Source organism: Sminthopsis crassicaudata, chromosome X, assembly GCF_048593235.1.
Source record: "Sminthopsis crassicaudata isolate SCR6 chromosome X, ASM4859323v1, whole genome shotgun sequence".
Taxonomy (NCBI): Eukaryota; Metazoa; Chordata; class Mammalia; order Dasyuromorphia; family Dasyuridae; genus Sminthopsis; species Sminthopsis crassicaudata.
Window position 1 is genome coordinate 56,646,391 of NC_133623.1, and position 142,858 is coordinate 56,789,248.

At 44.0% G+C, this 142,858-nt stretch overlaps 4 protein-coding genes across 8 annotated transcripts in view; 2 read left to right on the forward strand and 2 right to left on the reverse strand.

Moving 5' to 3' along the window:
• The first annotated feature begins 9,034 nt into the window (after positions 1 to 9,034).
• On the forward strand, positions 9,035 to 19,525 carry CAPN12 (calpain 12). Its single transcript, XM_074277866.1, has 21 exons — positions 9,035 to 9,848; positions 10,476 to 10,545; positions 10,662 to 10,780; positions 11,256 to 11,389; positions 11,885 to 12,053; positions 12,593 to 12,667; positions 12,741 to 12,826; positions 12,921 to 12,995; positions 13,303 to 13,466; positions 13,558 to 13,751; positions 13,950 to 13,961; positions 14,086 to 14,294; positions 14,732 to 14,774; positions 14,853 to 14,912; positions 15,037 to 15,103; positions 16,849 to 16,919; positions 17,026 to 17,091; positions 17,233 to 17,311; positions 18,065 to 18,181; positions 18,276 to 18,334; positions 18,427 to 19,525. Exons 1-21 carry the CDS (start codon positions 9,528 to 9,530, stop codon positions 18,451 to 18,453), a joined length of 2,217 nt encoding a protein of 738 aa, XP_074133967.1. The 5' UTR covers positions 9,035 to 9,527; the 3' UTR covers positions 18,454 to 19,525.
• ACTN4 (actinin alpha 4) lies at positions 18,804 to 98,369 on the reverse strand. 2 transcript variants are annotated; one of them, XM_074277863.1, is made up of 21 exons: positions 98,017 to 98,369; positions 50,697 to 50,811; positions 50,336 to 50,455; positions 44,503 to 44,589; positions 40,981 to 41,068; positions 40,104 to 40,182; positions 39,041 to 39,122; positions 37,283 to 37,368; positions 33,303 to 33,395; positions 32,922 to 33,152; positions 32,293 to 32,440; positions 26,760 to 26,910; positions 25,518 to 25,626; positions 24,678 to 24,818; positions 24,195 to 24,377; positions 23,963 to 24,097; positions 23,364 to 23,543; positions 23,129 to 23,275; positions 22,232 to 22,312; positions 20,939 to 21,097; positions 18,804 to 20,502 (listed from the first exon to the last, which is right to left on the reverse strand). In XM_074277863.1, exons 1-21 carry the CDS (start codon positions 98,170 to 98,172, stop codon positions 20,344 to 20,346), a joined length of 2,730 nt encoding a protein of 909 aa, XP_074133964.1. In that variant the 5' UTR covers positions 98,173 to 98,369; the 3' UTR covers positions 18,804 to 20,343. The 2 variants fall into 2 exon arrangements, with proteins under 2 accessions (XP_074133964.1, XP_074133966.1); XM_074277865.1 differs by lacking the exon at positions 37,283 to 37,368 and adding an exon at positions 36,640 to 36,725 and having other exon boundaries at positions 98,017 to 98,361.
• A 24,538-nt stretch (positions 98,370 to 122,907) lies between these two features.
• EIF3K (eukaryotic translation initiation factor 3 subunit K) lies at positions 122,908 to 137,252 on the reverse strand. Its single transcript, XM_074277617.1, has 8 exons — positions 136,795 to 137,252; positions 128,417 to 128,515; positions 127,408 to 127,528; positions 126,969 to 127,043; positions 124,632 to 124,704; positions 124,429 to 124,506; positions 123,320 to 123,445; positions 122,908 to 123,019 (listed from the first exon to the last, which is right to left on the reverse strand). The coding sequence occupies exons 1-8, from the start codon at positions 137,076 to 137,078 to the stop codon at positions 122,988 to 122,990; spliced, it is 888 nt and encodes a 295-aa protein (XP_074133718.1). The 5' UTR covers positions 137,079 to 137,252; the 3' UTR covers positions 122,908 to 122,987.
• Positions 137,253 to 137,343: 91 nt separating this feature from the next.
• The window catches only part of MAP4K1 (mitogen-activated protein kinase kinase kinase kinase 1), a 19,916-nt gene continuing 14,401 nt past the window's right edge, over positions 137,344 to 142,858 (forward strand). For all 4 annotated transcript variants that reach the window (XM_074277613.1, XM_074277615.1, XM_074277616.1 and 1 more), the window contains exons 1-9: positions 137,344 to 138,474; positions 139,501 to 139,558; positions 139,645 to 139,735; positions 140,282 to 140,346; positions 140,799 to 140,854; positions 141,988 to 142,035; positions 142,185 to 142,227; positions 142,320 to 142,392; positions 142,615 to 142,746. In XM_074277613.1, the coding sequence (XP_074133714.1) occupies positions 138,376 to 138,474; positions 139,501 to 139,558; positions 139,645 to 139,735; positions 140,282 to 140,346; positions 140,799 to 140,854; positions 141,988 to 142,035; positions 142,185 to 142,227; positions 142,320 to 142,392; positions 142,615 to 142,746 (665 nt within the window). In that variant the 5' untranslated portion in view covers positions 137,344 to 138,375. The remainder of the gene's footprint in view (positions 138,475 to 139,500; positions 139,559 to 139,644; positions 139,736 to 140,281; positions 140,347 to 140,798; positions 140,855 to 141,987; positions 142,036 to 142,184; positions 142,228 to 142,319; positions 142,393 to 142,614; positions 142,747 to 142,858) is intronic.

Genomic DNA, 142,858 nt, shown 5'->3' on the forward strand with positions numbered 1-142,858 from the left:
AATCCCCATCTCACTGAACGTGGATCACAACATAGTATTTTCACCTTTTTTTTGTTTTTGCTTTTTTTTCTCATTTTTTCCTTTTTATCTGATTTCTCTTGTGCAGTAGAATAAGTGTGGAAATGAGATACAGAAGAATTGCACATTTAACTTATATCTAGGGGATATGCTTTCCATCTAGGGGATGAGGGAAGGAGGGAGAAAATTTTGGAACACAAGATTTTGCAAGGGTCAATGTTGAAAACTATTTTTGCAGAGATTTTGAAAATAAAAAGCTGTTATTAAAATAGTAAGGGAAAATGTTAATGCAGATTAAACTTAAAAAAAAAAAAATTAAAATCCCCATCTCTCCATATTCTCCACAAGGCTAATAGGAGATAGGTTATCAAAAGATTTGTTGAAATCTAGGTAAATTGTTCCCAACTTATTAGGCAAACTGGTTTGTACTGGTTTGCTAATCCTGCCAAAAAGGGAGATAGGGTTGTTTTGACATAACCTGGACTTGAAGAAGCTAGGCAGGTTCTTTGTAATCACTGCTTTCTTTTCTAGATATTTGCCAACCAATAATCCCTTCCAGGATTTTCCCAGGAAATGAAATTAAGCTAACTGTAATCGGAAGACTTTTCTCTTTGATCTTTTGAAAAAAACTGAGTCCACTAGTCCTCTTCACCTGTTTGTTGAATAGCACTGGCAGTGTCTGAGTAATCCCATCTATCAATTTTTTTTTTTTTTTTTCCCCCTTCGCTGAGGCAATTGGGGTTAAGTGACTTGCCCAGGGTCACACAGCCAGAAGTGTTAAGGATCTGAGATGAGATTTGAACTCAGGTCCTCCTGATTTCAGGGCTGGTGCTCCATCCACTGCGCCCCCTAGCTGCCCCTACAATTCTTTCAAAAGCTGAGAATGTGATTCATTTGGGCCAGGGCACTTATATTCATCAAAGTGTAGCACATACTCTGGAGATATACTCCCAATCTCCCCTCTGCCCCAGCCACTTGCCCTGAAAGGTTGTGTTCCTAGAGGGAAGATACTATGTTTCCTCTCTAGATTCCAATAGAAACCTAAATAGGCTGGAGGATAGTTTTTATAATACTTCACGAGCCCCCAGTAGTGTGTTTCTATCATCACTTAGCAGAGTATCTAGAACAAAGCAAGCAGTTAAATAAAGGTTGCCTGCCTTGACTAACATCTTTCAAAGACTTCTAAATTGGCTAAAGACTCTTTCCATCTCAGACTCTCTTTATCCACACCTAGTTCATAATCTCTTATTGACTCATTGGAGATGTTCCCATGGTATCTGGGTATCAAGAGTACCATCTTGTGGGCACTTTAACCGGGACCGGTTGACTTGATTGATAAATTCTATTGACCCCCACCCTTGCAAAGGGCAATAAGGTGCACTCTTCCTATCTCCTTTATTTATCTTGGGCAACTCCCTCTGAGTCATTTCTATTCTGCCATTTCTCGAACAAAAGTCATTCTCTTGGACACGAACAAACACCATGGGAAAATTAGAATTGAACAGCCCTGTTCTGTTTCTGTCAGATATCGCATGTAGTGGTTCTATTCTTTCTTTGGGTCTCCCCTAAATATGACCCCCCCAAACTCTCAACATCTTTTAGTGTCCTTAGCTTCCATCACCAGTCTCTGCTCGTTCTGAGCTTTAGCATTCCAAATACTGTCTTTGCAAGTCTGCGCCATGACCTTAATTTTAGCCAGTCACCTTCCCTTGCGTCCATCGCTTTTTGTATGCCGTGGGAGCCACACCAACAGGAGCCCCACCTCACCCAGGTGCAGTGACTTCTGCAGGCCACAAAACTGTGGGGAAGCTTGGTGAGCTCCAGGAAGAGCCTGACAAAATGAAATGGAAGGCCCCTGCTCATCCTTTCAGAGCGGATGCAGATATGCTATGACTACTTCTAGTCTGCTAATCATGTAGAGAAGAAATCGACTTTTAATTGGTTGCTGAGCCAGAACTGGATGGTCATTCAAATGGCCGAAGGAATCTTGTCTCCACTGGAAGGCTAACAGTAGTCTTGCCCTCCTTGCCTGAATGCAGCCTGTTGTCATTGTGCAGTCATTTCAATCATTTCTTTTGGTGGCCCAATCTAGTTTTTGTTTGTTTTGCTAAGGCAATTGGGGTTAAGTGACTTGCCCAGGGTCACATAGCTGGGAAGTGTTAAGGATCTGAAATGAGATTTGAACGCAGGTCCTCCTGACTTCAGGGCTGGTGCTCTATCTACTACTTCACCTAGCTGCCCCATCTAGCGTATTTTTGACAAAATATCTGGAGTGTTTTGCCATTTTCTTTTCACTCATTTTGCAGATGAAAAAACTGAGGTAAACGGTGTCTTGCTCAGGGTCACATGGCTGCTAAGTGTCTGAGGCTGGATTTGAACTCTGGTCTTCCAAACTCTAAAGTTGACACCCTATCCATTGCACCTAGGTCTCTTTAAAAGCCTAGGGAAAACATGAGTATTTCTCAACTAAGCATTTGTCATTTCAGGGAGACAAAATCCATACTTGTCATATTAGTCTTATTTTATTATTAGTCAATATTTTTAAATGATTTATTCATACATGAAGTGTCAAAACTTCAACATTCAACTAGGCAGAGTTGAATTCCAAAAGGAATTTGACTTATAAAGTCTAAAATAACATAGAGGGGGGAACTTGCCGCTTTTTCTCCGGAGAGGAGCCCCAACTAGGGTATCCAAAATTGAAAGTTCTGGTCCAAGAGAGTCCATTTTCAGGAGGCTGCTACAAAGTGGTGGTGGTTTTTAGGCAGATGTGTTTCATCACAACTCCATTTGGATTTTCTAGGCAAAGACACTGGTGTGCTTTTGCCCTTTCCTTCTCCACTCATAGTATAGATGAGGAACGTGAGGCAAACAGAGTGAAATGACTTGCTCAGGATCATACAGCTAGGAAGTGTTCGAGGCTGGAATTTAACTCAGGAAGATGAGTCTTCCTGCCTCCAGACCTGGCACTCTATTACAGAAGCACCAAACATAGGTCTCAGAAAGAGCAGTATGTGTATAAGCTCTGGGGATCTTTATTGCAACTCCCACTGGCACGGGCAAGTCAGGTTCCCCCAGAACAAGAAGAGCAACTGTATCTCCCTTCAAGGTTCTCGGGGTATTCCTAAGGGGTAGTGAGGGTCTTCTGATGCTCTTGGCTTAATCTTTCTATTCTGGTGTGTTTCTACCAATCTCGTCAGAAATAAACATCCCAGTTTCATTTAACCAATTAACAATAACTAGTTGTTTCAAAGGGATATTGTAGAAATATTAACATTCTCCTCTCCACCAATATCTGGGGGGACACACTCTCCCCTAAATCACCTCAGACCTGAAAGAGAAAACTGCCCAACCTAAAGCAGTCACCGCCATCAACTCCCCAATTCATCATTTTCATTTGACATTGGAAGATGAATTTACACCCTCTTGGCTGCCTTTCATTTACAGCCATGCTGGATCTTGAAGGTTGGTTCAGCTGCCAGCACACTGGCTTTGCCTCTCACCACTGGACTGTAGGAGGCTCACTAGCTCTTCAGATCTTCCTTCCTTCTTTCTCTCTCTCCCTTCTTCCTCTTCCCTTTTTTCCCTTCCTTTTTCTTTTCCTTTCCTTCCTTCCCTTCCTTTTTTCCCCTTTCCTTTCTCCCTCCCTGCTTTCTTTTTTTCCTTCCTTCTCTTCCTTTTCCTTTCCTTCCCTCTCTCCCTTCTTTCTTATTTCCTTCCTTCCTTCCCTTCCTTTTTCCCCTTTCCTTTCCTCCCTCCCTCCCTGCTTTCTTTTTCCTTCCTTCTCTTCCTTTTCCTTTCCTTCCTTCCCTCCCTCCCTCCTTTCTTCTTTCCTTCCTTCCTTCCTCTCTCCTTTTCCCTTCCTTTTTCTTTTCCTTTCCTTCCTTCCCTTCCTTTTTTCCCCTTTCCTTTCCTCCCTCCCTCCCTGCTTTCTTTTTTTTCCTTCCTTCTCTTCCTTTTCCTTTCCTTCCCTCTCTCCCTTCTTTCTTCTTTCCTTCCTTCCTTCCCTTCCTTTTTCCCCTTTCCTTTCCTCCCTCCCTCCCTGCTTTCTTTTTCCTTCCTTCTCTTCCTTTTCCTTTCCTTCCTTCTCTTCCTTTTCCTTTCCTTCCTTCCCTCCCTCCCTCCTTTCTTCTTTCCTTCCTTCCTTCCTCTCTCCTTTTCCCTTCCTTTTTCTTTTCCTTTCCTTTCTTCCCTTCCTTTTCCCCTTTCCTTCTCTCCCTCCTTTCTTCTTTCCTTCCTTCTCTTCCTTTTCCTTTCCTTCCTTCTCTTCCTTTTCCTTTCCTTCCTTCTTTCTTTCCTTCCTTCCCTCTCTTCCTCCTTTCTTCTTTCCTTCCTTCCTCTCTCCCTTCCTTTTTCTTTTCCTTTCCCTCTTTCCCTTCCTTTTTTCTTTTCCTTTCCCTCCTTCCCTTCCTTTTTCTTTTTCTTTTCCTTTCCTTCCTTCTTCTTTCCTTCCTTCCTTCCCTCCCTCCTTTTTTTCTTTCTTCCTTCCTTCCCTTTTTCTTTTCCTTTCCTTCTTTCCTTCCTTTTGAAGGTGTAATTAGGATGACTTGCTCAGGTTCACACAGCTAATAAGTATCTGAGGCTAGATTGTACTCCCGAGTCCAGGGTACTAGCTACCATAGTGCCACCCAGCTGCCCCTCTTCAAACTTAGCTCGCAAGGTCAGGGACCAGTCCAGTCCATTTCTAACACTCCTCCTTCCAAGGCAGCAAAGACCAGACATAAGTGAGCCCCAAGAAATGCCCAGGCCACTGAGCAGAGCATGAAAGGGACCTGGGTTTAGACCTATAAGCCAAGTCACCTTGCCTCAGTTTCCCTCTCTGTAATATGAGGATAACCAGACTTACTCACTTAACCCAAGAGGATAGATGTGAATAAAGGGCTTTGCAAACTACAGAGTTGCCCTGCTACAAGTGTTGCTCTCTGGTGGGAAGCGAAGGGGCAGCCAGAGATGAAAAGGGATGTTGCTCCCTTCTCCCAAGGCTGGCCCTGCTCAGCAGAAAAAGGCAAGTACAAATGGGGGATTGTCATGGAATGAGAAGCAATGTGGTTTGCTAATAAGCTGACATTAGTAAGGCCCTTTAAAGTTTGCAAAGTGATTTTTACATCTGTTATCTCTTGGCAATCTCACAACAGATTTGGAGAGGCCCGGTATTATTTTCATTTCACAGGTGAAGAAACTGAGTCTCAGTTTCAAGTCAAGTGACTCGTCCAGGAAGTGTTATAGGTAGGATTCAAACCGGGCCTCCCTGACCCCAAGGCTCGCCTGCTCTCCGTCTCCACGCACATGGCTCTCACTTCTCTAAAGCAGATAAGACCCCAGACCGAAGGTTCGGAGCCCCACATTCTAGGTCCAGCTGTTCCCCTAAGCAGCCATCTGGGTGGCTCTGGGCAAGCCACAATGTCCCAGGTCCTCGGTGTCCCCCCTGCCCTTCTCCTTGCTTGGAGGAAAGTAGGTGGCTCCAGGACTAGAGTGCCGGGTCCGGAGTCAGGAAGCCGTGAGTTCAAATCCAACGCCAGACATCGGCAGATGTGACCCTGCACAAGTCATTTGATCTCAGTTCGCTTCAGTTTCCTCATGTGTCAAATGAAGATGAGAATAGCACTCACCTCCCAGGCTTGTTCTGATGCTCAAATGAGACAATGATTGTAAAGGGCTTAGCACACAGTCGGTGCTACATAGACATTAGCGATCTTTATTATTATTCTCTCTCTCTTTAAGGGCCCGTCTATCTGTCCCTTCCCTCCTTCTTGCTCTTCTCTCTGCCTCATTCTGTCTTTGTCTCTTGTGTCTTTCCAGCTCTTCTCTTTTAGTTCTTTCTCTCCTTTTTTCCTCTCCTCCCTTTTTCTCTCTCCCTCAGGTTCTTCCTTTGTATAACACGTGGGTTAGCACAATTGTTCTAATGTTCTTCAGTTCCAAGTCTCTGCCCTTAATTCCTCATCTTCTGAGGAAGGAGGTGGACCACATGGCACCTTCCACATTTTACAGAAGAGGAAACTGAGGCAAATTGAGAACAAGTGACTTCCCAGGGTCATACCTGCCAGTGTCTGAGGCTGGCCCAGAGCCATGTGGCGACCACTGTGAGCTCTCACCAGCGGTGGAGGTGACAGGATCGGAAACCCAGATTTGAGCATGACACTTCTGCTTGGAGACCTCCAGGGACTGGGAGCTCACTACCTTCTGAGGCAGCCTCTTCTGCTTTGGAACAGTTCTGACTGTCAGAAAACTTGCCTAAATCAGAGTCTCTGTTGTTGTTTCTTTGGTCCCTGGGCCCCAAGAGTAACTGAGAGCTCCACCCAGGAAATACCAAGCAAAGTCTAATGAGACACTCCGAGACATTTGACAGAGACATCTCGGAGACGCAGACAGCGGAAGGGGCACCGATAATTTTGGGGGAGATACACTGAGGGCAAACATTGTCCGAGACACGTCAGGGACAGGCGGCTAGCTGGCCTTGCGCCGGGGACCTAACAAGCCCGATATCCGGCTCTATTCCCAGGGGCGCGCCGATCCTTAAGGCTGAGAGATAAGGTGGCGTGGGGACCATCTGTTTCCCCTAATAGGCAATCTGAACATAGCCTGGGGAAAAGGGAGTAGCCCCATGGGCGAGAACTGTGGAAGTTACAGTGAAGTGCCAGCTTAAGGAACATATAAGGACATGAGGAACTATGGGAATTTCGCAGCCTTGAGTGAGCGTCCTTCAAAAGGAAGTGAAGGGCTGGAGGAAGGGAGAGAATTTAGAACCAAGAATTTTAAAAAATGTTGACAAGAACTTTTAAAATTTGCAACGACAGTAGCTAATGAGGTGCCCATCATGGCACCCGGGCAAGCAAAGCTGGATGAATTTCCAATTAGGAGACTGGCAGCAGATCTGAATTCCACCTGCTCTAGGCTGAATCCCGGACTCTGAGAGGAGGGTGTGGAGGAGGGGTGGACCAGAAGCATTTATAAGGCTGCAGGGAGGGAAGAGGCTGGGGGGGGTAGAGGGTCAGGAGGGGAGGCTGGGAAAGGAGGCCAAGAGGCAAGACTTTTGCCCCTCCCCAGCCTGCTGTAAAATGGGAATGTGGGACCAGGGAGCCCTGAGGGCTCTCCCAATCCATTTCTGAAGGGTGTGTGGTGAGTCAGGCACTGAGGATCCAGAGAGCAAATGGCCCCCCAGGCCCCTGCCCATGTAGGAGGCTGCAATCTAAGCGGGAGAGCAGCCAGGACTGGGCACTGGGACCGCCACAAAGGAAGAAGTGCAGATTAGGCGGCCCAGTGCAGTGCAAGGGTTCAGAAGTGGGAGATGGGGGGCAGTGAGATGGCCCAGGCGATAGTGCACCGGCCCCAGAGGCGGGAGGGCCGGAGTTCCTAGTGTGTGACCTTGGGCAGGTCACTTAACCCCAAGTGTCTCACCAGAAAAAGCAAACAAAACCTTGGGAGATGGGTGAGGAACAAAAGCAACTTTTGTCAGGATGGCGGGCGGGGCTGCTCCTGGGGTCTGGGGTCTCTCTTCCCCTCATCCAGGGATGGCTGATCTCCTGGACCCCATTTGCCATTTCCTTCTCCAACTCATTTTACAGATGTGGAAACTAAAGCAAACTGAGGGTCACCTAGGAAGTGTCTAAGGCTGGATATGAACTCATGATTTGATAGCTTCTCGACTTCCGGACTGGAGCTCTCTCTATTTCCTGTCTCTGGGCCTGGAGCTCTCTCTATTTCCTGTCTCCAGGCCTGGCCGCTCTATTTCCTGTCTCTGGACCTGGCTCTCTCTCTATTTCCTGTCTCTAGGCCTGGCTCCCTATTTCCTGTCTCTGGGCCTGGCTCTCTCTCTATTTCCTGTCTCCAGGCCTGGCCGCTCTATTTCCTGTCTCTGGGCCTGGCTCTCTCTCTATTTCCTGTCTCCAGGCCTGGCCGCTCTATTTCCTGTCTCTGGACCTGGCTCTCTCTCTATTTCCTGTCTCTAGGCCTGGCTCCCTATTTCCTGTCTCTGGGCCTGGCTCTCTCTCTATTTCCTGTCTCCAGGCCTGGCCGCTCTATTTCCTGTCTCTGGGCCTGGCTCTCTCTCTATTTCCTGTCTCCAGGCCTGGCCGCTCTATTTCCTGTCTCTGGGCCTGGCTCTCTCTCTATTTCCTGTCTCCAGGCCTGGCGCTCTATTTCCTGTCTCTGGACCTGGCGCTCTATTTCCTGTCTCTGGGACTGGCGCTCTATTTCCTGTCTCTGGGCCTGGGGCTCTCTCTATTTCCTGTCTCCAGGCCTGGCTCCCTATTTCCTGTCTCTGGACCTGGCTCTCTCTCTATTTCCTGTCTCCAGGCCTGGCCGCTCTATTTCCTGTCTCTGGGCCTGGCTCTCTCTCTATTTCCTGTCTCCAGGCCTGGCGCTCTATTTCCTGTCTCTGGGACTGGCGCTCTATTTCCTGTCTCTGGGCCTGGGGCTCTCTCTATTTCCTGTCTCCAGGCCTGGCTCCCTATTTCCTGTCTCTGGACCTGGCTCTCTCTCTATTTCCTGTCTCCAGGCCTGGCCGCTCTATTTCCTGTCTCTGGGCCTGGCTCTCTCTCTATTTCCTGTCTCCAGGCCTGGCGCTCTATTTCCTGTCTCTGGACCTGGCGCTCTATTTCCTGTCTCTGGGACTGGCGCTCTATTTCCTGTCTCTGGGACTGGCGCTCTATTTCCTGTCTCTGGACCTGGCGCTCTATTTCCTGTCTCTGGGCCTGGCGCTCTCTCTATTTCCTGTCTCTGGGACTGGCGCTCTATTTCCTGTCTCTGGGACTGGCGCTCTATTTCCTGTCTCTGGACCTGGCGCTCTCTCCACTCCTTGTCTCTGGGACTGGGGCTCTCTCCACTCCTTGTCTTTGGCCCTGGCACTCTCTCTATTTCCTGTCTCTGGGCCTGGCTCTCTCTCTATTTCCTGTCTCTGGGCCTGGCTCTCTCTCTATTTCCCTTTTCCAGGCCTGGCACTCTCTCTATTTCCTGTCTCTGGGCCTGGGGCTCTCTCTATTTCCCTTTTCCAGGCCTGGCTCTCTCTCTATTTCCTGTCTCTGGGCCTGGCACTCTCTCTATTTCCCTTTTCTGGGCCTGGCACTCTCTCCACTCCTTGTCTCTGGGCCTGGTGCTCTCTCTATTTCCTGTCTCTGGGCCTGGCGCTCTCTCTATTTCCTGTCTCTGCGCCTGGTGCTCTATTTCCTGTCTTTGGGCCTGGCGCTCTCTCTATTTCCCTTTTCTGGGCCTGGCACTCTCTCCACTTCCTGTCTCCAGGCCCCTGCTCCACCTAGCTTCCTTCCAGAGCTCTCCAGTCTTCCCTGCTCTCCATCTGCCAAAATCCAAGCCCATTAAGTTCCACTGGCAAGCCACAACTGAGGGCCCGGAAACCCACAGGGTGTATCTTACTTCCCCCCAACAACCATCAATTAATATTAACAAGGGGCGGAGCCATGACTGGAGCATGTCCAGAAGTAGGCCAACTGACCACAGGTCCTTGGGCACCCGCCATGCCTTAGTGAGCTTCCCCGAGCTCCTCCCCAGGCCCCCAAATGGTGTTTGGAGAACCCTGGGAGAGAAGCTCCTCCCTTCTGCCAACCTCAAGCTTTAAAGGGCCTCCCCCAGGCCTCGGAGTATCCCCAATGGCCACTCAGAGGGTGACCATCCAACTGGTAGAGGATGAAGATGGAGAAAGTGTGCAGGGCCCTGTCTGCTTCCGGGGCCAGTGCTACTGCTCCATCCAGGAGAGCTGCCTACAGGCAGGGGCCCTCTTCCTGGACCCCTGCTTCCCGGCTGGTCCCGCCGCCCTGGGCTATGACCAACTGGGGCCCAACTCCGAGAAGGCCAAGGGTGTGGAGTGGCTGAGACCCCACGTGAGTCTGGGAGCCCCAGCAGTTGGGCAAGCTGTACCTGGCCTGAAGGATAAAGGGTTGGGGGGGGCCTGGCAGACCAGATCCTTGAGGTCCTTGGGGGCTTGGATGAAGCCCTGGGAGTTGGGAAAACTACATGTCTTGGCCCCTGGGGGGGGCCCTCAAGGATGGGACAACTGGGTTCTGATGGGGGCAGAAGTCGGCACCGACATCAAGGCCTTCAAGGGGCTCGTCACCTGGTCCCGGCCGTCCCGGGGCTCTTCCCCCCTTCTCTGCCCCTTCAGGTTCCCTTGGGGCCCCAGGTTTCCTGAGGGCAGCGTTGGGAGGTCCTTTCATCCTGGAGAAGGCGGCAGCATCTCTGTCATTAATTCCAAGAGAAGGCTTCAGGCCTCAGGCTCCTGGCTAAGGGAGAATGCAGCAGCCAGCTGCCAAGGGGAAACACGGGGTGGGGGAGGGGGCGGGGGGGGATGGCCGTACTGACTGGGGAGCGGGATGGTTGAGCCTGGTTCTGGGGAGCAGGATGGTTGACCTGGTTCTGGAGAGCAGGATGGTCGAGCCTGGTTCTGGGGAGCAGGATGGTTGACCTGGTTCCTGGGCCTGGCTCTGGGCTGACAATCTCCTGCCCCTTAGGAGTTTTGCCAGAATCCCCAATTCATCTGTGAAGACATGGACCGGACTGACGTGTGCCAGGGCAGCCTGGGTAAGCCTTCCCATCTGTGCCCCCTAAACCCTTCCTTTCCTCCCATAACCCCCCGCCAGGGACTGCCGGACTCTGCAGCCCACTGATTCCTGCCGTTGCTCCCCTCCCTTGCCCAGGTAACTGCTGGTTCCTGGCGGCTGCAGCCTCCCTCACCCTGTACCCGCGCCTCCTCTACCGGGTGGTGCCCCCACGACAGAGCTTCCAGTGGGGATACGCGGGAATTTTTCACTTCCAGGTAAGGGGAAAGGGGAGCAGTAGCAAACCCCTGAGGAAGTGATTTACCTTGGGTCTAGCTATCTACGAGCAAGCGCAGTCATTTCTTATTTATGGAGCAAACTCATTGGAGTGTGAGCCCTGAGGCACGCTTGCCCGGCCCCCCATCTGGCCCGTGGTGGGAGCTTGTTCCAATAAGGGCAGTCTAAAGAATGAAATAGAACTGCCTTTAAAGGACTCGTCTTCGGGCCTTTTCCAGTCCTGGCTCTATATGGGCACAGGAGAGTCCCCTTCCCCACGCTCCCCGGCCTCAGTTTCCACATGTGTAAAATGTTCCTCCCCTCAGAGTCCCCTCCTGGCCAGGATGTCGACAGCTTCCAGTTCTGAAGGGTGACTTTGGGGCAGGGCAAGACAACAGGCCGGGATGGCCGGGGAAGGGCTGGGTACGGCTGGAGAAGGGCCCGGGCCGGGTTGGCTCCCCGCTCCTCTCTCCACAGCTGTGGCAGTTCGGGCGCTGGGTGGACGTGGTGGTGGACGACCGGCTGCCCGTTCGGAACGGGAAGCTGGTCTTTGTTCGGTCAGCCCAGAGAGCCGAGTTCTGGGCCCCGCTGCTGGAGAAGGCCTACGCTAAGTAAGGAACGCTCCCTCACCTACCCCCAGAAGCCCCCTGCTGCCCGTCAGGACCTGTCCCGAGCCCCTGAGACTCCTAGGAAGGCTCTCCCATGAGATAACACTCAGAGAGAGCTTTGGAAACTGGCCATGTAAATTGGGTGACTCGGGGATTTCAAAAGCCCACTGGCCTCAGCCCGACTACCTCTGATTCTGAGACCCCAAGAGACCCCCGGGGGACCTCTGCTGCTCCTCAGCAATCTCTAGGCCCCTTCCAGATCTCTCCCGTGGCATTGGAGAACCCAGAGTCTCTTCCCCAGACCCAGAGACACCCCTCCCCCCAAGAGCTTTCGTTGACATTTAGGAAGCCTCCATCCTGTCTGACCCTGGGGGACCCCTCCCTGAGCACCCCAGGCCCAGGCTCACCCACCTCTCCCTCTCGCTAAAACCCCCCACCGTCGGTCCTCCTCCGCCCCCCTCCAGGGGAGGGGAGGGGGCTGCCTTGGTCTTCCCGCAGGCTCCACGGCTCCTACGAGGTGATGCGTGGTGGCCACATGAACGAGGCCTTTGTGGACTTTACGGGCGGGGTCGGGGAGGTCCTGTACCTGCAGCCGGACATGACCGTTGTGTTCCCTGCTCTCCGGCACGCCCTGGCCAAGGAATCCCTTGTGGGGGCCACAGCCCTGGTGAGCCTCTGAGCCCCTGGCAAGGACGGCCCCGAGCCTGCCACACACACACACGCAGCCTCTGCACCCTTCTCTCCTGCTTTGTGGCGTGGCCCCTACACGCGCTTCCCCCAAATCTGATGGTTCTTCCCCGTGGGCTCGTCCCCATGTTCCACTTCCCACGAGTCTCCTTGACCGTATTTCCCCATGGTCCTCTTCCTGTGTGAGGAGGACCTTTTGCCTTAATGCTCTGGAACGTCCCCTTCCCATTGGAGCACCCCTTTCCCTTGGGAGCATCCCCTTCCTGCAAAGTGTCCCCTTCCCACGAAGCATCCCGTACTCGTCCCCTGCATATCATTCCCTTGTGCTCTAAGTGACTGGGGGCCCATGAGCTTATGGCGGGATGAGGGGGGCGGGCTGGACCGCTGAGCCCACCGTCCCTCTTTGGTTTACGGTCCCTGGTTCACCTTCCCATGTCCGTGGCCCCTCTTCCTGTATGTGTCCATCTTCTCCGCCACCTGCACCTGCGCTGGCTCCTTCTGTGTCCCCCCGTACGGCAGAGCGATCGGGGCGAGATCAGGACGGAGGACGGGCTGGTGAAAGGTCACGCGTACTCCGTCACAGGCACCCACAAGGTGAGTCCCGGCCCCGGGGTTGGGGACAGGGCCGCCCAAGCCAGAGTAACCCCTCCTTTTCGTGGTCCCTCAGATGTCCCTGGGGTTCACCAAAGTCAAGCTCCTACGACTTCGCAACCCATGGGGCCAAGTGGAATGGAGTGGGGCGTGGAGTGACAGGTGAGAGCCCTGGAGTGGGGCTGCACCAGATCCCGGGGGGAGGCCGGGAGGCCGTCCCCCCTTCTCCTCCTCACCTGGCCTCTCTCCCCCGCAGCTGCCCCCGCTGGGCTGCTCTCCCAGAAGAATGGCGAGAGACTCTGCTGGTGAAGAAGGAAGACGGAGAATTCTGGTGAGAGCTAAGCCCCCCAGCCCGGGGCCCCCCACCCTTGTGCCAGGGAACTCCTGGCTCGGGGGGTGAGGGAGGCAAAGGCGGAGGAGCCGAGTCACTGGCAGGGATGGGGCCGTGTACACGAGATGGAGGGTGGAGGGGGGACAGTGAGGATGGAAAAGGAGAGGGAAGAAGGGGCCCGGAGGAACAGCCTGTGAAAGAGGGGGAGGGATGAAGGGGAGAAGCAGCAAGGGAAGAAGCGGGGAGGGGAGGGGAGGGGGCCCTGGGAGAGCAGGGGCTAAGAGATCATGGGGTCTCTCCCTCCCAGGATGGAACTGAATGACTTTCTGAAGCACTTCAACACAGTCCAGATCTGCTCCTTGAGCCCTGAGGTGCTGGGCCCAAAGCCCAAGGGGGGCGGCTGGCACGTCCACACCTTCCAGGGCCGCTGGGTGCGAGGCTTCAACGCCGGCGGGGGCCAGCCGGGCAGCGGTGAGCCCCGAGGGTGGGCCGAGGGCGGGAGCTTTCGATGGGGAAGTCTTGGGGGGAGATGGAGCCCCGCCCTCCCCCTTCTCCCCCACAGAGACCTTCTGGACAAACCCCCAGTTCCAGCTGACGCTTCAGGACCCCGACGAAGAAACGGAGGACGACGACGGGCGTCTGTGGGGGGGCAGGCACCCCAAGTGCACCGTGCTCCTCTCCCTGATCCAGAGGAACCGAAGGCGGCTTCGAGCCCGGGGCGTCACCTACCTCACCGTGGGCTTTCACGTTTTCAGGGTGCGGGCAAGGAAATGGGGGGAGCCATGGGGACCTGGGAGGACCGGAGCGGGCAGAGAACCCGGAAAGGGGAGACATACAGCAACAACTGGGAGGTCGGGGACGGGTCGGGGGGCACGGGGCCTGAGAGGGGAGAGGAAGGAGGCCGTGGCCAGCTGCTGGGGTCAGCCTTGACCTCGTACATTTTCTATCCCACAGATTCCAGAAGAGGTAAAGCCACTGAAAACAAGCCTCGTCAGCAGACCCCGTCAGGGTGTGGGGCCGGATCTCTTGGGCTGGGGGTGTCAGGTTGGTTTGTGGGGAGCCTCATCCACCCTGACCTCCCCTCCCCCAGCTCCTGGACCTGCAGGACTCCCCCCGGCGCCGGGAGCTGCTGAGCGGCCTTCTGCGGGCCGACCGGTCCCCGTTCAGCATCCGCCGGGACGTGAGCCGCCGCTGCCGCCTGGCACCGGGGCATTACCTGGTGGTCCCCAGCACTGCCCACGCGGGAGAGGAGGCCGACTTCACGCTGCGCATCTTCACAGAGCGCCAGCACGCAGCCATGTGAGCCTCCCTGGCCTCCCTCCCTCACATCCCGAGAGCCGGAGGTGGCGTTGACCCCCCAACCTCCAGCTGGGCGACCGTGGGCATCCCCCCACCTGTCCCACCTCTTCTCCCCTCTGTAAAATGGATGGACTTGCCCCAGAAGTGCTCTGAGGTCCCATAAAAGCACAAGCTTTTGGCCCAAGTGTTCGGGCTCTCCGACTGGCTGGCACCCTGGTAAAGAGCAGTCAGTGGACCCCAGACCGGAGCTGAAGGCCCCCAGAGGCTCCCTGGTCCCACTCCCCTCCCGGGCCCTCATTTTATGGAGGAATCCAGAAGTCCCATCCCCATCCCACTGGGCTCTTCCCAACCCAGAGCCCCCAACTCCAGCCCTTGCCCCAGGGCCTCCCTCAGTCTGGGGGAGGACGTGCTGAGATGTCTCCCCACCTTCCTCACAGGGAAATAGACAACGCTGTCAGTGCCAGCCTTCAGGTGCTCAAGGTGAGGCAGGATCAGGGGCAAGGGGTGCTCAGGGGGGCCTGGGCTTGGCCCCGGGGGTGACGGCCTTCTCTCCCCCAGAGCCCCTCGGCACCCCTGGAGTTTGAACTAGAACAGCTGTTCCAAGAGCTGGCTGGACAGGTGAGGGGGCAAGGAAAGACCTGAACCCTGGGAACAAGGGAGTCAGAGGGAGAGCCGGAGGGGAAGATGGGACAGATGGCCCCGTGGAAAAGGCTTAATGCCCCCCCTTGCCTTCTTTCCCCAGGAAGAAGAGATCGGAGTGCACCAGCTGCAGGCCCTACTCAGCATAGCTCTGGAGCCTGAAGACTGGGGTGAGTCCTGGCCGAGGCCACGGGCATCGGGATGGGTGGTCACTGGATCAGGTTCAGAAAACCTGGATACAAACCCACTACATCCTGCCCTTGGCTGCAGAGGGTTCTTGGGAACAATTGGGTACCCACACAGACACCAACCAGGAGGCAGAAGGGACCTCTCCCCTGACTCAGGAGGTCAGGGGGGAGAAGAATGACCCCCAAAGGAAGCCACGAAGAGCCTTGTTGCCTTTCCATGACTGAAGACCTCGAGCAAGGCTATCACCTGAACCTGTCACCCTAAGGCTGGGAGCGGGAGAAAGGCCTGCTGATCCCTGTCAGGCGACTTGTGGCGGGAGCCCAGAAATCATGGAGGGGATTACAAAGTCCTCTGGAATAACTGAAGACCTCAGGGGATAGGATGGGGTTTGTTTTGAAATCACTGCCGGTCGATTGGAGAGGTCAGAAAAGTCTGACCTTAAGGACGGGATTTGGATTTCTGGGCCGTGGATGTTGGACGCTTGACCAGGGATGGAGGGCACCCAGTGAGAAATAACTGGCTTGGGGTACAAGGCCCCCAAACTGAAAGTGGACAGGGAGAAAGACCACCCACCTGGCTGGGACAAGCAGTGGGCGGGAGACGGGGAAAGGGATGGAAATCGTGCTCCCAGAGCCCCCACCACGTGCCAAGCACTTTGCCCAAGCTAATGCACTTCTGCATACACACACACAGAAAAACACGGGGAGGAGCCAGAGTGGAGAGGTAGAAGACGTGGTAATTGAGTTAAATGGCTTGATGCCAACTTAGGAGGCTCCAACGGCACCTTCTAGTAAAGGACCCTTGGCTTCCGCCGTGAATTTGATCAACGCGCCAACTCCACCCCACGTCATGTCAGACCCAAATCTGAGAGATGTCATACACCCATCACCAGGAGACGTGGGCGGGGGAAGCAAACGGTGGCTCATTTTGGACTTTGGGGGGCTGATGGCTGTGTAAGAGGGGTTTTCCTGGGCACAAAGCCCAATTAATTGCATGGGACCGTGGCAACGGCATGGTGAATGTGGTCATCGGCTGCTAATCCAAGCCTGTCCTGGAACAGGGAGGTGACCACCACTGTTAGCAGTCCAGCTGGGTGTCACCTCCATGGCCATTTGTATAGTGCTCAGCATAACGCCTGGCATCCCAGGGGCACTGTACCAAGTTTCCTTCCCGTTATGCTATTCTAAAGACCTTGGCCACAAGGCAGGCACAAGGGCAATGAGGGGGCCTGAGGTTTTAAGTGGCTGGGCCCATCAGAGGCAAAGGGGCTCTGCCATGCCAACTTCCCCCCAAGCATGCCTTGGGAGGAGTATTGGCCTCCAACCCCAGATGACCTCAGGTCATTGCAGGAGAGTTTCCACTCTGGGATGTGTCAGGCCACAGAAAGCTGCTTCAGATGTAGGGAAGCCATCTCCCTTTTCCAGGCCCCAGGGCACTGGATCCAAAGGTCTCTGTGTTCTTCAGCTCTAAATCCTCTCTTCCACAACAACATGCCCCCCTGCTCTCCCCCCCACACACCAGAACAGAACCTTGGACTTAGGGCGGGCAGAGGACTCCCCAGTCTTGAGTTAGGTCCTAGACTAGTCCTCTCTCCAGTTTAGCAAGTCATTGCTCAAATGGTACTGTAGCTTTTGGGGTTCCACCAATGGGGCTCCTTGTCCTGCAAGATTTCCTTCAAACCAGAAAACAAAACCTGAAAATTAAGGCCTCCTGGATCCTCTTTCAGCCGGCCCCTGGACTCACCCGCCTGGAGAGATCGGACTCCGGACCTGTGAACACCTGATGCGCTGTTTTGGAGTATCCTTATGAAGTTTTTTAATTGGGGAGGGGGTGCTGCCTTTTTGGGGGAAGGGAGAAGGGTAACTGGTCCCCTCCCTCCACAATTCCCTCAACTATCCTGCAGCAAGGAGGGCCCTGTCTGACACTGTCAGAGTTTCAGCAGCTGTGGTATCGACTGCAAGAGTGGCAGGTAAGCATGGTCCTGAGGGAGCAGGGTGCCAGTCGTTTTGTGAGTGGCATTAAGGGAGGCATCAGTGGGGTGGGAGGGACCATCTCAGCCTCTGGGGCTCCCCTGGGGGAGAGGGCTGACAGCCAACTTCCTCTCACCAAGGCCACATTCAACAAGTTTGATGCTGACAAATCTGGGACCATGAACGCCCATGAACTAAGGCTGGCACTCAATTCGGTGGGTACGTGTGGGTCGATTTGGGGAGGCAGATGGCATCCGCTGTCATCTACAGAGATGTCCTGAGCAGGGGCGAACACCAGGATAACCAAGAATCAAGATGGAATTAATTCCTTCCCTCCTCCTGCCCCCCAGCTAGCCTTTCAGAGAGGTCAAGAGCATATAGATGGGACCATTTTTTGAAAAGCCCAGGGTCAAGATGGATGGGATGTGGAGGAGGGTGATGTTTGACATCACAGGCGTTAATCTCAAATGAATAACAGGTCAAAACCCAGCATCCCTAACTGTTCCCAAGGGAAGCCAGAGAAGGGAGCCCCCCGTTCCGTTTGGTAAGCTTGTGGGACTTAGGACACAACATGGAGATCCAGGACTCCTGACACTCCCCCAGAACACCTCAGCCCTGCTTGGCCCTAGGTGACTCCAGACAGAAGCCAGATCCTGGATGTCACAAACATCATCTGACGCTTGTACTCTCAGTGACCCCTTTGGGTGAAGTTGTGACAGTGACACCAGTAGAACTAAGATTAGAACATAGGCCTCCAGACCCTTTTTCTGTGCTCTTTACATTTGGATTGAATACTGACAGGAATAAAAACCACCTAGAAGGCCCAGTCCCACAGGTGACAGTGGCTAAGGGAGGAATTGCACCCAGAGCATCCCCCAGGGCCTCAGTTCCTTTGGCTCATTGGCTGCAAGGAACAAACAGGAAACAGGCTAATTGGCAAGAAGCTCACGGTCTGCTGTTATGACCCCACAGGCTTCCAGCTGAACAACCAGTTGACCCAGCTGCTCACCAGCCGATACCGGGACAGTCGCCTGCGGGTTGACCTTGACCGCTTTGTGTCCTGTGTGGTCCAGCTCACCTGCCTCTTCCGTAAGTGACCCTCATCCCCCTCGGCACCCCCTAGCAGGGGGTGACTGGACACACCCACAGGCCCCCACCCAGCTTCCCTCTCTTCCTGTGACAGGTCACTGCAGCCAGCATCTCAGTGAGGGGGAAGAGCTCATCTACATGACCAAGAGACAGGTAAGGGGGGGGTGGTGGTGGAAGGGGACTGCAGAACGTCCATATTCCTGAAGGGTTCCAGGGGGCTTCATTCCTGCCCATTTCTCTTACAGTGGATGAAGCTGGCTACTTTTTCCTAGAAATTTTCTTCTTGAAAGGGGACAAAGCCCAGTGAGAGAGGCGCCATGGCCTGCTTCGACAGGGGAAACCCTAAAAGAAGGCCCCAGATCCAAAGTTGCTCTGCAGGCAGGACTGGGAGTACAGGCTCTAACCAACCAAGAGGGTTGCCCATGACAAGCAGCCTTGGGGTTACCTAAGTTTTGGGAACCTTCTGAAATCCCCCCCAGTTCTACTTGTCCAGGACGTAGAGCTCTCGGTGAGCTGGCTCTAATTAATTTTCCTTCCCTTGCATACCTCTAGGCATCTGACCTGGAGTCTAAAACATTAAATAAACAGAAAAGAGAGACAGAAGTAGAGTACATCTTGGAAATCGTTCTTAAAAATATTACACATTTTATTGTCCTGTTGAGGTTTTTCCAGAAAAAAATTAATGCGCCTGAACGCCAAAAAAAGAAAGAACAAAACCACAAACAGAGAAGCAGCCAGCCCAGCCTTTTTCTCCCGTAAGCCAGGCCCCCAGACCCTCCCGTCAGGGGGAAATTCCCAAAGACTAGTCCCTGACAAAAGACAATGAAGAGGAAGAGGCAAAACAATAAAGGGGTGAGGGAAGGGCAGAGGGGAATTATGATAATCAGCTGATATCTTAATTACAAGACCAAGAAAGACGGCAAATATATGTTGCTAGGTGAATATATATTTATATAATAAATCCGTAAGTTAATAAAGTAAATAGTAACTCTCTGAAAGTTTTTAATTATTTTAAAAGTTTTTGTGGGGATTTAATTTTTTTTTTAATTTTTTAATTTTTAAAATTTTTTGGTCCTTAGAAAACTTGCTGAGGGACAGAGTCCAGTCAAAGTGAGAGTGAGATGCATAGCGAGGGGTAGTCTGTCAAGTTGGGTCTGAGTGCACGATGCTCACACCCATTCTTATGACACATGGCAGATTCCCCATCCTCTGTGACTTTTCCTCTCCTAGCCCCGCTCCTCTCCAGCCCAGCCCCAAACTCCCAAACACCAATAAATGACCATGATCTAAGCCGATGTGCTTGCAATCTATCCCTTTTTAAGCATCTTTGGGGAGGGGGGGGGAGGAAAAAGGGGAAGGGGAGAGAAGGAATGAAATGAAAAGAAAGCAAAATAGCTTAAAGGAAGCGGAGGCAGTGGGCAGCCCTTCCCTGGAAGTCGCCGAGGAGGTGCCCAACCTGGGGGCAGTCACCAATGAACCCGTATTCTGAGGATTCTTGGTTGCCTCCCCATCCCTTTGTCCCATCAGAGAATTGGACCCAAGGGGGTTCCTAGACAAGGCACGTGGTCTTTGGCCCTGAAGGGAACAAGCTGTAATAGGACCTTGTGGAGGAGGGGAAGAGTTTATCTGTTGGGATACCAAGGGCAATAGTGTGTACACTCACGCACTGGGGTGGGGGGTGGAAGGGGGTGTGCCCGTGGCTGAGGAGACATGTTATCGTGAGGCTGTGCGGCTTGGGGAGGGAGGCCAGTCTTCATTTTATGAGGGTCTCACCTCAGCTTAGTTTAAAAAATATATATATTATATATATTTATAAGAGACCAAAATGATTTACTCTAAACTTCCCCTTTCAACCATTACCCCTGCCCCAGGCTGGGGAACTCCTGGCCAATCACCTAAGAGAGAAGAGAGATCCTGCCCCTTCCCCCCCCTCCCACCAAAAGAAAAGAAAAGGAGAGAAGAGAGAGGAGAGAGGGAGAGAGAGCTCACTTTGCATAGATACCCGGTCAGGTCAGAGAAAATTGGACTATAGCAAGCCAGCCCCTGGTGGGAGGAGGGGGCTTGGGGCTGCCCCAGCCTCCCTGAGATGGAGGCCGGGAAGGGTGGTCTGGTCGCTGTGTCTCCTCAGCGAGGGGGTGGCAGGGTGAGGGGGAGCACCTGGCTCACAGGTCACTCTCGCCATACAGGGCTGTAGAGAAGGATTTGTAGTCCAAGGCTCCAGGAGCGGCATCTGGGCCCTGGTATGGAGCCATGCGGGCAATGCAGTACTCGGCCTGGTCTGGGGGCAGCTCTCGCCGGAGCTCCTCCGCCGTGATGAAGTTCTGGTGGGAATAGGGAAACCTGAATGGGGTGTTCTGGGACTGCTCCGCCATGTCCCCCACCCTGCAAGATTCCCAACAGACTCTTCCTTCTATTTTCCAGCCAGCTTACTTCTCCCCTCACCCCGTTTTCCACTGTGTCAAAATGGCCCATGAGTCCCCTGAAAGCACTTTCTTTTCTAGATACAAGAGACACTTAATCCAGCTCTCTCAAAGGGTAGTGATCAAGTAGCCCTGTGTGACTACTTTCTGTTCCCTTTTGCAAGCTCCTGATTAAAGAAGCTATCTCTTCAGTCTGTCCTCAAACAGCTAGACTTCCAAGGGTTAGTGTGGGAAAGCTCCTCACTGGGCGTGACCTCAGGCAGCGCGTCATCTCTGGTCTCTACGCCCCCGCAATGGCATGGTCTATTCTAAGTGATGGGCGTCACCTCGGGCTCACCTTATCTCCGGCCAGGACCTTGAAAGAAGCAATGACTTGGTCAGCTGTGTCTGTATCAGTGGTTTCTCGGGACATGAAGTCGATGAAGGCCTGGAACGTCACAATGCCGCTGTTGTTGGGGTCCACAACGCTCATGATGCGGTTGAATTCTGCGTCACCCTGTAGGGGAGTGGGAAGAGACAGGAGCTATTGGTCCCGGCTGCTCAGGGGTCCTGCCTCCTCTTGGCAGACCTGCCTCCTACCCCCCTCTCCTAATGCAGGGTCCCTCAGCTCCCAGCTTCAGGTGGGCTCGTTAATAGGAGAAAAGACTTTGGGTGTCTGCTGACAGGCAGAGATCCTCCTCTTCTTTGGGGGAGCTTATAATCCCTGCTTCAACTCAAGCGTTCTCTGGGGACTCCTTGTCTCTGAGGATACCTAACCCGGGGTCAGGCTGTTCAGCACTTGGCTACCCATTTTGCAGGCCAGACCAGGAGTCACTGGAGGCTGGTGCTCTGACGGGTATCCATCACTCTCAACCCAGGAAGAAGGGAGAAAACCAACCCCCCCCCCTATGTTCTGGGGGCTCAGCTCTGCGTGTTTGCTATATCTGGGCCAAAAAAAAAAAAATTTCAGAATGGTTTGTCTCTCAAACCTAGGCTGTCAGCCAACTCTGCCCATGGGGACCAAAAAGGGAACAGGGAAGAAAGGGAAAAAGATAAAATGGGAAGGGGGTGCAGTGAAGAGAAGCAGAGGGAGAGACAGACTCCCTCCATCTTGGGTCTGGCAAAGCCAAGAGCACAGGGACGGTGGGAACAGGAGAGACGAGCCTGGCGGCTGGAGGCAGTGAGGCCCTCCCACCTGGCTGTGTCAGAGGCAGAGAGCAGAGAGGAACGCTCTGTTCCTTCCCAAGGGAACCAGCGAGTTTGGAGGAGGAGAAGGAGAGGGGAAGAGAGCGCGCAGCGTACCAGGCTGTATCCTGTGGAGATAAGCAGAGCTCGGAAGTCGTCAGCGTCCATGCTGCCAGTCTGCTTCTGCTCCAAGGGAAGGACAGCAGGAGAAGGGAGGCCCCAGTACGGGGGGATGGAGGGAAGGCGTTGGCACATGCGAGAGGTGGCAGATGAAGAGGAGACAGACGAAGGAAGCCAAGGACAGTCAAGGTAAGAGAAAGGAGCAGGAAGGGCCAGCGAGAGTGGAAACAATGGTGACCGTTCCAATGGTGGATGGAAAAGGAAGGCAGTGGAGTGGGAGAAAGGGAGAGAGAGAGAAGCAGTTAATTAGGCTGCTGGGTGGGCAGCCCCACCAGGGCATCCATACCTGTCGGTCATTCTCCACGTCGTAGCCCAGGCTGATGAGACATGCTTTGAACTCCTCAGGCCCCAGCGCCCCGCCGTGATCCTGCCGAACCATCCAGGGGAGCACGGTCCAGACCCCACGGAGAAGGAGGGGAAGAGGGATGGGTATGGAGACCAAGGCCGGAGATGGGGAGAGGAGCCACGAGGCCACATGCGGGGTTGGGGAAGGGGGAAAGGGACACATGGGAGAGCAGACAGGAGGGAAACACGTCATTAGAGGGCAACACAGACACAGTGACCTAGGGGAAGGGGAAGGGATGTGGGGGGTGAAGTTTGGGGAAAGGGAATTAGGAGTCTAAGAGGCGGGAGCCCGTCCAGCCAGCCTCCCAAGAGAAGAGAAGCCTTCTGCCAGTTCCTCTGATGTGACTTTCTGGCTTAGTCTGTCTCTTCCTCTGACTTGGGTGACCTCGAGGAGAGTGGAAGGCATACTTGCCTGCATTATCTAACTGGGGCAGTGAGAGAGGCCAGGACCGGAGGGGTCCACAAAGTGTTTTTGCTGTGACTATTTATACAAGACTGAATTGCTTCTGGCCTTGGAGACCAGCTTGAGAGGCGGCGGGAGGGAACTTGCACCACTCACATGATCTCATATTACGGCATCCCTGCCGTTTGTGTAGGAGCCTTTTCTGGCCTACGAGACTTAGATAGGAAGGCCCCACGGCCGTATAACTCTATACTCTGCCTCTCCCTAACCAAAAATGCCAGAGAGGTTTGGTCATTAAGTGCTAAATGAATGAATGAATGAATGAATGAAGATGGGGGTAGGGAAAGAAGGGGAGATGACACTCAGGAGGGCTCTAGATGAAGTGGGCAACAGCAAACAACCTGGCACAGAGGGGAGGGGTCTGAGGTCACTCACCTTGTCAAAGTGGTTGAATGAGGCCCGGAACTCCTGCATCTGCTCCTGGCTGATGCCTTTGGCATCCCGGGTCAGGATCTGGTTCTCGACCTCATTGATGGTTCTGGCGATGGTGGTGAGGAGCTGCTCCCAGCCCACACGGATGTGCTGCAGGAGGGAGGATCAGAGTGAGGCTGAGTTATCTCCCTGAACAAGGGGAGGAGGTGGGGGTGGGCTGGGGCCCGGGCTTCCCTACCTCCATGGTATAGTTGGTGTGCTTGTTGTCGAAGATGAGGGCTTCCTGGATGAGCTGGTGCTGCTGTTCCAGGAGGTCCAGGTTGGGCTTATAGTCTACGATGCTCTGCTCGTACTGCTTCAGGTGGTTCAGCTGGTCCTCCAGGGTACCATTCATTTCGATGGAAATGCGACCGATTTCCTGAATTGAGAAGGAGAGCCCCAGATCAAATGAGCTTTTTCCTCCCCAAATAATGTTCCTCCCCAGGCCAGACAGCCCCTTTCTAAAAGCTTCATCCTCTCCCCAACTGTGCATCTGAACAGGAGTCAGAGCCTCCACTCCAAGGTCTCTTTCTGTGACTGCCCATCACCACCTTTGTTGTTTTGCTCAGGCCCAGATAAAGCCTCCATTGGTCATTCTAACCCCAAATTCCTCTCCCCCTGAGCCAAAAAGAAACCATGTCCCAATCCCAAGGATTTGGCAGGAGATTCTGGGAATATTTGGTATTTTTGGCTTCCTAAGAGTTAAATGTGTCCCCTCTGGACCTTTGTGGGCTTGATGCAACACCAGGTGGCGCTCTAAGCCCACAGCCAGCCCTTGTTGAATTGCTCCGCCCTCACCTCCATCTTGGTCTGGATCCACGGCCCCACAATGTTGGCCTGGCTGGCAAACTGCCGGCGGAGGCGCTCATTGGACTGCTGCTTGCTCTGCTCTTCCAACAGGGCATCGTCCCGCTTTGGCACCAGCTGCTGAACCTGCCCAGGAGACAGTGTGGGAAAGGGTTAGGTGCTGGGTCAGTAGGCCAGCCTCCAGCTCCCAAAGCTCTGCTCCCAGCCTGCTTTTCGGTCTTACCTTCTCCCACTTGGAGTTGATGATCTGGGGGGTAACAGTGGTATAGGGGTTGCTCCCCAACAGCTTGATGTGATTACATTCGGCAATCCTCTGGGCTTCCCCATGGATGGCGAGGATAGCCTCTCGCTCCTTGTCGGCATCCGGCAGGGTGGATTTGAACTGGTCATGGGCTGCAATGAGGCCCTGGAGGGAAAGACCAGTCAGAGATTACAGATAGCAAGGACTGCCAACAGTTCTAATGGAAAAGGCAGCGGGTTTTGTCTTTCCTTTCCATCAGATCTAGGTGGTGAGGCAGGAGGGCCCCGGGGTGAGGGTAGGGTGTCTATCTGGAGCATGTGGATTTTTTAAACCGGAACTTCTAAGGGCCAGAAGGGGGGACACTGGAGGATTTTGCTAGCTTCAGGGTGCCTAATGAGATGACAGATGACAGGCCTGGTTTTTAGATTTTTTGCCCAGAGATGAGAACTGATGCTCCTCCTCTACCTCAATCTCCTCGATGGTGTGGACAATGAACATGTCTTGTAGGTCTTCCATCGCACTCTCCATCCAATTGTTGAATGGTGCTGCCCGCTTGGCGTATTCCAGGTGCAGCTGGTCAATTGTTTCCAGCTGTTTCTCTGTTTTCTGAAGTGGGGAGAATGGTGGGAAGTCATTAAAGAAGAAATGCAAAGAAAAGGTAGCACCCTAGGTGGTAGGGGGTGGAGAAGCAAAGGGCAGGCTTTCCAGTCAGGACAGAGCACAGCAGATAACTGGCTCCAGCTGCCCCGACAAAGAGGCATGCCTCCAAAACACAAGAGACCATCAGGGAAAACCACTGACCAGCCAGGGCCCGAGGCAGAATCTTGCACTTGGGACAGTTCTCACGACCATTGAGTGTTCCCTAAATTTGTTGCTTTGTGGTAGCTCCCCAACCTCCCCCAGGTTACACATTTTAGAAGGATCCTCAACGGATTCTTCCCTGGCATGTCCTCAATGGCCTCTACCAGTAAGGTTGGTCTTCCCTGGGCACCTAAGCCTGCCAGTGTCTTACACTTGGGTAGCCCAGTGGCATTCTCCTTTCTCCCTCACCAGAGCATGAGTCTCGGGCAGCCACATCACACTCCTGACTTGCACTGAGCTAGCCTCACAGCTACCCACACCTCCTCCAACCCATGTGTATGGTGATCACTTTGAATTCTTAAAGCTCACAGGCATCCATCACTTAAAGCAATGCCCTTCCTGCCTGTTACATGTCTAAGGAATGGGGAGAAGGGGGGACTTGGTGAGTGCCAGGGCAATAAGAGGCTCCCTTATTTTTTCCCTGCGCCAGACTAAAGATCTCACCTCAAGAGCTTCTCTTCTACTGTGTGTCAGTGAGCCAAGGGCATCCCACTGGTCACAAATCTTCTGGCACCGAGTATTGACACTTGGGGAATCATAATAATCCAGTTCACTGTGAAGACAAGGAGAGAAAGTCTAATGAGGTCTATTTTCCTTGGCTCTGTGAGTGGTCTTTCAATTTATTAAGAGATTGCTAACTGGGGTAGGCCTATCACTACTTATGGTAGGGAAGCAGATGGGATGACCTCTTGGGGGGGGTCTCACATTAATGAAAGTCTTTCCATTGGGGGCACACAACAGCCAAGGCCATCAAATATCCAGAAGGCTGACAGCTATCAAATTTGCCAAGATGATGATAGGGAGAGGAACCGGATAACAGGAAGAAGGGGCTGAGTAAGAGGAAATTTGTCCCCACCCAGGGCTTGGCTCCTCCACATATTAATAGTGGAGTCAGCCTCACAGAATAAGCATAACTCTGGAGATGGCAGAGGCAGGCAGGGGAGAGGAGGGGAGGCTGTGCAAAGGGCAGTTCTAGACAAGGAACAGACAGTTATTTTGGGAGCTCCCTGCTGGGACTGAAAGATTTTCCATTAAGTCATGCCCTGGGCCTCCCACTTTTAGGTGGTAGACACCCAATCTAGGGGAATAAGGGCACACATTCATTGGCTCCTCACAGGCCCAGTGCTGAGTATACTAATTGTGTGCATGAGTTTATCTGACTAGGGTGGGGAAGTGAGGAAAAAAATCCTGGGCCGCCTGGAAGCTCTTACAATAAGTGTATTCTAGTCGGGAAAGAAGGGAAGGGGGTTGGGAGGGCCAGGAACAATAGTGCCACTGTACTTTCCACTTCCCTCTTTGGATGCAAGGCTGGGGGCCTGGGGCAGCCTTGCTCAAACACAGCCATGCAGTGAGCATGTAGGCCAGCAGGACCCAGTGAGGGAGGCCAAGAGCTCCCTCCCACCAAAACCATCATACTGAAACAGCCTAAGGCCTATTTACATGACTCAGATGCTGTGGAGGACAGGGAGGGAGAGATGGAGGCACCCCTCAGGAAGGCCTTTGGAGATAAAGGGATTGGTTGGGAAGGAAACAAAAGCCTAGGCCCCAGAAGGTTCCTAGTTCTTCCCGAAAGAACCTTCCGAGGAGAGCTATTCCCAAAGGTCACATCACAAAAAAGCAGTATTTGGCTTCTTCTGAGGACATTTCCCCCACCCTGGGCCCCACGTGGGAGAGACGCCAACATACTTCAGCTCCTGGGCAATGGCAGCAATTTGTTCCACGCGGTCCTGATGGGCTGCCAGGTCGCTCTCAAAGGCCTCATGTTTCCTGATGAGGGCTTTGATGTCGGACAGGGTGGCTGTCTCATAGTCCTTCTGTTTCAGCATGGCCTCCTTACCTGTGGGATACGGATCACAGAGGAATGGTCAGAGCTGGATAACAGAGACCCAAGAAAGGAAAACAAAGCTATTTACAAGCCATCATTGAGCTCCTCACCACAAGGTAAAACTAAGGCCCAAGCAAGGTTAACCGGGAGAGAGGTCTAGATTCTTGGCCAAGCCCTGATTCTTCTCAAAGCCCAGCTTCAGTTTTGGGTGGGAGAGAGAAGACCTGAGATTAACTGACCCTTATCCTGTCTATACTCAGAGGCATTAGTTCAGGATCCCGACTTAGAAACTTTACGGCAGGCAGCTTAGGGCTAACGAAGTCATATATTCATGGTGGTTTCAAGTAGCCACATCTTAGGTTATTTTCAATGATCAATCTGTAAGAAGACTGATTAAAAGCTCAGGGATGCCTAAGCTAAAAAAAGCTAGGACTGGGGGTAAAGGGAGGAGTGGGAAAAGAAAAACCACAGCTTTCCCCAGACACTCAAAGAACAGTGGGGGGCAGAGAGAAGGGATTAAGTATGTTCTGTTTGGTTCTTGAGAATAGAATGCAAGTTAAACAGGGAAGATTTAAGCTAAGGGAAAAAACCGCAACACCCAAACTTTCAAAGTCAAAAAGACTACTTTGGGAGCTAGGGACTTTATAAAAGGGAATATTATTACAGTTCAGGCATGAACAAGACTAAGTGGTTTATGAAGCACCTTCTGATTTAAATGACATGAAAGGAGGGAAGACTGTATTGGGTCCAGGCCCACCACAGAACCCTTATCTTTATCCAGAGCTTCTCCAGAGCAGGTTCTTTCCCAGGCCCTGGACAATGAGGCAGCTGGAAGTATGAAGGGCTCATTTGTCAGGCCTTTTGAAGGAAAGAAATGCTGTTATTAGGCTTGGAGCCTGAGTAATTATACACCTGAGAACAAAAGCCAAGGTAGAACAGCATCAAAAGCTCGTCCGTTTAGGGAAACTTTAGAGAAGAGAGAAAAAAAAAACCCTTCCAAGGAAAGGAGGTTGAGGTCGTTGCCAAGGCTCCCACAAGCTTCCTGAGATGGAGTGAGAACCCAGCCCCGAGATGAACCAGGTCAGGCTGGCTGCGGCCTCTTGGAGCACTGAGGCTGCAGGCCCAAGCTGCCTTCTCCCTATTCTTCAGGCTCTAAGGAGCAGTGGCACAGGGAGGACAGCGCTCACTCCATGGCAGGCCCAGAGGCCTGGGGACCTAACTCCTTTATAACCCCTGGACACAACTCCACAGTCAGAGGCAGAAAGCAAGAGTGACAAAAGCATAAAAGCAGCCATTCAGCCTCCTTCCCTACCTTCTATTAAGGGTAAAAACCAAAAGAAGCGCATGTCCTTCTTATGTTAACACAAAACCAAAGTGAGGTAGGAAAGCAGGACTTGACTGGGGCAGGCTGTAGTCCACAGCCCCCTCTAGCACTGTGAGATCAGCAAAGGCTATTATGGGTCATTTTGGAACATCACAACAGGCAGATGCTGTTAGTCCCATTTTACAGATTAAGAAACCGTAAGAGGCTGAGTGGTTCAATGGGTTGTCCAGAATCATGCACCAAGAAAACATCTGAGGCAGGATCTCAACTTGTGACTTCTGAATCCAATCCCAGCGCTTTGCCTGCTAAGCCAACGGCAACAGCAGAAGAGACAGCTCCAGCCAGGGCCCCCAGAAAGAGCAGCAAGACACCATTCCCTAACAGCACTTCCTGCCTGTTTCTTCGAAGACAGAACTATAGGGGCATTAGTTACTGGGGCACTTCCTCCCTCAGGGGGAGCCAGAGAACCAAGTCAATACCAGAAATAATTTAATTAGTCAAAGACAAGCTGCTTGACAGATGGCCTTATTAACCCAGCTGGACTAAAGCTTTGCCAGGATTCAGTGGCAAGACTGATAGAACTAAGGGCTGGGAGGCAGCAGCACAAATTCAGCCGGCCTTTCTGTCTCATGTCAGAAAGAGGCAACAGGCACCAGTTTCCCATGACCCTGACAGCTGGGAGCACATGGGCCAGCACTGGGGATCTGGATAGACACCAGAGAAAAAATACTCTTAACCATGGAGAGACCTCAAGGACCCCAGAGCTAAAGCCTTCCCTAGAATGGCCTGAGGAGGGCAGTCGTGCCAGGCCCTGCTGCTGAGAAAACACTCCTACAGAGCAGGAGAGGGACCCCCATGGGTCAAAAGAAGGGACTGGTTCAATCATGGTAAAGAAGTGATGTGCCAAAGATGACTCATTATTTCAATGCCCCTGTGACTGGAGATTCCCTCCACCCCACCTGTATCCAAGCTAGTGTCTCCTGAATCTCCCAGCGACAATTTAAGTAGACAGGTGAGCCTGATCCTCCTCTATGCTTCCTTCACAGTTACAGTGAGAGGGCTGAACAAGATTTCTGTGGTATCTTTGGAGGACTCTTATGTCACTTTGATAGACGTGTGGGAGATACCATGATGGAAGAGAAATTGTGTTCTGTTCAAATGAATCAAAAGCCCCCCCCCCCCCCCCCCTTAAAATGGTACAAAGCACAAAAGTATCCTGGGATTCTTTAGACCTTGTAGTCACTGGCATAAGGTAAAGATGTGATCTGCTGTGGACTAGTTAGCTTGGCCTGCCTGCTCTGATACTGAATTGTCTACACACGCAGCCTAGCTTCTTCTCCTTTCTCTCTCTTTCCATCAGAGCCTTCCCCACTACAATCCAGAGGGGCCAGGCTGATTGCCCATCACTCTCTGTACGTACATGTACACACAGAGTTTTGGGTGAGGGCTGGGAGAGTTGAGGTAGTAGAGGGAAGGGAAAAAAAAGAACCTCACAAAGGAGCTTTGAAGAAAACTTGGAACTATAGAAGGCTGAAGTGAGAGGGGGTACATTCCAAGTGCTGGGGGGCAACTTATGTAAAGGGATGGAAAAAGGAGATGGGATATTATATGTCATGAACAGCAAGGTTAGTCTAGTTGGACCACAGAATCTAAGATTAGAAGGTAGCAATGGGTAGATGGGAACCAGGCTGTGCGGAGGCTTTACATGACTGATGAGAATTTGTCTTTATTCCTAAAGCGAACAAGTAGTCACTGGAGAGTTAACATGAGTCTACCTTTCTATCCTCTGTTGAAGGAATTGTTTTTAGAGGATCTTTTCTGCACATACTTATCATGAGCACCGAAATACAAGATGACCAACCATTCTGTAAAATAACACATGATAAAATCTAGCTCCTCTCTAATAATCTTCATTTAACTGCAGCGTTCTTCCTCCTTCTGGGGTTTCATTTATAGTGAGAATATCCAGATTTGCTGTCATCTCAGCCATTAATAAACATGTGGTGATCAGATAATACTCTTCTCCACGTGGAGGGAGGACATACAACTGTTCAGAGACGGTCTAAAAACTGTGTGATTCTCAGCACGCCCTGTCATTTTCTCTTTCGGTGTCACTGCAGAAATGGAGGATGAAGCTCCCTTCCAAGGAAGAAGTCCACCTGGCAACATTTCTTAATTTATGGCTTGCAACAAACCCTTCAACAGAGTTCTTTGCTGACAGGTCTGGGCTCCAAAGTCTGTGAGCAAGGCCATCTCCTACAACCAACTCATAAGGCTGCCTACAAAATCAAGCAAGTAGCAGAAGTGGGGATTCTTCTGCCTGTAAAGAGGAAAAGCTCTGGATCTAAAAGCAGAGGACCTGGGTTCGAAAATTGGAGTTGCTATTTCTTTGTCATACCTTGCCCCCGTTTTGTGTTTACACAAACTAGCCAGGATAAAGAAAGAGGAAGGGAGCTGCAAAAAGGTTACAAGATAAAAAGAAGCATTCATTAAGTGCCAACTATGTGCTAGGCAGTGTGCTAAATGTTTTCTAATCATTGTTACATTAATCTGGGGGGGGGGGCAGGCGGGGCCTATCCACCTCCTCATTTTACAGTTGAGGAAACTGAGGCAGACATAAGTGAAATGACTTGACCGTACAGCTAGGAAAACGCTTGAGGTCAGATTGGAATGCCAGGATTGAATCGGCTTCTCCAGAAATCCAGAATAGCCGAGTGACAAGGCCAATAGGAAAAAGGGCAGAGGTCCACTGAGGAACAAAGATCAACTACATCTAACTGGCCAACATTTCTTTCTTCTCTACATATAACCCCAGAGGAGTCAAGGTCTTTTTCTGGAGTCACCAGAACAGCACAGGGACCAGGAAGGATGCACAAACTTTGGAGAAGCTGCCCGCCTCAGCCAGACTACCTTAAGAGAGGCAGGTGACTCTATGACCTCAGGTGCCCATCCAAGCCTGACTGCCGAGGTGGGCTGAGTAATGGCCATCTCTACAATTCTGAGCCACGGACAGTGAGGCTGGCTTCGTGAGGGGATTGAGAAAAGAGGGCATGGGACTAAACAGAGGAGGGCCCAATGTCAGGTTTCTCAGGCTCGGATTGCTCTGGTACGTCCCCTGCAGGAAGGGAGCTGAATCACCACAGGGAGCCTGGCAGGACATAGAATGGGTGCTCTGAGCCGATGGAAGAGCCTGCAAGCAGAGCTCAGAGACATGGCAGCCCAAACTATCTCCTGGGAGAAATATCATTCTCAGGCAGATTTGGGACCTTAGGAAGGAGGGAAGGATGAACATGGGCTCTGGTTCTGAGCAGATACAGAATCTTCTTCTTGACCTCCAGCCTCTCCAACAGAGATTGGGGCTAACAACCAGGCTAGAGCATCAACAAATGGTTTCTGCCCCTCAATCTCATGCCACAGGAATTAAATTAAGAAATTTGATTGGTAAAATTTCAATTTAAAGGACAGCAGTAATATCTTTAAAATCATGATGAGTATGGAAAGGGAAAAAAATTACCCTTATCTTTTAAACTCTTACATATTAGAATTAGGGCATCGGGAGATCTGGATGTGAACCTTGGCTTTAATAATTATTTGGGGCGTGACAATGGGAAAATCCATGAACCTCTTTGAGGGAACCCGTTCGCTCACTTGTAAAATGGGAGGCACCATCTCTTCACTTTGTGCCTCTGAAGCTTTTCACGAGGAAAACATTCTCTAACCGCTCGAGTATTAGTGAAATGTACCTGTCAATCTAACAAGGATCAGGTCATTTACATGGCTGTTCTCTGGCTGGGATGAGCTGGCAAAGAGATCCTGGGATACAGTATGTTCTGAAATACTGGATTGTGTGAAGATCAATCTGAGATGTGTCATCCCAGGATCAGAGTGTGAGAACCATGGCAAAGGTTTTATGGGCCTTCAGGAACCCCCACTAGCACCATGGGTCCTCCTGTGTGCCTATCTCCCTCAGGATCTCTTTGAAAGGATGTTCAGGCTGTGGAGCTGAAACAGAATTTCCCTCACCCCAAAGTCAGAGAGATAGACAGACAGACTGACCCAGGGGCCCCTACCATCAGTCCATGCTTCGTGGATAGAAGCTTTCTGTCCAAACTTCTCTGCCAGGTGATCCAGCCGTTCTAGCCGCCGAATCACGTTGAGCAGCCACTCTTCAAAGCCCTTCTCTGCTTGTTCCAGGTGCTGCCAAGAATTGTTGATGTCCTAGAAATCAAAGCATTGAAAGAGATCATTCAGAGTCACTGAGTGAATGAAAGCTCACTTTCATGTTCATGGAGAAAAGACAAGGACAGAGAGATTTGGGCTAAGATACCCTATTGATCCAACTAAATCAGGAAATGAAAGAACAGCAAGCAGGCCATTAACCTATTCCATGACATTGGAAGAGCCCTTTGATTACCCAAGAAGGGGCTCCTGTGTAAGAACATTTTCCTTTCACTGTTAGGTCGATCTTGGGATCAAATGACTCTTGAGGCTGAAGGGACTTTAAAACGAAATTATCTGGTATTTCATGTGACTAATGAGGTAACATGGGCCCAGAGAAGGGAAGTCACTTGATGAATACCATGTAAACAGCCTTAGAGGGATTCAGCTTCTGATTTCCAAATCCCAGGCTCTTTCCCAAACACCCAAAGGAAGACAGTGGTCGTGAAAGAAAGTAGTGATTTTCTGAGCAGTCACTTACTGACACCATCTTGCCCTCAGAAGGCATGAAGGCAGGGCGGTTGCTCAGCCGCAGCTTAGTCTGCAGAGTATTGAAGTTGATCTCCAGCTGGCACTTCTCCTGCACTTTGGGTGGTTTGTGCACCCGCCGGTAATCACGGAAGTCCTCGAGCTTCTGCTGCATCTCTTGGATGGTCTTCTGAGGCACACGGTCTTCTAGCCAAGGAATGGTACGTCGGATCCACACCAGCAGCTGTGGAGTCAGGGAAAGTCAGGTTTGTGCTTGTGAGGCTATAATTTCAGGAGGATCTCCCTCTCACACATGTATATACATTGACCTATGGCCATATGTAAACAGTAGTGGGTCTGGCCCTTCCCTTCTATTCCCAAAGGGGACACTTACATCACTAGCCAGCTTCTCATAATCCTCCATCAGGTGCTCATTCTCTTGATTGACAGCCAGCACTTTGCAGATTCTGTTAGCCGCAGTCTCGGCCTAATGGAATAGGGAAGAGACACAGAGCCAGTCAGGGCTATGTAGAACATCTTCCCCAGCCCTTTTGTAAAGTTGCTGAGCTAGGTAACCAACTGCCCCCCCCCCATTCCCACCCCCTCCCAGTCCCCCTACCCTGCAGAATAAGGGGAAAGAAAGGAAGCAAGTCAGTCCCAAGCAAGATTAAGTCCTGAAAAACTCAAAGTCAAAAACCTCTGGCAGCAGCCGGAGTTCACTGACAAGTTCACTTGTCTCCTAAGGAAAACTCTTAGACTGTCCAGTTGTCCAAGATGAAACCCAGCCTCAACGTTGTTGGCTATTATTTCACCAGGTTAGGAAGAGATGTCCAAATGCCAGAAGATCCTGGCTAAAAGTTCTCTGCCCATCTGGACAGGCTCGGCATCTGGAGCTGACACCTCTATGTCAACCCCCATATTTTTCTTTTTGATAAATGAATTTACCTGACAGCCTGGCATGCCATTAAGAGGAGGTTGGGAAATGCTGGGCAGGGTTTATTTTCTCAAGGGGAGCCATGTCCCCAAGAGACATATATGGAACCATTCTAAGATCTTTAGATGTGAAAGGGATGGGATAGGTCAGCCTGGAGGGTCTTCTTTCAGTGGCCCAGCTAAGTGGACAGCCTGTACAGTGCCTTAGAGTCTGAATGCACAGTACAAGAACTGTGTCCCTTTCCCTCACACAGCCTCAATATTCTCCCAGAAGAATGTACTTCCTATGGGAAACACAAGGAAGTATAATTATCCTCAGGGATGAAGGGGTACACAGTCACAGAAATTAAAGAGATTGAATTCAAGGTAGCCTCTTCCACATTGGGGATGATTGAGCAACATCCTGAAAAAAATCTGGGGGCAACTGGCCTGGCCCTATCCTTTTGTTCTCCCTATGGCCAGAGCTGCTTTCTTCAAAAGATCACAAAACAAGAAACTTAAGGAAGGAGAGGGAAACCACACAGAGAAAGGAAAGTGGAGAGAACAGGTACCTTTCAGGAAGCACAGAAAGGATCCAAGAGGAGGACTTGAAAGCCAGACAGCAACAGAAATAGTGAGGAGGGTCTACAGAAGGATGGGGAAGGAAAACAGAAAAGGCTAGGGAGGTGAGCTACCAAGGGCCTCCATAATCACCAACTCCAATATGGAAATCAATGGCTTGAGCTAAGTGTCCTCCCCGGCCCCCACCCCCACTGACACAGCTAGCATCCCAGTGCAGCCAAAAGGAAGCCTGCAGCAAGAACTGGGGGTATGTGTGCATGCACACATATGCCCACAATCACACACACATTCTCGGGCACACTGGCACATGCTGCAAGATGCTAACAGAAGCCAGAGCACCAGCCATGCAAGGAGTGCGATGTATAAGCCAATGCAGAAAAACTCTCCAAAGAGAATGAAAGGGGAAGCACCGACACAATGTAGTCTCGGCTGGAGGGATGAATGTTAATCCTTAACCTTTGTGCAAAACAGAAGTTGCCCAAAGTGTGTGAAGATGCCACGTTGTGTAACCTCCCCTTTTCTTCAGCTACCATTCATTCCCAATCCAATAAGACTCTTAATAACATCTACAGAGCTGACAATGGAAGCTGAAAGTCGGGAACTGTGTCACTGCAGGCAACAGAACAAGTGTGGTGCCCTCCCACCTCAAGGGGAAATCCCTACAGGCATTCTCCCAGTGATAGCTGACCAGGAAGGATTGAATGGAGGGACAAGAGCTATGGAGCTAGACTCTTTGCCAGAAAGAACTGAGAGTATCCACACTGTGGCAACACGATCCCATTCCTCCTATACCAGAAGCAAATAAAGGACAGGTCTAGTAATGCTATGGGACAGCACAGCAGCGCTCTCCCCTCCCTCCCACATCGGCGCATCATAGATTCCACCTTAACACTTGGTCAGCCCATTATCCCAGAGTTCCCTGTAAAGTATATAATTTGCCATCTGGAAAACCTCTGGATTTCCTTTATGATCCTCTATCCCAAAGAACAGGCAGAGAAGTTGGAAGTGAGAATCAAATAGCACAAATAGGTTCTTGGGAAAGTCACATGGTATTGAAATGACATCCACGTCCTCATTTCAGTCTTCCAACAACCTATTTGCCCTTCCCCACAGTCCACTTTCCAATACCCAAATCTAAGCAAAATCACAGAAGCCAAACTGTCACAGGAGCCTTGTCAAGTAGGAGGCCACCTGATGACTAAGAGAAAGAAACCTAGCTTTCCACAGAACTTGTGCTAAGAACTGAATACTTATCCATTTTAAGAAGGACGACAGAGTATCAAGAAGATTACAGGCTCCCTGTTTTGGGTTGATCTGTTTGGACTACAGTGTCTCCTCTCCAAGCTTCTGGAGCTTGGAGGAGGCCATGACTGGGAGGATAAGGAGTCTCAAGACAGCTGAACTTAAGTGAGCCTCTGGCTTCAGTTATTACCAGCCATTCAGACCACATTACAGCAGCTCTGAAGTCAGGAGAGCCAAACCTGGCCTACCGGTTTCTTCTTTCCTCAACCTCCATGAAAATCTAGGCTGGGATAAGGTTAGAATTCATGATAAAATGAACTGGTGTTTTTTGTTGAATTATTAATTCCTCCATGGCTTTCTGAGGGCATTGTGGCTCTAGAATGCTTTGAAGATAAGCAGAGAACTGAACCAAGGAGGAATAGGAGGCAACATTTCTAAAATTTTGTGAACTTGTAGAAAACAGAATACCGTGAAAAGCTGTTGTTCAGATGCCACCCAGAGCTCTTATACAAATGCAATGGCAACAGTTCACATCCTTGGCATAAAGAAAGCGATGGGAGACTGTTTAATAGCTGTTGGAGGGGAATAGCTCTGGGATGAAATAAACACTCAGAAGGGAAGAATATCAACAGGATGCTTCCTCTGTTACTATCTTAAGATGTCAAAAGCAAACACAGACCTTTCTCATCATGTCAGAGAGAGAGGCTGGGATTAGTTGGAGCATCTCCTCCCCAATCATATCCTGGTGCCCAGGGATGAGGCAATCACACTCCGATCCCAGCCTAGAAATCCTTTAGAAGGAAGCAACAAGAGCACCAGCCCCGCTCACTCTGTGGAGCTCTATTGCTCCTGATGGGGCAGAAAATGTAGAGTCAGATACAAGCCAGAGTGACTTCCTAATACAATCTCTACCCTGGTAAATGCTCTCACTGGAGATTTCTCACAGGAACACAGGCCTGGCTGCAGCATCAAGGGCTCCCCTACCCGAAGCTCACCTTTTGAGCCCCCGAAAAAGCGTGGTAGAAGCAGGACACGTAAGTCATGATGGCCTTCTCATCGGGCCTCAGAGTGCCCACAATATCTGCGCAGAGAGAGAGAGAGAAAAAAGGCAGGAGAGAGTGAAAAGTGCAGGGGCAGCAGCCGGAGCCAGGGCCCTGGGCTCATGCAGGAGAAGAAAACAAGCATTTGCTCTGGACTGGAAACCAAACCCCAGCTTGGCTACAAGATTGTGATGTGTGTGCCTGTGTGGCTCCTCCTATCTCCACAAATTGGTTTCCCAGATTCAGGTGGTGTGAATGTGGACAAAAGAGCTTTAAAATGACGAGTTCCATTTCCAACCACACCTTTCAATGCTGGACATCTGCCTGGATGATGGAAAGGGGGAGGTGAAAGAAACAGGACTATGATGGGGCTGGGCAAGCCCCAGACTCAATGCCTACAATTGACATTTTTCTATGCCCAATGATGCAGTCTGACTGGCTCTGCTGGCGGGAAACACAACAGTCAAGTACCAAGGGGAAGGGGAATGGTTTCCAGTCAGCAAAAGGCCACTGCCATCTGCAAGAGAAACAAGGTGAGCATGGGAGGCTGCAGGGGCAGAGGGACAGCGAGGCAGGCCCAGCCCTCTTCGTCGGGTACCTTCTGGGCTCCCGAAAAGGCATGGTAGAAGCTGGACACATAAGTCATAATGGCCTTCTCATCAGGACGGGCTGTGTTCACGATGTCTGAAAGTGAACAACAAGGGTTAAAGCAGCCGGTGGAGGGTAACCTGTTCACTGGGGTGGGGGCTGAAGGGAAAGAGAAGAGAGCACAGGGGTGCCAGGTTCAATGACATACCAGGAAAGCGGTTGGCTGCGGCTGCCTAGGAGACAACATTAGTATAACAGAAATGCTCTGGGCTCTACTCCCACTAATGAGCTATCTCATCTTGGTTCAGCTCCGTCCCTCTTTGGACCTCAGATGAACCCTCAGTAAAATGACAGGACCAAACAAGATGGTCTCTATGGCCTGATATCCTCTGTGTCCTGTCTCACTGGTATGGTATATAGGAAACTTTTAAGCTTGCACATAAAAAAAAGACCAGATCAGAAGGATTGCTCACCAAGGCCCATTTCTCTGGAAGAACAGGACCATCATATCAGATAATTGATCACTGATGGAACAGGGCTGCTCCAAAGGAAGCTTTCTCCTTTCAGGAGAGCTCCCAAGGTTTGTGGGTTTGTTTTTTTTTCCCCCAAGTCATTTCAGTCTAGTCTAACTCTTAGTGATACCACTTGGGATTTTCTTGGCAAAGATACTGGAGCAGTTTGCCATTTCCTTTTCCAGATTGTTCCACAGATGGGAAACTGAGGCAAATAGGGTAGTGACTGGTCCTAGGTCACACAGCTAGGAAGTATCTGAGGCCCTAGCTGAACACAGGAAGAGAAGTCTTTCCAACTCCAGGCAAGGCACCTTATCTAATGTGTCAATTAACTGCCCCTCCCATGGTGAAGGAAATAGGAAACTCCCAAGGCCAAATACTGCCCAGGGGGAAAAAACGACCAAGCTCCACTGGCTCTGAAAGCCATACAGCAGGAAGAGCAAATGGTTTATGGCTGTCTGCCTTAAGGAAGGGATTCCTCTGACCTCCAGCCAATATGGACAAAGGGTTGAGATGTGCATCTTGTTTTGTTGCTGTCTGACTCCATCAACCCAACTGGGATTTTTTTGACAAAGATACTACAGGAGTTTGACGTTTCCTTCTCCAAGCAAACTGAGTCAAACAGGGTGAAGTGACTTGTCCAGGGTCACTCAGCTAGTATGTTTCTAAACTCAGGAAGAGTCTTCTTCGCACTGAATCATCTGGTAGTACCTAGCACCTTGCTTAGAAACTAATCAAAAAAAAGTTACTAAAGAAACTACCCCCCCCCAAAAAAAGGACTTTAAAGTCTTCCATGCAAATTCAGCCTACACTTCAGAAATCAAGTCCTACTTTCTCTGATACCCTATCAGACATGGACTTTTCTCCTTTCTCTGACACCTTTTAATGCTCCCATGCAGACTACAGGTTTCAAAAATCAGCCTGAAAACCACTGAGGTGCAGCCTAAATCAGAGTCAAATGTGTCTGAGAAACGTGTAACAAAGCAAAAATAACAGAGGTGATGGTAATTTGTGGTCCTCCGAGTCCTTGTGCAGCCAGAATGCTGAAGGCTCTGTTTCTGTCGAAGTTGACATCATGGATCTTCATTCTGCCATATGACATGGAAACGCACGCTTCTCTGTTTTATGTGTTTGTTCACTTTATTTTAACTTATTTTATAATGAAGTACACCTTGAAAAAAGGGGCAAAAAGTAGGTCCTCAGTGCAGACTTGATGCACAAATGTCAAAAGAAAGGTCAGTAATCCAAGTGCTTACCCTCAGCATCCAACATCTTGGGGATGTCCAGATACTTCTCAGCAACTTCAAAAGCATTGTTCAGGTTTGTGACAGGGTCATCCTGGAGGGAACACAAGAAGGTGAGTGATCTACCAGGGCTGGGAGTACAAGTGATTTTGAGGGAGGAAAGAGACAGGAGAAAGAGGGCAATCTTAGGCTCCTCTCGTGCTGTGACCTATTCTAAGTGTTTGCTCTTAACATCACCAGTGTTGGTAGAAAAAGGTGGAAGACTGCGCCAATCAGAGGGTAAAGCTCATCTTAGAAGTGCCTGGGGAAAACGAGGCACTGATAAGGAATCCACACAATGGCATCTCCACACATCAGATCCTCCTTCACTCTCCTCCTCTCCCACCCTCCAAGAGCTATCCAAGGTAAAGGACCAAGTACTAAAGGAAGGCATTCAAGGCCTTGCCCAATATGGTCCCCAGTGATCCCCTTGGCTCTGGACAATCCCAATTTTTCATTGTGCTCTCAACATAACTACCCATGTTCCTGCCTCCAAAATGTTGTAAATTTGTGCCACAGGTCCAGGTTTCCTCTGGGCACTCTTTGCCAACTGCTCTTGCCTTCAATAGCTCCATCACTTTCTAATCTCCTATAATCCTGATTTTGCTGTCTGCACTTTTAGGTAGTGTCTCAGCATCTCACATAGGAACTGGAACATTTGAAGAGATGAGAAATGTCTAAAGGATGGACTTCTAATGGAGCAGGGCTATCAAAGACCCAATCAGGACCAGGCTTACCTGTCCCTGACTGGGCCTATGACATGCCTTTAATAAGTGGCAGAGGCAGATCTGGCAGGATAGCTTAGTTGGACAGGGCCTAGTTTTAAATGAATAACAAAGCCTCAGGATTTCAAGAGTGAGGCAGTATCTACAATGGAGCCACAAATGGACGATTTCTTTCCACAATGATCTATGGAGCCTAAGCAATGCTAGGAGAGTCCAAGGGAAACTGGAATTTTAAAGCCGGTGGCAGTGTTCCTGGCACTCAGCTGTGGGATAGGTTTTACAGGTGGGGCAAATAGGGCTCAGGAACCTACCTTCCGTAGCTTGTCATATTCTATCAGCTCTGGCCTGTGCCTGTGGATCAGGGCATTGAAAGCAAGACCATCCTTCCAGCTGAGAAAGGAAAAAAAAAAAAAAAAAAAAAAAAAAAAAAAAAAAAAAGATGAGTATGAGTCTTCTCTAGTACCTTAGGAACAGATTTTACTAAAAGCCTTACATCTAGTGACTAACTCTAAAAGAACCAGGAGACACAGTGCACAGAGCTAAAAGGCCCTCAAAGACCATCAAGCCGATTTTCTAACCTTACAGATGAGGAAACCAAGGAGCAGAGAATTAAGCAACTATACTAAGAAGATCACAGAGGTCACTCTGTCAGGTTCAGAGTAAACCGACCAAATGAGGAGTGAAACTCAAGTCCTCTGAACACAAAGCCATCACTATTCTTTCCACTAATATAAAAATGGCACAATGGATAGAGTGCAAGACTAGGAGTAAGGACAACTTGAGTTCAAATGATGCCTTGGAGACTTACTAGCTGTGTGGTGTTGGTTAAGTCACTTAACTTCTTTGTATCTATTTTGTCACTTGTAAAATGGGAGTAAAAATAGCTACCTCACAGAGTTGCTGTGAGGATCAAACGAGTCCCTTATGCTCTTGTTAAAGTTGTCCTCCGTTAAATGGCAACTAGTGGACCAGATGGTGTCCAGCTTCCAGCTTTGAATCCTCATCAACCCTCTAACCTCTGAGTGTTACTTTCACATCCTAGATTCTGTATCCAATGAAGATAAAGGATTTCAATAACAAGGAATGATGCTATTTCAGAAACATGGTTTGACAAGCTGTCCTGTCTAGGTTTGTTGTGCACTCACTGAGAGGCCCCTCCTTCCCACAGCCTCAGTTTTCAGGGCTTACCTGATGTGGAAATTCTGCACGTTGACATTCTTGTATGGAGCAGTCTTTCTCTGACACCACAAGAGGAGACCCTCCTTGGCAGAGGTCTCTATGAGACAGACAAAGAAGTGAAAATGAATGGCAGACTCTGATCCCCAGCTGCCACAGCTCACCAACCCAATAATGACAGCAATGATTTTCTACATATCTAATTCCATACCAATGGCCTTGTTTCCTCTCTTGGGAGTCATTTAGCAGTCCTTCACTCCCTTTTTCAGTCACCTTAACCCTTCTTATTCCATTTTAGGCACTGGTCCCATGGGTATAATCAACTTCCTTTTTCAGGGAAAATTTAGTTCAAAATCACCTCCTACAGAAAACTGATGTCTCACACTTCTCTACCTGATCATAATCTTTCCTCATTCTCATTTCTTCTACCTTGTGATTCCCCACCAGTTCTCCATCCTCACTGTGACTTCCACTTTCTCAGTTCCTCACTTCCTGATATCTCCACTTGCCTCCCTTTTCTAGTTCAATTCCTTGGTATATCCTCTCTCCACTATCACTGATTTCTCATCTCCAAACTACTACTGATAATTTCCTGCCAATTCCCAGCTCTGGGTGATTCCTTCACTCTTATTCGCAGATAGTTGAATAGAACTGGAGGAAATCATGAAAACATGTTGACTAGGCCCTCATTAGATAAATATTCTATTCTTCCCTAATTAGTTTATTATGCCACAGTTCCTGTCCCAATTGTTCTCACCTCTCCTCTCCTTGCTGAGAGTTCCCCATTTTCCCTATCACTCAGATCCCTATCACCTCCAATGAAGAGGTGGCCATCTCCCCTCTCTGAAAATTGAAGGCCATTAACTCATCGTATCTTGTTCTGTGGCCCACACTCAATCATTCCCCCCCATACACACACCTGGTTTCATGGTCATTCCTCATGGAAAAACTTTCCTCATTTGAAAAACCTTGGAAGATACAGAAGAACTACTGAAGAATACTGTCTTGTCCTTAGGTCTCCTCTTTTTCAAAGCTGATCAAAGTGCTTTCCTCTCTCTTTGAATTCTGCTTTCCAAGCTATTGATCCTCTCTGAAAAGCCTTTTTTCAAGGGTGAGCTTTTTGGCCTTGCTGAGTTTTCATGATGCTTTTCACCATCACATCAGAGTCCAAGTTATAGCTATTCATAAGTGGATGTGCTCCCCCAGAGTTCTGCCCCAAACCCCCTTCTCCTACTACTCAGTACACCCTTACTGATTTCATCAATTCCAATGGGCATCATTTCAATGCAGATGAATTTCCAGTCTTGGGCTTTCTGCTAAGAAAATTAACAGATCTAGCTGCCTCCTGTATCCCTCAACCTGGATGGCTCAATATCAATTAATTAATCTTTCCTTTCAAATTATCCCTTCTCCTTCCTTACCCATTCACTTGGACTCATAATCTTAGCTGTCATCCTTGACGTCTCATTCACACTCACTACACTGATTCAAATCTGGTTATTTTTCTCTTCACCATATCTTTCATACAAGTCTCCACTTCTCTTCTGATACAACACAGCTGCTTCCTGTTACGGGCACTGTCACTTAGAACATTTCCATCAGCTCCAGTCTCTAATCATTGTCCATTTGGCTGTCAAGGCCTGACTGTCACCCACTCTCATCAGGATGTCTCTCATGGAAGACTCTTCACAGCCTGGCCTCTTTCCATTTTTCTAGTCTTCATATAGCTCAGACTCTTCATATAAGCAATGGCTTGCTATAATGGCCCATCTCCTAATACCATTTGCACCCATGGTTCCACAGGCTTAGTACTCTGTCCCTCAACTCTACTTCCTAACTTTTTTCCAAGACTAAGCTACAGGAATGTCTTCCCTTTCATATTTGCTTCTTTAGCTCTGTATAGATTGTGAGTATACAGAAATATCTATATGTTTCTCCCCTGATTAGATAGAATACATATACTTGTGAAGGCAAGGATTTGGGGGGAGGTCTTTGTTGCATACTCAGCTTTAGTACAATGACTAGAAGACAATAAGCTTAACAAGTACCAAAATATCATCTCTTCCTCTTCATAGCAATAAAATGAGGCATTATGATAAAATAAACTATCCCCCACCAAATAATAGTGGTAGAGGAGAGAAATATAAGTAAATTATTGTTTTTTCTAAGTAAATTCTCCCCCCTTCCCCTCAATTTCATTTTTAATTCCATAATTAAGGGAGAGACTTAGGGAGAAACCAGAAAATATAATTTGGTGGCCAAGAATGAACTATCCCTTACATCTTTTTATTAAATATTAAATTATTAAATAATTTTTATTAAGTATGTTCAAATATCATGTCTTTAAACTTCTATGGGCAAATATGTTGTTTAAATATATATTCTTGGTTTTAAAAAAAAAAAGTTAAATGGAGAAAAATAAATGTTTGTTAATTCCACGTCTGTTGTAACTTAAGCATGAGTGATAATACTTCTATATTTCTAAAGAATCAAGAACTGAGAGCCAAAAAGATTTTAAAATATCATCTAGTTCTGTTTCTGATATTTGGAAATTAAGGCAAAGGCATGGGAAGTGGAGGGCAAAAAATTTTGCCCAAGGTCAAGGGTGGTAAGCAGCAGAGTTTAAGATTTGAACTAAGCCTTATAGATTCCAAAGCTATTGTTCATTCTCCTATAAAAGCTGAATTCTTCTCTCTCTCAGATCCCTCAATGCAAAATGTTCTGTCTTCCCAGCCATTCCAAGACAAGACAAGTAAATGCAAGTGGCTGGATGGCCTCTGAGCTGAAGCAACAAGAAGGATGGAACTTCTTCAGAAGGGAAAGTTTGTGTCGCTATGCTGCCAACACATGGATCTATGAAGTTGGTGAAGACAAATGAGAATTTCTGTCCCAGCAGATTTGCCTAAGGAAATGCCCACTTCTGCAGACTAAGTGTATAAGGTTCTCAAAAGGATATAAAATGAAATTCTAGGTTTGTGTTGCCTAGAGGAAAAATAACGTAATATACATTAAGAGCCTGTGAGGTTAAGTGAGTCATCCTTAGTCCAAATCTCAGAAATCAGGACATAAAAACCCAACGTACTCACATTTCAAAAAATCCAGCTTAAATGATAGAAAAGAGCTACAGAATAATGGCTATTTTCCCTTTCTAATTAGGTGCCCTACTGAACTATGCTGGGTTTGGTATCTCTTTTTCCCCATATATATATATAACCAAACCTAGGAAGCCTGGAATGTGATCCTGCAGGTACAGGTGAGGCAAAGGAAAACAATTCCCTATACTGCTTCACTTTCACAACAAAGAAGGAAGCGGCAAGTCAAGACCAGTGGGTTCTGTTATGATCATGTACATGTTACCTCATCTCTATTCAAGATGCTAGATGCTATATTTGAAAAAAGAGCCAATTCCCAACAAGATACCCTACTGAAATAATCTCAGTAGAATACAATTTAAATAGGCTGGCAAAATGTTTGTTTGTATGTCTCACCCGGGACTGGGCTAGGCAGCTAACTCAGCAGCCTACAAATGCTTACCTTCCACAGAGATGTCCTGGATGGCAAATCGAAGGATAATGGTCCAAATCATTCCCAATGTCATCTTTGCATTGCCATCCACAATTTCTGAAAATAGCACACAAAAGATTCCTCAAAGTTATGAAAGTCTCCAAAAAGGTGCAATTCACCAGTCCAATCCCAATGCAAGCAATATGGTGTCTCTCATTCTCATCAGACAGGGAGTGAATGTACAGCTGTAGTTAGGGTTGAATATTTTCATACTTGGCCAGTATGACAATATGTTCTCTGTGATAGCATTCTATTATTTACTTCAAGGAAGGGTTCTGCTTAAGGGGCAATCACTGGAAAGTAACAGTTACACAATTTTTTTCTTTTTATAACTTTTAAAACAGAATTGGAAAATAAAACATGTGCTCAGCAGAACATCGAGGATTCAAAATATATAAAAATAAAGTATCAAGAAAAGATAAATAATAGCAAAAGAAATTCATAGCCACAAATGTCCATTTTCTTTACTTCTTTTGTTCTCTGCTAAGCACTTTTTAAAACTTTATTCTTTTTTCCTCGCGTTTATCTTTTCACCTCTCCCAAGTGGGCCATCGTTACGCACAGCCATATTTATATATATATACACATATACCTATATACACATATACCTATATATACCTATATATATATATATATATATATATATATATATATATACACACACACACACATATATACATCCAGACACATATTTTTATATACATACATATTCACACTCACCCACAGACCCATTCACATATACAAATATCTATATACACATACATACATAGTGCAACATGCATACACATCTACATATATATACATATTTACACGCATAAAACAATAATATTAGTAACATATAATGTAGATTCCTCTCGACTAAATCTCTTAAGTTTTGACTATATCTAAGCTCAATGATTACTAGCCATACTTTTAAAATTCTACTACTGATGACTGTTGAAATATTTTGTATATATCTGCTTCTTTCCTATCCCTGAAACTTGCTCTACTTTAATTCTCTTCATAACTTACCTTGCTATTAACTTAACCTCCCCCAACCCATGTATTTCTCCCTTGTCTCCTTCCCCCACTTTTGCTTCCCCTCTGTCCATTTCTTTCCCCCTTAATTCTTTATAGATTTTCGAGGGTGCTATGCCTTTCATGGTATATATGTAGTGTTGCCTATTTAAATTTTCCTGATGTGAGTAGGTTTTTACAACTACAAGCCCTATTCTTCCCCCCCAAAAATGCTTCTGTGTCTATTCTTTCTCTGTACCTCATTTGTATAACAATTATCATTTTTACCTTTTTTGGGTGGTTTTGCTCTTTAGAGACAGATCATACTCAACTCCATCCCAATCTTTCTTTTGAGTTACCCAATTGCCAATGTTGATATTAAAACATATGATATATATTTCCATTTAAAAAACAAACAATTTGTCCATGCTAAGTTCCTTGAAATTGATCTTTGATATGTTTTATATTGAGTTCAAGTTTGGTTGAAAGTCCTGCAAATCTTCAAGTTAACTGAATGTCTCTTCTTCTCCCCTCCCCCCCCCCCACTATTATGGATAATCTTGTTGGATATGATACCTTTAACCTCAAGTTCTTTTATTTGCTGATATATGATTCCAGGACCTGTGCTCTTTTACTATGGTTGCTGACTAGTCCTATATGATTTTAATTTGTAGCTTTAGTGTATCTAAATTGTTTTTTTCTTGTTTCTTGAAAATTTTTCATTTTTATCTGAGGGTTTCAAAATATAGTATAGAGATTTGACATGGTGATCAATGGATTTTTTTCCATTTCTACTTTCTTCTTATGTCCTATCACTCCAGGAAAATTTTCTTGGATTATTTCTTGCATTATTGTGGCATAGTTCTTTTTTTGATCAGAAGTTTCAGGTAATCCAACTATTCTTATATTTTATCTTTTGATCTGTTGTTTTCCTTATGTTTCACATTGTTTTATTTTTTCCATTCTTTATATTGTTTTGCTATTTCTTAGTCTCTTATAGTTTCATTTGCTTCTCCTTACCCAATTCTAATTTTCAGCATTATTTTAGTCTTTAAAGACTCTATTTCCTTTTCTAGTTGGTTAACTTTTTTTTTCCCCATAATATTTTTCTTGGATGGTTTTTATTTTATTTAGTTTTTTGTCTCTCATTTGATTTTAAAATTCTTTTTTGAATTCTTCTATAAATTCTCTCTGGGCAGAGCCTCATTTAACATTACTCTTTGAAGCAGAAAGAGACATATATGTGCCAAAATGTTTGTGGCAGCTCTTTTTGTTGTAGCTAGAAACTGGAGGATGAATGGATGTCCATCAGTTGGAGAATGGTTGGGTAAATTGTGGTATATGAAGGTTATGGAATATTATTGCTCGGTAAGAAATGACCAGCAGGAGGAATATAGAGAGGCCTGGAGAGACTTACATCAACTGATGCTGAGTGAAATGAGCAGAACCAGAAGATCACTGTACACTTCAACAACAATACTGTATGAGGATGTATTCTGATGGAAGTGGAAATCTTCAACATAAAGAAGATCCAACTCACTTCCAGTTGATCAATGATGGACAGAGGTAGCTGCACCCAGAGAAGAAACACTGGGAGGGGAATGAAAAGTGTTAGCACTAATATCTGTCTGCCCAGGTTGCATGTACCTTCGGATTCTAATGTTTATTGTGCAACAAGAAAATGATATTCGCACACATGTATTGTACCTAGACTATATTGTAACACATGTAAAATGTATGGTATTGCCTGTCGTCGGGGGGAGGGAACAGAGGGAGGGGGGGTAGATTGGAAAAATGAATACAAGGGATAATATTATAAAATATATATATATATATATATATATATATATATATATATATATATATATATATAATAAAAAAATAAAAAAATAAATAAATAAATAAAAATAAAAAAAAAAAAAACCATTACTCTTTGAGACAGAAGCTATTTTTAAAATTTTTATTTCAATGTCTTCCTCTGAAGAAGAACCTCATTCTTCTCTATTCCTACACAAAGTTTCTATGGTTATGTTCTTGGGAATATTAGTTTACACATCTCTAATTGTAAGGTGGGAAGGTGGTGCCTCTAGTTTTACTTCAGTTCTCCCCTCTGACTGGGAAGGCTAAATCAAAAACTCCTGCAAGTGTCTATCTACAGCAGTATAACATCCCTGCCCCTCCCAGTGTGCTGGTTCCTTTTCATCCAGGGACGAATCTCAGCAGCAAGCTGGGCCTGGCATTCAATTCAATTCAATTGAGTTTCACTAGGTTTTCTGGGACTCAGACCTCCAACTCAGGCCAGAAGGTGAAAGTGTCTGTGGTTCCTGCTGAGGATCCAGCCAAAGCCAGCTAGTCTCAGGAATCCCCACTTGCTATTTCTATGGAGCTAGCCTGGAAGTGTCTGTGCTTCACATGGGTTAATGGGTCTTTCTTGGGATCTTCTTCAGTTGTTTCTGGAAGACCCTGGTCTGGCCCAAGTCATGTTCCTCAGTCTATGTCCACCCCCCACGCAAATTTGTTATGTTTGTGAGAAAAATCTGGAGAGTTTGAAATTTACTGACCTATTCTACCATCTTTCCAGAATCCTCCTCCCTCCAGTTACATACTTTTTTTTTTTTTTTTTTAAATTAAAGTCAGTACTCTCAAAGTATGAAAAGCCACGCACTATCAAGGTATCTGACTTTGATAGTTTGAGTGCAGTATAATGACTTCTTCACTAGCAATATTGTCAGTACTCCAGAGCCCAAACTGACTAAGGCTATCTCATCTCATGATTTTTGTTCAGGTCATTTTAGTAACTCAGATACTATTCTATGGCTTAGCTAGCCCAACAGAACTTCTCTGGATGTTTTTTCTAAGTCTCCTCAAAGTCACTTCTATTTCTTGTTACTGTTTTTTTTCAACCAGGCTAACTTCTTAATTCAGTTGCAAGCAAGAGATTTACCATGGGCTGGGGGGGAGCGGGGGTTGAAAGAAAGTTGCACATGTGAATGGAGGCAGTGTCAAACAGAAAAGCTGACATTTTTAGGTTGAGCTTTTCCTCAAATGTAAACTGACAATTGCTTCTTCTTGTCTGGTTTGCCAAAAAATCTCCTCTTCCTCTTTCCTTATATATTTTTTTAATTAAAATGATACTTTATCTTTTCAAATACATAAGTTTTCAACATTCACCTTTGCAAAACCTTCTGTTCCAAAATTTTCTCCCTCTACCCAAAATAGCTAGCAATTTAATATAGGCTAAACATGTACAATTCCCTTCCTCTTTCTAATCCATCTCTGTTAACAGACTAGAATTTTAGCAAAATTCTGGCTATTGCTAGAAGCAAAATGCTAGAGCCAGGCCAGAAGCATACAAGGACAACAAATCTTGGGTTATGGATTCTCTCTCTCTCTCTTTTTTAAAACTTAACTTAAACCATTACCCCTCACTCCCCAGCAAACAACTTGCCTGCCAGGATAAAGACTCGGCATCCCTCAAAGAAATACCTCATAGTGATATTTGAAACAGCACAAATAAATTGTATTGGCATCTGGACCAAATTCCTTGATCTAGTCATTAATAACAATTAGTTTTCTTTGTTTTTCTAAAACTTGGGACAATATGAATATCCCAGGAAAGAAAAGTTGCATTGACTAAAATTTACTAGCTGTGTAGATTCCAAGCTGCTGGCTCCAATCAGCCTTCACCTCCTCTCGAATGTGATTGTGATCTCCATCATCTGTGGTCTCCTAAGCATTCTGCCACTGGACTTAGCGAACTTCCACTCCACAGTTTTTCTCTAACTATAGTGGGCTTAAGGAAAGACCTGCAGATCCTTATCCACAAAGGACAGAAGAGCAGAAAATGGATTTAAAACTGAAGCATGAGGTATTCAGGTTCTAGTTGAACAGTTTGTAAGTACTCAAGGGAGCTTGTTGATGGGGAGATTTTCACACAAGACTACGAGCTAGAAAAGCCAGCGCACCAGTATGATTGTATGGCCTGTCCTGAAGCCCCTCAATGAAAATGAGGACACATTCAATCTATCCTGTGCACTGGGGTAAGATCTAATAATTTACCTCTGTATCCAGGAACAAGCATCTGCTATTCCCTGAACCCAGGGGAGTTTGCCATTAGCATTTGTAAGAAATAAATGAATAACAGCCAACAAAGGATGAAAACCAATCTGAATGTGTTTCTATAAGTCTTCTTTGATGATAGCATTATTTTCCCAGTATAAAATTCATAGTTTCAGGATTATCCTGATCCACTCTGTGCCAAATTGAACTTCTTGTCCCAATTCTACTCTCCAACCCTCCATCCCCAAAAGTTCTTTTCTTATATGAGAGCCATCGAAGTTCTACAAAGATATTGGGATCATTTCCAAAACATGGCAATGTTCTCTCTGTACCCATGCTGCTGACTCACAAATATAGAATTTTGACTAAAAGGACTGGGTATGAGGCCATGTCATCTCCCATGCCACTAGAAAAACCATGTAAAAGGGCATGTTCTACCAAAGTGGTTAGATTATTGTTTCCTTTCCTCAGAATTAATATGAAAACACTTATTCTCCCCTTTACTATAACTCTAACAGGAAAGCAAATCATATAAGATTTCATAAGGTCAAATCAAGAAAACGTTTTATTAACACTGTGGAACATTCATGAAACTCCTTGGTTTTCCAAAATGAAATAACCAATATTAGTTATCCTGTATGCTAATATGACTCCATTATATATGCCTTATACTCACAGTTTGATGTGTTAGATCTAAAATCAAAAACCAAGCTGTCACTTGATCCTAGAGACCTGAGTTGCAACTCACCTTCAGCTCCTATGGAGACGAGCTTGACCCCTTTGCTTGCAATGAAGTCCAGGGCTTTGTTTACATTGTTAATTTTGTGCACTCTCATTTTCCCTCGTTCAGGTTTAGGTAACCGTTCCCCTGCAGAAAGGGAGGGGGAGAGGGAGAAGACAGAAAACAGTTTTTTGAGTTCCGTGAGCAACTTCCTCTCTCCAAAGCACTGAAAACTCCCCCATCCCAGAATAATCCCCCGAGCTGCCAGAAGTTCACCTCAACTCAATGTCACTGCTGGAATTTCATTCTTCTCTACCACAACTATTTTCTGGGGTGGTTTCTACAGTTTTTCTGATCAAACATCTCTCATCGTCTGTTATAGCCTTACCTGAAATAACCTCTAAGAGGAGCATGAGTTTCAGTCCATCTCGGAAGTCCTCGTCGATATTTTCGATCTGGGTGCCAGCTTTCCTCAGGTGAGAATTGCACCATGCTGTGAAGGTCTAGGGAAACCAAAAACACTGGCTTAGGGTACAGTATATTTATTTACAATCACAATTCCAGATAGCCTTTAAGGGGGTCAATTTACCTTCAATCAGATAGTCCAGGGCCAGCTATAATTCCTAACTAAGGAAAGAGCACAATGCAAAGTGTCCCAAGATGTGGTCTTCAGAACCAAAGTTCTCATCATTAAACCTAGCCTGCTCGTCTGAATGCCCACCCAGATATATATGGTAAAGGTGCCCTACCCCCCCAAAAAGTAACTCCCTGAAGTCTCATGAATATTGGAGCTAGAGGAGCCCTTATCACATCACATGGAATAGAAAAGGGATGCCAGAGCAGGAGTATTCTTTAAAGGTTATCTACTATTCTAATCTCCTCATCTTGTAGCTGAAGGGAGAAAGATGAAGGTATTTGCAATATATTATTGAAAAGAGCAGGGGCAGCTAGGTGGCACAGTGGATAGAGCACCAGCCTTGAATTCAGGAGGACCCGAGTTCAAATGTGGTCTCAGACACTTAACACTTCCTAGCTGTGTGACCCTGGGCAAGTCACTAAACCCCAGCCTCAGAAAAAAAAAAAAAAAAAAAAAAAAAGAGCATGCAATTTGGAGGCAAAAGAAATTTAACTGAGTCAAGGTTCTGCTATTTAATGCCTAGGTGACCTCTGGTTACAAGTCACATGACCTCAGTTTTTTTCATTGTTAAAACAATAGGGCTGCCCAGGGAAAAGGTTAAAGAAGTTACATTCTTTTATCCATATAGAAAACGGAGGAGTTTCACTCGTAGGCAGAGATGCTTTTGGTTGCAGAAGCTGACCCTGCTCACCAGCAATAAAGGGTGCCTGCGGATGTACCGGTCTTATTCACAGCTCCCATTGCATAGTCTCTTGGGCCTTCATTAACTGATTATATGACCATGACCTACCTTGCCCAAATCACAAACATAAATAGCAGGGTTCCCAAATGCCCTAATCTAAGAAGAGCACTTCACATTTCTCTACCACTTTAGATACCTAAATTTTAGGGATTAAAAGTATTTTCTTGGGGCAGCTAGGTGGCACAGTGGATAGAGCACCAGCCCTGAATTCAGGAGGACCCGAGTTCAAATCTGGTCTCAGACACTTAACACTTCCTAGCTGTGTGATCTTTGGCAAGTCACTTAACTCCAGCCTCAAAAAAAAAAAAAAAAAAAAAAAAGTATTTTCTTCAAAAAAAAAAAAAAATATATATATATATTGTGGTATATAGTGAACAATGAGTATTCACATTTTATAGATAAGGAAACAGAAGAACAGAGAGACAAAGTGATTTCCCCAAATGTACAGATTCTGGAACGAAATTAGACCTACATCACACTTCGGGTCTTGAATGCCCCATAACTGTTAAGACCGACATGTTAAAAGAAGAAGGAAAAAAAGATTTCTGAAAATCTTCAAGGGATATGGCTCCATATCTAGAGTGCTCCCTCTTTATGACACTTTAAGTACTAAGTAGGAAATAAAAGTATAAACAGCATGAGTGTGTGATACACACTCCCCCCACAGACACCCCAATTAAATAGCCAAGGTATAAACAAAAAAGAGGGGTAGGATAATCAGTACAGTTCCTAGTTGGGGCATATTACAAGACATTGTCAACAAAAAAGAAAAAGAGTATTTTTCTTTTTACACAAGTATACCTAAACCTCTTTTAGAGTAAAATGTCATCTGCTCATTCTCACTGAAGTGATACTGGGGAAAGGACACAATTCCAGGCTAATCTTGTGACTTTTTCTAATTGCAGAGGCTGAGACTAAAACAGACACAAGGCCAAATCACAGAGTTCAAGCCTGTAACCGGCCAGATAAGCTACAAGAGGGGGCAACACAGAGAAAAGAGAGCCAGAATTCTTTCCAAAGAGGTTGCAGCCAAATACCATTTGTTTTGACAACCATTACCAACTATGCTCATTCAAAAAAAGATACAACACAACACTCAGACAGAGTAGCCACTTAATTAATACTTGATGCTACAGAGAATGAATGGATATACCAAGAGATTTCAGAGCTCTAACAACATGTGCCAACTCTGACAGTGTCCTAGATCTTTACTCCTTATCAGAAGTGGAGTCCTTGAGATGTAGCCGGTAGTAGTCAAGGACTATGAAAGAAATGAAATGGCTGGGGAGAAGAAGGGACTTGGAAAAATCATGTGGTGGCTCTTGTGTGCACAGATAATCATGATTTTTAGAGCTGGAAGGCACCTGAGAACACCTAGTCAAAACTTATTTTACATAAGAAAAAAATGAAGGTTCAGAGATTAGCTATGTGACTTGTTCAAGGACACATGGCTATTATGTGACACAGTGAGTGCCTGAAACCAGGTTTCTCTCTTCACTACAAGTGCAGTGATGAAGGAGGGAGGGAGAGCAGGAAGAAAGGATTTCTAAGTCAACCAAGAGACACTACTAAGTGCGGGCATTGTTGTGCTACCAGCTGAGGATTCAAAAAGAGGCAAGAAACAGACTCTGCCCTTTAAGGAGCTAATAATTCAAATGTATATAGGATCAAGAGAAAATAAAAGTGGGGAGGCACTGGAATTCAGAGGGTTGGAAATGGCTTCCTTTTGGCATGCAACAGAAATGAAAGCCAGAAGAGAATGTATTCTAGGTACCTGGGAAAGCCAGAAAGAATGGCTAGAGCAGAGAGATAGTTTTTGGTTTGTGAAACAGCTAGGAGACCAGTGTATGTGGTAGACTGGGAAAGGATAGATGGGAGTTAGGTTATGAATGGCTCTGAACACTAGAGGATTGTGTATTTGATCCTAGCAATGAAAGGGGCCCAAAAGAGTTAGTACTTAGGTGAACAAAAGCTTTTGCCCAGGGTCATATACTTAGCATACTTAGCAAATGTCTGAAGTTGGATTTAAACTTGGGTCTTCCAGACTCCTGACCCAGTGCTCTATCCACTGTACCACCTCGCTGTGGCTAGTTCAAATATGCTCCACCAGGCAAAAGCCCCAAAGGCCAAGTCTTCTCTATGCCCTAGTTAGTCCTGGACACTAGGCTCAGGAGCACTCTACTTGCATAAAGAAACAGACATCAACCTAGAAGTGAAAACATGCCGGACAACATTTGGCCCTCTAACATACCAAGTCTGTTACAAGTGGGCTTGTACTGGGATGAAAGCGAGTGAGGAGGGTAGGGTTACCACTGTCTATTCCTGCTGGGCAACTGTACAAAGTCTAACCTGCATTTTAGATTTGAATAAGGCTTAATCCCCTTTCTTTCAACTTGTACTCACTCTGCTTTAGCCAGGCCAAATTCACTGCTTCTCTGAACAATTATGAAGGCTGGTATTGTTGTTCTTGTTCTTCCCACGACCCCATCTAATTCTCCTCTCTATTCATACAAAGCTTACCTATGCTTCAAGGCTGAGCTAACTGCCTCAAGAAGCCAATCCTCTTTCTTCCTTTTGAACAGCTCCTATAGGCCATAGCTTACAGTGTTTTTTAAATAGGGCCTGTGATTTCATCAGGGACGAGAGTTCCAACTAAGAGTTTTTCCTACATTGATGCAGATCTTCCAATTTTCTTGGGAAGGTGGAAAGTTCGGTAGGGTGTCGCAAAATATTGGCACTAGTAAAAGGTATCAAATGAGGGTTGGGGTTAAGTGACTTGCCCAGGGTCATACAGCTAGGAAGTGTTAAGTGTCTGAGGCCAAATTTGAACTCAAGTCTTCCAGACTTCAGGCCTGGTGCTCTATCCACTGGGTCACCTAGCTGCATCAAGATTTAATTCTTTATGTCAGGGGTTCTCAAACTATGGCCCTCGGGCCAGATGCAGCCCACTGGATTATGGCAAATGGGCTGAGGGGTGGAGACAGAGTGTGAGTTTGTTTTTACTACAGTCCAGCCCTCCCACAGTCTGAGGGACAGTGAACTGGCCCCCTACTTTATGTAAAAGTAAACAAGCACATTCATCTCATTAGTATGCAAAAATATGCTTTCATCTTTAATAAATGGTAAAAAAATTATTGTATACCAAAGAACTGATTTAAAATAAATTTCTTTATGATTATCAGTAAAGTTTGATTTGCATACCAATTTTTTATACTATACACCCAGGGTTGCCTAGAAAGTTCAAAGGTAAAAAGGGGTCACAAGTGGAGAAAATTTAAGAAGCCACAGCCTGTATGGTATTCTAATAGAGACCTCTTCATCGAAGTCTCAACATAGTATGGTGATGGGTAATCCAAGCCTCTGCCAGTAGAGCTACAAGCCCAGGCAGGTCCTATTGAGGACTGACTGACGCTATGTTTATTTCATCCAAAGACTAAGTGCACAGAGAGAGGCTCATCTGGAAGGCTGGTCACCAAGTGATAGGGGGTTTTGGCCACAGAAACTCGTGAAAACTATAAAAGCAAGTGGCTGGCCTCTGCTTTAGTAGAGGCATCCTGACAAAATCCTAGATTTTTCGAAGTAGAAAAAGTATTTAGGAAGGACAGACTTAGCCAACTAAGGTTGTAGGGAAGAGCTGCCCCTCAGGTCTGGAAGATGAGGAATTCTGCCAACTGATTAGATTCCCCTTTTGCACAAGTAATTGGGGGGGGGGGGGGGAGGGCTGATGACAAGAGCTATTCCTGAAATGTCAAGTTTAAGCAAAGGAAAATATAAGATAAGTAAAATCTCTAACCTCTGAGTTAACCACAACTGATCATTTCCCAGAAGAAAGTATCAACCCACAAAGCCAAGACTAGGGAATGAATTATGTGTTAAAAATTCATGGCTTTTTCTAAGTACTATGCTACAAAAATAACATTCAGCTTAAACATTTCTCATTTTTACCTATTTTAGACTTTAAGCAGACTGAAGCATAGCTTATGTCTCTATGGATCAAGTCCTAAGCTCCAAGGCCCAGAACTTTTATAGCAAAGACATTAGATATTTCCCACTGCCAAATCTTAATTCAACTGCTGTGCTTTTAAAACCTCATCTCTAGATGCTAAACTAATTTTCATTAGGAGGAAAAAGATTCCAGAAACAGGACTATCCCTTTTTTGGATCACGTCTTACGTTAAATTTTCAAATGTGCTACCACAGAAATCCAGTGCAATGGGATGGTACAGGGAGGAAGCTGTCGAACTGGAGGAACAAGAAATGCAAACCCCAGGCTTCAGCTTCAATTTCATTTTGGAGTAACTATAGCTACCTGCCCTCCTTCCTTCCTCTGCTCTTTTAGTGAATACAAAAAGAGTGGCAGGAAGACAGTCTCCAACTTGTCTGGTTTTGATGGCAAATACCATTTTATGAGGGCTCTGATCTCATTCCCCGCTCTGGGGCAACAGAGTGGTCAGACTGTGAGCCAACCAAGTAAGGCATCCATCCATATTAACAAAGAGTTTGACTATTACACTTTTGGAGAAATAAATTAAAGGGGAAAATGAAGGGGAAACTGGTTCTGCTAAGGAACGAAGTAAGATTACAGCACACAGGCCCTAAACTCACGTTCATCAAAGTTATTTGAGACAAAACAAGCTAGTTTTAGCTTCTTAAACTTTTTCCACTTGTGACATCTTTTTGCTTGAGAAATCTTTATGTCACCTCGGGTATATAAATATATAAAACAGGCATACAAATCAAACATCTATCTGTAATAAATCATAATTCCATTACTACCCAGAATCAATTAAAAGACTCTAAAATAAGGTCACAAACCACAGAAGCTGTGTTCTACAGTATAATCACCAAGGTTCCCAATACCATGGGAAAGAGCTAGCAAAAAAGGCACCTGACCTTTTTTTTTTTAAATCTAGAGTTCTGTGTATACTTGCTGCCTTGGCTACTGTACTAGTGCTCAGATTTGGAAGTAGGGTGGACACAGAGCTTTCTCTGGTAATCACAGAATCAAAGAATTCTAGAAACTCTCCAATGAATACCAAACAAAAAAGTACTCTACTAGAATCGCCCACAAATGGTCATGTACCTTTTGCTTAAAGACCTGCAATGAGAAGGCACTCAGGACAAGCAGATCTGACCCATTCCCCTTTTGGACAATTCTAATTATTAGGAAATCTCTGATCCCTTTCCCAATCATCTCCTTCTCTACAATTTTTACCTAACACTTCTATTTCTGCCCTCTGGGGTCACACACAAGACATCTAATCCTTCTTCCTTTAAATTTTCTCTCCTTTAGGTCAAACATTTCTGGAGTTCTTTCAACAATTTTTCATGTGATGTGGTCATAGTTGTCCACCTGCATAGTCTTTGATGTATCAACCCCCTTCCAGGTGTTCATAGGACATATGGATAAATGATCATAATAGCCCAGGTGTTGTCTAAGAAGAGATTAAATAGAACTATTATCTCCCTACTTGAGATTTCATGCCTCTTTCTTAATGCATTAGCTTGGCTATGTCACAAGAGTGATCTTCCTGGATCATAGAGGATTCTAGCATCAGAGCTGGAAAGGACCTAAAAAGGTGACTTAGTCCAACCAAGTCATTTTGTCAGAGATGTAAAATGACTTAAGAGGTCCTATAACTCTGAAATCAATCCACTAAATAATAACTCCAAGATAATTTCCTGCTGAAACATTATCAAGCCATGCTTCTTCCTTTCTGGATTCTGACTTATCTAAAATGTTAGCTATATTTTCTAGTTTTGCATCATTATGTCTTTACCCAAATCACTGAAAGAAAATGAAACAGTACTGGTCCATGCACAAATCTCCAGAGCACTACAAGAGACCACTTTCTCAGATGACATCAGACTATTTGGGTTTAGTCCTAAATCTACCTAACTGCTGTCTAGCCCACTTCTTTCCATCCTATCCATAAAAGAGCATGAAAAACTTTGTTAAAATCTTTATTATACTTTAGCAAATTATATAAAATTCCTATGACCTACCAGTCTGGAAGCTCTGCCCAAAAAAGTAAATGAGGAACAGGAATAGCCTGTTCTGGGGAAATATGCTAGCATTTAATGATCAAGTCCCCTTTTCCTTTTCTAAATGTTCAAGCAAGCATCCCTTTAATCATGTCCTAGAGTCTGTGAAATCAAGTTCACTGCCTTGTTACAAGTCGACCTTCTCCCTTAAAAAAAAAAAAAAAAAAAATTCACTAGCCTTTTGGGAAACCTGCCAAAGCAAAAAAGACCTTTCTACAGAGAAGTCCTTTCCACCTACCCATTAAGAATGCAGACAATTTTTTTTTATCAAAGAATGTTAAAAAAAAAAAAGAGCCACACCCACATAAAGTGACTGCAAAAGCTTCAATTATATATATTTGTAGTCTGCTATGACCTCTGGGGAAAAAACAAACTTAGTAGCGTATGTAGGATCTATTGTTGTAATTCTTGTACACTTGGGTCTGAAAAACTCTGTTAAATTGAACCTGAATCACTCTCTCCTAAGCTGGTCATCTTCCCTCTTTGAATATCCATAAAAACCCTTCCAAGAGTAACTAGGACCCTCCCATCAAGCTGAACTGTGGGGAGCTGGTTCTAGGCAACCAGGAAGTGGGACAGATGAATGAATGATGGGTATTGTTCCACCCCAAACACCCAGATCCAATCAGTAAAAGCGAAAGTGACTTCAGCAGCAGGGAATGTGGCATCTATAAGCTTTATAGGAGACATTTATTGATGACAAGGGCCTCTCCCCTCCCCCTAAAAGGAAAAAGTTTCTACTCTCCATTACTAATTTAATGAGAAATGAACTTTCAAAAGAAAAATCCAAAAGACATCAAAGCAGTTTCTAATGGACAAAATGGCACTAACAGTTAAGCACTGCCTTCTCAGAAAGAAGAAAGTTTTATTGATGCAACAGTTTCCTTTAAAAACTTTATTTTTCCTCCCTTCCAAATAGCTGTTATAAAACATATACTTAGTACTGAAGGTGCAAGGATAGACAAAGCAATACAGAGGCCATTTAAAGAGAAACTCAAATTTCTCAACAAACCAAAATGAAAGTTTGACTCATATATAGTCTATTCTTGGTTTAAACCTCTCAAGCTAAAAATGAGTTTGGCCAAACAAGCTCTATTTCAGTAGCACAAAGTCCTTTCCCTAAGCACAGGTGAGTAACCCTCTCAAACAAAATAAAAAGAGGACAAGCTGCTACTTGTTTCTATTAAACTAAACAAGACAAACACCAACTAGCTGGATGTGGCTCCGATCACTACCCAGAACAGGATTCTAAAAGAAACTGCCCCCTGTTCCTGAGGTGTATCACTTCCCACTTCCTCTCAGAAAGGAATAGTAGATTCTAAAGCTAATCTTTCATCATATTCCAAAAAGCTTAAGGATCAGATAAATGCCCCAACTCCAAGCTAAGATAGGCTTGCCCTGTGGTGCCAGCCCTCAGCAAACAGAACATGGTAGAGGCTTTATCAAGACTTAAGAGTCTAAATCGCCTCATCTTAAATACCGTGTCAGATCTGTTGCTCCTCCGAGGCATCAGTTGCACCATGGGTGAAGAAGGTGTCCCACCTCCTGAACTCAGTCCTTGCCTGCTAAGGTATTTAATGCTTCCCATGTTAAGTGTATCCATAGAGTCTTCATGAAGGAGGTCCAGGGTTCTGACACATGGGAGGGAGAGCTATTTATTCCTATGGGCAAACACTTACCAATCTTCTTATCATTCATCAGTCGAGTTATTTTCAAGTCTGCCAGAGAGAAGTGGTCCCCATGGGGTTCATTTTCACGTTACTGAAAGAAGAGCCAGCTCACCTGGCCTCTGGCCTGTGCCATTACAAAGCCCCTTTTCAGGCTGTAGTCAAGTCTTGAAAAATCTGGGTTACAAGATTTCCTAAGAGTAAAGGGAAATGTAGCAACTGTACTAGACAGCAGTAGAGCCCAAAAAAGATGCCTGTCTTCAAAGAGCTTATATTCTAAGACCCCACAATACGTGGGATTCAACAACAAAGGTAAAGAGGCTGCTATGGACAGAAAAGGCAACTTCTTTCCCTGTTTGTTTTTCCACCTTCTCCTTACTTTAATGGAAGTGAGTGTGGAAAGAACAAGAGAAGCTGAGACAGAAGTACCAACATGAGCTTGTCAACTGTTTTCTGCTCCATTAGGAGTCACCAGTAAAGATGCCCCCATAGACCCTAGTCTGCTAGAAAGCATCTGTCCATCCAAGTTCCTATCTCAGTTCTGCAGAATATCTTGGATATGTATTCCTGGGAAAGAATTTACAAAAAACCAACTCATTCCTGTGTACTTTTAAATTGCTAAAAGAATTAGGGGGGAGGGGAAATAAGGATAATAGACCAAGGCCCCAAATTAGACCACTAAGTCTTAAGCAACCAGAGGGTTCCTTCATTTAGAATGACCCAGAGGCAACTGGCATAAACATGTTCATGGAAGAGAAAATGTTGATTCTTCAAACAAATCATTCATAGCATGGTGAGTGTGCTGGGTATATGGATTTTTGCAAACAACTTAGCTTGAGCAAAACTGCCCTTGCATTAAAGAGCTACTTCTAAGTCCTGGCCTGTAGCATACCTTATTAGGAATTTTTTTTCCTATATGAGATAATTCATGTTGTGGTTAGAAACAAGTATAAATATTCTAACAGGCTTTATAGAGAAGATTCCAAAGTCTATCCCAAAACTATCTGTCCTCCTAGTTCAAGTAGCCATTTCTGACAGACAATTTTCCAATGAAGAAATTAAAATCATATGAAAAGGTGCTCTAAATCACTACTGATCAGAGAAATGCAAATTAAGACAACTAGGAGGTACCACTATACACCTCTCAGATTGGCTAAGATGAAAGGATGTTGGAGGACAACAACAACAATGTATTCTGAGAAGTTACTGGTCTAGAAGCTGAGAGACTCAGTTTCAATCACTCACAAGCAGTGACTGAGGAAGTCCTAAATTCTCAGCTTAAATATAAAGAGGAGGGGGGACTTTATATGGTTTCAAAGGACCTCTCCTATTCTAAAATTCTAGGACTTTATGGCCTCCAATCTGATCACAGGTTTTTATATGGTAATCCAGCTTGAAGAACAGTCATGATACTTGAGTGTTTTCCTTTTGAGGATAGGGAAAAAGATCTTGGATCTTCAGTAAGGTAAGCCTCATAACCCAACCATATAAAAGTACATACATAAGAGCTCAAACAACCAAATAAGCTCAACTGCTGTTTCACAATTCCTTGAGTCAGGTTTTCTTGGACAAGGAGAGTCTGGGGGAACCTTTTACTGAACCACAGCAATCAGTAGTCCTAGAGTTCTTCCGGTTCTTACAGCAACACAGAAACAGGCAATGATGCTCTTTCATCTGTCCTGAGAGCTGGTGGATGTATACTTGAGCCTGAATACTTTGAAGAACTGATCTCAGGAAGTCAGGAAAGTGGCACCAAATTTCCTGACCTAAAAGATGACTGCCAGAGTACACTAAAAGTTGCCAATCTACTGCTGAATTTGGTGAAGCCAAAAGTCTGTCTTCTGTAATGTAATTCAAAAAACCCTTAACCATTCCATGAAATTCCCTGCCACTAAGGCCATTTTTCTTTATTTCCTGTCTTCCCTTCCTTCCTTTTTTCTTTCTAGTATAGGGCACACTTATTTATATAAAAGAAAGCCTAACACCAAAAACCCCTCAAACACAGATTAACAAAAGCTTAATCAGCAGAAATGGGACTGTTAAATCATTATTTTAATTTTACTTGGGCTCTGCACTGTCCAAAAAAATCTGTTTAGGTTCATGTTTTCTGGCAAGCCAGGCCAGACCTTGGGCTTATCCTCTTGCTAGAAGTTATTCATAATGTCTCTTTCCCTCTCAAATTAAATTTTATTGTACTTTTGGTTCCAAATTCTCATCTCCCTTACCCATTGAGAAGGCAAGAAAAACAAAACCCATAAGAAATATGTATACTCATGATGTGTCATTATATTCTTTGGATTTATGATTGGTCATTGTGTTAATCAGAGCTCCTAAGTTCTTTCAAAGTTGTTTTTACAATATTGTTGTCACTAAATAACTATTCTCCTGGTTCAGCTCACTTCATGTTCTATAAGTTCACACAAGTCCTCCCAGGTTTTTCTGAAATCCCCGCCTTCATTATTTATTATAGCACAATAGTGTTCTATTATATACCATAACTTATTCCACGATTTCCCAATTTCTCTCAATTTCCGATTTTTGCTACCACAAAAAGAGCTGCTATAAATATTGCTCTTTCCCTTTTTGTTTTCTCTCTTTGGGATAGAGACCTAGTATGGTATCACACACAGTTTAATAGCTTTTCAGGCATAGTTCCAAATTTCCTGAATTGTTGGACTATCACAGTTCCACCAACAGGGCATAGTATATACCTTTTTCCTCTCATGCAAGCCCTTTCAATATGTGCCATTTTCCTTTCCTAATGGGAGTTGGAGGTGGTACCTCAGAGTTGTTTTAATTTGCATTTCTCTAATTACTAGTGATTTAGAGTATTTTTCCATATGGCTATTGACAGTTCGAATTTCTTCCTCTGAAAACTCCCTATTCATCTCCTTTGACTATTTATCAACTGGGAAAAGGCCCTGAGCCCACTTTTCCAGCTTAACACCCACTCACAGATATTTTTAAGAATCAGAAGGCTGATTATTTTAATTTTACCTGGGCTCTGCACTTGTCCAAAAAATTCTGTTTAGGTTCATGTTTTCTGGCTAGAAAGAGATCTTAATGATCATCTATTTCTAATCTATTTGAAAAAGAATTTACTCAAGACAGGAGAGACCTATTCATGATTGCATAGTGGTTAATGCTGGTACTAGTGGCAAAACCCAGGTTACTTGACTCCCAGAAAATCAGGAATGAGACGTTAAACCTCCAAGGCAAAACTTAATTATTAGAGCCAGAGTAGCACAAAGTACTGATAAGCAAGCTATTTAAAAGGGATATTTGTAAGGTCCTCCCACACACACCTTAAAAATAAGTTTACTTGAAACTCTTTCCAAATGATTGGTTCCACTGAAATGGCTATATTTATGTCTCCTCCCAGAATTCATTTCTATAAAGAGCTTGGATCTTAACAAGCATAGCGGGTGAGCCAACAGGGCAAAATTCTAGTCTAAAAGAACAGTCTTCTGAAGGAAAAGGAGGTAAGGCCTACTACCTTGGAGTACCCTGTTTTTTTAAATAAGGAGAATTAACAAAACAAGTTGTCTTTTTAATTGGGGCAAGCAACAGAGGCAAAGATATGCCACTGTCTCTGGGCTCATCAAGTTCTTCCTAGTCAGCCTTGTTGGCATGTAGCTGTTAAAATGAATCTGATCATACCTACGGGGCCCCTCACCTCTGGAACAGTATGTCTCTGCTTTAGGGGGGAAAAAAAAACCCTATTTGCGCTTTCAGTGGCTTACAATTTAGCTCAAGTTACTGTGCAGATTAGAGATTGTCTGGTTTAAACTTTGATCCTTAAACAGGATAGTAAAATGAGCTAGGCCTGGCCTCTAAGGGACAACTTGGAACCCCAACAAGTAGCACTGACAATGGACACACTTTTGCATTAACATCATATCAAATGGATGCTTGAACACACAAGTCTGTAACTGGACATTGTTATTTATGAGAAGCCCAAACTGCAACTGACCTCAATGAAAGTTGGGCCCAGTTTAAACACGTCCCTTAGACCTGTAGGCTGAATCTCTAATAGGGACCTTCCCTTTAAAGCAGATTAAGCACTGAGCTTCCAGACCCAGAGAATTACCCAACAGCAACAATAGAGAGCCCTAAATTCTATTTCTATATGGCTCAAGGACCGATGTGATCCTAGATTTCTGAACCTAAAGACCAGAGTGTGGACTAAGCCTACAGATTAACTATGGTCATTAAGAATGGACCAAATATTCTTTTTTCTACATAAAACTATCTCTTTTCTATATGGCTCATTTCCTGTGCTTTACCAATTCCTGATGTTTACATGATCCACATGCCAGAGCTTGCTGTTAGAAGTAAAAATAAACTAGGATTGACCTTTACCAGTAATTGATTCACCTTCAAAAGGTGAACTCCATAGTAAAGCTGTTTCCCCATCAAGTTCCAAGTGGTTTCACTAGAAGACTGGTTAGCAAAGAACAGAACACTATGCTCCCATTCAAATGAAATCCATGGTCTAACACTGAACTTGTAGCATGGAAGCTGGGTAGAAAGCCTAATAAGCCCACTGGTGACAGAAAAAAGCCAAAACCTATCAGTATTCTCTGGATTTCATAAATGCTTTACTTGTGAACTAGTGCTTTCCAGATAGTCAACCTTTTAAGGCTGCTGTGTTTAGTCTGGGGGAGAATCTGTATCCTGACACAGGACACAGGAAACAGAAGTCAGGAGACAGGCTTGCACAGATGTACACTGTTTCAGACACTTCATCTCAGTGCTTTCTCCCCAACTAACCTGCCTCTTAACAGTGCTTGGGAGTAAGATGAGCCCTTTAGAAACAGGGCAACTTTAAGGTTTATAAGAGAATTTAGGGCAGCTATCAAGATGATCAATTACCCTCCTCTCTGAACAGGTTAGTTCTGGCTCACAGCCCACTGAGATTTCTCCAGACAGGTAGATATTGCCCTTTGTTACAATTGCAAAGAGGTACAGCTATCAGGGCATCTGGGAGGGAGCTTAGACCATAAATTCTCCAAGCTAAAAATTCAATAGTCTATCTGTGGCCAATCTTCTCCATGGCCTCATGGGTGAGCAGAGGAAATCAACAGGATAATCAAGTCTATTTCCTGGCACCAGTACTTCTAAGACAAAATGAAGATATAAAACAGGACCACTCTAGATTCTTAAGGTCCTGAAAAAGGCATAACCTTCAACATTCCAAATCTAAGTATTCTGCATACCTGACACAAACAATAAGAATAATAGCTTGGGCAGATTTTTAAAGAAGACAAACTTTTTTAGTCTAAATGTAATTATGGGATAGGGAGGAACCAGTTAAAAAAATTACTGAAACCTCTGACTCATAATTGTTCCATAAAAATGGTTTGCCCTGGCAGGACAACAGGTGTGAATTATCATTTGGGCTTGCCCTACCTATAGTCTTCCTAAAAGGGAAGTCAAAAGGGGTGTGAAGGAGACTAAGCTCTTGCCAAACCAAGTATCAGTCATAAAGGGTGGGTGTCTCCACCATCATTGTGGAATGGAGGTAAGCCAAATTGGAACAGAGCCTGGAAAGTACCCTGCCAGGATGATTTTGACTTCACACATTGTTGTAAAAAGAGAAGCTTGTTTATAGAAGGAGATGCCAATTATAGAAGATGTAAGGATCGATGATGGTCCGTAAGGATATCGGTGATAGCTTATAAGCTTACTTTACCTTAACAGGGTAAGGACTGGGGAGAAGAAAGAAGAAATAACACTGTCTCTCATCCATCAAGAAAGAAAAATCTCTATAAAATCTCCTAAAATGCTCAATCCAAATGGAAGGTAAGTATCTTAGATCAAATGGTGTTTTCAAGTAAGTTCTCTCCCAAAGACCTGAAAATGATGTGCCTCATTTTGGGAGCAGTAGTCTTCAATGCCTCCAGCAGGTTAATAAGGGCAAAAGGAAACAGCTCGGAAAACAAGTCATGTGATAGGTCTGGTGAATCAGGTGGCAGAAGCAGAATCAGAGCTATGCTGAGGTGGCCTTGTTACTTTGACATTCCTGTGATTCCGCCAAGGTAAAAAGTAACCTGAGGAGTTTGCCTTATATGGACATAATGACATGTCTAGTTAGGACAGTATGCTAAACAATCCTAACTCGAATCCATTCTTGTTCTGCATGAGGGTAGTATCTCAGGTCATCAAAGTATACCAAATAATCATTTACGACAAGCTATCACATATGATTCATAAAACAAAGGTACAAGCCCAATTGCCTTTATATGTTAAAAAAAAAAAAAAAAAAAAAAAAAATCCAGGCAATTCCAGAAGCAGAGCAGCTGTGCAGCCAATTCCCACGTTTACTAAGGGAAAGACTGACCAAATAGCTTTGCTTGTTCCAGGCAATTGGTCCAGGAAAGGACCAGAACAAAAGCAATTTCAGACTAGCAGTCCCCACTAAGACAAGATGTTTCCATGCTAAGTGAAGTAGTTAGTGAAAACAGACTATAAGCACAGTCTTGGTGGCAGCTGGGTGGCACAGTAGAGAAAGAGAAGATTAACCCTGCAATCAGGAAGACCCGAGTTCAAATTTGACATCAGACTACTGGCTGTATGACCTTGGACAAGTCACTTCATCTCTGCCTCAATTTTCTCATCTGTAAAATGGAAGAAATAATAGCATCTATCCCTGAGGATCCAGTGATTTGTATAAATGTTGAGCTCAATGCCTGGCTTTAATAATTGCTTATCCCCTCCCCTCTTCCTTTCTTCTCTACCACTTCTAAACTTTAGGACACAAGGTCAAATTCAAAAGGCAGATTTACTGAGAAAACAAAGCCATAAAAGGGTCATAATTAATATGCATAAAGATGGCATATTTTGCCTGATTATGTTCCCAAGGGTATTCACAGCCTGTTCTGATCTTATTGCTTTGCACACTACTCTTGCCCAAAAGTTAATTGTCTCAGATACAAAAATTTAATCAACTTTCTCAGAAAAAAAATCAATATCTCCACAATAGAATTACCATCCTTTAAAGATAAGTATATATCCAGAGAGATGAGAAACTAAAATCCTGAGTCCTAACTATTCTTTAAGACAAAATCTGTACCTTTTAATAAAAGATTACTGTCATTTATATAGTGCAGGGGTTCTCAAACTCCAGCCCTCAGGCTAGATGCCCCCCCCTTATGGCAAATGGGCTGAGGAGCAGAGACAGAGTGTGAGTTTTTGTTTTTACTATAGTCCAGCCCTCCCACAGTCTGAGGGACAGTGAACTATAGTGAACTGGCCCCCTATTTAAAAAGTTTGAGGACCACTGATATAGTGCTTTAGGGTTTATATAAAGCATTTTCATACAATTTGCTTGAGCTTCATAACAACTCTGTAAGCAAAATACCACAGTTGGTATGTCTACTTTTCAGATGAGAAAAAAGATTTAGAGATTAGGGAATATACTGGTAGTAAATGTAAGAGCAAATCTGCACACAGATCTAGCTTCCTCTGTGACTTAACTGAGTTAGTATTCCTGAAAGAAAAGGAATTCTAGAACTTAAAGAGAGCCATTTATTCCAACTGCCTCACGTTACAGTGAGGAAACTGAAGCCTGAGTCAGGTTCCTGATTTAATCAAGGTCTCTCAGCTAATTTGTTCAAAGCAGGATTAGGATCCAGGTCCTTAGATTCTTTCCACTGTGCTAGACTTTCTATTTGCATACCTATTTACCCTTTCCCTTTCTGATTTCCACACATAGACTCCACTAGTTCTAGCCATTAGAAAGAGTTAGTCCTTACACTAGAGAATTTATAAATGCAAAGAGCTCCCAGAACTCTCTTGAGATGCTCATAAACAAAGCTCAGAAGGAAAAAACACTATTAAGAAGGTTTTCCTTTAGTAGAGAAAAGGATGTCAACACCTTATTTCCTCAGAATACTGAAAGCAAATTCTATTCCAGATGGGCAAGGTCAGGCTGAATGCCTGCCCCAAAGTTATCAAGGGGAGGACAACAGGTCAAGCTGAATTATTAAAGCAGAGGCCCTTCTCTCATGGAAGGAAGGAAAAGAGGAGTTTCTGGTTCCACTGACAAGAAAGTAACCTGGCTCCCCCTCCCTTGCCTAAATAAGTCTTTGATCCTCAGTCAGCTTGGTAGGAGGTAAACAGACAATATATGTGTGCAGCTGTAAGACTTGTGATGGCCAAGAATTGTTTTCCTTCCAGTCTAACAATGTAGTGAAATACAAACTAGCTAAACATCTCCAGCCTTAATCCCATGCATGCAAGGTTAGCCAAACTCCTACTTTCAGGGACATTCATATCAGTCTTCTCTCAAGATGGATTTAGATACCAAAGTTTATTAGCACAGCCACAAAAATAGGCTGAAAAATCAAAAATAATACTCAGAAGGTCAAATAAAAACTCAGTCTATTATGAAAATTCTGAAAGTCAGAAACCACAGAGTTCAACTCTGTTCCTAGGATATGTCCAAAGAAATTGAAAGTGCAAATGGCATCTTACAGAGAGATTATTGTTCAAAACATCCTTCTTGACTGGACTCTGCACTGGAACTCTAAATTGCCAATATATTCTCAATGAAGTCTTCCTTTAATGACTCAAAGCATCCAGGGTAAATATATGGGGCTTTTCAAAACTCATTCTTGAGTTCACAAATCTACTATATGTAATTATATTCTCAAATAAACCAGGTTGTTTCTCTGTTACTTTCTTGCTCAGCTGAATAGTCACAGTTGAGAGGGAAAACACTTTCATGTTTTGACTTCTTCTTTTAGATCAAGTTAGTCTAAACCAGAGTATAGTCTGGCCACCAAAGGGGGCACCAAGAATAAAGATGAGCCAAAGGCAAGAGGACTAAGGAGAAGGTACTCGACAATCCTCTTGGCTCAAAGAAAGCAAGTGAGCTCACCTGTTAAGGACTCCACTACCCCATGTCTGTTATCTTCCTGTAGATTTTCCAAAGCACCGAGTCAGCAACTATGTGGCTTTTTTTTTTTTTTTTTTTTTTTTTTTTTTTTGGCTGAGGCAATTGGGGTAAAGTGATTTGCCCAGGGTCACACAACTGGGAAGTATTAAGTGTCTGAGGCCAGATTTGAACTCAAGTTCTCCAGACTTCAGGGCTAGTGCTTTATCTAATATGCCATCTAGCTGCCCCTGGCTCTTTTCAACAATGAGGTGATTCAAGCCAATTTCAATAGTCTTGTGATGAAGAGAGTCATTTGCACCCAGACAGAGGACTGTGGGAACTTGGCGTGGATCACAACAAAGTATTTTCACTCCTTTTGTTGTTTGCTTGTATTTTTTTTTTTTTTTGTCCTTTTTGATCTGATTTTTTTTTTTTTTTTTGGTACAGAATGATAATTGTAGAGATATGTATAGAAGAACTGCACAGGGGCAGCTAGGTGGCGCAGTGGATAGAGCACCAGCCTTGAATTCAGGAGGACCAGAGTTCAAATCTGCCCTCAGACACTTAACACTTCCTAGCTGTGTAACCCTGAGCAAGTCACTTAACCCCAGCCTTAAAAAAAAAAAAAAAGAAGAAGAAGAAGAAGAAGAACTGCACATGTTTTAACATATTGGATTATTTGCTATCTAGGGAAGGGAAAAAAATTTGGAACAAAAGGTTTTGCTGAGGTGAATGCTGAAAATTATCTATGTATATTTTTTTAAAATAAAAAGCTAAAGCTTTTTAAAAAGGAAAAAATTTTCAGTTCCAAATTCTCTGTCTCTCTGCTTTTTCTTCACCAGCCATTAAGAAGTCAAGAAAAATAGAACCCATTGCAAATATAACTAGTAAATTTCTCCAAACTATGCCTGGTCAATGGGATATGAATGCATCTCGTAACAGTAGGGGAAACAAATGGACCAATCCATAGAGAGTTTAGCTAGGTTAATATCAAGAAGATGAACAGCTAGGGATCTTGTTCATAGTTTATTTTAGAGACAGAACAGCATGACATAGTGTATTTTTGAACAGAGGGAGACATGGAAATACTATGTACTAAGCACTAGTTTCCTTACCAAAACTTCCAGTGTTATATCCCCTACTATTTTCCATACAGCTAGGAATGGATGTTCCATAGTCACCTCAAATCCAACTTGTGCAAAAGAAAATTCAATTTTTTTCCCCCAAAGACCTATCCTTTTCCCAAAATCCCTATAACTGTCAAAAATATCATCCAGGCTGGCAATTTTGGTGTCACCTTCAACTTGTGACTTACACAAGTAGATAAGTTATCAAAACTCCAATTTCTAACTCCACAATATCTCTTCTATATGTTCTCCTTTCCCCCTCATGCCCCCAACATATAGGTATTACCTGCTAGTACCAAAAAGTGTTGGAACATGGCAACTTGCTAGGTTGGATAAAGACTTGCTAAATGGAATTGGATTTAGGATTTAGTATCCTTCTCCTGAATAATCAGCTTTTCAAAAGCATTTCTTCTCTGGTAGCCTAACTGATCCAAATCACTTCCTCTGGTATTCCTGAACCCTCCTCCTTGCAGATTAAGGATTTGATTTATACTCATTTACAATCAACTGGTCAGGGAACAATGAAATCAGTTTAAGAGATATGTCAAGAGGGAGGACTTGCTTGAAATGAGAGGTCACAACTAGTGCCCTTCCTAGACTTGCCAAGAGTAGAAAACAGACCTGCCCTTTAATTTTTTAACCTTTTGCCCTCTAGATGCTTCCTAACATGTAATGCTCCATGAAGAAGGAAGACAGTGCTGGTGTTCTGAAGTACATCCACATATACTGTATTTTACCACATAAACTGCTGGGACTATCTGGTCTCTTAAGATCCAAGGATAACCAATTTGTAAAGCTGGGGCTGAAACACAAATCCACAGTCCACTCATTAGATTTTATTAAACCAGCCTTTCTCTGATCAGTCTTTTCATCTGTTAAACAGGTTACGTCTTTAAATAAATACTTGGAACAAAAGTTCTTTATCAATATTTTAAAATTATGAGGTCAGAGCTTACCGCTTCTTTGAGTATAAGGAAACCTAGAAGCCTCATTCAATGTCCAATTCAGTAGTAGAATGTGATAAAATTTCAGTTTTCCAAGGCATGGGTTTTTTTTATTTAGACTAGATTTAGAAAAAAACAACTTGTGGCAGAAAGGGGGGGTGAATTTGGAATGTAAGGATATGTGAAAATCACCGTGTCCCTGCAGCCCCTTCTTTTGGTCAATTTCTCCTGGAACCCTCAATTTTAAGGAGGATACCAGGCCAGTCATAGTCCTTCCTTTATTTCTCTTTAAATCAACTCTTGAAACTTCAGACTTGCTTCTCCACCATACCCTGCCCCCTCCAGCTTTTCAATTTCCTTTTTATGTATTGTCTTCCCCTAGTACAATTGTAGCTTTGCTTCTATTTCTATTCCCCCAGTGCCATACACAGTAACAGCTGAGGCAAAGCTCCCTTGGCTTGACTAATGGGGTTAGACTAGACAATCTCTGGATCTTCACTCCTAGGAAGCAGCACAGAGAGTGGAAAATAAACTGAGTTTGTAATCAAAAGAACAAGCTGAAATCCAAGATATGTTACTACCCATGTGACTCCATCTTTCCAGTCCTCAGTTTTCTCTGCAATGGGAATAAATAACCTGTCTACCGGCCTTCTTCTACTCCCTAGAGAGAGAAGTCAGTGTGATTAAAGCCTCATCCCAGAGCTACAAGACCTGCAGCTTGCTATACTGATGAACCAGGGAACAGACTACACAACATGGTGTTGCTCATTCACGATCAGGTTCTTAGAATCTCACAATAAGCTCCACCACAAATTGTGAATACATCCAAGACATCCTAGAGAACGATTTGGAACTATGCTCAAAAAATTATCAAACTGTGCATCCCCTTTGATACAGCAGTGTTACTACTGGGCTTATATCCCAAAGAGATCTTAAAGAAGGGAAAGGGACCTGTATGTGCAAGAATATTTGTGGCAGCCCTTTTTGTAGTGGCTAGAAACTGGAATGAATGGATGCCCATCAATTGGAGATTGGCTGAATAAATTGTGGTATGTGAATAGTATGTAGTATTATTGTTCTGTAAGAAATGACCAGCAGGAAGATTTCAGAAAGGCCTGGAGAGACTTACATGAACTGATGCTGAGTGAAATGAGCAGGACCAGGAGATCATTATATACTTCAACAACAATACTATATGATGATCAATTCTGATGGATACAGCTCTCTTCAACAATGAAATGAACCAAATCAGTTCCAATAGTGCAGTAATGAATAAAACCAGCTACACCCAGTGAAAGAACTCTGGGAAATGAGTATGAACTACACAGAATTCCCAATCCCTCTATTTTTGTCCACCTGCATTTTTTATTTCCTTCACAGGTTAATTGTGCATTATTTCAAAGTCTATTCTTGTGCAACAGAACAACTGTATGGACATGTATACATATATTGTATCTAACATAGACTTTAACATATTTAACATGTATTAGTCTATCTGCCATCTGGGGGAGGAAGTGGGGGGAATGGAAAAATGGGAACAAAAGGTTTTGCAAATGTCAATACTGAAAAATTACCCATGCATATATCTTGTAAATTAAAAAGCTATAAAAAAAAAAAAAAAAAAAAAAAAGCTCCACCACATATTTCCCTCACTCCTGATCCTACCAGTAAGCTACAGTAAAGTAAAGTACAGCCTTCTTCCTAACTCTGGAAATTGTTTTATGTTTACTTCAATTAGTGTCCAATTCAGTCTAAAAATTCCAACCCCTTACACTAATGAGTAGAAAATCAACTATTGGTGACTTCTTGATGAGGAGGTTAAGAGCCAAGCCCCAGAGCTGACCTTTACTCACTAAAATATCTGGCATTAAACTGAGACCTTTGTACCACCCCTCATTTGGCAAAGTCTAAATTACAGCAGAATGAGCTTTGGCCCTCCTGCCCCTATCATTATTAATAGTAAAAGACCGTGAATCAGGGTGTTCATAAATATCCTCCCTTCTGTGTTGTTTCAAGCATTATTAAAAAGCAACAAAGGCAAGAAGGCAACAGTCAAGCACAGATTGCTATAGTCAACACACATCTCAATCTGAGAATTCTTCAGCTGGGTTGAGACCATCAATTGGAAAAAATATCTAGTTTGTGCTTGTCAAAGGAGGAATGTAGCTGGGTGCCTCCCACCAGTTATGAAGAAAACAACTTCTGGATCCATCACCTGCACTTTCAAGCAAGGCCAAAGATAGGAAAACTGATGTAATAGAGTAGAAAGTCCAAAGTCAGAAGAGACCAGATCTAATTCCACTGCTATGAGGAAGTTTATTTCCCTATGTAAAATGAAGGAATTGTTTAGAATAGATTAGTGGTTCTCAATGTGTGATTTCTCTTGGGGAAGGAAGATGGAAAGAAAGGTTCTTCAATACTGGTGCAGGGAGTCTGTGGTCAAAACTATTTTCATAATAAACCTAAGAAGTTTTAATTTCTAAGAGGTAAACATCCAAAAGTAGAGCCCACATAAACAAAATCCTCTTGAATGGGGGAGGCCTTCAATAACTGTTAAGAATGTAAAGACGTGCTGAAACCAAAAAGTTTGGGAATCACGTTAGCAGGTAGACCATTAGGTCCTCTTTCAATTATAACTGCTTCATCAATGTTTCTATGGTGCCAAAGACTTGACTCTGAAACCAAGTACTATATTGCCTTAACTACTCTGAGATTCTAAGGCCCAAAACACCAAATGACTCATTAATGTACTTCTCTGGGCTTGATAAGTAAATTTCAATATAATGTTTCCTTTCTTATCATACATAATCTATTTTTATACATTTAATTATGTAATTTATATACACTTAAGAATATTATGAGAAGGGGTTCATATGCCAAGAGTCCCAGACATAAAAAGAAGTTAAGGATCCCTACCTCCTAAGCACCTGTCACAAATCCAGACTCACCATTGGAAAAATAAATTCAAGGCATATTTCTTCCTATTCTCAGTAGCATCTTCTAGGAACCAGATAACTGTCACTATTATTAAATAGGAAAAACTTCAGGCAAAGGAACACTACCACTCCAAATAGGCCCACACAGGAAAGAAGCCTTTAGAGAAAAAAGGGATGCTATCAAATTAGGTGGCTCGGGGACTAAATGTTATAACTGGAGTAATTTTTCCTGCATTCAAAGCTTACCTCAGACATTTACTATGCTGTGTGACCGTAACCAAGTCACTTAACCCTGTTTGTTTTGATTCCCTCATCTGTCAAATGAGCTAGAAAAGGAAATGGCAAACCATTTCAGTATCCTGAGCATAGCAATCTGCAAGTAGGATTATATTTGTTAATGTTAAAGCAGTACATAGCTATCCCAAGAGTTTTTAACTTTAATAACTTCAGAAGTACAAATGTTACAAACTTATAAAAAATTGTTTACATTTCTTTTGTATTTACTCAGCTGTCAATTTTTAATAACTTTAAGTCCTCTTTGCTGACTGCCTCAGTCACCAGTCTTGTGGGTTAATGTCAAAACTGTCATGTATACATCAAAATCCCATTTTCTGTATGATCATAAGGCTAGGATTACAAATCACTCAGTGACTTTCAATCACTGGACAGCAACTGACAAATTTTTACGAAGTTCAAACATTAAGTAGAATGAAGTATAGTATTGAATTGGATATGAAATATATTAATCTTTTAAAAGTTTAAATAATTCACCAATTAAAATGTTGGGATTTTTTTAAAGAAAAGTTTAAAACTTTGAAGTTACTAAAGCTTAAAACTGAACTAAGATGTTAGGACATTCTGTGTGTAAATGTAAATTATAATTATTTCTTTTTAGTCTCTTCTATGTAAAAACCCCTTATTTTTTTGTCCTTCAAATCTGCTGGAGATAGGTGTTATGATAAGAGATGGGTTTATAGGGAAAAGAGCAGTGATTCTAGAAGACAACTATATTTTTCAAATCTCAAATCTTTCATGTGTGACCCTGGGAAAATAATCCCAAGGTCTATTTCTTCAAATCTATTAGGAAGGGTTCAGACATCTGAACATCAGGCATCTGAGTTTCTTTTCCCGTCTTAGTCAATGACCTTGGGATGACTCCATATTTTGCTTATGGTACTCCAAATGTCCAAAATGTTCTCCTTTCGTCCTCCTCCATCAGCTTTATATCCTCCATCTCTTAAAACCCAAATATCAGTATATAAGATTGAAGAATATCTCATATTGAAGAAGTTATGTAATCTAGAAAGTAACTGAACCCCAGGAATCATTTGCCCAATGTCAAAGATCATTTATTAATTATATTCTGTTAGAGTAATACAACATGTTCAGAAAAGTGCTTACAAAATCCATATGAAATAAACTCACAATCATAATGGAATGTGTGCTGGGCTATGAAGTGAGTGGTCACCTGAAGACTTGGGAAATCACAACCTCCTGAGGCAACTATAATTGTGAGGAAAATTTTCCAGCCATTGATACTAAACCTGCCTTTTTGCACTTCTACCCATTGCTAACCAAACAGAACAAGTCTAATTACTAAGTCTTCTTTCATAAAAAAGCTTTTTGAGAAGGGCACAAATTTAATTTATATCAGACTGCTTGCTATTTTAGGGCTGGGAGAGGGGGTGGAGGGTGATGGTAAGAGAGGGAGAAAAATGTGGAACACAAAATCTTACAAAAATGATTACTGAAAACTATCTTTACATGTATTTGGAAAAATAAAATACTATCGAAGGAACAAAAAAAGCTCTTTAAATATTGGAAGATAACTATCACATCTCCCCTAAGTCTTCTATTCCTCAGGCTAAATAAATATTCTTTAAAGATCCTTCAATGTGATTATAGGGACCCGAGAGTGTTCCCCATTCCAGGTGCTCTTCTCCAAAGATTTTCACCTCTCTCCCCTCCTAGCTTCTAAAGTTCAAGTTCAGATGTTCTGTCTGCCCCTCAGAACAGCCCCTGCTAGACCTATAGCAGGTGCTTGATATTGTCCAAATTGAACTGAATCATTTCTCCTCCCAGCTACCAACTCCAGACGTAGTTACACTCAAACATGCAAGGCCACCTTCTACAAACCATTAAACCAGGAAATACTCTATTCAATCTGAGATTCTAATTTATCCCTTGTTAACTTTACTTTTAGTTCCCTGGACTTGGTCTGTCTAAATCAAAGTGCAATTATAGACAAAAGGTCTTTATATACATCTTCAACAGAGAAAATTTTGATAGGCGGTTTCTCTATAGTACTAAAAGTACAACAGGCTTTTATTAAGAAAAAGTACTGATTTCAAACTGATCAAAAGAATTTTTTTTTTTTTTTTTGGCTTTTGCTTTTAAGGATGAAAACTTGGAAGGCCAGTAACCAAAGACAGAACTCTATTGTTGATGCATCCTTCACTAAGAAGCACCTACTACCCCAGGATAACTCCTCCCTTTACCCATGTTCAAAATCTTCGATAAGCACTGAGTTCTTACTTTATCTTCACAAAGTACGATAGTAGTGTCCAGCCCTATTTCTGTCCTGGTCCACTTTGGTGCATATTTTGGTGCAGAAGCTAATTTGAAAGCCTAGCAGTGTTTACCGGTCTATTTTGTATGCACAAGAGCTATATCTGTGTGAAAATGAACGTTTTTCTTAGACTTGTCAAGATCTTTTGCTCAGGGAAATGTGAATCAAGGATCTGAAAATGTGTCAACAACGGAAGGAATGATTTTCTACTAAAGTAATACAACAGTCAGAAAAATCCTTGCAGAATACATTACAAGATAAATATAGGGAAGAGAGTAAGGGAGAATTAAATCTTTCTATATTCACCACTCAATTATCTTTGGAGAGAATAGGAAGGTAGAGCAATGAAGAAAGAAATGAAATTCTGGGAAAACTCAAAAAAAAATTCTTTAAATTACTTTTCATTTCAACTGTCCAACTCTCTAGTCAAAAAAACATCTTATCAAAGGAAATGAAGAGACTTGCTTTAGGATGACTCTGGCTGCTAGGTGAGTGGAGAACAGACTGAAATAGGGAAGAGACTAGAAACCAGAAAGCTACATTCCTTTCCTGGATCTTCCTCCAGATCATGCTTTCTAAAATGTCTCACAGGGATCTGTCCAGGGTTATCTGCTCTTCTCCCTCTGTACTGCTTCATTTGGTGATTTCATCTATGGTTGATTTCACCTTTGCAACACTTCTCAAATATATCCAGTGCTCTTTCCTGATACTGCCATTATCCCGGTTTAGACTCATATCCACCCTTGGATTATTCAAGTCTCTCTTCTACTCTAACTTCATTCAGTCACCAAAGTGATTTTCTTAAAAGCAGATTTGACCCTGCAAATGAACTCCAGTAGTTCCCTCTCACCACCAGATTCAAACATAAAATTCTATCTAGTGTTCAAAGCCCTTTAACATAGGCTATCCTTTCTAGGCCTTCAGAAAGAAGACACTCTCTTGACAGCTCCAGGAGTTTGTGTCCAAGGGAGAACTAGAGACCATTATTGATCACAAAATAGAACATTTTGATTACACCAAATTAAAAAGTTTCTGCACAAACAAAACTAATGCAAACAAGATTAGAAGGGAAGTAACAAATTGGGAAAACATTTTTACAGTTAAAGGTTCTGATAAAGGCCTCATCTCCAAAATATACAGAGAATTGACTTTAATTTATAAGAAATCAAGCCATTCTCCAATTGATAAATGGTCAAAGGATATGAACAGATAATTTTCAGATGATGAAATTAAAACTATTTCCACTCATATGAAAGAGTGTTCCAAATCACTATTGATCAGAAAAATGCAAATTAAGACAACTCTGAGGTATCATTACACACCTGTCAGATTGGCTAAGATGACAGGAACAAATAACGATGAATGTTGGAGGGGCTGTGGGAACACTGGGACACTGATGCATTATTGGTGGAGTTGTGAAAGAATCCAACCATTCTGGAGAGCAATCTGGAATTATGTCCAAAAAGTTATCAAAATGTGCATACCCTTTGACCCAGCCATACTACTACTGGGCTTATACCCCAAGGAACTACTAAGAAGGGAAAGGGGCCTGTATGTGCCAAAATGTTTGTGGCAGCCCTTTTCATAGTGGCTAGAAGCTGGAAGATGAATGGATGTCCATCAATTGGAGAATGGTTGGGTAAACTATGGTATATGAATGTTATGGAATATTATTGTTCTATAAGAAATGACCAACAGGAGAAATACAGAGAGGCTTGGAGAGACTTACATCAACTGATGCTGAGTGAAACGAGCAGAACCAGAAGATCATTATACACTTCAACAATGATACTGTACGAGGATGTATGCTGATGGAAGTGGATTTCTTCAACATAGAGAAGAACTAATCCAATTCTAATTGATTAATGATGGACAGAACCAGCTACATCCAGAAAAGGAACACTGGGAAATGAGTGTAAACTGTTATTTTTACCTTCTGAATCAAATTCTTCCTGTGCAACAAAAAATTCGGTTCTACACACATATATTGTATTTAGAATATACTGTAATATATTTAACATATATAAGACTGATTGCCATCTGGGGGAGGGGGTTGGGGGAGGAAGGGAAAAAATCTGAATAGAAGTAAGTGCAAGGGATAATGTTGTAAAAAATTACCCATGCATATGTACTGTCAAAAAATGTTATAATTATAAAATAAAATAAAAATTAAAAAAAAAAATTCTTCCTCCTCGGCTTAGCCTCCTCGTTTGTTTACTTTTAAGTTCCAACTAAATACCCATCTTCTACAAGAAGCTTTCTCCTAACCTTGCTTCTAATGCCTCCATTCTGTTAATTATCTCCTATTTATTCTATTAAATATATATATATCCTTTTCAATACCCTACTTAAAATTTTGATTCCAATTGCCATAAATGACAAAAAAAAATACCAATTCTTATTCCCAAACTTCTCAGTCCCACAGTTTACAACATGTTCTATTAAATGATACAGGATTCAGGGCTAAAGAGCTCTGCCCCTCAAGACATTCACTGCTTATAACACTGGGGAAAAGAAAGGAACAGTGTCCAGGAGCAAAATATCTCAAGGCCCAAATGGCCTCCAAGAAATTCCTTCCTAGTTCAGTTTCCAAGATGTGATATGAAAGATTAAACTGTAGCGGAGGATGGGAAGCACACCAGAAAGGAAAATAGCCAAATAGGAAAAAGGGAAAGCACAAAATGTAATGGCTCCCTTTCCTTAAAGGAATCACCTAACCTACTGAGACATAGCCAATGTGTCTCAGTAGGCACAGGGGTTCAGCTAAGTTTAGTGAACAAATATTTCCATTAAAAATGCCCAGAAAAACATTGAAGTTTCCATATACTGAAAATACAGTGGTAACATGGTCTTTGGCTAAGGTGCCACATATATTTAAATAAAACCCTTCTTAGAGGCAGAAAAGGATGCTCAAAGCTTCAACACAAACAAATCCACCAATTCCCGGAATATAAATAGTGACAGCCATGATACTGATACAATTTACTGCTAGAACTATAAAAAGTAGCACTCACCCTCACTGATTCTCTTTAGTCTTCGGTAACTAGGATCAGAGAAGGAGATGACCAATTCCATACTCTTTACCAGAGATGTTACTATGACAACATATAGATTATATAAATAAAACAGTAAGCTCTAATTCAGTCTCTCCTCTAGAAGACAACTTCCAAGACCAGCTCACAGTCAGTCAGGTCAATCTAAAAGCCACCTCTGATTTGCCAGTAGCAAAATACTACAAAAGTAGAAAAAAATGCACCTAACTGCTGCTGCCCTCATTAAATGGAACACACAGGGAAACTTGGAGTAGAATTGTGCCTTTTCCTAGCTAGCAGACTTAACTCCCTCCAACTGGGTGTTAAACCAGTTCAGGCTCTGCCTGTTAAAAGACCAGTGCCATCACTTCTCTCAGCCAAGCCTGTGACTAAGACAGCTGGACATCAACGATGCCTGTGTGGTCCATGGGAGTCCAATGGAACCAACGGAAAAAAGCCAAACATCTGGGAAGTTTGGAAGCCGATTAGCCACAGGCAGCTTTGGACATAGTAGCTCCCAGGTCTAAGCACTCATGTCCCTTCTAATTCTCTTTTTAATTTTTCTGACCACCTTTTCTCAGTTTTTTTTACTTCATCAAGGTCACACATACCTTATGGATGCCCTCCAAGGATCTTTGTCCTGGGACCTCATTTCTTCTACCTCCAAACCTCTTTTTAAAAAATAGTTTTCAAATTGGGAAAACATTTTTAAAGCTAAAGATTCTGATAAAGGCCTCATCTCGAAAATATAGAGAATTGACTCTTAATTTATAAGAAATCAAGCCATTCTCCAATGATAAATGGTCAAAGGATATGAACAGATAATTTTCAGATGATGAAATTGAAACTATTTACACTCATATGAAAGAGTGTTCCAAATCACTACTGATCTGAGAAATGCAAATTAAGACAACAGATAACTCTGAGATACCACTACACACCTGTCAGATTGGCTAAGATGACAGGAACAAATAATGAAGAATGTTGGAGAGGCTGTGGGAAAACTGGGACACTAATACATTGTTGGTGGAGTTGTGAAAGAATCCAACCACTCTGGAGAGCAATCTGGAATTATGCCCCAAAAGTTATCACTCTGTACATACTCTTTGATCCAGCAGTGTTTTTATTGGGCTTTTATCCCAAAGAGATCTTAAAGAAGGGAAAGGGACCTGCATGTGCAAAATGTTTGTGGCAGCCCTTTTTGTAGTGGCTAGAAACTGGAAAATGAATGGATGCCCATCAATTGGAGAATGGTTAAGTAAATTATGGTATATGAATGTTATGGAATATTATTATTCTGTAAGAAATGACCAGCAGGATGAATACAGAAAGGCTTGGAAAGACTTACATCAACTGAGGCTGAGTGAAATGATCAGAACTAGGAGATCATTATACACTTCAACAACAATACTGTATGAGGATGTATTCTGATGTAAGTGGATATCTTCAACATAGAGAAGATCTAATCCAGTTCCAATTGATCAATGATGGACAGAATCAGCTACACCCAGAGAAGGAACACTGGGAAATGAGTGTAAACTGTTTGCATTTTTTTGTTTTTCTTCCCAGGTAATTTTTACCTTCTGAATTCACTTCTTCCTTTGCAAAAAAAAAAAAAAAAAAAAAAAAAAAATTCGGTTCTGCACATATATATTGTATCTAGGATATAATATAACATATTTAATATGTATGGGAATGCCTGCCATCTAGGGGAGGAGGTGGAGGGAAAGGGAAAATTCAGAACAGAAGGAAGTACGATAATGTTGTAAAAAATTACTTATGCACATGTACTGTCAAAAAAATGTTATACTTATAAAATTAATTTTTAAAAAAATTTTTAAATAAATAAATAAAGCGATTTATATATATATATCTTAGTCCAGGTCTTTCTGAAATCATCCTGCTTTTCATTTCTTACAAAACAATAAGACTCTATAACATATACCATAATTCATTCAGCCATTCCCCAATTGATGGGCATCCACTCAGTTTCCAATTTCTTGTAGTTTCTGCAATTTCTGGCTGATAATGGGATGGCCTGGGAGGCTGTGGATGGCTCTGACATATTCCACATCTGACAAAGCTCTAAATACCGGCTGTAACAGCCTTTATGGTCACTGGAACAAACTTACCATTCCCCTATTCTGCCAAGGAGTCTTCACATACTTGAAATAAACATTCCCCTAAGTCACTGATGAATATGAGACCTACTTAATTACCCTCAATCTGGCTTAGCTCATCAAGGTGTGGCTGATGCTCATGCTACAACTTCTTGGAACCATGTGTGAGAGTTGGGTATGTCACCCAAAGGGGAGCAGGCCTGAAAAGGGCTCAGCAAGCCCTTACACCAGAGGTGCTAGTGCTTCTGAATGTTCCATATACTCAGACATATATAAGATATATGTATGTATTAAATGACTGGAACCACATCATTTACAAAACTCCTGATTATTTTCTATGCTTATTCCCCAAATTTTAAAAGTAGCAAGTTGCTGTTCTGCCTCCCCCCAAAAAATTCAAATTCACTGGGTTCATATAGAAATTGAGCTGCATATTAAAAAAAAAAAAAAAAAAGTACTGTACTTATTTAAATTGCAATGTTTCATCTGGGATGCTAATGGATAGACAATTCACATATATAATTGTAATTTCTTAGCTAAGCTAGATCTTGCTGTCCCTGACTCCAGTCATATAAACAGCAAGCCAACTTGCATATTTTACAGTTTTCACCCAGGCCTGCTTCAAGTTTATTTCTGTTGCTTTCATTTTTAAGCCTTGTATTTATGCATTTTTACTAAACAGGTTTCTTCAAGCCAGAGAAAAATGTCAAAATGCAAAATTTGCCCTTGCCACGGAGTTGTGCCAGATGGCTTTAAGAGATTTATAAACTCTGTTTAACTGGCGTATGATTCCCACCCCTCACCGCCCCAAAACCCTATTCTATATAAAATATATCTTTAAAAGCAATCATGATTCTCAGTTTCCCTATTATTCTCTCCAACTTTCCCAACATTGAACTTTTTTTGCCAAAACCTCCTGATGGACACTACACTTGATATTCAATCTAAGACTTCAATCCTGATATTAAATTAGTGAGGTACAGGTGATCCAGAGCAAGGCTTAAATCAAAGCATTCTATATATATGAAAAAGTAGTGATCCTAGGAGAAAAGAAGAGGAGCAATGTGGTATTTTTAAAACATGAAAAAAAAACTAAGGAAGGCTTGAGTCAGCTAAGAATATTTCCACAGCTCCTACTTGTGGTTTAGACAAGAAGGATATATAGTTGTCTCTCCCTCAACCAACATTTTCCCATCTCTTCCAGAGATAGCTAAATAAAATTTTCTTTTTAAAAATCTACCACTACCCCCCTCGCTTTGCCTCCAGGTAAGAACAGAGACTGGAGCCACTGCACACAGTGATCTCACCTCCCAGTGTGCCTCCTTGGCAGGGCCTCCAATATTGTTTTTAGTGAATTTCCTGTGTGAGTTCTTAAGACAGGAAACTGCTCCTGTGCCTGAAGTTGGGAGCCGGTTTTAAGTCATTCCATCCAAATCTAAACAAAGGCTTTTTTGTGTTCTTCCTTTAAAACACACACACACACACACACACACACACACACACACACACACACACACACACACACACACACACACTCAAAACAAGACTTCCCCACACTTTTGTACTGAATACCTTCAGAATTAGATGCATTTACAATGACCTCAGCCTTTGCTGGTAATTAGCAATTTAAAAAACCAGAAAAGTCTAGGTCCTCAATAACCCGAAAAGATCATCAATTAATCAATGTGACCTTACAAATCAAAGTTGATTTGGCTCAGCAGGCAGCCCATGGCTATCCTCAACAGTGACTACAAACTACTTTGTAATGGGTTGATTCCATTGGAATAATCATGTAGGAGGGGTGACAGGTTGCTAGGGGCCCCACTCCAAGTGTTGACAACTTTTAATTAACACCCCTGCTAATTAAACCCTGGCACAGCTAAAAGAGAGAAAAGTGCTCATCTTGCAAGTGATAAAGTGTTTGGATTTGCAAAGTTCCCCGTGGCTTTCTTAAAGTGGGCTTCCTGGGTCTCTTGTAAGCACACCCTGTTCTTCCCCATGCAAATCAGGCCTGGAGGCATGTCGGGGAGTCAGACTGTATTTTTCCATCTGCCTTTTTGTCGAAGGTTTGAAGAATGTGGAGCTGCTGGCTAGAATGGCCCTCAATTGGGGATGGCTTTCTTCAACCTGGAGCTACTCCTTTGTCATTTCCTGAACCCTGAAATGGCTGCTTTCCTCACTGCTCTGAGTCAGCTGTCACTGCTGTAACATTTTCCAAGTTTGCTGCCCTAGTGCCGGTTAGGGAGAGGCCAGGCCACTGACATTCTCCTCATTCTTTTGCCTTATTAGGCTGTTGATATGATTGTTTTTGGGGAGATTGAGGCTAACTTGAGGAATGGTAAGCAGGAAGCGACTGGGGAGGAGGGGGAAGGGGGGAAAAGAAGGAAAAAGAATGAAGCAGGATGCCAGAACTTTAGGAAGTACTGCAGGAGGAACAAAGCACAGCTGCTATAGGATTTCCAAAGGCTTCTATACTTACAACTCGGGGATGGAAGAAGGTTACTACACCTCTCCATCTTATTAAGCTCGTTCCTGGACAGCTATATTTAAGGTTATCAGTTTGAAACCCTTCCTGTATCTACACACACTTACCAGAGGTTGGCTGACACAAGTCTGTGGGCACTTCTCACTTCAGCTGATAAGAATTTTATGTTTTAAGAAAGGGGGGGGGAAGGGGGAAGGAACAGAACAGAACTAGTGCTGATACTAACTGAGCAACAAGTTGGATTATTCATGAACAAGCCTTCCTTGGCAATGCCAGTGGCTCATCCACACAAAACTGAGGCCAAGGTGTGTAGGCAAATAGGTGAGGGTCCTGGACTCACACAAACTTTCAACAATGAAACAAGGGGACACTGAACAGGCAAAAGTACTCTGGACACCAGCCCATAGTAATTAGAGACTGTTACGGCATCATTAAGTTCAAACCTAAGTGGATTGTTCTAAACAGGCCATGGGGCATTTGTTCTAGCACTGTATTCAGTATATTTAAATTCTTTTTTCAGGAAAGGGGATGTGTTGACTATTTTTGCTTAAAAAACAAAACAAAACAAAAATACACCTTGTCTGTTAGCTACAGTTATGAATGATGCATCAAATGTGAAGGGTAAAGTAGCAAAATGCTGACTATCGGTATACCTAGCGGATTCTGACAAGAAGAGACATAAACACCAGATCCCCCAACTCAGCCATTTCAAATGACTTCTATTGGACTAAAAATATAGGCATGTGGCCCCTACATCTTTCAGCATACTATGGGCCTTGACCAACACGGTTCCCAAGCACCAAGTGAGATACCATATGGCACTCATCCACTTCACCCAACACAACTGGGATACCATGGCTCTGGCCCTGACATTCTGAAGCAATCCCAGTGACACATCTCTCATCTAATATGGGTTGGATTAAGAACCAGTGGCCAACTGACTTAAAAGGCTTATTCTTACAGCTATTAAGAGCATGGAGATCAGATCACCACAAAGCTGTCTGACCTGTACCCACTTTCCTAACAAAGGATGAAGCAATACATTCTTTGGCTACAAACCACAATCCCCAATTGCAATCTATTGCCTCTGCAAATGAATACCTTCCTAGCATCTCTTAATCTTCAGAAAGGGAAAAGCAGACTTTCCCTCTAAAGGATCACTAGTCATTGCACCCCTATCCTTTTGCAGAGCAGGGAAGGAAATAAAACCCCAGCTATATTAACTTACAGCATCTCTCTCGCTCTCTCTCTTTTGCTTGTGTTGCCTGACCAAGTAGCAAAGGCATTAAGTACCAAAGGAATGTCACCTAACTTTTTAAAAACTCACTTCATGTTGAATCCCAACACTATTTTTGTTTAATACAATTCTTGGCAATCTCAATGGATGATTTCTGTCTTTTCTCTCTAGGACACCTTACTAGTCTAAGACTCTGACACAGTCTTTCAAAGAAACTACCTGCTGAAACCAAGTGGAACAAAGTAATTTTGCCAGTCAACTTTGGTTATCTTGTCATGGGTCAAGAACTCAACAAACCAATGGAAAACATTGTTGTATCTAAGTGATGCACACAGCTCTGACAATCTGAGTAAGGTTTAAACATATTGGAGTTCTCCCTCAGAAAGGAAACCTACGTTCCATAATCATGAATTTGAAAGGGAGAATTGGGAGATTGGTTGAATAGAAAATAACATTTTTAAAGTGGCACAAACTCAGACAGTACCACTCACACAGTCAGTCTTGTAAATTTACCTGACACCCCTGTTAATGTTCTCTTCACGAGAAGCCATTAACAATGATCTTAAGGTCCAAAATCCTCTTTAATACTCAACAATATGAACAACACTAAACACTTGGGAAGGGGAGAAGGAAGCATGGAAGGTTGGGAGATGACTTCAGGGTTTTTTTTTTTTTTAATCTTTTGGCTTAATGTTTTCTGGAGTATACTCTCCACTAGCTAAACTGTTCTAAGGATAAACATGTAGAGCAGTTGTTTAGGAAAAGGAAACATGTCAGCTCAAGAGTGCTGTGAAAGTGACAAGTTATACCTGCTTTCCAGTTAGATGTTGGTCCACAATAGCTTCCCATTATCTAATAACCCAAAGGCAAGAGGGGGTTAAAAACTGACCTATCAATTTAGTGGTGTATGGCTCTGCCTTGCAGATCTGAATCCAAATAATATGGTTGGGTGATCAGAAATTACAAAATTTAAAAACTGCTTACTCTAAATATCAGATAAAAGTACAAGTAAACATATTCTATCTTTTCCATTATATTTTGCCAAATATTCTCCAACACCCCTTTGCCCAGAGAATACTCAAAAATCAGACTCTCCAAGAAAGGCCATAGGAATTTCAAACTCACCTCTTTCATGAAGGTTTCCATGACTGACCTCACCTGCCCTGGAATACCCGTCTAGCACGGCTCCCTTGCACTTCTGTTTTCAGTCCGGAACTGTACTGTATTATTTGCACGTGTTGAATGGTTGCTTTGTAAATCTATTTTTAAGCTGTCTCATGTGTGTGAGCTAGCTCCTCACTTAGACTGGAAGCTCCTTGAGAGTAGGAACTATGTCTTCTTTCTCAAAACTGTCACTCCCAAAGCAACTCAGTGCTGCACTCTGAACAGAAGAGATACTCAACAAGAGCTGCATGTGGATTAGCTGGCTGGTCATGTTTCTTTCTACCTGATGGTTTGACTCCAGAGCCCATGCAGCCCCACTCATATTACAGGTGATGCTAGTTCACGGTAAAACAGATAAAGTCTAGTAATCACCAAGTTGGAGGGCACCTCTAGCCAAATGACAACTGCTAAAAATTCTTCAAAGGCTCTTTATCTTTTTCAAGTTTTCCAATATCACTTAAAAAAGATAATTACAGTACAAAAACCTTTCCTGTCCAAGGGAATGAACTAGAGAATATGTCAGCTTGGCATGAATGCCACTCAATGGAAACTTACAGTTAGCTGTATCCATACTAAAGTAGATGTAAAAGCAACATAATCCAACAAATTTTCCATTCATCAGCCTCAATTTTTCCTTCTTCCTAAGTTCTGGGCAATTCTTTTAAAGGAGAAGTTTTCATTTTTGTCTTTAATGGAAAAAAGGGAAAAAACAGGCCCATCTCTCTTTCCTAGCAGCATTTAAAAGATTTCATGAGTTCACACAGTGAAGGAGGTGTGGGAGGAGCAGGGTAGCTAGAACTGAAATATCCTCTGTTTTCAAGCTCTCGCTATATTCTTTAAAGTGGCTAAGCAGGTTTGTCAGTAAAAGGTTATTTTATCCAACTGTTTTTTGCACTCTCTTGTCAAGGTAGCTTTGGCCTTCAAGTCATGCCCAAGGCAGAATGAAAAAAAAAAAAAAGTTGCTGTCATATTCATTCATACATGCCATTTATGAACTTATCTCCTCAGATGATGTTTGTAAAGTTAACACGGTGAGACACATTTCCAAATTGTTTATTACCTTGCTGTATCCTCTTTCCATTTGGAAAGCAGAACAACAAGCTTGGCAACCTACAATAAATACAATGAATAAAAGAGTTGCTGATGCAACTAACACCATAATATTGCTCTGATTTTTTTTAACCCAGTTGAACACTTTGTATTTAATACTTAACATTAAGCCAAATTGTTTTTTAGGCCACAGAACCAATGTGTTCTTTCTCCTATGAGAGAGAAATACCCAAGAAGCAGAGGAGAAGTAAGGGAATGGGGATTCAAGGGAAGAGTTGATTTAAAAATATGTCAGCTTCTTGGCCCTTTACTTCCAAAAAGTGACCCAGCCTTTCTAAGAGATGCTTTTAGAAAAGCAAGTGAAAATTCACCAGGTGAAATGAGAATCTTTTTTGTTTCTTGGTTATACTTTAGGGTCCTCCAATCCTTCTCATGTGATAAAGTTAAACTTTGCTAGATAGAAAGCATAAACCCATAATTCAATGACTGCTGAAGCTCTAATCAAGGGGCCTTCTGCAGAAATGATCAAAAAAGATAATATAAGCTATTACTCTCTTTGATGTTCTGAAGCCCTCTAACTCCCATCTGAAAAGTTTATTTTTGCTGAGCCCAAACAAAGTTTGTGAGCTGGGTAAGAATATCCCTGACCATAGCTTTAAGGTGGTTCTGCTAGTCAGTTTGTTTTTGTGTAGACATAGCCCAAATCAGCTTCCTCATAACTACAAATCAACAGAACCACTTCCAAACTTATCAAGAGCTTTCATTAAGGAGCCATGATCACTTAACAATAACAACAAAACAAAGCCAAAGTCACAGACCACTGAAGACTATAAGAAAGACTAGCTAACCCCTCCCAGAAAGATGTAAGACACTATGGCAGAACAGCTACACGTAACTGGAAGTCTACTGAGTGATTCATTTCCTGGGGAAAAAGCTTCCTCTCTCTAGGTGAAGGATTAGTCCACACCCTTCAGCTTAGCTGAGAATGTTCATTACTCCAAATTACTTAAACTAAATGTCCACTATCAGAGACATCATGGTCCAGAACCAAGAGACCTGTATATCTGGAATCAGAGCACCTGGGTTCAAATACTAGCTTTGTTACTTAATATCTATGTGACCAGCTGCCATCTGGGGGAAGAGGTGGGGGAAAGGAGGGGAAAAGTTGGAACAAAAGGTTTAGCAATTGTCAATGCCGTAAAATTACCCATGCATATATCTGGTAAATAAAAAGCTATTAAAAAAAAAAAATTGTCAAGGCCAATGGAGGCAAATCCCTTAACCTCTCCTGGCCTCAAATTTCTTCACTTATAAAATGAAGGCGTTAGTTTAGATGATTATAGTCCCTTCCAGGGTCTAGCCTAGGATCCTGTGATCCTACTATGTGTCAAAAAACCAGATGAATGTTGTGCATTTGGTGTGGTAGAATTCAGTGACTAGCTAGCTATGAAGCAAGTGAAAGCCCCTGGACAACACCAAGTCAATGGGACTTGGTAAAGACAGCCAGTGGCCAGACAGACATAAACCAACCAAGAAAGCCTGAACTATAACTCAACCTCCCAGAGTGAATCAGCAGTCAAGTACAAACCATGCTTGGTATGCTCAATGAGAAAGTATTTATTTTTAGGAAAGAGGGATGCTAGCCCCAGAGCCCCTAGGCAGGCCCTATTTGGCAAGAATTACTTTTCAGTTATTAAAGAGGTCTAAAGCTTCTCGAAGCTGAGGCAAATGCCCAAGGAAACATACTGTCATGCATTTTTTCTCTTTCAAGGCCAAATGTTTGTCCCTCTTAATTCACTGTACCATGAGCAGTATAAAAGTTTTACTAAAAAATTGTGGCATTGTGTATGAGAAATTACAGAGAAAACAAAACAGTGTTACCCTGGAATGGCAACCTCCTATGATCCATGACCACCCTAAACATGATGCCACAAAAACTCCACAACAACTGTTTAAGCTTTCTCATCCAAAAAGCATGCCTTCCTACTAGCTTTCCCTTAGCCACTTAACTTAGAAAGCCTAGAGCAAAACCCTTTTTCTCAAAATGGTGAAACGGGCTTCGTCCTCAAGCATGTCCCCCTCCACTTCTATGTCCCTTTATTCAGGGCCACCACCAGTAACCAGAGTGCCCAGCAATTTGAGCCTACATCTCTAAAAGCCATCTTAGTGCAGACCTATCTGTTTTACAGTCAAATTCCACCACAGACTTGGCAGTGCTGTAGAAATAATCCCCCAAAATAAAACTAGATGCCTCACAATCCTGGTGATGTTTGCTGTCTGGCTTTGCTTCAAGTCCACAAAATAAGAATCGTCACCAGTCAGAAGACAATTTATGAGAGAGGCTGATTCATCAAGTTACTCTGAAATCACCTCCATAAGTAGGCAGACTTGGTAGGTTCTGTTTCTAGACATTTTAGATTTCCAAATTGGAGTCTTTTTCATGGACCAGATCTGGGAAACTAGACCTAAGACTCAAGAAAACTTAGTAAAAGCTTACTGAATGAATAAAGGCAAACTATGGTAATACTAGGTCAGAAAATATGATAACAATATTTAACATTTTTATTTTAAAAGCTCTTGACAACTTAAATAATGGGAATATTCATAAGGTGGGATAGAAGAAAAATGCTGTTTACTGTTACTGAGATGGAGGAGAGGATAAGGCTTTGAAATGTTCTTGTGTAATGAACTCTGCTTGAGGGTTAAAAGAAAATTGTAAAGAATTCTGTGTACAGGCCAGACAGCTTTTTGCTTTGTTAATATTTGTTAAAAATACATACACAACAACAACAAAACCCAGTTTAAAAAATATAGATAAATTAGATAAATTTGGTCCTGCTGTTAAGAAGTAACATAGCTAAGATTCCAACACAGAAAACTCCATCAAACAGACATACATACATACATACCCAGCAAAAAAAAAAAAAAAAAAAAAAAAGATCTGGCTGGTTCTGGCCTTCTGTCTCATATATCACCTCCTCCACTCCACCCAATAGATCAATTAAACATTTTCACCTAATTCACTGCTAAATATATGCTATAAGCTTTCTCTAGTCCAGCATAGATATAAAGTACATTATTCTTCCATTCCACTGCTAAATTAGATAAGGGAAGTTTTATTTAGGTTCCATTTTAAGTACTTAAACATTAGCCCAAACCTGTTTTGTCTCTTATCAATGAGCTCTGGAGTGGAGTATTTTCCTATTTAAATTTATAATTTTCCAAGTTTGAAACCATCAACAAGAAATTCACATTAAGTTGTCAAGAAAATCAAGATTTACTCTACTTATCATCACAATAGATTTATTGAATGCTTGTGATAAAAGATTACAGGTTTTTAAAAATGTTACTAAACAGATGGACAATTTTTAAAAATTAATGTCTTCCTTTGGTTTATATTCCAGTCATTTCTGGATATATTCATTCCTTTCTACTTCTCTCCCTCCCAGTGAGCCTTCCCTTGTAACAAACATTTTTTAAAGAATAACAAAAATAAAACAAGGAAGTTTACAATTTCTCCAAGGGGGAGCTGGGCTCTTTTAATCTCCCTTCATTTATATTAGGAAAAGATACTGAACTAGGGGCTTAGTAAATCCAATTCTAGTCCAAGCTAACACTAATCAGATCTGTGATCTTGCTTCTCTAGGCTTTAGTTTCCTAATCTAAAATATGAGGGTGTTAAACTCCCAGTCTATCTAGTCTAGCCCATGACGAGCTCAAATTTGAGAATCTATAATGTTAAGAAACTAGCTATTTATATAGCTAGTTCTGATGTAATAACCCTGGAATTTTAAAATCTGTTTCTCACTGAATATCAACCATCTAAATATGAGGAAGCTTATTTAAAAAGATGAGTATTTCTCATATCTCCAAACAATTTTATTTTTTTTCAAACAATTTTAGATAAGAACTAATTGACAGACTAATATTTAAGATGTGAAATTTCTCTCTTTGTCTCTCCAGAAATTTGTCTCTTCAGAAATCACTAAGTCTTACAGTTGTTGAAAAACTAATAATGAGATACTTGCCTACCCTTTTAACAATTCAATCCCTCTCCTGTTTGAGATCTGTTTTCCCAGCTATAAAGTGAAGGGATTTTTTTTTTTTTTTTTTTTTTGAGGCTGGGGTTGTGACTTGCCCAGGGTCACACAGCTAGGAAGTGTTAAGTGTCTGAGACCAAATTTGGACTCTGGTCCTCCTGAATTCAAGGCTGGTGCTCTATCCACTTCGCCACCTAGCTGCCCCCTAAAGTGAAGGGATTGAATGAGATTATTTTAAGGGTGCTTCCAACTTAAATTCTTAGATATTACTGGCAGCCAAGACTCACGTCATCCAAATGGCTACTTCTATCCACTACATGCAATTCAGCACTCAAAAAAGAAAAACCCACTAGAAAGTTAATGATAAACATCACTCACCCCCAAGCACCTTTGGGAAAAACCTTAAAAGCATAAAAGTAAACCACAATGTCTTCTTTATTTTAGCAGGAAGCTGGAAACACTCAATGTTTTTGTATTATTAGCATTCCAGGATCAATTTTATCATTTCAGCATTGTCAACATTTTATACTTCCCAAGATGACTTCATTGAGGTACAGACTAATTCTGCTACATTCAACTAATCCTACTTCATGTCACTGATTCCAGTGAAAGACAAAGACTCTGTTCTGGGCTAATATTTGGAAGAAAAGCATTAAAACAAGCTTTTCTTAACTCAGATGGAAGTCAGTATTTTTGCTTTTGTATTCAGGACTGAGCTAATCAGTTCACTAAAGAAAAAAAATCATATATGATTAGCAACTGCTGAAGCCCAGATCTAAGCTAGTCAAGCATTCAACAAAATAGTTAAATTTCTTCTTCAAAAAGAAAAAAGGTAAATAATCCATGGTCTGGAAATATTTCAACATATACAAGCAAATATCAAATATCCTAATGCATTAATATCCTATTATAGAAATACAACAAAAATTTCAGCAAACTAGAGTAGTTCACCAACTTGGAAAGTCACTAGACTTTTCTATACCTTAATTTTCTCATCTGAAAAATGGAGAGGTTAACAGCTGTTGGCTCATATACTTGCTACGAGAACAGGATGAAAGTGGAAATGTGTTAGCACTTTAGGAAGAAAAAAATTAGTATAACACAAATAATTTTTCTTAAATCAAGTACTCCTGAGATGTACTCCTTCCATCAGAGATACTAAATTAATTTCCTTCTCTTTACTCTACACACCAGAAATATGCCGAAACTTCTGAGACAGAAGGATCCAATATTTTCTGGAGCAGTAACAGGTGGCTAATAGCAAATTCCAAACAAGTTCAATCCACTCTCTAAGTTTATACTTAAATAAATCAAATCAGGAAAGACTGCAAGTCTTGTCTGGAATGGCTACTGCTAAAGGAAAATGCAAAACGTTAACCAAAATGGGATAGTCTTCCAATGAACATTCCAAGCTAATTTCTTCATGACAGGAGGAAGGGTTCCACAGGGAGGAGAAAGAGGGGATGGAAGAAATACTGAAAGCTAAAATACAACCAAAAAAGGCCCAGTTCAAAGACAAATGTCTCAGTGGACTACGTGCTAAATTTGGGATTTTGTAATCCCAGGGAGACCACTAGCTGGAAAAAAACTTTCCAAGACTGATGTAACACTACATTTGCCAGTTAAAATTTGCAGCTGCTTAGTTTTGGGTGGAGGAGTAACAAGAAGCATTGGGTTTCCTTCCATCTCTAAAAACCACCATCCCAAAAGCTACATATAATAACATTCCAACAAGACTGCCCTGACAGAAATGAATTCCTAATCAATGAACCTTGAATTCCTCTCTCTAGGAGGTAGACTAAAATGTAACCTGTATACCTGAGTTATTTCTTGGTAAAAATCCAATCCTGACATTTTGTAACATACTAGTACTTGAATTATCTAACTGCCATGAGTTTTAGGTCATCTTCAATCAGGTTCCATTATAATTTCACTTTAACTTCCACAAGTTTAAGATCAACATTTAGACTAAAGCTCCCAAACCACCTATGATATAAAGGCTTCTTTCAAAATCCCCAGATTACAGGATGTCTATTTGTATAAGCAGGAACTTTCGACTATCTTTAATAGGTCACTGTTTCAGTTACCACTCCAATAGAATTACTAACTTGCTATCACTTGTCTCCAGTTGGTGGAAAGCTTTTGTTAATTGTAAAGACCTGAAATGCAAGGGAATCTCAGGTAGCCAATGGAAACAAATGAAAGAAACAGGGATAATTTTAGGACAAAGAAGTTGGTATATAAAATATTAAGCATCAGTGATCAGATATATGGAGTAATGCTTGACCTCAGATGATCTTGTCTACAAGAAGACAACAGTCCACAACTAAACTGTTAGGTTCTCCAGAAGTGCAAAGTGAATGTTGTCTTCAAAGGGACAATCTTCAAGCCTGGGAAATCTACGGCAAGCCTTTAAAAATAATGTGGTGGCAAACTGAAAGGCTCCATCTAGACAATCTCACATCCCAACAATGTTCTTAAATGTGTTCTGAGGTGGGATGAGAACTGTCAGCAGTCATCTTACTTTTGCTGGTTAACTTCTTGTCATTCCACTTAATTCTGCAAAGATTTTCTATAGGACTAAAGTAGACCAATACACCTTCCAATAGGAGATTATTTCTCCTCAATGTGTGAGAATGAACGAAAGTTTGCAAACTTACAAAGTGTTAAATTTTTTTTTTTAATCTACCCTCCCACAGTTTAGATAGGAATCCACATTTGGTTCAATACCGCTCTCATCTGATTGGAGACATTTTGTGAACCAATTCACATTTTAACTACCTTATGTCTTGAATATTTAATCAGAGTAAACTGTTTACATAGATCTACAACTATGGACCTTCAGCCATTTATCTCTTATTGTTACTGAGTTATGTTATTGATACTGAAATGTAACTGTTAATCTCCCTCAGGAGTTCATTAAAGCCTTCCACAAAACAGACAAAACTTGGACTGAAAATTCTGGATATTATTAAATTTAGTGTTTTAAAAACCATTTTCAATCGGCAATATGGCAGATTCCATTCAAAAAGCAGTAGCTCCTTGATGCCAAGATGGCCAAGGTGTTCAGGGGACAGAGTGGGCAGAAGATAACCTAAGATCACACTCTAGAATAATCAGAGACTTAGGAAAACCAGTCTCTCACAGATGTATCAGAATGTTACATCAAAGCACCAAGTCCAATTCAACTCAATCAGGTACCTTAGGATTGCCTAGACAAGGTCCCTCTCCCTTTATGAAAGCCCATTTCCCTAGACATCACCTTTTTCCTTTTTACAGAATAGTTACTGGCAATTTTATTACTACAATAAAAACTTGTACATAAAGTACCCCCTATATATAACCCGGTCTATTATTTACAAACACCACCTTGAATGCTTTGACATTATTACTCCAAATAACACTAAACTTTTAAAGAAAAATATAAACATACTTAATAGGGAAGTCCTCTAAATGGTCTTTCCTTCACCATTTTCACCATTCATAAACTGTCAAGGACCTGATAGTTTTAACCTCCTCCTAAATAGGAAACAATTAAGGTAATAAAACAAAATAACGGATGGTTACCATTCGGCCTTCCATCAATTTTTTTTTTTCATCTTAAAAAAAAAAAAAAAAAAAAAATAGGCTAATCTTAAAACTAAAGTACCAGCTGAATCTTCAATAATTAGCCAGCACATAAATGCTATCTATTCCATCCAAAGACTAGGCACTAACCCTAAGTCTTTTGCAAAGCAGGAGTGTGGCCATGAAAATGTAAATCATATAAATGGGGTGGGGGTGGGGATGCCTTTCCTTGCAGGGAATGAAGGTTTTGGAATTTGAAAAGGCCTTTTTGACCTCAAAAGGCAAACATGGAGTGGTGAGATTAGTTGCATAAAATCCAGAAAGCATGGAGAAAACAGCCCAGAACTTTACCAAAGACTAAGGGTAGAATGTTTTTGCTACTTTTTGTAGCACAGACAAGATCCTCCCATTAAAAATGATGCCATGTAATATAAAGAGCCCTTTGGGAGCACAAATGCCTGTAGGGAATCAGATCATTCCTACCAAATCTCTTTGGAATAGACTGATAGTAGGGGTAAAAAGGGTAAAGCTAGGATTCCTGCAAATCAAAGGATTTCTCAGCATAATTTCTGAAACTAGAGAAATAGGGGTTATGAACATCCTCTTCTGATAAGACTCCCATCCTTCCCTAATTCCTAGAATATGCTAAGCTTTAGATATACATATACCAGTGCAGACATGTTGGCCACAGACACTTGATACACTAAGATTCATGTAGCTAGACCTGGGACGAATTATTATGAAAAAACCGGACAAGTTCAGTGGACTTGAGGAGTGAGGAAGACTTGATTGAAATACCAAGTCAAACATAATTTTTGTTACCCTGGGCATGTTAGTTGACCTCTGTTCTTCAGTCTCCTTTCTGTAAAGGGACTGGGATTGGACTCCGGGGCCTCCAAGATCCATTCCCTCTCTAAAGCTATAATGCTGATCTCAATTTACCCAGTCCATTTTACAGCCATTTTCTCATCCAAATCTCACAATAACTCTTGGAAGCGGATGTCATAATTATTACTCACTATCCCCACTTTACAGAGGAGGAAGTTGAATTTGAGGGCTTAGTGACTTGCCCAAGATGTCCCAGCTAAGTCTTGGAGCCAGCATTAAATGCCTACTGTGTAGCAGACCCTGTGCTAAAGCACTGAGGACACTAAGAAAAACCAAAGACCACTTTAGGGACTCACAATCTAATGGGCGGGTAGGGCGAGGGGAGAATAGCAATGTGTAAACAGTCATGTACAGACAAGATCCAGGCAGAACACACTGGAGATGCAGAGGAAGGGTCCCATTAGAGGGGCAGGGAAAACTTCCTGAAGAAAGTGATAAAGATTTTAGCAGGATCCTGAAGGAAGCCAGGAGGTGGGCAGAGGCACTGAATTACCAAGAAATGGTGTCTTATTGTTGGAACAGCAAGGAAGTGAGATCATGAGATAGAAGAAAATAATTTTTTAAAAGACTCTGATGATGTCAAAGGCATGAACCCAACAACACAAAACTAAGAATAGAAGTGATAGCAGACCCAGCAAATGCAAAAATATTAACTGGAACATGAGGCAATGGGCAGAGTCTACCCTCTACCTAGCTTGCACAAATGCTGTCAATGTGGCAAGGAGGAGCCTTATGTCACACTTCCCTTTAACCTAGCTGATGTTAGAATAAAGGCAGATTCCCAACTTGCCAGGTTTATGGAGGGAGTTTGGAGGTGAGGGGTGGGAAGAGTAGCTGCAGGTAATTAATTAGGGTTCAGGTTCAGAAAGCTTATGGCCGATGGAGGCTGTTAGTAATAGACCAATACCCTAACTGCCTAGAGAGAGAAAGCAACAGGAGATCTTTCAGAAGGCAGAATGAATGCATCCCATTACTTCCTACTTTATCACCTGAGAGAAAAGAATTCTGTGCAAAAACCTAGCCATACATACAAGAGACAGAGTGGTCCCCTGCATACCGTTTCCCATCTTTCCAAATGCTTTGACGACTTAGAGCCTTTTTTGGTAACCAGGTACAGTTGTGTAATAAAGTGATTAATGTCTCCAAATAGCAAATGCTTTTCATTTTTTCCTACAACTACCTCACTCTGTCCTAATAACTGTGACAAGGGGCAGGGTGGCGTGGCCTATCACCCCCATTTCATAGATGAGGAAATTCAGGAACAGGAGTTCAATGACTTTTCTCCAAAGTCTATTCCCGCCTCCCCCCACTTTCTTCCCATCCTCCAAGACCTCTTCTTTACCAGCCACCTCAGCACTAGAATCTTCCACTGTCAGGGTCCAAGCCCAATTAAGCCTATAAAATATGTTTTCCTCAAAACGGAGCTCCCCATTAGTTCTCTAAGAGGCTGTTTCTCCCTGGTTAGTCCCATGCCATCAGATTTCCCCCATAATTGTCTCTCACAGCCTCTTCCCAGTCACTACTCAAACCACACGCACTCCCACCCCACTCTACCTGGGCAGCTTCCTGACCTTTCCTTTCCAAAAGTAAAACTTCCCCAGGTATAGTCCCCAAACCTCAGATGCCCCTCCCCCCAGCCCATCTCCTTGGTGCCCTTTCTGGTATTTAGGCAGCAAACTCCCAACTTCTGGTTTGGGCCCCTCCACATCCATGGCACAGAGACTCTCACCCAGAAATTTCCTCAGACTCTTCTCCCAACAATGATTCTGACTCTTCCCAAATAGCTCAAATTCTTTCCACTCCCCAGTAAATCAAGACCCGTTTATCACCTTATGCAAGGCTCTGATCCAGGCGGTCCCGGAGACAGACAGACGCGAGAGCCCCTGCTTTCAAGAGGCTTTCCTTCTACACCGTCCAGCGTCCTCCCCCCGCCCCCCCCCATCGCTTTTCTTTCCGTAGGTTACATATCGGTCAATCCCTATGCACGACCTTCAGACAAGTCCCTTCTCTCTGAGCCCAGACCTTCCCTCAGGATCCTTCCCGGGATAACCCGGCTATCCATCCTCCCCGCAGCTATTTCGAGGACCCATCTCGGACACCCTCCCCAATTCTGGACTCCATCCTCCTCTTTTTGAGATTGCAGGAGAGTGCTCCCCACAGCCCCGTCCTCCCTCAGACTGCCCTTCCTCCTGGGCCAAGTCCACAGGCACCGAGTCCCTCCCTTCAGGTGCGGTGCACCTTTCACTCCGGACTCCACTGCTCCGGCGCTACCGTGCCCCCTCCCCCGCCTGACTCCCGCTTGCACACACACTCTCCCCCCCTTACACTAGCATACACTCGAGCACACGCGCGCGCGCACACATACACACACACACACACACACACACACACACACACACACACACCTCTGCCTCCTCGAGGGCACCTTTCTCTCCCTTCCCCCTCTCCGCAGGGCGGGGCCCCCACCCCCCGTCTCGGCCTGGGGGGCCCGAGCCCGCAAAGGCCCCCCCCCCCCGCGCGCCCCCTCCCGCCCGCTCGCGCTCTCCCTCCCGCGCGCTGCGGCGCCGGGGGCCGCACCTTGCGCTGCTGCTTCTCCCAGGCCGGGTCGAGCAGCAGGTCGCGGTCCCAGTCGTCCTCTTGGGCCATGTAGTCGCCGACGCCGCCTCCGCCGCCGTTGCCGCCACTGCTGGGGCCATACTGGTAGGGCTGGTTCGCCGCGTGGTAGTCCACCATCCTGCCGCCGGCTCTCGAGCTCTCTCTGCTACCGCCGCCGCCTCGCGCTCCGGGCCCGCCTGCTCCGAGCTGCCGCCGCCGCCGCCGCTCTTCAGCCGCCGCTTCTCAGCCGCTGCCCTCCTCAGCTGCCTCTGCCTCTGCCTCTACCACCGCCGCCGCCGCCGCCGCCGCCTCACACAGACAACCCGCCCTCCAGCCCGCGCCTGCGCAACACGGCCACTGCGCTGCTCCCCGCGAGCCAGCGCGGCTGCGCACGTTGCCGCTGTCGCGCGCCACCCGCCCCTGCCGAACCGGGGACTGCTGCGCCTGCGCGCGGCCCACCTTCCCACCTCGCGCCCCAACGGCTCCCGAGGGCGTGGGGCAGAGTGAGGTGGGGGGGAAAGGGGGAGGAACGCGAAGAGAAGGGGGAGAGGGGGCGACGCTACGTCATGCAGCCTCCGGCCTAAGGCAGGGGCCGACAATTAATTATTAATAAGACTCGGGATCGCCTTCTGAATACATTAATTCGAACTTTGGCGGAGGCGCGCAGGAGCTGGCCACGCCCCTCTCTTCACCGTCCGTCAAGCGCCTACTGTGTGCTAGCCAATCAGCAGACGCAGGACCTCCTCCAGGGCAGCGCCCTGCAAAATTAAACAAAAGTTTAGAAAAAGTCGGGTGGGGGGAGGGGGCAGTGAGCACTGGCTTCCTGTGGCAGGCGGGACTCCCACCGGAGAGGGGAGGGCATTCCCGATAGAAGGGACTGCCCCTGCAAAGGCGCTGAGGTGGGAGATGGAGTGTCCCATACAAGTTGGGCAAATAGGACACCGGAATCCGGGGGTGTCGCGTCCCAATCAGGGGAGATCGCCCAATATTTATAACGAGAACATCTACATTTTCTCTAGGCCAGTAGAACATAAACTCTTTGAGGGCAGGAAGTTTCGCTTTTGCATTGTATCTCGCATCCTCCCCTTTTCCCAAACTGATATGGAATGGGAGCTTAAATATTCCTTAAGAAATGACTAGCTCAGAAATAACAGGAAATCTGGAGTTCTCTTGACCTCAAATATTTCCCAGTTGAGTGACCCAGACAAATTTTTTGAAATTAACAAAATAAATAAATAAAGGGGAGGGACATTGGAGAGAGCAAACAAACATCCAGCTATTTTGGAGAGGCAAAGAACTTCATTTCTGATCTTTGTATCTTCACTATCTGGTAGAGTGCAGGGCACAAAATAAGCTTTTAAAAATCTGATCACTTGATTATTTACCTAGATTTCAACTTAGTATTTGCTTAAGTCATACGACTTCCTTGGACCAGACGAAGAGATGAGAAGACCATTGTATAAGCAGGTGAAGAGCATTTTTTAACGTGTCTAACTCTGTGCTAAGACCTTTAGATACCCCTACAAAAGTGGGGTGGAATTAGGGAGAGAGTTGGCCTGGGAAGTATATTTTACTAAAGAAACCCTGGATATATTAAAAAGCAATGGTAAGGAAAGGCATGGACTCTCCACAAGTAAACATCTTAGTTTCAGTTTGTGACCCTCTTGGGGTTTCCTTGGCAGAGGTGCTGGAATTCCTTCTCTAGTTCATTTTACAGATGAGGAAACTGAGGCAGATGGTGAAGTGACTTGCCCAGGATCATGTAGCTAGTAAGTGTCTGGGGCTTGATTTGAACTCAAGTCTTCTTAGCTGGCCAATGAAAGACTAGGCCAGAGAAGTAGCAACTTGTGGTGGGACAATTTCTGAAACCTGGATTTGCCGACCCACATGCATTCATTATCAGCAGCACATCTGCTTTCCCAGCTGATGTGCAGGTGAAACTTCCTGTATATATTGTCTCCTTTATTAGAATTTGAGTTCCTAACTGGAAATTAGTATGGCAGAAACTAGGCATGGACCCCATTTAACACCACATACTAAGATTAGAGCAAAATGGGTCCAAGATTTAGGCATAAAGAACGAAATCACAAATAAATTGGAGGAACATGGGATGGTTTACCTCTCAGACTTGTGGAGGAGGAAGGAATTTGTGTCCAAGGGAGAACTAGAGACCATTATTGATCACAAAATAGAACATTTTGATTACACCAAATTAAAAAGTTTCTGCACAAACAAAACTAATGCAAACAATATTAGAAGGGAAGTAACAAATTGGGAAAAAAAATTTTTACAGTTAAAGGTTCTGATAAAGGCCTCATCTCCAAAATATACAGAGAATTGACTTTAATTTATAAGAAATCAAGCCATTCTCCAATTGATAAATGGTCAAAGGATATGAACAGACAATTTTCAGATGATGAAATTAAAACTATTTCCGCTCATATGAAAGAGTGTTCCAAATCACTATTGATCAGAGAAATGCAAATTAAGACAACTCTGAGGTATCATTACACACCTGTCAGATTGGCTAAGATGACAGGAACAAATAACGATGAATGTTGGAGGGGCTGTGGGAAAACTGGGACACTGATGCATTGTTGGTGGAGTTGTGAAAGAATCCAACCATTCTGGAGAGCAATCTGGAATTATGCCCAAAAAGTTATCAAAATGTGCATACCCTTTGACCCAGCCATACTACTACTGGGCTTATACCCCAAGGAACTACTAAAGAAGGGAAAGGGACCTGTATGTGCCAAAATGTTTGTGGCAGCCCTTTTCATAGTGGCTAGAAGCTGGAAGATGAATGGATGTCCATCAATTGGAGAATGGTTGGGTAAACTATGGTATATGAATGTTATGGAATATTATTGTTCTATAAGAAATGACCAACAGGAGAAATACAGAGAGGCTTGGAGAGACTTACATCAACTGATGCTGAGTGAAACGAGCAGAACCAGAAGATCACTATACACTTCAACAATGATACTGTACAAGGATGTATGCTGATGGAAGTGGAGATCTTCAACATAGAGAAGAGCTAATCCAATTCCAATTGATTAATGATGGACAGAACCAGCTACATCTAGAAAAGGAACACTGGGAAATGAGTGTAAACTGTTAATTTTACCTTCTGAATCAAATTCTTCCTGTGCAACAAAAAATTCAGTTCTACACACATATATTGTATCTAGAATATACTGTAATATATTTAACATATATAAGACTGCTTGCCATCTGGGGGAGGGGGTTGGGGGAGGAAGGGAAAAAATCTGAATAGAAGTAAGTGCAAGGGATAATGTTGTAGAAAATTACCCATGCATATGTACTGTCAAAAAATGTTATAATTATAAAATAAAATAAAAATTAAAAAAAAAAAAAAGAATTTGAGTTCCTCCAAAGTAGAAGCCACCATTCCTTTCTATTTGCATCCCCATATAGTGCTTAATAATTGGTTTTTCATTCATTCAAAAAAAAATTATTACTGTTTGTAAAGTCCAGTCGTCTCTAAGTTATAATCCTTCTCTGGGAGGAGGTTTCTTTCCTGCATAATCTTTGGCCCCAACCAAAGGTGTGAATTCTGAGCAAGAGAATTGCCCAGACAACCTGAGTAATCACCTTATAATCCTAACAACTGTTCATTATCAGCTTGAAATAGAAGTCCTCAATGGACTGCCGGGAATCTATCCTTGCAGAAACAAAGATAACATTTTTTTAAATCAGTTATTTGATTTTATCCTTGAAAGTAATGATAGCTTGCTTTTTACATCTACAAGCGACATAGAGCTGAGCAGGATAGCTGAGATTTTGGGATAACAGTGGGAAGATTGCGAAAGATCTCAACAAGCTAGGCCATTTTGCCAAATTCAGTGGGCAGTCTCTTAAGTCTCAGTTTCCTTTTCTGAAAAATAGGTATGGTCCTTATAGGACCTACTTCACTGTGAGGCTCACACTGGATTTGGGTTTTCCTCTGGAATAATTCTCCTTTCCTCTGTATCTTTGCTGATCTTGGTAAGTCACCTTCTCTTTAGAAGGATGCCTTTCTGAATTTCCTCATTTCTAAAATGAGCTGCTTAGGGCTGATTTCAAAAAATCCTGGAAAGATTTGCATGAACTGATGTTGAGGGAAGTGAGCAGAATCAGGAAAACATTACACAAAGTAATAACAATATTATATGATGATCAACTAGAATAGACTTAACTCTTCTGAGCAATGCAGTGATGCAAGACAATCCCAATAAATTGGGATAGAAAAGCCATCCACATCCAGAGGAAGAACTTTGGAGACCGAATGCAGGTTGAAGCATAGTATTTTCATTTTGTTATTTGTTTGCCTTTTCTTTCTTATATTTTTTCCCATTTGTTCTGATTTTTCTTTCACAATATTACAAGTATGGTAATGTTTCAAGAAACTACATATATAACCTAAAAAAAAAAAAAATAAATAACTGCTGGAGCTATACGGTACCTTCTGGCTCTAAAGTCTATAGAATATTCAGTGGGGGCGGGGGAGGGATGGTAAGGAGATGCCAGGAAGAGGCCACAATAGTTCTTGGTAGAGATAAGAGAATGAAAGAAATTGCCTCCCTGGGTCTTAAAGTTGAAAGGAAATATTTGAGAGGCCTTTTGATGAATCTCCAGCCCCAGCCCAGGCCCTAAGGGAGAGAGGATGGGCTGGGCAGGCAGGAAGCTGTGGACTCAACCCGAAAACTCCACTCCCAGCCCCAGAAGGCCAGGCTCAGCCTTAAGCCCAGTGAGTTTCAACCTTGTCAAAAAACCAGGTTGGGCTTTACTGGGCTGGGCCACTCCTAGGCCAATTGTCCATTAGCCTACTGACTGTAATTTCTGGGGAATTGTAAGGAGCTTTGTGTCCCAGCTGAACTCCAAGATCATCCAAGACCAGGAAGCAAGACCCTTACCCTTCCCTTAGCTCTAGAACCTTGCTCCCACCTTCTCTGGCCTCACATCTGCAGTAACTTAGGATGACAGAGACTTTGTTCTGGGAAGATCCCAAGAATTTGTCATAACACCCCCCCCCAACCAGCAGAATGAGACCAAAGGCCTTCCACTTGCTTCAGTGAGCTTTATTTTATTCTTTCAATTCGATAACATTTATTAAACACCTACTATGTGCAAGGCACAAAGCTGGAATAGACAAAACCAGATAGTGCCCTCCTCCTACTCCCCAGCGCTCTGCCTTAATGATTTCCCTTATTACACCCCCCCCCCAAACACACTCACAGACTGACACATCTAATTTTCCTACCTCCTTCCCTTTATTCACAATTCCTGTTCCAACAATTGCTTTCCTTCCCCTTCTTCACATCCCCTTTTGTTAAGGGACAGGTCAATTCCCCTAGAGCCTCCCCAGCTGTGGCTGAAGGAGCTGCAGGGCAGCCTTTGCTGACAGGTGTTGTAGACTGGGAATGAGATAAATTGGAGGCAGAGGGAAGAGGGGAGAGGTCAGACAACACAACAGTCTTTCAGTGGAGAGGTCAGAGAACAGCAACAGCCTCTCAGTCTCCTTGTATCATCCTCGCACACGAGGAGATCCATTCTGGATTGGATCTTCAGCAGCCACTGTCAAATGGCTCCCAAGTATTCCAACAGCTCCTGTATTGTCCAACACCCTTTAAAGCCAAATGAGTTTCCATGTCATTGCTAACTTGGTTCTGCCATAGACGAGCCCCCTCCACTCTTCCTCCCAACCCCGACAAGTGACAGTTGACAAATGACTTCACCTAGCTTTAAAATCTAATTAAATCTAACATTCTATAACAACCAAGTTGCCTTGTGATGGGGAAATAGGGTCAAAGTAGAAGTGACATGATGTGGAAACTGAGGCAGAACAGACTGGCAAGGTCTTCCTCCTCCAAATAAACATTTATAAAAAGCCTACTGTGTGCCAAGCACTGTGCTGGGCACTAAGGAAGATAAAAAGTTTAATACTGTGACATTACGGAGCTCAAACCTTACTAGGAACAGAAGATTCAAATGTATATACATATATGCATATCAAGCATATCACAAATCAAATATAATTACACTTAGTAGAAATCAATCATGTTTATTAAGTGCTTTCTAATAAATAATGATCTGGGGCAGCCAGATGGTACAGTGGATAGAGCACAGGCTCTGGAGGCAGGAAGACCTGAGTTTAAATATAGATATTTCAGATTCTTCCTTGATGAGTGATCCTGGGCAAGTCACTTAATCCCAATTGCCCCTTCAAAAATAAATAAATGGTAGACTCCCTGGGAGTCTGACTTGGAGAACCTACATTCAAATTCTACTTCTATTACTTATTACCTGTGTGACTTTCTAAAAGTTACTGAACCTATTTTGAGAAGAGTGAGCTCTCTGGCTCTTAACTCTATGAACTGTTGCTTTGATCATGTCTTACTCCCCATGATTCCATTTGGAATTTTATTGGCAAAAATGGTTTTATCATTTCCTTCTCCAGCTCATTTTACAGATAGGGAAACTGAGGCAAATAGTAACCCTATTTGCCTGGGTCACATAGCTAGTCAGTATCAGAGGCTGACTTTAACTCAGCTCTTCTTGACTCTGGCCTGGACACTCTAATCATTGTGCCTCCTAGCTGCTCTGAATCCTCAGAGTTTCTGACTATTGCACCATTTCAGGTAAGTCCAACTCTCCATTCAGGAGAGATTTAGGTAATGTTTGTTGTTGTCTGTCCTTTGTACTAGAAGAGGACCAATGCAGTGAACACAGAAAGAAATACCATTGAATCATAAAGATTGCCATATACTCAATAAATGGGCATTGAATCTCTGCTTGAAGACCTCCAAAGTACTGACTGGTCTGCTGAAAATCCCTTAGATAATAAAGGAGAGTGCTCAGGTCACTTAGAGGCATTGGATTTTCCCAATTGCTCATTAGCTGTGAACCAATCACTTTACTGAAGTCTGCCTCAGTTTCCCCATTTGTAAGATCTTTCAGAGCTCCCAACAGTAATAAAATCACAATTTAGTTTAACCACCTTTCACACTCTCTCCCAGCACAGTAATAAATAAATAAATAAAGTGGGGGAAAAAATAAAATGATTGATTGATTCTGACAATCACTAACCCAATAATTCAGAGGAATGCTGTTGCCTAGAGGTTACCTGCATTTTAAACTAAATGTTTAATAAAATCTATTATGTAATTCTTTTGGAAAAGGTGTGGGTTAGAGTGATTGTACCAGTGGATGGATTCACAACTAATTGGATGACTAGATTAAAGGGAAAACATTAATGGTTTGACGTCTACTTGGAAGGACATCTCTAGGACAGTATTTTTTTTTTTTTTGCGGGGGGGGGGGGAGGGGGGAGACCATTCTTTGTGCAGCTGAAGAATTTTATCATGCTCATCAGATTCTCAGCCTGGGGGGATGGTTGACACCAAGGATGACAGGATCCAAAAAGATTTAGACAGCCTAGGAACACTGGATGGAAGAAATTTAATAGGAATAAATATACAATCTTTCCTCGGGGTCACCCCAAAAAGTTACCCCTCCCCCACTTCTCCAATACAAGATGGGACCCATGTAAACAAAAATGGTCTTGAAAAATGATCTAGGGTTTTGGTGAACTGCACCTTCAATAAGTCGCAGCATTATGATATAGTACTTCTCTTCAAAAAAAGGATGGAAATATAGTTTCTCTTCCATGAGGAAATTGAGGCAAACAGCACACTGTGACTTGCTTAGGGTCACACAGCTAGTATGTGTCCAAGGGTGGATTTGAACTCATATTTCTGAGACAAGGTGTTTGATCCATTGTGCCACCTAGCTGTATCCCAAGTATCTATTAGCCATGTCAAACTGGATATCCAGTACACACAACACATCTTTTGAGTCTTCATACACCTCTGCCTCATATACTCATTGATCCATTGTCACAGACCTCCTTGCAGGTCTTCAGACAAAATGTTCTTAACATTTTCACTGGCTTTTCTCTCATGCCTAAAATGCTCTCATTTTTCTTCTCTGCCTTTTGCTTCCCTGGCTTCCTTCAAATCCCACCAAAAATTTCAACTTCAGGAAGCCTTTTCTAATCCCTCTGAATTCTAATTGCATCATTCCTTCCTCACTAAAGACAGTTAACCTTGAATATACATTCCTTAGGCCCCACTAATCAAACACCACTCAACCACTTCTGAATCTCATTTATTTATACTATGGACTTTGGTCTAGCTCACATTGCTACATCTTGTCCACAAGAATAACATAAAAATATTTTTCTCCTGGGACACTAATAAAACATTGTTAGTGGAGTTGTGAAGTGATCCAACCATTCTGGAGAGCAATTTGAAACTATGCCCAAAGGGCTATCCAACTGTGCATACCCTTTGACCCAGCAGTGTTTCTACTGCTTATATCCCAAAGAGATCTTAAAGGAGGGAAAGGGACCCGAATGTGCAAAAATGTTTGGGGCAGCCCTTTTGGTAGTGGCCAGAAACTGGAAACTGAGTGGATGGCCATAAATTGGAGAATAGCTGAACAAGTTGGTATATGAATGCTATGGAATATTATTGTTCTGTAAGAAATGACCAACAGGATTTCAGAGAGGCTTGGAGAGACTTACAGGAACTGATGCTGAGTGAATTGAGCAGGACCAGGAGATCATTGTGCATAGCAACAAGATTATGTGATGAACAATTCTGATGGATGTGGCTCTTTTCAACAATAAAAGGACAATGATCTTGTGATGAAAAGCCATCTATACCCAGAGAGAGAGAGGACTGTGGGAACTAAGTGTGGACCACAACATAGCATTTCCACTCTTTTTGTTGTTTGCTTACATTTTGTTTTCTTTCTCATTTTTTTTCTTTTTTGATCTGATTTTTCTTGTGTGCCACAATAATTATATAAATCTGTACACATATTGGATTTAACGTCTATTTTTTAACATGCTTAAAAAATATTTTTCTAAGATCTAGGTGAATTCTATAAGTTTCCCAAATCTACCTGTCTATTAGTGTACAAAAAAGGAAGGAAGGGAGAGAGGGACGGAGGGAGGCCCTGAATTCTGGAGGACCTCAGTTCAAGACTGGCCTCAGACACTTAATTCCTAACTGTATAACCCTGGGCAATATGGAAGTCAGACTCTAGGGTCTCTAATTAGGTCCAGTCTGGCCATCATCCTTCCCTAATCATGCATTCTTTCTCCAGTTCTCCCCAGACTCTCCAAGATTGCTGACAGTGGTTTAGCAGTTACACCTGCCTATTCTCTATTCTAGTAGTCTCTGAGCTTCAGGTCAGGCCATTCAAACTCATCTGAAGGCATCTAGGTGCTCCCTATCTTACTTCTTATCTTGGGAATTAACTCTCTATTGGATATTTTTGTTCTAATCTTTCTAGTCCAAAGATCTTTCTTCTTCTTGAGAAAAATAAGCAGAAAAACAAGTTAATCAGTTCTTCCTTCCCACTCTCATTGATCATAATCCTACTCAGTTCATGCCCTGGTCTTTTTATTAGTTTTACCTTCTTTTTCTCAATATAATATCCCCCTTTTTATAAAAAAGGGAGGTGTTAGGTTGGTTTTCCTGGGCAAACTCAGTTTATTTATATTTTTTCTTTTCTTTTTTTTTTTTTTCCTGAGGTAATTGGGGTTAAGTGACTTGTCCATGGTCACAAAGTTAGGAAGTGTTAAATGTCTGAGATCAAATTTGAACTCAGATCTTCCTGGCTTCAGGGCTGGTGCTCTATCCACTGTGCCATTCAGTTTATCTATCTTGGGCTTACACTCCTAACAAACTCTTACAAAACCACAGCATTTCTTCATGTTCATCTCCTTTTACCTGCCTTTAAAAAGCCTTTCTGTCTTGGGCTGAGGTCCCTTTTGGAATTCAAGTCTAATTGGGGCAGCTAGTTGACACAGTGCTTAGAGCTCTGGTGTTGGAATTGTGGAAATCTGGCCTCAGCTCTGTAATCCTGAACAAGTCACTTATCACCACATTACCCCCCCCAAAAAGAATTCAAGTTCTACCATTCTGGAAAACAATCTGGAACTTTGCTCAGATGACTTAAAACTAAGCTTTTTGACCCAGATACTACTACTAGCTTTTTATCTCAAAGCGATAAAGGAACAAGGCCTATATGTACAAAAATATTTATAGTAGCTCTTTTTCTATTAGCAAACAATTAGAAGTTGAGGGAATGCCCATCAACTGGGGAATGACTGAATAAGTTAGAATGTATGATTGTATACTATATATTACATATCTACTATATATAAGTTATAGTATATGAAGGAATATTATTGTGCTGTAAGAAATGAAGGGATGGTTTCAGAAAACCATGGCAAGACCTATGTGGTCTGAAACAAAGTCAAATGAGAAATCATTGTGCATAATAACTGCAATGTTGCAGTGATGATCAGTTGTGAAATACTCTGATCAATACAATGATCCAAGTCATTCCAAAGGACTCATGACGAAAAAATGCTATCCTTGTCCAGGGAGAGAACTGATGAATGGAGTGAAAATTGAAGCATAATGTTTTCACTTTAGATTTTTTTTTTTTTTTGCATTTTTTTGGGCAATAGGGCCAATGTCAAAATAGGGTTTGCATGACTTCACATATATAATTGACATATTGGATGGGGGGAGAGTGGGAAGGAGAAAACTCAAAAATTTTAAAGAAAGCTTAAAGTAAAAAATGATTGTTTAAAAAAGAACTTGAGTTGACAGGCTCCTCCTTCTTTATTTTCTGAATCCTTTGAAATCTGCTCAACTGCAAGTATATAACAGACTCCTCTATCTCAAATCTTAGATGATTACTCATCCCCACCCTAGGGTTCCTATCATTTTCATTCTCAACTTTTTACTCTCATCAATTCCCCACATCCAATTTGTTGCCGAGTGAGTACTTTAACTACCAGTATACTATCTTTCCTTTGGGCCCCCTTCTCTCCTCTGTCACAGCTGCCATTCTGGGTCAGGACCTTATCGTCCTGGACTATTGCGAAAACCTGCTGTCTCATCTTGCCCCAGATCTCTCCTCACTGCACTCAACTGTGGAAATGATCTTCTTAAAGTGAGATTGACCGTGGCACACCCCTATTCAGTAAACTTCAATGATTCCAGTCTGTTTGACTATCAGCCATCCAGAGTGAAGGCTGATCTGGTGTCTCTCTAAATCTTAACATTCTATGCAGTCACCTAGCATTTATTAAGTATCTATCTACAGTATACCAGGTCCTGGCATGGGAACTAGGGATGTGAAGTCAAAAGAAAAACAGTCTCTACCCTAAAGGAACTATCAATTTAGCCTACAGAGACAACCTGTACTTATGTAGGAATGTACAAATTAGTCACAAGATCATTTCTTTGGGGGAAGAGGGGAGGAGGTACTATGCTGGGGGAACAAGGAAATTCTTTTTGTAGAAGGTGACTTTGCAGTTGAGCCATGAAAGAATCCATGGGTTCTAAGATGCAGATTTTCTAAAATAATAGCTTCTTATTTTCAAAATACGTGCAAAGATAGTTTTCAATATTCCCTTACAAAACCCTATGTTCCAAATTTTTCTCCCTCCTTTCTCTCCATCCTCCTCCACTAGAAAACAAGTAATCCAATATAGGTTAAACATATGCAATTCTTCTAAATACATTTCCACAGTTATGATGTTGCACAAGAAACATCAAATCAAAACAGAAAAAAAAAAAAAGCAAGCAAACAACAAAAAACGTGAAAATATTATATTGTGATCCACATTCAGTTCCCATAGTCCTCTTTCTGGATGCAGATGACTTTCTCCATCACAAGTCTATTGGGATGGGTCGGAATCACCTAAGAGAAGTGAAGGAGTATATTCAAAACTGGGGACAGCTGAGGCAAAGGTTAAAAATCTAAAGATGGACCACAATAGGCACAAAGAGTTGTAATTATCTTGGAACTCCCCGCTTCCCCTTTCTTCCTCATTCTATATCACCCAAATGCTTTGGGCCACTTATTCACCTTCACCTTCATCTTTCATGAAAAGATTAAAGCAAGTCTCTTTATATGAACTTTTGATCCCATTCCATCTTGTCTTCTCTAGTAAAATCTGTTCTGTCATCCTCACTCTCTAACCAATTTTCAATCTACTACCCATGAAGATGTCCTTATATCTCCCATCCACAAAACACCCCCCCAACTCATCCCTGATAGAGCTTGTTCTGTATCTCTCCTTTCTTTCATGACTAAACTTTTTTTTTTATTTTTTTCAATAGTATTTTGTCTTTCCACATACATATAGAGATTTTAATAATCATTCTTATAAGATTTTGTGTTCCAAATATTTCTTCCTCCCTTCCTTCCCCAAGAAAGCAAGCAAGCAAGGTTAAACATGCACAATACTTTTAAATATATTTCCATCCTTATCATGTTTTATAAGAAAAATCAGACCAAAAGGGGAAAAAAATCACAAGAAAGAAAAAGTAAACAAAAAAGGTAAAAATACTATGTTTTGATCTACATTCTGAATCCATAGTTCTCTCCCTGGATTCAACTGGCATTTTCTATCCTGTTATGATTCTTACAAGGTACTAAGACAGTGAAATTGATAGAGACGATAATTATCTAATTTAGTATGGTTCAGTAGGAATTGATCTGATCCTATAAGAAGATGTTATGGGCCAGAATTTGAAACAAGTACTAAGTGGAATCAAGGAAACAATGGTTAAATCTAATTTAACATTGATTTAATCCTACAACAAACAATGGTTTCCTAGTGATGTAATGATTGGAGTATACTCAGTGCACAGCATATAAGCAAGAAGCTCTCAGGGCCAGACACAGAAGCCCACAAGCCCACTCTCTTGAAGGAGGAGTCACATTCATTCCAACTTCCACCTTTGTGCTGGATGGAGGCATTTGGAGGACAAGAGGCTGAAGCTGGAAGAGGCAAAGGACTAGCAGCAAGAGCTCTGGGAACCAAGGAGAGAGATAGGCCTCTAAGAAAGCTAACTGGGCCCAAGGAAGGAGACAATATTTGGAAAGAGAAAATAAAGGATCTGGATTTCAACTCCTGGCTGCATTCAAGGTGATTATTGCACTTGAACTGAAACGAAGGCTGCCTCCAGGAGCCCTCCAAGAAACCTGCTCCCAGAGAACATTACATCTTAGAGAAGAACATTACATTTTGGTGCCCGAACATGGGACATGACCCTGATTTCAGTGGAAAAGCCTCCTCAACCCAGAAATTAGGGTGACTACAACAAGGAAACTTTGTTAAAGGGTTATAATGGTATTTCAACTAAAATGGGACAGATGTTTAGAAAACAGCCTGCTTTTCCTCTTCAAGGAAAATGTGTAGAGAGCATTGCCAGATTATAAAAAAATCAAGGCTTAATTATAACTTGGAAGCAGATCATTGATCTTTTAAAAACTGTACAGTACACATCTTCTTGGTTCTCTAAGGAAAAAGAATTGAATCCAGATGAGTGGAAATTAGTAGGAGAGCAACTAGGTGAATATTACAATTCCAATCCAAACTCAATTTCCCAAAATACATTTTATACATACAATTTAATACAACTGGCTTTAAGAAATTATATAAGTGTTAGAATAAGGCAAAAAAAAAAAAAAAAAAAAAGAAAGAAAGAGCAGGAGGGGAAGGTGCCAAATGAACTAGGTAAAAAGGATGAAGAATCAGAAAAGAATGGAGTTAAATACAATTCTGAGTGTGGCACTTCACAACAGGAGCATTTCCCATCCCCTGACCTACTTCTCTCAATTAACCCTTCATGGGTGGAGGGAGAAGGAGGCGTGGGAGAGGCAGTAACACATTCAGCAACACCTATGAAGCAGCCTATGACAAAATTACAAAAAGCATTGGTTAAAGCAGAAAATGAAGGACAGGAGGTATCTGATTTAAAAATAAATGTATACCCTGTGATTGAAGAGCTTGACTCTTCAGGTCAAAAAAGGAGAAGAAACACAACTTTTGATCTGAAAAAAATTAAGGATCTGAAAAAGGGTTGCACTCTTTATGGGGCTACATCATCTTATGTTAAGATGTTACTAGATAATTTGGCTTATGAAATCGTAATCTCCAGTGACTGGAAATCCATAGCAAGCACATGTTTAGAACCTGGACAAAACTTGTGGTTTTCAGAGTATCATGAATTATGTAGGATTCAAGTCAGACACAATATGAAAACAGGAGTTAATGTCCATGTCATTTTGACCAACTAGCAGGTGAAGGTCAGTATGGAGAGAATTCAGCTCAGATTAATTACCCCACAACAATGTATGAGCAAATTTCTAAGGTTGCAATAAAAGCTGGGGTTATCTCCCAGAAAAAGATAAAAGTAAAGCCTTCACAAAAATAGAGCAAGGTCCCAATGAACCCTTTGCAGATTTTGTGGGACATTTGCAAATAGCTGTCACAAATACCACTGGAGAAAATGCAGCTACAAAAATTATGATAAAACAACTGGTTAAGTAAAATGCTAATGAGGTTTGCAGAAGAATTATATAAGGACTACACAAAGATGCTCCTTTGGAGGAGATCATTAGACGCTGTGCTACGATGGGCACAAATGCTTATCATACCTAGACTATGATGAACATGGGAAGACAGGGTCCCTCTTGGCAAGGGACTTCTAGAGAAAGTTATTGATGTTTTCAGTGTGGAAAACTAGGACATCTGAGAGTCCAGTGTAGATATAGAGATAGAGTGAATTTCAAAGTCTGATTCTTTTTGTACAGCAAAATAACCATTTGGACATGTATACATATATTGTATTTAACTTATACTTTAACATATTTAACATATATTGGTCAACCTGCCATCTGGGGGAAGGGGTGGGGGAAGGAGGGGAAAAGATGGAACAAAAGGTTTTGCAATTGTCAATGCTGAAAAATTACCTATGCATATATCTTGTAAATAAAAAGCTATATATATTTAAAAAAAAGAGAGAGAGAGAGAGAGAGAGAGAGAGAGAGAGAGAGATAGAGTGAGAGAACAGGCTGAGAGAAGACCTAAAACCCCATGTCCAAAATTCCACAAGGGTTTCCACTGGGTCTCAGAATGTAGATTGACCCAGGGAAATGAGAGGTGAGGCCCAGTCCCAAGATATCATACAAAAGACAGGCGGGGAATGATGGCAGCTGAGTTTACACCCAGAGAGTCTTTAGAAGGTCAGGATTCTGATGTGATCTATCAGCCAAAAAGAAATCAGATGGCAGAAAGGGATTACATGATCAGTCAGCCAAAAAGCAATCAGATAGCAGAAAGGGATACAATTGGAGAGAATACAGGCTTTTTTAACCCAACAGAAGGGCAGTGTCCAGTGTGAGCAGCTCCAATGTAATTGCCAAGGTGATGAGAAGAGATTTAGAAAGTGGTAAATAGAAGGAATTAGGTTAACTGCTTGGGAGAAAGGATTTGCTTGTATTCCTACAGATGGAGAAAGAAACAGATCAGTGGCAACAAGCATCTGGAGAGAGACAGAAAAAGAGAAAAATCTGGAAACAAAGGTGAAAACCTAAGAACAAAATCTGCAGGAATCATTGGATTCCTAACATAAGATAAGACTGTTGCAGGACTTGAAAACCAGCAGGAATCATTGAATTCCCTAACACAAGATAAGACTGTTGCAGGACTTGAAAATCAGCAGGAATCATTGGATTCCCTAAGACAAGATGAGACTATTGCAGGACTTCAAAATTTGTAGGAATTATTGGATCCTGGCACATGAACTAATTTAGAACAATAGATTCCTTTTGGATTATTTCTAGGACTTATGGACATGTATAATTCCTCATGTTGATTCATGTTATTTGTTACATCACTACTAGCCTGTGTTATGTTACTATGTGCTTATGTAAATTTATGTAATTATGTGTAATACCTCCCATATTGATGGATTTATGTATTCCTGTTTCAAGTGAGCCCCTTCAGAAATCTGCTAATCTGATTTGATTTCCCATTTCCTTTGGTGTTTTCATCTCCCTTCCTGAGATGTCAGGGAGGGCGTGATCACCTCTTTTTATGGTGTTTTCACTCCTTTTTTGAGCAGTCTGGGAGAGCATGATCACTTTGTTTTTTGGGGTTCTCATCTCCTTGAGAAGTCAGGGAGGTCATAACTACCTATGTTCTAAAATCAAAAGAAAGTGGGAGATGATGTTATGATTCTTACAAGGTACTAAGACAGTGGAATTGATAGAGACAATAATTTTCTAATTTAGCATGGTTCAATATGATTGATCTGATCCTACAAGGAGATTTTATGGGCCAGAACTTGAAACAAGGTACTAAGTGAAATCGAGGAAACAATGGTTAAATCTAATTTAGCATTGATTTAATCCTACAACAAACAATGGTTTCCTAGTGATTTAATGATTGGAGTATACTCAGTGCACAGCATATAAGCAAGAAGCTCTCAGAGCCAGACACAGAAGCCCACAAGCCCACTCTCTCAAAGGAGGAGTCACATTCATTCCAACTTCCACTTTTGTGCTGGCTGGAGACATTCTAGGAGCTAGAAGCTGAAGCTGGCAGAGGCAAAGAACTAGCAGCAAGAGCTCTGGGAACCAAGGAGAAAAATAGGCTCTAAGAAAGCTAACTGGGCCCAAGGAAGGAGACAATACTTGGAAAGAGAAAATAAAGGATTTGGACTTCAACTCCTGGCTGCATTTGGGGTGATTACACTGAACTGAAACTAAGGCTGCCTCCAGGAGCCCTCCAAGAAACCTACTCCCAGAGAACATTATATTTAGAGAAGAACATTATACTATCCTAAGTGTATTGGAATTATCTTGGATCACCAACTTGTTGGGAAAAGCCAAGTTCATCACAGTTGACCATCACACAATCTTGCTGTTACTGTGTACTGCTCTCTTCACTCAACATCAGTTCATGTCTTTTGGGGTCTTTCTGAAGTTAGCCTGGCTAAACTTCTTGGGAAGGTCCTATTCCATTGGTGCCTCTACTTCCTTTTGCCTCCCTCTCTTATTAATTCTTGACAGTCTGGCTTCCAACCTCACCATTCATCTAAGACAGATCTCTTCAGGATTACCAATGATTGGAGCATCTAGATGGTGCAGTGGAGTCAGGAGAACCTGAGTTCAAAACAAAACTCTGACACTTAACACTAGCTATGTGACCCTGGGTAAGTCACTTAACCCCAATTCCCTCACAAAAAGAGGAAAATATCACTAGTGATCTCTAAATTGCCAAACTGAATAACCTTTTTTTCAATCTTCACCCTTCTGGACATCTCTGCAGCCTCTGATTTGACTCTCTTCTCCTTGATACTACATTCTTCCTTCCAGATTTTCCTAAGACTCTGCTCTCTTCTAATTCTCTTCCCATCTGTCTTGTTCCTCCTTCTCCATCTCTTTTGCTGCATTTTCATCCAGGTCATGCACATTAAGTCTGGGTGTCCCTCAAGGCTCTTATTATGGGTTTTTTCTTCCTCTCTCCCATTTTAATTGATGAGTCCATCTGGTTCCATAGATTCAATTATCATCTCTCTGCAAATGATTTTCCCATCCATGGTCAGCCCTAATCTCTTTCATGACTTCCAGTCCTGTATCTCCATTTGCCTAATGGACAATTCAAATTGGATATTGTTGGGTTTTGTTTTGTTTTGTTTTTTGAGGGGGGGGAGGGCAGCAAAAAAGATTCAATGATTTGCCCAAGATCATACAGCTAGTGAATATCTAAAGTCACATTTGAACTCAGGTCCTCTATCTAGTATTCTACATATAGTATTCTGAGCTCTCATTGGTCTGATCAACCACAGTTGGACACACTAACTTGACTCTAACAGTGATGCCATTTTGGTTCTCTTTTTACAGAGAACAGCCACCAAACCATCTAGCTGCCTCTTAGATGTTTTATAGAATCTTAAACTTATGTTCAAAAGTGAACTCATCTTTTTCTCAAAACTCTTTCTTCTTCCAAAGTTCTCTATTTATTACTCCAGAGCAAGGCATCTTAAAGCTTTTCACCCAAGAAATTTTCACATGACCCTGGGTCTATAGGTATATAAAATAAGTCTACAAGTCAAACATTTACTGATAACAAATCATAATTTTGTAATCCTCACATTTAATTATGAGATCCTATATGGGGACTTGATCCACAGTTTAAAATGCTTGGGTCTACAGGGAACCTCTACCCTCACAGACACCCAAACTCACAACCTTGACATCATCCTCAAATGCTGTCTATTATATAGCTATATATATGTATGTGTGTATATATATATATATGTCTTCACCCACTCACATATGTATCCACACATATATACATATACATCTCATACATATATACACATATATCTCACAAATATATACATCTATCTCATATATATATCACTTATCACATATATGTAAAATATATATAATGTAATATAATATATACTATATTACCAATCAGGTGCCAGATCTCATCATTTCAAACTTGCCAACATTTCTCACACACACCTCCTTCTCTCCTCTGACACGGATACCACATTGGTACAAGCCCCCATTACCTCACTCTGGGACTATTTCAAGAGCTATATAGCCAGGTCTACCTGTTTTCATGTCTCGCTACTTCAGGCCAGTCTACTTAATTACCAAAGTGATCTTTCTTCAATTCATGTCACCTCTATTCAAGAAATTCTAATGGCTTCTTAATACCTCTAAATTCAAATATAAGGGGATCTGATTGGTTTTGTAAAGTCCTTTTCAACCTATCATTTCTACTTCCTCATGCTTCTTACATGCTACTCTATAATATATAATAATTTACTATAAACTATAAAGTAGCACACCCGGCCTCCTTGGCGATCCTCACACAGGATGCTGTCGTCCATAACTCTTCACCCCTACCTTTCTTCTTCCTTCAGGTTTCAACTCCAATCTCACCTTCTGCAAGAGGCCTTTTGTGACCCTTCTCTATTGTCATACCATCTTCTTTTCCCATTGGAGATCACCTCCAATTTATCTTGTATACATCTTAGATCTACCTACATTGCATCTTGCCTCCCTAATGAGTTCCTCAAGGGGCAGGGATTATGGAGTGTTTAGTTTTCAGGGGAATGGGAAAGATTTTTTGTAGAAGGCGAGAGCTTGGCTGGGATTTGGAGGAAGCCAGGAATTGAGGAGGGAGGAATAAGGAGGGAGAAAAAACAAGGGCCAGATGAGGGCCAGCCAGGAGTCAGAAGTTAGGAATTGGGATGTCTTAGGCAAGGAATGGCAAGGAAGACGGGAATCACAGGTTGAAAGAGTTTGTTGGAAGAGGGGAAGGGAATAAGGTATAAGAAGTCTGGAAAGGTGAGAGAGGAGGCCTAGCTTATGAAAGGCTTTGAAGACTAAACAGCCAATTTTCTATTTAACCCTGGAGGTAATAGGGAGCTAGGGAAGTTTATTGTACAAGGAGGTGACATGGTCAGAGCTAGGCCTGAAGAAGACCAGTTGGATAGCTGAATAAATGATAGAGTGGGGTTCAGTGATTGGTATGATGTAAACTTTGCCTGCTGCCTTAGGATTACCAGTGCATCTCACCCAAACTGTGTGGATTTTATACATCAATAGCCAAGGGCTGGGGGATGGTTGATCATAGGCTACTTTCTGGGATTCTTCTGTGAATTTCTGACCATCTCTGTTGGAGTCTTTCATGTGATATCATACTTCCTCTCCAAGGATGGTTTGTGAAGGCACTTTCCTTCCTGCTCCAGTCTATTTAGTTTGGATTTGATTTGCAAAGTACCAGGCAAATAAATTATGACTATCCTTTGTTAGGTGGATTTAATCTTGGGCGGGAGTCTATCATTTTAATATTGTGTTTGTTCTTTTTGGTTTTTTGCTGAGCCAATTAGGGTTAAGTGACATACCCAGAAGCTCACAGTTAGGAAGTATTAAGTGTCTGAGGCTGAATTTAAACTTAAGATCCGATGCTCTATCCACATAACTATCTAGCTGCAGTGGATATTTTAAACAAAGCTCTAGAAATCCAAATCCCATTGTCAAATCCCTTCTTTAATCATTCACTTCCCAAACCATGTAAGGGCCTATTTCTTTTCACAGTGACTGTCCACATTTGTACAAATATAAAACAAATGTAAAACATTTGTATTAGTCAATAGATCTAAAAAGGTCATTTCTTCCTTGCTCTTCTAATTCATGTAAACTTTCATATCCATGTCATGAGATGTTGGTGTAAATATTTGTGCCAGACTGCCATCCAGTTTCCCCCAATGTTTTTGTACAGTAAGTGACTCCTTACCCCTGTAACTAGGGACTTTAGGTTTATCAAAAGGTAGGACACTAAGTTAATTTGTTTTTGAATGTTTTATACAAATCTACTTTTGGTTTTAGAGCTAGAAATAACATTAGACTCCTTAAGTTCAACTTCTTTTATTTTTTCTTATTGAATTATATTATTTCCTAATTATCACATTTTTTCTCCCATCTCTCTGACCTTCCCCCTTCCTCTTCCAAGAAAGAGAAAGAAAGAAAAAAAAGAGAGGGAGGAAGGAAGGAATAGGGAGGGAAGAGAGAAGGAAAGAAGAGAGCAAAGAAAGGAGGGAAGAAGGAAAGGAAGGAAGGAGGGAAAGAAAGAACGGAGGGAAGGAGGAAGGGAGGAATAAATTAGGAAGACAAAAATAAGACTTTTGCAACTGGCCATGTAAAAAATGTCTCATTTAGCATATTAATTCCTCACCCAGCAGGCAGCATTCTTCATTAACAGTTGAAAATGAAATCAGTTGATAGTTGCATTCATCAAATTTGAATCTTAAGACTTAAGAGTATTTCAGAATTTTGTTTACAATGTTGACATTATAGTAAAAATGATTCTTGAGTCTGCTTGTGTCACTTTGTAGTTCATACAGTAGTTCTCTGAAATGCTCTCCATTTTTTACAGTCCAGTAGTTTTCCGTTCCGGTCATATATGACACTGTTCAGTCATTCCCAATTCAGAGGCACTCCTTAGTTTCCAGTTCTTTGCCACTACAAACAGTGCTGCAATAAACATTTCTGTTCATAGGGGACTTTTTCCTCTTTCTTTGATCTCTTTGTGCTACAGCTCTGGTACTGGTAATCCTGGGTCAAAGGATAGGTACAGTTTAATAACTTGGGCATTGTTCCAAACTGCTTTCCAGAAAGGCTAGACTAATTTATTACTTCCCCACAATGCATCAATGTGCCTATTTTCTCACAGCCTCTCCAGCATTTGCCATTTTTTTTTTTGGGGGGGGGAAAGGGGGTGTTTAACTTTGTCAATCTGATGAGTATGAAGAGGAACGCCAGAGTTGCTTTATTTTGTGTTTCTTTATCAATGTTTTGGAGCAATTTTTTAATGTTATTGATTAGATTTTGTCCCTTGAGAATTACACATTCATATTATTGGATCAATTCGGATCATATCCTTATATATCTTAGAAATAAAACCTCTAATAAACTTGTTGCAAAGATTTCCCAATTAAATGTGTTGGATATGATTGTTAAAAAAAAAAACTTTATTGATTTTATAAAATCAAATATAGTAATAGTGTTTACTCCATTAACTGAGTCTTTGGGTTTATCAAGCACTAGGCTTTTAGGTTAATTTGCTTTTGAAGGTTTTGTATCTGTATGCATGCACGCAATCTGCTACACGGATGGATCGATTTTTTAGCTATTAATGCTCTGATTGTAGTATGGTTTGAGATCTGGTATTGGTCCCCTTTCTTCCTACTGTTTTTTTCTCATTAATTCTGTAAGTCTCCACCTTTTGCTTTTACAGGTGAATTTTGTTATTTTTTCCCTAGCTCAACAAAGGAAGCCTATGATCATTTCATTGGCACAGCACTGAATAAGTAAATCAACTTAAATAATATTGTAATTTTTATTACATTGGCTAAACCTATCCTCCAAATACTTAGATCTATTTTTATTTCTATAAACAGGGTTTTGTAATTATATTCATATAGTTCTTTTATATATCTTGCTAGGGAAATCCCAAAGTATTTCATACATTTTGTAATTATATGGAATTTCTCACTTCCTTATTGGTTTTCCATAGAAATGCAGGTGGATGTATGTGAATTTATTTTAGATCGTGTACTCATGCTGAAATTGTTTCAATTATTTTGAGTTGATTCTCTAGAATCCTCTATATATCTTCAAAAAGTGATACTTTTTTTTCCTTCTTTGTTATTTCCTCAGTGTTAAAACCAGTATTTCTAGCACTACAGCAATGTTGACAATGAAGATCCTTGCTTCACCTCTGATCTTATTGGAAGGGATTCTAGTTTATTCTCACTACACGTAATCCTGGCCCTTTGGCATCAAGGTGGTATGCAAGTGGATGGAATGCTGGGAATGGAGTCGCAAGACTTGAGTTCAAATGTCACATAAGGCACTAACTAGCTGTGGCATCTTGGGCAAATCATTTGCAGGCTTGTTTTCTTATGTAAAGTGAGGGTAATAATATCTACATCCGAGGATTGTGATGAGGTTCAAATTAGTTATTTTTAGTGTTAAACCCAGTACCTGGCAGCTACCAGATGTCCTAGAAGTGCTAGCTATTATTACTATTTTAATTATATAATATTTACCATCTTAAAGGCCTATTTATTCCTATATAAAGTTTTAGTTTAAAAATATAAATGGGTTTTGTATTTGTTAAAATACTATAATTTTATATAGATTTGAACATTATTTTTATATAAAAATTTATTATTGACATAATCATTTTTTGTTAATAAAAATGGGGAAATCCGATTATGACTAGCCCAACATGACCCAGCCAGCTGGATTTGATCCCTGTCTTCTGAGTCCGAATCCAGTTTTCTCTCCATATGCTGCCTTTCCTTGAGCCTTATTTATGAATTTTCTCCTAGGACGGATCTCACACCAGTCTTTTGTTGCCACCAGGAAAGGTGAGAACCAGACATTTCTCAACTTCACGAGGAAGAGTATTTATGGCTCAGCCTCTCCTCTTTTTTCCTTCCCAGAAGCACCATTTGCCCACTAGTTGCCAGCCACACTCCTTCCCGGGGTAGAGGAAAGGGCCTGGCTGCACTCAGTTCCCAGATGCCTCACTCACTCCTCGAAGGATGATGGCCAAGTCTCCTCCTCTCGAGGGGTTGTGGTTCATCTCTTTAATGACGGGGTTGAAGGAGATCAAAGAAGGGCATGGTAGAGCAGGCCCTTAATCCATCTGAGGCTGTTTGCTGCATTGCCCAGGCTCAGGAGCTCTGAGCCGGAGTGGACGATGCCCACCGGGCACCCCTCCATGAAGCCTGGCACCTATACAGCAAACCCCCAGGATGCCGAGGAGGGGCAAATTAACCCCGGTCAGACTAGGAATATTCAAGCTCCTGGGCCAACCAGGATCAGGAAATGAGTGGCCATTGCACTTTTGGCCCCAGTGAGTACTGGAAGACAGGGCACCTAGAACCCAGTGCGGTAGATGGCCATGTGACATTTCCTGGAAGAATTCCAGGCAGTCCATTGCATGTTGGGACAAGTCCTTTCTTTGGGCCAAACCTGACTGCTGTGGGGTTTTTTCCTCCAGCTTCATTCCATCCACTGCTGCCCTTACCTGAGGCTCTGGGACTAAGGGTCTCTATCCCACCCTCAGGCCCTTAAATGCTGACCTGGAGGTGATACGGGCAGTCAGCCCTTTTGTGTTTGCTTTATCTAGAGACTACATTGATTTGGAGGGGCCCCCCCTTCTCTTTAAAGAGGCTTCCTAGGGCCTGGCGGGGAGGTCCCACCCAAGTCCCTTCTTTCCTGGGCAGAGGTGAGAAGGCCCCACCCTAGCTCCGGGAAACAGCTCCCTTCTGGGTGTGTGCAGTGTTCTTGGGGGCAGGGAAGTGGTTCTTTCAGGCAGACACCACTGGGCCAATTATTCTATGTGGAAGGTCCTTGAGTCATTGTAGAGAAGAAAATGGCAGCCAGAAGGGGAAGGAGACTGTCACATCCACCTGACACCAGGGCCGTGGAACTTTTCTACAGTGATGAAGACCTGCCCTTCTCTGAGTGGGTGGGATTTTGCACTCATGTTTGGATGGGGGAGAAGGGGAGAAGATGGATAAGTCCAGTTTTTAGTACAGGGTTTGTGCAGGTTAAGGGGGAAATGTTTCCATTTCAAGCCCAACTGGGGAGAAAACTGGGCACCTGGTCCACCCCCCACCCTACCCCCACCTTACACACTTTGATTTCCATGAGGCCAGAAATCAATAGTCAAGATGGGTGTCTTTCCCCAGGGTGATCCCAAGCCCAGTCCATGTTCCTCCTCCACCCAGCAGGTGACCCTAAGTCTGGCCTGAACTCTGGAGGAGGGGGCAAGGGAGTGTTCTTTGTAAAGGTTAAGGCTCCATCTGTCCTCTGGGCTGACTCATGTCGTTCATCTGCTTCACCTGCTACTCCCATCTCCCTCAGACCTCCCTCATTCCTTAACACTCCCTCCTCTAAACCCCCCACATCCGGCTTCTTGGTGCCAGCCGGTGCAGGGGTCAGGGTCAGCAGAGGTGGGCTGGAGAGGAAACAAGTCCTGCAGTCTGGAAGGGGGGAGGGAGGTCAGGAGAAGCTTTTAGCCTTCTCCCTTTCCCCCACCCCCACCTGCTGTGGCCCCACCCTGGAGCTCCAGGGCAGCCTCACCCAGAAGGGAGTGGGCCTGGTGGCCCTTGGACCAGCACTTGGGAGGGAGAGAGGAAGAGGGAGTGGCAGCTTGGCTCAGGCCTTAGAACAAGAGACAGGCTTTGGCTGGCCCCCTCCCCACAACACAACCCTCCCTCAGTGGGAGAATAAGCCTGCCTGGGTGCTCCCTCTAGTGGTCAGCCAGGGGACCGCAAAGGTAGCAGGCTGGGTGCACTATGGGCTGCAGAGGAGAGGTAAATCTCCTCCCCCACCATCCCCTAGGGATGGGATCTGGGAAGAAGTTTCAGCAAGAGGCAGGGCCAGGAAGTAAAGGGTTTTTATTTAAGTTGGCTGTGAGGGGAAACAAAAGGCAGGAAAAAGGGGACAATAGGCACAAGGAGCTACTGGGAAGAGGCCATGATGCTGGAAACACCTAGAAGGAGAAATGGAAAAGCAGAGTCAGGATGGGGGCCAGACCATGCACTCCTCCCCTGGGCAGAGCTCTAGCTTCAAAGTTCCACCCTCCCTTCTCTAGCTAGAAAGGATTTCCTGGGAAGGGGGGGCAGCGCAAGACATTGGGACTCCCTCAAAGAGGGACTCTGGGGTCCCCTCTCTATTCTGTTTTTTGTATCCAGGGACCAAGCCAGGGGTGGAGTTCTTGGTGCTGTCTTCCTGGCACGTATGACCACTGCCCCACCTCCTCTACCCCCCACCTAGGTGTGGAGATGCTCACTCTCAAAGTCGATCTTTTCCACGATGTTCTTGGGCTTGATACTCTCCTCTTGACTGCAAATGAAAACCTGTCCTGCTTCGTTGGAACTCCAGCCATATTTGCTCATCCACACTTTTAGCTGGTTGTCTGAAATGCGAGAGGGAAGTCAGAGGGAGATTGGGTGCCATCCCTTCCCCCTTGAGTTGGATCAGAAGCAAGGACAACCCACAGGGAGACAAATCCTGGAAAAGGGACAGCTGGGATTTGGAGATGTTCACAGATCCCCACTCAAGGCCTTGGCCCCCCTGTTTTAACCCCCCCCCCAATTACACATCATCTTGTATGATCCTTTATTTCATTTAAATCTACTATCTCCAGGCAGTCCATTGCATGTTGGGACAAGTCCTTTCTTTGGGCCAAACCTGACTGCTGTGGGGTTTTTTCCTCCTGCTTGAGGGCAGGTAGTGTGCACCAGACAGATCCTATGCTATCTATGAAGGTGAGCACGCCGATTCTGTACTACTTTCAACCTCACTGAAGGCTTGGCTTCTAAGTTCTCAGTCACTGCCTTTCCTCCCAAAGCCTCCCTTTTCTGAGTCCTATTTTAGGGCTCACAGGCCCTTTATCACCCAACAGGGGCACTACTTGGGTTTAACTCCACCACCAACTCTCTCCTGCAAGCCTTCTGGCTTCCTTTTGTGCCTCATTTTCTTTCTTTAGACTATAAGCTTTTCAAGGGCAGGCACCATTCTTTTCTTATTTGTACCCCCGGTGCTTAGCATGCGATAGATGTTTGTTTATTATTACACTGTATTATTCTCCCCAAATATTTAACTCATAAAGTAATGCATTGTCATTCTGTGAGTTTTGGCAAACTAAAACCAGGAAGTCTAAGGTGCCAGAGATCCAGTTTCACCTAAACTTTTCCCTAGTTTCCCATTGTTATTTAACAACAAATGTGTTATAAATAAATCAACAAACAGAAGGTGTCCAAGGACTTATTGATGGGGTCCTGAGCAGCACACAGCTGGTCTTGTGGATAAGAACATGCTCCTGAAAGGCACGGGGCCAGCCAAGGTGTGGCCCACACAGACAGAAATCCCGTGCTTGCCTCTGCAGGCAGGCCTTACCTGACAGATCTCCCAGCATCTCAGCAAGCAGCCAGCGGTCAATATGCTGATACGTGATGCCCACCACGTGGCAGATAACTGGGGAGTGGAAAGGGGAAGAAGGTCAGGAGGCAGTCTCCCTCTCGGGGAGTTACTGACTCCCCATCTCAACTAGCCCCTCCCCACTCACTTCCACTAGAGGGGACCAGGGAAGGTTTTCTCACATTTTCGGACTGAGTCTTCAAAGCCTGTGATGCCATTAAGGAGAAGGAGATCCATATTCTCATCCAGGGCATGCTGTAAAAGAGACATGTGGCTGAACTGAGCTGGAGAAAACTGATTGGGTCCACTCCAAATTTATGTTAAAACGATTTCATTTGGGTCCTTGCAGCAGCAAGGCAATTCTTTTGAATCTCCTTAATTCATTCACCAGATTGCTTATCACAGCAGCTTCTCCAAACCTTTAACCTCCCATGGCTCCCCCTTGGCTCCACTTTCAGAGAGAACCGTGCGCCTCATTTTTCACTGAAAAAATTTAAAGTCATTCACTGAATTCCTCTTATCACTTAGATGCCTTTGGCCACAACCTTCTCCTTCACGCATGTCAAGAAGTGGCTCTGCTTTTTGGAAAGGGAAAATTTCGCACAAGCAATCTCAGTCCATTCTGTCCTCTTGAGCAGACTACCTCCTCTATCACCCCAACTCTCATTTATCCTCAATACCTGTTTGAATGCCTTTCTTCTACCCACAAACATGGTTCTATCTCTCTCATCTCACCTCAGGAGGGTTTATGAGAACTATATGAATATATATGTATCTATGTATATGAATATGTATATGTATCTCACCTCAGAAGAGGGGGTTTATATGAGTACTATTGAATTATAGGATTATGAATATATATATAAATATATATAATGTGCATAGACACATATACACACACGCCTCCTAGCTAAACTGCTTGAGACAGCTAGCTTCAGCTTCCACTTCCTTTCCTCTTGCTCTCCACAATTTGGCTCCTGACCTCAGCATTCCACTGAAACTGCTCTCTCCAAAGTCAACCCTGTTGTCAAATCTCCCCCTCCTCCTCCATCTTCCGGCAGCTGCTGCCATCTTTGCTCTTTCCTGACTCGGTTTCTGGGCCACTGCTCTTTCTGGTCTTCTTCCCTTCAAGGTAAGCCGCCTCTTTTGGCCTCCTGCTGGATCTGCATCCAGCTTATTACTGATGGGCACACAGGCCATTCTTTTAGCCTCTTGGGAATCTCATCAGTTCCCGTGGATTCAACGGCCATTTTTCTGCCGAGGATTCTCAGATCTTTCTATCCAGCCCTAACCTCTCTCATGACCCCTGGGCTCACATCCCTAATTGACTGCAGGACATGGTTAGATTGGATTCCAGTAAACTCAGTATGTCCAAGCCAGAACTCATTTCCGCCCCCTCCTGTCACTGTGGAGGGTACTATTCTCTTGTCCCTGTGCCTCACAACCTGGGAGTCCTCCTGCATCTCTTACTCTGAGTGTCCTCTGCATCACCCCACCCCCCTTTTAGGTTGTGCTGTTTTCACCTTTCAGTTTTGGTATAACCCCTCCTCTCCTACATGTCACCTTATGGCTTCTGCGTTGATAACTGCCATGGTCTGCCATGACTGCCCCCTCCCCCCCCCCCACTCAGGGTTTCTCCCAATTCTAACCCATTCTCTGCTCAGTGGTCATAGCGGATTTCCCTAGCACGTAGGTCTAGGCCACTCTGCTCCTCAATCAGCTCCAGAGGCTCGTTACTGCTTCCGGGCTAACCCAGAAGCTCCTGTTTGGCTTTTAAAAGCCTTCACAGCCCAGTCATTTCCTGCGCTGTCCAACCCCATTCCCCTCCAGAGACACTGGGCTCCTTGCTATTCCTCAAACAGGTCACCCCATCTCCCACACAGCTGCCTGCTCCTTGAACGCTTTTCATCTCCCCCCTTCCTGGCTTCCGGACCTTTGGAGTTTCCCTTGGATTTGGCCAGTATGCATTCTGTTTGCACAAGACTGTTTTCTTGGCCTCTGCCCCCCACCTCCTGGAAGAGACAAAGTCACTGGCTTTTTTTTTTTTTAATTTAAAGTCCCTGGCCCTTAACATGCTGCCTGGCATACAAGGGGCATTTAATAAGTGTTTGTTGCTTGACATATAGTAATATCCCACCCAGCCCTTTCTGAAGCAGGAATATATATGCTGGGCAACAGATATGGTTGAAGAGAGAGCACTTTTGCCTGTGCTCCAGAGATCAGGAAATAACCCGGAAGGGCCTCAGGTCACCCCAGAAGCAAACTCCATTCTGCAGAAAAGGGTGGGAAGCCTGGAAAGGGCACCCAGAATGGCAGAAGGGAGAACCGAGACTGGAAGGTAGACTTCTTGAGCCCTGGGCCAGGCCAGCAGGGGCTCTGGGGGGTGAGAGGCTGCTGCCTGTGTGTAGGGCAGAGGGCTCTGGCCTCAGACCCACCCTCAGCCAGTAATGACCCTGGAGTCTCTCTCCCACCCTGAACTGGGCCAAAGACGTGTGCATTGGGATTGGAAGACAGCTTACCCAGAATGCTTGGAAATGACAGGTCTCCAGCAAGTCTCCCAAATACAGGATCTGCCTGATGGGTTGCTCTTCTTGCTGAGAGGAGGAAGCATTAAGGAAAATAATCTCTCAGCACTGGGGGGGGGGAGGGGTGGGATATGACATATAATCCTGAATCCGTCAGAAACCCCTCTTTTCACCTCCCAAAATAGCAATGAGCTTCAAAGGGGTGGGCCTTAGGAAAATAGACCAATCACCAGAAACCCTGGAGGAGAACCAATGAGAGTGGAGAACAAGAGAGGCAATCACAAACAGAAGGGCAGGGATGGCGCTGGGAGAGCTAAGAAAGTAATTAAGGGCTTGCTCCCAGTCCAGCTTCCTGAGGCTCTGAGAACCCCCAAACCTTCCTGAGCCCCACACCCCTTCCCCTGCCTCCCCTGCACCAGGGGTGGAAGGATACGTGAGCCTGGTCGATCATGCACTTGCATAGGGTGAAGTCCGTGTGCGGGAGGTTGGTGAGGGCCTTTAGTAGAATCTGGGCTGTCACTGTGGTCTGAAAGAAGGCCGGGTTGAATTGATATCTGAAAAAAAGGGGACAGGAAGGCCTCAGAGGTGGGTGCCAGCAGGGGCTTGCCTCCCCCCAACCCCTAAACCATTCTCATCTGGTCCCAAGGCCGAACTTCTGGAGAACAAGGCCAGTCCCAGCCAGGGGCTGGGCTCCCCGAGGGAGCCCAAGGCAGTTCTTTAATGGATGCTGGGGATCTGGGCATGCCCTAAACCAGCTATCAGCCACATGTGTGAGTACCCACCCACCACAGAAATTCTCCAAAGGAGAAGCCAAGACCACCCGTGGCTTTGGCTCCCTACTCTCCAAGTATCTCAGGTGACGTCACTTTGTGCTCGGTGGGAAAAGAAATGAGGGATGGATGTTAGGGTGGGGTAAGTATGAGGAAAGAAAAGCAGAAATTATTCCCTTGTGGAAAAAAAGGGGGGTACCAAAGCCAAGTGTTATCCCCCTCCTCCCACAAACCCCCAGCTGTACTAGTTCTGTTGCATTCTCAGCAGAAGGGAGAGGAAGGCTACTCACTTATGTTAAAGAAGAGCCAATCAACATCCCCTAGGGATGGGGAAGGAACTAAGGCACCAGTGCTGGGGTGCACCCAGGGGAGCTCTCCACCTCCACTGCCCCGAAAACATATCTTTAAGCAGAGGCAGAATGACTGACCTGGCTAAGCTGCAGAAAGGACTCTTGGCTGGGGCTGGACCAGACAGCCAAGGAGACCACCCCCTGCAGCTCAGACCTCAAATCTCATATGAAAAGCTATGTGTGCACACTGTCTCCATGTCTGCTTGGCCCATGTCCTTCGGGCGTCTGGCCCCCTGACTGGTAAAGCTGCTGGCCCTTTTGGCTACAGGTCAGACAGTGTCCCAGCTGGGAGGTGCAGAGCCAGTGCCCACTTGGTACTCACAGCTTGAGCACAGCCAAGTTGGCTTCCAGATCATACGCGTTCTCCTTGGCCTGGGTCTCTACGTAGCGTTCCAGGGTGGCCAGGTTCTCAGGATTGTACCTGGGAGGAGGAAGGTACAGCAGGGATGAGGGACACTTCCCTTTGGGCCAATTCAATGGTAAATAAACACTCAGGGTTAGACTAGGTGGCCTCTGAGAGCCCTCTTTCTGCTCTGGATCTGTGTGATCTAAGCCAGTCCTCCGAGGAAAAGCCAAGGAGGCAGAAGATGGCACTGTGAGCCCAAGGAGGCAGCTTCTACCTCTGGAGCCCCCAGCCACTGCCCCTGGAAAATGGCCTTGTGTTGTGGGCACCATCTTGGAAGAGCTGGCTTCAATGTTCATGTCTATCCCTTTCTATCTGTGTGATCCTGTGGAAACAATCTTTCTTGTCTAGAAAATAAGAAGTTTAGAGAATAATGATGGTGGCTAGCATTCAGAACAGCACTTCAAAGAGCCGCTTTCCTCAGCGGCTCCTCCTAAAAGGCAGGGAGAAGGATCCTCTTACCACCCCCATTTTAAAGAAGAAGTTGAGTCACAGAGAAATGATCTGCCCAGAGTCTCAGAAATTGAAGTGAGAGGAAGGCAGTTCAGGCCCTTCTTCCCTACACCACCCCTGGACCTCAGCCGTCCACCCCAGCTGCTCAACCCACAAGCCATCCTCTCGAGGCACAGAGCTCACAATACTGCTCCTGATCAACACTAGCTTCCTAAGGCTTCTGGGATAAAATAAAACTACTTTCACTTTGTGCATTTAAAGTATTCATATAGAACATCTCCCTAACAGCTTCCCCCGTCTTTTTTTGCTGTATCTCCGTCAGGCCATGACAATACCTATGGGCATCCCCAAGGGCTCTATTCTAGGCTTTCCTCTTCTTTGCTACATCTTCACTTGGTGATCTATCCCATGGATCCAATCATCTTCACGCTGGTGAGTTCAAATCTACTTCTGCAGCCCTAATCTACCTCTCTGCTGACCTCCAGGCTGACCTCCGGACAGCCCACAGACATCTTAAAAATGAACATGCCAGAGAGAAGTCACCAAGCTCTCTCCTCTTCCCACCGAGGGCAACACCACTTTCCCCTCATCCTCTCCCAGCCCCATGGCCAAGCAGTGGCTATTTCTACCTTTACGACCCCTGAAACATGTCCCCTTCTCTCCTCCGAGCCTGGACTTTCAGCAGCTCCATCATTCTCCTATTCAATACACCAGTGCTGCCAGGAGCAGTTATACAAAGTCCTTTTTCCTAGGCTGGCTCCCCATGTCCTTTTCGATCCAGGGGACCCAGCTCCTGGCTGTTCCACAAACAGGACCCTCTATATGCCTGAACTCCAGGCCTGGATCACCCTCTTCCTCCCTCCTCATCTCTGCCTCTTGAGCTCCAACTCCCAATCCTTGTTCTACAAGAAGCTTCCCAGAGACTTCCTAACTTGTCCTGCCTCAGTATCCTCGTAACTCAAACCACAGTGTCATCCTCCTGGTAGACTGAACTCCTTGAGGACAGGGCTCTTTTCTTTCTTTCTTTTAAGTTAATTTTATAATTATAACATTTTTTTGACAGTACATATGCATGAATAATTTTTTACAACATTATCCCTGTTCTGTTCCGATTTTTCCCTTCCTTCCTCCACCTCCCTCCCCATACATGTTAAATGTGTTATAGTATATCCTAGATACAATATATGTGTGCAGAACCGAATTTCTTGTTGCACAGGAAGAATTGGATTCAGAAGGTAAAAATAATCTGGGAAGAAAAATAAAAGTGCAAACAGTTTACACTCATTTCCTAGTGTTCCTTCTCTGGGTGTAGCTGATTCTGTCCATCATTGATCCACTTTCATTAGAATACATCCTCATACAGTATTGTTGTTGAACTGTACAATGAGCTGGTTCTGTTCACTTCACTCAGCATCAGTTCATATAAGTTTCTCCAGGCCTTTCTGAATTCATCCTGCTGGTCGTTTCTTACAGAGCAGTAATATTCCATAACATTCATATACCACAATTTACCCAACCATTCTCCAATTGATGGGCATCCGTTCAACTTCCAGTTTCTAGCCACTATGAAAAGAGCTGCCACAAACATTTTGGCACATACAGGTGACAGGCCTCTCTTCTGTGCTCTTTTGTATCTCAGCTCTGGCTCACGGTAATATCTAATAAATGCCAGCCAACTGGCCAAACCTCTTCACAAACTGGTCCCAAGCTCTCTCCAGGCTCATTATGCATTGCTCTGCCTCTCAAACTCTCCATCCAGGCCCAAGGGACCTAAGCACCCCTTTTCTCCATGGTCCTGTGGCTTCCACCTCCCACAAGAGATTGTTTCTGGTCTCCCCAGCAGCTGGCATCTCCACACCCAATATCCTGGCTGGTACAAAATAAAGAGTAGCCTTACTCCTCAAAGAGGCAAAGCCTTCATCATGCACCTCCCATCTTCTCCAGCAGAAATCTGCCTCTCCTTCCCCCCCTCAGTCTTCTCCCTTTAACTACTGGTTCTTTCTCTTCTTTCAAAGCGGCCCAAATCTCTCCATTCTTAAAAAGCCTGCACCAGGGCAGACAATGGTGGAGAGGAGGCTGGACACTGCCTGTGCTCTTCCTGGCTTCCCTCAGAATCAACATTAGATCAAGTCTCTGAATGGATTTGGGAGTGGGAGAACCCACAAACATTCAGGGTGTAATAAATTTCCAGCTTAAGATATCTGGGAAGGACGACATGAAAGGTCTGTTTTAATCGGTCAGGAGAGAATATAGCCCAGCACAGGGAGTCTAGTGGAAGGCTCTTAGACAAAATACATCATGCTTAGTTGCTCTGCTCTGGTTCACAAGGCCGTATGAGCAGATCAGATATGTGACCTCCAACACAGCCAGAGAAGGCAACTGTGAGCCTTGGCTGGGCCCACCTAGTGCAGGGAGGAAGACTGCAGCACTGACATCAGCACTGTCAATGATAAGTCTCTGTCACCCTAGTGAGGAAGCTGGGACAATCTCCTGTGTCCCAAGAGCAGACCTCAATCTTTAAAAATGAGCAAAAAGAGCTCTGATCATAGGGAGCTACTATGGAGACAGGGAAGACCAGAACACAAGCCCAGAAAAGAACAGCAAATGCAAAATGCCTATAGATGAAGCCTCAAGTTGGGATAGGCCTCCAGTTCAAAAGGACCTAAAAAGAGAGATATGGAAAAAAGAAAGGAGAGCATTGTAAGAGAGTTGTTAAAGTTTTTTGGGGAAAGCCACCACCTTGGAAAAGGAAACACAGAAACTGGCTGAAGAAAACTCCTTAAAAAAAATAGAATTGGTGAAATGGGGGGGGGGGGGGGAATGCACTGAACAAAACAATTCTTTAAAAGTACAATTGTACCAGCCAGTAAGTTAGGAGGAGCTGAGTTCAAATCTGCTCTGACACTTAACACTCCTCCTAGCTGTGTGGCCTTGGGCAAGTCACAATTCCAATTGCCTCAGGAAAAAAAAAAAAGTACAATTGGCCAAATGCAAAAGGAGGTAAAAAAAGCTAACTGAAAAAAATAATTCACTAAAAATTAGAATCGAACAAATGGAAGTGAATGCCTCAATGAGAAACCAAGAATCAAACAAAAATTTTTAAAAGAAAAAAGAAGAAAATGTAAAAACATCTTGCTGGAAAAACTGACCTAGAAAACAGATCCAAGAGAATCTAAAAATTACTGGACTACCTAAAATCCATGATGAAAAAAAGGAGGCTAGACAACATCTTTTAAGAAATTATCTAGGAAAATGAATGGATACCCAACAATTGGAGAATGGTTAGGTAAACTATGGTATACGAATGTGATAGAATATTATTGCTCTGTAAGAAATGACCAGCAGGATGAATGCAGAGAGGCTTGGAGAGACTTACATCAATTGATGCTGAGTGAAATGAGCAGAACGAGGAGATCATTATACACTTCAACAATACTGTATCTGATGGAAGTGGATATCTTCAACAAAGAGAAGATCTAATTCAGATCCAATTAATCAATGATGGACAGAATCAGCTACAGCCAAATAAGGGACACTGGGAATTGAGTGTAAACTGTTTGTGCTATTGTCCTTCTTCCCAGGTTACTTTTACCTTCTGAATCCAATTCTTCCTGTGCAACAAGAAATTCGGTTTTGCACACATATATTGTATCTAGGATGTACTGTGGCACATTTGGCATGTATGGGATTGCCTGTCATCTAGGGGAGGGGGTAGAGGGAGGGAGGGGAAAATTCAAAACAGAAGTGAGTACAAGGGATAATATTATATAAAAAAAAAAATTACCCATGCATATGTACTGTCAAAAAAAATTATAATTGGGGCAGCTAGGTGGCACAGTGGATAGAGCACCAGCCTTGAATTCAGGAGGACCCAGTTCAAATTTGGTCTCATACACTTAACACTTCCTAGCTGTGTGACCCTGGGCAAGTCACTTAACCCCAGGCTCAGGAAAACAAAACAAAACAAAACAAAAATTATAATTATAAAATTAATTTTTAAAAATCAAAAGTAAGAACTAACAAACAAAATTAAGAGTTGGTTTATGAAAAGGAAAAACTAACCAAATAGATAAACCTTTGGCTACTTTGATTAAAAACAAAACAAAACAAAACAAAACAAAAAAAAAAACAAGTTACAAGTATCAAAAATGAAAAGGATGAATTTACCACCAATGAAGAGGAAATTAAAGCAATAATTAGGAGCTATTTTGCTCAATTGTATGCCAATAAATCTGATAATCTAAGTGAAACAGATAAATACTTACAAGAAATTTATTCCTCTTTGAAGATGATCTATAATGATATACTTAAGAGTATCCTAGAAAATTAACTAAGAACTACTAGAAACAATAACTTTAGCAAAGTTGCAGGATATGAAATAAACCCACATAAGTCATTGGTTGACATGTCTATGTTACCAACAAAGTCCCGCAGCAAGAGATAGAAAGAGAAATCCCACTTAAAATAACTGCAGAAAATTATAAAATATAATTATTATAGGGTTAAAAAAAAATAACAATTCAGCTGGAAGAATAAAAGATCAAGCATTCCAAGAGAATTAATGAAAAAGAAATGCAAAGAAAGGTGGTCTAGCTGTATCAGATCTAAAATTATATCAAAAAGCAGGGGTCATCAAAATTATTTGGTCCTGGCTAAGAAACAGAGTAGTGGATCAGTGAAATAGGTTAGATTAGGTTCACACAAACAAAATAGGCAATGACTGTGGTAATCTAGTGTTTGATAAGCCCAAAGCCTCCAGCTTCTGGAATAAGAACTCATTATTTAAGAAAATTTGCTGGGAAAACTGGAAAATAGTATGGCAGAAACTAGACAATGAACAAAATCTAAAACTTATACCAAAATAAGGTCAAAATGAATTCATGATTTAGACATAAGGGACAATACTATGACAAATTAGGAGAATAAGGGAGTTTTACCACATAGATCTGTGAAGAAGGAATTTTGAGCAAAGAACTAGAGAACATTATAAAATGCAAAATGAATAAATGATTACATTAAATTTAAAAAATTTTGTACAAACAAAAGCAATGCAACCAAGATTGGAAGGGAAGCAAAAAAAGTAGGAAAATATTTTTACATCCAATGTTTCTGATAAAGGTTTTATTTCTAAAATAAGAGATCTGACTCAAATTTATATGGTAAGCCATTTCTCCAATTGATAAATGGTAAAAGGATTGGAATAGACTATTTTCAAATGAAGAAATGAAAAAATGAAAATCAATTTTTTTTTGAGTCTGGGGTTACGTGACTTGCCCAGGGTCACACAGCCAGGAAGTGTTAAGTGTCTGAGGCCAGATTTGAACTCGGGTCCTCCTGAATTCAGGGCTGGTGCTCTATCTACTGTGCCACCTAGCTGCCCCAATCATTTCTAATTATATGAAAAAATGCTCTAACTCATTATTGATCAGAACAGTGCAAATTAAGACAACTCGGAGCTACCATTTTACACCTCTCAGATTGGCTAAGATGCCAGGAAAAGATAATAAATATTGGAGATGTGGGAAAACTGGAACAGTAATGCCTTGTTGCTGGAGTTGTGAATTGATGCAACCATTCTGGAGAGCAATTTGGAACTATGCCCAACCATCCTGGAACTATGCTATCAAACTGTATATAACCTTTGAACCAGTTGTGTCTTTACTGGGTCTGTATCCCAAAGAGATCATGAAAATGGGAAAAAGACCCATATATGCAATCCTTTTTGTAGGGGCAAAGAATTGGAAATTGAGTGGGCACCCATCATTTGGGGAATGGCTGAATAAACTGTGGTATATGAAATAGAATATTGTTTTATAAGAAACAATAAGCAGGATGATTTCAGGGAAGACTTGCATGAACTGATGCTTATGTGAAGTGAGTGGAATCGAGATCATTGTATACAAGAAGATTATGCGATAGACTTGGATCTTTTCAAGGATGAGGTGATTTGAGGCAATTCCAATAGACTTGTGATGGATAGAGCCATTCTGCATCTAGAGAACTATGGACTCTGAACGTGGACCAAAGCAAAGCATTCTCATTTTGTTGTTTGTTGTAGGTTTTTTCTCATTTTTTCCTCTCTGACCTTCTGAAGTAATTTTTTCTTGTGCAGCATGACAAATATGGAAATGTTCAAAAGAATTGTACATGTTTAATCTATATTAGATTGCTTGTTGTCTACGGGACTAGACCCTACCATCCTCTCACATGATCTTATTTCTCCCTGTTCTCAACTTTTAGAAAAACCCATCTACACGGATGGCCTCCCATCTTACTCCTCAACCCTTCAGAAGCTGGCCAATGACATCATGCTGCCAGGGATCAGAGTCCCCCCCTTCTCTCCTCCCATCATCGCCACATCAAGTCCGGCAGCAGGGCATACTTCTGGCCTAGATTTTTGCACCAGCTCCCCAATTCTTCACAAAGCAAAGTTATTTCTCTCAAGTGCAGCTCTGTCGGGACACAGACTCCCTGCATCGCCTAGGATAAAATACATCAACAAGCAGGTCCCTGTTGGGTATCAGTCACTGTGCTGAGGGGCATGAAATCCCTGCTCTCAAGCAGCTCGATTTAGTAACATGAAAGCAACAGCATTCTAGTAAGGTACAGACAGGATACACATGAGTCTTTCAAGGAGAAGGCACCGGAGGAAGCGTTTAGGCGGGATTTTGGCTGAGATGGGAAGTCTTTAGTTAGGAAAGGAGTGGAGATGAGGGTGAAAGGCATCCCGGTCTGGAGTACACAGAGAAGATGCCCAGAGTCGGGGAGGTGGTTGTGTGGGGTGTGAGGAGCGGCCAGGAGGCCGGTGGCACTGGATCAAACAAGGCGCGAAAGGCCAGGTTACAAAGCGCTTTAAGAGCTAGAGAATTTTCTATTTGATTCTGGAAGTAATAGGGAGCCAGAGTTTCCAGAGGAGTTTAATGAATGGGGGAGAGCAATTTGACTGCCAGCTGAATGAAGAGGTGGAGTGGGGAGAGACAGGAGTTAGGAGACCCGGCAGCAGTGTGAGCGAGAGCCCCCGCACCAAGCGGGCAGCAGTGCTGGCAGAGACGTTGCAAAGGTGGAAGGGATGGCAGGGGGTGAGGGGGATCAGGAAGGCGCGAATGATTCCGCAGGCCGGTGGGCTCGGTTTAGGATAGTTAGGGAACATCCGGGCAGCGAGGGGGCTTAGGGGACAGAATGCAGAGTCCAGAGCCAGGAAGGCTTCAGACACTGACCAGCGGCGTGACTCTGCCTTAGTCTCCTGGAGAAAGAACCGGCAAACGTCCGCCTTTCTCTGCCAAGAAAATGCCGCGTGTGCTCACCCTGGCCGCGAAGTGGAGGAGGATCCCCGAATGCGGGCAGCTGAGATCACGGGATCTTTTAAAGCCCCTTATAACCTGCCCCTCTCCTTCCACCTCACGGGGGCTCCTCTCTGAATTCTGGGCATTTTTACTAGTGACAGCCAGTAGTCTCATAATGAAGTCTAGAAGACTCTCCTCTCTCTTCCAATCTTCCTTCTGGCGCCAACTAACACCCATCTTCCGCCTGGCTGGCCCTGAGTCCGGGGACGCTCCTCCCGCCCACACCGCAGAGCGCTCCCTAGTCCCCCTCAAAGGTCAGCCCCAGGAAGGGCGCCCCTGCACCTCCCCCACGCTGCCACCATTATCCGGGGTTGGCCCGCATCTATTTGGCACCTACTGATGGACGCGCGTGGCCTCCGGGATGAACCGTAATGATGCGCCGGAGTAAGCGCTCACGGACGGGCCGCTGCGAAGGGCCTTGAACGCCGCGCACAGCCGCGTTCGCACGGCCCGGGGAGTCCTAACGCGCCCGTCCTCAGCTCCGGCCCTCCCCCGTCCTACCTGTCGATCCCCTTGAGCAGCTTGCCCACGTTGGCGCGCATCTGCTCGAACAGAGCCATGTCCTCCTCCTGTTCGAAAGCTGAAGCAGACGCCGAGGCCGAGTCCTGATCAGTAACCGGAACCGGAAGGTGCGCGGAGGACGGAACCCCTCCTTCTCCGAAGACGCTGTCGGCCGCATGGTCGTCAATCTCTTCCACAGGAGGTGGGGGAGGCGGCGGTACAGGAGGCGGTGGAGGGGGATGCTTCCGGGTCCCGCGTGGCTTCCTCTTCCGGGTTCGTTCCATTCTAGCGCGTGCGCACTCGCACCGAGGGAGAGTGAGCTAGCGAGCGAGTACCCGCCGACAGGAAGGTGGGGAAAAATCCCTCGGGAGCCAGCGCGCAGGCGTACCCGGCTCTCTCTCGCCTTTCTCCCCCTGCCCCTAATGTTACTCACTCCCCCTCCCCCTCCGAGTGGGCGGGACCAAAGTTTTGCATTGTTGCCCCTCCCCGCCGGCTCGGTCACGTGTCAGGAGGCGGCTTTGTCTGAGCCCCCACGAGCGTCCCAGGGGTCCGGATTCACACGTACTTTGAGCACACGTGGGACTTTCAGGAGTGCGCCTCCAGCACCATCTCCCGCCTGTTCCCGCCCCCCTGAGTGTCTCCCCTCATGGTTATCCCTTGGACGCCCGGCCCCCGCTTCCAGGAAGGTCCCTCTTCCCCTGGACTGAAGTAGACCGTTCTTTCTCCGGAGAGAGGGGGAAGGGTGGCCGTCAATAAATGAGCGACTTAATTCCCCTCCCTCCCTCCCTCCGGGCCTCTGGGAGCGTGCTAAAGTCCCGAATAATCCGAACGGGGTGCAAACCCGACGCCCCCCCCCACTCTGGTCTCCCCGCGAGGTCCCCGGGGAGCAGCGGGCACACAGTAGGTGCCTAATAAATGCTTGGTTGGTCGTGTCTCACTGAGAGTCTCCATCTCTGGTACCGCGGGGTCGGCGCGTCAGTAGCATCTTTAACCACCTCCTAAGTGCCAGGTCCTGGGCACCGAGCCAGGGGGGGCCCTCCGGCCCGTTTCTGCTCCAGGCCGCTCCGCAGAGCCCGGAGGCGGGGAGAGGTTGAGCTGGGGCTCTCCAAGGGCTCCTCCTTTCCCACCTTGTCCGCCTTCACCCTAACCCATCTTCAGCCACCTGCTGGGGTCCACTCCTATTCTCCGTCCTCCATGGGAAAGGGCGAAGGCCCCGTCAGACCGATAAGGCAATTAGCGTTTATTTGCATCTCATTTACATCAGAGATTTTTCTATCTTTACAAAAAGGAGCCCCTTCCTTTACCCCGAGTTTGGTTGTGGTCCCCTGAGGCCACAAAGTCAGCCCGGGCCTGGCTCTCCCTCTGCAGGAGGGGGGGAGTGAGCAGGGAGGGGCCCCTGGTGAGGCCTGGGCAGGAAGCGAGAGTGGGGGCCCTCGCGGCTGGCGGGCTGCCTGCCCTCCTCCCACGGCTGCTGCTGCCGCTGCTAATAGTCTCTGAGCCGAGCGCTCTCTCTCACGGAGGGCTTCCAGGAGGAGGCAGCCCTCCGCCTCCCCACAGGCCTCCCCCCACCCCATCCCCAGCATGGACAGCGCAGACCCGGACATCGCCGCCAAGGACCCTCTGGACCACTATGAACTGCTGCAGAGGGTGGGGGGCGGCACCTATGGGGAGGTGTTCAAGGTGAGGGCCCCTCCTTTCCTCAGGGCCTGTGTCCTTCGCCCCTTCTCCCCGGGTCTTCCATCCCTTCTCCAGACCCTCAGCTCCTCTTCCCCGGGGTCTCCTCTCCTCCTTCAAGCCCTTCTTTTCCTCCCAAATTCCATCCCCAAGAGCTTCCACCTCCCTCCCTCCCTGTCCATCCAGGTGCCCTCTCCCCTGCCCAGTCTCCCCTTCTCTCCAGAGCCCTTCGTCTCCTTCCCACCAACCAGAACGAGCGTCTCGCTCCCTCCATGGCCTTTCCCCCTAATTAAGGTCTCCCCCCCAAGTCCTTCATCTTCTTGCTTCCAGCCCCCCTCCCCCACCCTCCTAGCCCTCCCCCCCTCCCCAGAACCCTGTACTCAGCTCTCTGGGGACCAGGCCGGGATCAGAGGCAGAATCCTGGATTGTGTCTCACGGAGCGAAGCAGCCCAGAGGCTGGGGAAGGTGATGGAGGCCTCTGAAGTCGGCTTCTGGTTGGTGGGGATGGAGGGAAGGAAGCATCACCCCAGAGGTTTCCTCCCGACTCCCAAGAACTTATTTTAAAATTGCTGATGGCCTCTGGGTGGAAGAACATTAGGCTTGGCCTCCTAGTCCCGGAGGGAAGAGCTAGTTTTAAAAGTGGAAGTGAGAGGGAGAGAGAAAGAGATGGATTATCTTTAACCAGGATCATTCAAAAGTAAAAAATGGAAATGAGCTTTGGGGCAGGGAGGGAGTTCCCTTTCACTGCTTCTTTCTCTTTCTGAAGTTGGATGGCCAAGACTGGGGAGAGGGATGGAGATGGGGGGGAGGGATTCATGTTTCCAAAAGGACTTGGGGTACATGGTCCCTGAAGTCAGCTCTCTCCTTCCCCTCCCTCTACCCCGAGACTTTGTCTGGGGTGTTGGGCTTCTGGGGGAACCCCACGTGAGTTAGCAGGAAGAGGGGACATTTGTACTGCTCATTTGCTTATTTGTTTTGGGTAATACACCGCCTGCTCTCACTGCCTTCTCCATTACGGCCTCCCTTCCCCAGGCTCGGGACAAGGTGAAGGGGGAACTGGCAGCTCTGAAAATGGTGAAGATAGAGCCAGGTGAGCTTGAGGTTTGACGTCCCTCCCAACCCTTGTCCCTGGGACACCAGTCTCGACACACACTCCGACCCTTTCTCTCCCTTTAGACGATGACCTAAGCACCCTGCATCGGGAAATCCTCATCGTTCGGACCTGTCGGCACCCCAACATCGTGGCCTACCATGGCAGCTACCTCTGGTCAGCTCCCTGACCCCTCAGGCTGGCTGTCCACACTCTGCCCCATTTCATGACCCTCAGACTAATTCTGACCAGTTCTTTAACCTCCAGACCGGTTCCCCACTTCTATACTCTCTCTCTGGATCCCCAAACAGAATCTGTACGTGCTCAAAACCAGATCCCTGGCTCTGAAAGTGGCCCTGTTATCCCAGTTTTTCCAGTCGCCTCTCCCCCACCCCAGTCATGGCCCCCATGGGCCTGAGCTTCTCTAGGTCATTCCCTTGACCTGCTAAACTATAAAATTTGCCTCGTTGAGAAGTGATTAGTATGTGGAGTGAATAAAGGGCAGTAATAATTGTATTAATACCTAGGAGGATGAGGGAAAAGTTAGATCAGGAGAATGTGGTTATAAGTTCACCTTGGGGAAGCCGAAGCATTTCTCTGGATCTAGGGGTCTTCCCTAAACTCTCTGAGCCTGAGCTTACTCTGGCTGATTCTATTCCTTCCTTCACCCCAAACCCCTCATGTCCTTCCTTCTTTTCCCTTTCCCTTCTCCCTCCTCCCCAGGCTTCAAAAGTTATGGATCTGCATGGAATTCTGTGGCGCAGGCTCACTTCAAGACATTTACCACAGTAAGGAGGCGGAAGTGGGGGGTGCCCTCCCCAAGTGGAGAAGCAACCGACTATTACCTTTGCTTTAAGTCCCTACTAAAATCCCACTTTCTACTGGAAGCCTTCCCTACTCGCCACTCCCTCCATTCCAGCATCTTCTCTTGTCTCTTATTTTATCCTGCAAAGAACTTGCTTTGTATAGATTTGTTTGCAGTTGTCTCCCTCCATAGAGTGTAAGCTCTTTAGGGGAAGGGACTGCCTCTTTTTGTATCCCTAGTGCTTAACTCAGTGCCTGGTATGTAATAGGTGATTAATACATGTTCACTGATTGATTGATTAAGTTGGCTGCACCCTGCCCTCCCCACCCCTAACATCCCCTTCTCCATCCCTTTCTCCTCATTCCTTCTGCTCTTGTCTGAGTGATGGTGACTCAGTCCCCTGACCCCTGGGGTGGGGTGTGGGGTCTGTTGCAGTGACTGGCCCGCTCTCTGAGCTTCAGATTGGCTACATCTGCAGAGAGGTACTCCAGGTGAGGATTCCACTTTCCCAATGCCCCCTGCCCACTCTCCTCTCCTTCCCCTTTCCCTCCCTTCGTTTTTTATTTTGTATCTCGTTTATTGTACTGGGGATTCATTGCAAGAGCTTTAACCTCTCATTGCTCCAAATTTATTTAAAATTTAAAAATGTAAAATTTAAATTAAAAAATATTTAATTTAAATTAAAAAAAATTTTAATTATTTTTTATTATAGCTTTTTATTTACCAGATATATGCATAAGTAATTTTTCAGCATTGACAATTGCCAAACTTTTTGTTCTAATTTTTCCCCTCCTTCCCCCCCCACAGATGGCAGGTTGACCAATATATGTTCAATATGTTAAAGTATAAATTAAATACAATATATGTATACGTGTCCAAACCATTGTTTTCCTGTACAATTTTTTTTAAACATCTATTTAAAAGTTTTTTTAAGTTCCGAATTCTTTCCCTGTCTCTGGGCCCTCCCCACTCATGGAGAATGCCAGTAATATGTTCTCAATTTTATATATATATATATATATATATATATATATATATATATATATATATATATATATATAATTATTATATAGTATATATAATAATTGTTATATATAATTATTATTATATATGTGCAATATTTATGTGCAGTAATATTATATATTATTATATACGTGCAATCATGTAAAACCTCTTTTCATATTAGTCCAAGCAAACTTTCATAAGACTGAGATACACAGAAGGTACCAACTGCACTGGTGGAAAGAGTTTCCTCTTCAGGGGGGTCCTATACCAGGTTTAGCCCCTGGGCCTGTGGCTATTCTGTATATTGGTATTTATCCACCTGAGTAGCTGCTCCTTCCCTCAAGGACAATGTCAACTTCATGAAATGGGGACCGCTTAACTCTGTCTTTGTAGCCTTGGTTCCTAGTTCCAAGTAGAAATTTAATGAATGTCTCGAAAACATGCTCCCAATCCCTCAAGTTGTCGTCTCTCAATCCAACCTCGTTTCCCTCTCACCCCAAATCTCACAATACCCCCAGTCTAAACAAACTTTCCCTGATACTCCACAAGGTGCTGCGGAGAAAGGGATTCTGGGTAACCCCAACTCTTCTCTTTCTCCCTGTCTCCTTGTTTTCCCCAGGGTCTGGCCTACCTACACAACCAGGGCAAGATTCATCGAGACATCAAGGTGCTTCGGCAGGGGGCAGATGAGGGTGGGAAAAGAGGAAGATTGGCTCTGTTGAATTTAGCCCTTAGCACAAAACAGGCATTTGATAAATGTTTATTGCTTGATTGAGTCTTGATTTTTTTTCCTGTGGCCCCCCCACCCCCATCCAGGGAGCAAATATTCTCATCAATGACAATGGGGAGGTTAAGCTTGGTGAGTAAAATTGGGAGAGCCCGTGGGATAGAGGGGGAAAGGGTCGGGAGAGGCAGAGGTCCTTCAGCCTACTGTTACTCCCTTTTCTCCAGCTGACTTTGGCATCTCAGCTCAAATTGGGGCTACCCTGGCTCGCCGACTCTCCTTCATTGGAACGCCGTACTGGTAAGGAGTCTGGGGCAAGATCGGGATGGGGGATGGATGGTGAGGGCTGATGGCTCTGGGAATTCTGCAGACATCTGGCTTTGAGCCTCCCTGGGTCTTTTGTGTTCCTGGGCTGTCCCACCGAATTCTGCTTCTCTCAGTCCCTCTTCTTGCCTTTAAATCTATCTCTATATTTCCCAGCCTTCTCTCTACTGTGACAGTCTTTGTGTCTTTGCCCCATAGGATGGCCCCCGAAGTGGCTGCTGTGGAGTTCAAGGGAGGCTACACAGAGCTTTGTGATATCTGGTCTGTGGGAATCACAGCGATTGAAATGGCTGAACTACAGCCTCCTATGTTTGATGTGCACCCCCTCAGGTATGGCCCCTGGCCCCAAGACATAACCATGCTCAGCCCCTGGAAGCCAGATCCTTGATCCCAATTCTTGGGAGATTTAAATTCTCTGGGAGCCCTTATGCTAAGTCTCTCA

What these genes read in the sequence shown, in the direction of transcription:
- CAPN12 (XM_074277866.1), top strand. Translation starts at nt 9,528, where the DNA reads ATGGTGTTTGGAGAACCCTGGGAGAGAAGCTCCTCCCTTCTGCCAACC. An exon ending in AGTGGGGCGTGGAGTGACAG is followed by an intron (nt 12,827 to 12,920) that starts GTGAGAGCCCTG and finishes TCTCCCCCGCAG; the next exon opens with CTGCCCCCGCTGGGCTGCTC. An exon ending in CCAGCTCACCTGCCTCTTCC is followed by an intron (nt 18,182 to 18,275) that starts GTAAGTGACCCT and finishes TTCCTGTGACAG; the next exon opens with GTCACTGCAGCCAGCATCTC.
- ACTN4 (XM_074277863.1), bottom strand. Translation starts at nt 98,172, where the DNA reads ATGGTGGACTACCACGCGGCGAACCAGCCCTACCAGTATGGCCCCAGC. An exon ending in GGGAGAAGCAGCAGCGCAAG is followed by an intron (nt 50,812 to 98,016) that starts GTGCGGCCCCCG and finishes TGGTTTCCCTAG; the next exon opens with ACCTTCACAGCATGGTGCAA. An exon ending in GTGCAGAATTTCCACATCAG is followed by an intron (nt 40,183 to 40,980) that starts GTAAGCCCTGAA and finishes TTCCTTTCTCAG; the next exon opens with CTGGAAGGATGGTCTTGCTT.
- EIF3K (XM_074277617.1), bottom strand. Translation starts at nt 137,078, where the DNA reads ATGGAACGAACCCGGAAGAGGAAGCCACGCGGGACCCGGAAGCATCCC. An exon ending in GTCATTTCCAAGCATTCTGG is followed by an intron (nt 124,705 to 126,968) that starts GTAAGCTGTCTT and finishes TCTCTTTTACAG; the next exon opens with CATGCCCTGGATGAGAATAT. An exon ending in GATGCTGGGAGATCTGTCAG is followed by an intron (nt 123,446 to 124,428) that starts GTAAGGCCTGCC and finishes CTCGCATTTCAG; the next exon opens with ACAACCAGCTAAAAGTGTGG.